Here is a 113,689-nt window from a genome sequence, read left to right as displayed (position 1 = left end):
GTTTTCAATTTCATTGATTTCTGTTCTAATTTTTACTATTTATTTTCTTCTGCTTACTTTGCATTTAATTTTCCCTTTTTTTCCCTAGTGTCCTGAAGTGGAAGCTTAGATTATGAATTTTAGATATTTCTTCTTTTTTTTTTTTTAAAGATTTTATTTATTTATTCGACAGAGATAGAGACAGCCAGTGAGAGAGGGAACACAAGCAGGGGGAGTGGGAGAGAAATAAGCAGGCTCATAGCAGAAGAGCCTGATGTGGGGCTCGATCCCGTAACACCAGGATCACGCCCTGAGCCGAAGGCAGATGCTTTAACCACTGTGCCATCCAGGCACCCCTTAGATATTTCTTCTTTTCTCATTTTCCAGGTATTTTTCTCTTATTGGTTTCTAGTCTGATTCCACTGTGGCCTGAGAGCATGTATTGTATGATTTCTATTCTTTTAAATTTGTTAAGGTATGCTTTATGACCCAAAATGTGGCCTATCTTGGTGGATGTTCTAGGTAAACTTGAGAAGAATGTATATTCTGCCATTGCTGAATGAAGTACTCTATAAATATCAATTATATCCATTTGGCCAATAGCGCTTTTGAATTCAACTATGTCCTTACTGATTTTCTGCCTGTGATATCTGTCCATTTCTGATAGAGGGATATTAATGTCTCCAACTATAATAGTGGATTCATCTATTTCTCCTTTCAGTTCTATCAGTTTTTGCCTCACGCATTTTGATGCACTGTTAGGCACATACACATTAAAGATTATTAGGGAGAATGGACTCCCTATCATTATGTAATGCTCCTCCTTTTCCTTGATAATTTTTCTTGCCCTGAAGTTTGCTCTGTCTGAATTTAATATAGCCATTCCAGCTGTCTTTTGATTAGTGTTAGCATAGTGTATCTTTCTCCATCCCTTTACTTTTTAAAAAATAGAGTTATTATGTAAACAGTTACTGGAACTATATGATCTATAATCACTGCTCCTATTGATTTTTTACTTTTGATTTTTCATTGTGGTCAAATACAAATAACATAAAATTTACCATCATAAACATTTTTAAGCATACAGTTCAGTGACATTAAGAACATTGACATTACTGTACAACCATCACCATCATCCATCGATATAATTCTTTCCATCTTGCAATTCTGAAACTAAACCCATTAAACAATAACTCCCCACTCCCCTCAGCTCCCGGCAACCGTTGTATTTTCTGTCTCTATGAATCTGACCCCTCTCAGTACCTCATATAAGTGGAATCATACAGTATTTGTCTTTTTGTGACTGACTGATTTCACTTAGCATAATGTCCTCAAGGTTCATCCATCTTGTAGCATATTGAGGAATTTCGTTCCTAATTTGAGGCTGAATAATACTCCAATGTGTGCATATAACACGTTTTGTTTATCCCTTCATCTGCTGATTGTCACTTGGGTTCCTTCCGTATTTTAATTATTGTCGATAATCCTGCTATGAACATGTGTGTACAAATATCTCTTTAAGACCCTGATTTCAATCCTTTTGGGTATATACCCAGAAGTGGAAGTGCTGAATCCTGGGGTAATTCCATTTTTAATTTCCTTAGGAACTGTTTTCCATAGAGGCCTCATCATTTTACCTTCTCACCACCAGTGTACAAGGGTTTCAATTTCTCCACATCCTTGCCAACACTGGTTATTTTCTGGTTTTTTTTTTTTTGTTTGTTTGTTTTGTATTGTTTCGTTTTATTTTAAAATAGCCATCCCAATGGGTATGAGATGGTATACACACTAACATTAAAAATTTTAACAGTTACATATTTATTTTAATTTGTATTACATATAAAAATAAGACCAAAACTATAATTTCATAGGTATTATCACTTAGGATAAGACCAAAGTAGATAGTATAATGATGAGCTACATCTTCAGAAAAGAGTTAACATAGCAGACCCTGAGACTACTATCCTTAGAAAGTTCTGCTTGTAAGGTTGTCCCTTTACTAGTGCTTGGGAACTCGGGATTTTAGAAGGGTTCTCACCACTGATAATAGTGGTTCACTGTGCATAAACTGTTATGAAAACAATGTGAACACCTGCTGAATACCTGATGCTGAACACCTGTTTTCCTTCTGGGAATCTGGAATTTAGGTATGTGCTAGCCAGAGGATGCCTATGTGACCAGCCTCCAATAAAACTCTCTGTTGAGCTTCCTTGGGAGACAATATTTCACACATGTTGTCACAACTTTGCTTTCTCTGGGCTTTTGCCCCATGTCCCTTTGCTGGTGTTGTTTTATATTCTTTCACTGTGAGAGCATAGCTGTGAGTATGACGATATGCTCAGTTCTCTGCGACCTCTTACAGATCACTGAACCCCGGGGTGGATCTGTGATACCCATGTTACACAGGCTGCCCATAAATATTCCAAAACTTCAGCACTTCCGTTATTTTCAATGACACATTAACCGTCACTTCAGAAGCCAACAATTTTTCATTACGCAAAGCAGGTATAAATTTCTAGGCCAAAACCTACAAAGGGACTAAATATGTTTTGCCCTTCCTTTCCAGTTGCAGATATGTGTTGGGAGTTGGTATTCTCGGTGCTATAATATTGAAGCCAAAAGGCAGAATCATTTTACTATTCTGGAAACTAATCTTTATCTTAAATGAAGACACGATGAGCTTAATATATGTTTGTTACTGATTAATCATGTGTTGTTCCATTATTCTCACTGAAAAACTTTTTAGATATGTATTTGTATAAACCAATTAATTATTACTTTAATATTTTATTCATCATTTTCTTAACTTTTAATAACTTTGATTTTCCTTGTATTTATTATAGTTACATTCTATTAATGGCAAGAGATCATGGTTTTCCATTTCGTGGAATTGATATAAAGTTTCTCTTTAAAATAAATATATATAAGTTTAAAAAGTGCACTCACAAAACCATAAAAAGGAAGAAGGAAAAGGAGGATAGATGGCAAAATTGTGGTGAGTGAATGTGGGTGATGGTATATGGGATTTCATTGTATTGTCCTTTACTTCCTGTGCACGCTTGGAATTTTGAATAATAGAAAAAAATAGTGAGAAATTCCTTTTGTCAGCTTTTTGCTCAGAAAACAACTAGCTTTTTCATGAAAAAAGCTATTCTTATGTGCAACTTTCATAAGAGATAAAGGAAAATCTCCAAACACCCACACATAAATGTAAACACATGTAAATACTATCATTGGGTGAAACCAAAATAGAGCACTGGGCAAAATGGTCTTGGGCAAATGCAAAAGTTAGAGCATCTCTAAGGGAAAATGCCAATATCAGCTCTGTGATTGTGCAAGGAAGTCCTGAACATGCTACAGAATACAGCAGCTGACTTGAGTTTCCTGCATTAAGACAGAAACTCCTGGAAGGATATGAAAGTGGTCCCATATCAGCAGTGACTTCTGGCTTCTGGAAGAAGCAATAGTCATGCCTCTCTGAAAAGGTATCCCCTGCACCCTAGTGTCAACAGTGACTGTGTACATTTGAAAAAAGAGCCAAATAGAACTTTGAGAAAAGACAAAATATTTAGACCTTGAGGATTCCCATAGATTAGGATGAAATTAATACGCGTTCACAAAGATTCCTGAAATGAGTGGCACAAAGAAACAACACACAAAGAAACAAACCACCATGAGTGAGTCAGCAGAAAAACAACAGTTAAATCCTCAAGAATTCCAGACATTGGAATTATCAAGTACAGACTATTTAAGTAACTGTAACTATGTATTAAAGGTTTAATTCATTCACAGGAGCCAGGGCAGCTTCTACCAGCAAGCTATTAAAGTATTTGCCTCACTGGATTAAAGGGAAAAAAAAGGCATTCATGGGTTATCCAAAATGATTTTTAAAGAACCAAACAGAACTTTTAGAAAATAAATACATAATTGTTGGATTGAAGACTCAGGAGGTGGTTTATGTAGCAGATTAGGACCCCCTGAAGAAAGAATTAATAAGCTAGAATGATACATAAAGAAATTACTTAGAATGCCATACACATCAAAGGATTTGAGAAACATGAAAAAAAATATTATTTGAAAGCATGAAAGAGAAGTTAAGCAACTCAGAGTAAGATTTTTTTAAAAAGACTTAATTTATTTGAGAGGGAGAGTGTGTGGGCTTGTGAGTGAGGGAAGGAAGGGGCAGAAGGGCAACGGGGAAGAGGAGGAGGGAGAGGGACAAGCAGACTCTGCACTGAGCATGGAGCCTGGTGTAGGGCTCCATCCCAAGCCCCTGAGATCATGACCTGAGTGGAAACCAAGAGTTGGAAGCTTAATCGAATGATCGATTGTCTTTCCTTGATCCCACAAGGAAGTTCTGGATCATGAATGGCACCACTGAGTTATATCCATTTGAGGCAAAGCGGGGTCAACCATTACTATATCCATATCACTCAGTTACTGGCTGCGTGTGTAACCTCCGAGGCATTTCCAGGCAAACAGCAGCCTGCTGCTGAGGGTAATTCTCCGGAGCAAAAGGGAGCTTGGAGCCACTATCAGTCAACACAGAAGTTGGGGAAGGGATGTACCAGGTAAAAATGGGGATCTAGGTGGGCCCCAACAGCACCCACTGCGCCAGAGTCCTCGGCAGCAACAATGGAAATCAGAAGGCAGGGGAATAATATCTTCAAAGTATTGAGGGGAAAAAATAGCTGGCAATCTAGAACTGTGTGCCCAGCCTGACTGTCTTTTAAGAATGGGGATGAAAGAAAGTATTCCTGAATAAATAAAAACTGAGTTTACAATCACAGACCTCATTAGAATGACGTCTAAAGTTTTCAGGAAGAAGGAAACTGCTCCCAGGAGGAATGTCTAAAATGCCAGCAGGAATGGTGGCAACGAAACTGGTAAACATACAGGTGAATCTAAATAAATATTGTCTGCATAAGAAAAACAAGAATAGAAATAAAGTCTTGGGCACCATCTGCTCAGAAGTGATTGATGTAGAGGAAAACACGATAGTTCCTAAGAGGACGGAGACGCTTGGAGACACCGCAGAAGCCAAAGTGGCTGATCAAACCGTCAGATTCATGTGAACACTGCAGTAACTTCCTGGGCGCAGAGGGTGAGCAGGTCTTGGCGAGGGTGTGGGACAGAGCGGACGACAGCTGAGATGAGAAGACGGTCCTGGGGATGGGGAGAGGGTGGACTACCATCTTTGTGTGTGTCCTTTGCCGTCCCTTACATTTCACTGGCAGACCATTTCACTCCCTCTTATCACACACACACACACACACACACACACACACGACACAAAAGTAGTAGCCAGCCCATCACTACTGCCCGAACCTGACGAGCATGGGGCGTGGTTAACTCACTTTCAGGCAGGCTGGCCGGCCCTAAGTGTTCCCACGTCTGCCATCTCTCTCCATACCTCCAGGGACCTGGTGGGGATCGCTAACGAGAACAGTGTTTTGACAATGAGCGGTGCCAGGACAGTGATAGAGTATAACACAGCAGCTCCCTCCTCTCCTAGGCAGTTCTCCACAACCTTCCCTCCCACTTCATCCCATAGCACACAGGTTTTTAGGCATTCCTCTCAGGTATTTGTCACCAGGACAGGGAACGAAACCTCTAGGGGACTAAGAGTTCATTCGGAAAAATAAGACACCATCTTAAGAGTACGCTACAATAAAGGAAAACATTCAACTGAACGACCTGTATCAAAGTACGCAGTGGGGGGAGGGTCATCAGTCATGGTGGCATGACTGACCCTGTCCCCATTCACGGACCCAGAGGAGAAACAAATAGAGGGGGAAATATTTTGATGAAATCCTAACTAAAACCACTGTAATTAGAGAAATATGTAAGACCTCAGATTGAGAGGGAGATTTAAAAAACACCTCATCATATTATAGTGAAATTTAAGAGCATCAGTCACAAAGAGAAATTTCTGTAAGTTTCCAGAGAGGAAAAGCAGATGTCACATAATATTGAAGGAGAAGAACAAAATCAGAGGGCCGATACTACCCAAACTCAAGACTTACTATAAAGCTATAATAGTCAAGACAGTGTGGTATTGACAAAAGAATAGACAAGTATCAATGGAACAGAATAGGGAGCCCAGAAACCGAGCCACATTAATATAGTCAAGTGATATTTGACACAGGAACAAAGGCAACACAAAGGAGAAAAGATAGTCTCTTCAACAATGGTGCTGGAAAAACTGGGTTTCACATGGGGAAAAAAACGAATCCAGGCACTGACCTTACACCTTTCACAGAAATTAACTCAGAGCAGTTTACAGACCTAATATAAAGCACGGAACTATAAACCTTCTAGAATGTAACATAGCAGAAAACATAGATGACTTTGGGTTTGGCGATGACTTTTTAGATACAACACCAAAGGCAAAATCCATGAAAGAGAGAATTAATACGTTGGACTTATTAAAATAAAGAAAAACGTCTGCTCTGTGAAAGACACTGTCAAGAGAATGAGAAGACAAACCACAGACTGGGAAAAATATTTGCAAAAGACACATCTGATAACAAACTTACCAAAATACACAAAGAACTCTTAAAACTGGACAATAAGCAAAACAAATGACCCAATTAAGACATGGGCAAAAACCTTCGCAGATACCTCATTGAAGAAGACATGTAGATGACAAGTCAGTATATACAAAGATGATCCACGGGGCACCTGGGTGGCTCAGTCGGTTAAGCGTCCACCTCTTGGCTTCAGTTCACGTTGGCCATGAGATCGAGCCCCATGTCGTGCTCCCTGCTCAGAGTGGTCTTTAGATTCTCTCTCCCTCTCCCTCTGCCCCTCCCACTCATGCTCTCTCTCTCTGAAATAAATAAATAAATAAATCTTTAAAACAACAACAACGAGATACACCTATTAGAATGGCCAACGTCCAGAACACTGACACCACCAAATACTGGGGAGGATGCAGAGCAACAGAAACTCTCCTTCTTTGCTGGCGAGGATGCAGAATGGTACAGCCACTTTTGAAGACAGTGTAACAGTTTCTTAAAAAACTAAACATATCCTTACCATACAATTCGGCAATCCCACTCCTTGAAATCTACCAGGAGTGGAAAACCTAACTTCACACAAAAACCTGCACACAGATGTTTATAGCAGTTTTATTCACAACTGCCAGAACTTTATTCAAACTGCCAAAACAACCAAGATGTCCTTCAGTAGAGGAATGGATAAACTGTGATACATCCAGACAATGGAATATTATTCAGTGCTAAAAAGAAATGAGCCAGGAAAAGACATGGAAGAAACTTAAATGTGTATTACTAAGTGAAAGAAGCCAATCTGAGAAGGCTACATAGTGTATGATTTGAACCATGTGTCACTCTGGAAAAGGCAAAATTATGGAGATAGTGAAAAATATCAGGGCTTTCCCGGGGTTCTGGGAGGGGGAGGGTGGGATGAATAGGAGGAGCCCAGAGGATCTGGGGGCACTGGCAGTACTCTGATGATATTATAATGGTGGACATGTGCCATTATGCATTTGCCCAAACCCAAAGACAAGACAACATTAAGAGTGAACCCTCATGCAAACCATGGACTTCAGATGATTATGTGTCAGTGTAGTTTCATCAGCTGTAACAAATGAACCGCTCTGATGGGGGATGTTGATAAAGGAGGAAACTGTGCACGTGTGGGGGCAGAGGTATAGGAGAAATCTCTGTACCTTCCTTTCAATTTTACTGAAAACCTAAAACTTCTCTAAAAAATATAATGCAATGCAATGTAATATAATACAACACAGTACGCATGTCCCACCCAGAAAAACAACAGATGTCTACAAAAGAATAAAAATAATGATAAGAACCATTAGAGGCAGGAAGAAAATGGAATAATACTTTTCAAGTGTTGAAGGAAAAGAACTTCCTTGAAGGGAAGTGACTGAATTTCATGTTTTCTTAAATTAATATTTAAACACGGGGGTAAAATAAATCTGAGATATTTTATTATGAGGCATGTATAGCAATCAGAAGGTCTACCACACAGACACCCATCTTGAAAATATTATTGTAGGAAGTTCTTCAGCAAGAAGAAAAATGAATCCAGGAAAATGCCATGAGCTAAGGAAAATAAGAATGAGTAAATATGTTTGCCTAAATAAGCAAGTATCAGAACAAACGATGTATATAATAACAATACAGATTTACAATCCTAGAGAACGTGCTAAGGTATTTTCTTATTCAATAGGATAGTATATGTATGATAAGAAACTTAATAAGCTGATAGGAAAAAAATAAAATGAGTTAGAAGCAACAACCAAAATAAAATAGATGTATAACTCTGAATTAGCGAGACAGAAAAATTAACCTAGCTAATGGAAAATAGGAAAGGAGATATAAAGAAATAATCAATGTGAAAAAAGATGACTGAAGTGTCTAAATATAGAAAATAATTGCATTTAATGTAAATGAGTTAGAAGCACTTCTGGAACGGAAGCAGAAGATCTCGGAAAATCCACTCCTTCACAAAGGCAATGAGAACACTGGCAAAAACTGTCAAAATCAACTTTTTTCAGAATTCTTTAAATTAACCAAAGAAAAGCTTACAATAATCGGCAAGGTGTCTATTCAAGAAAAACGGCTGAATCTTAGTAAGAACAGTGAGCTTTGCGATGTTTTAACTTGCTCTATTCCCATTCCCCTCTCCCAGCTCCACTTGAAAAACAGCTTCGCAACCATGGTTGCTGTGAAAAGTAGCAATCACGTTGATGCCGGAGGTGGCAGAACGGGTTTGGAGCTCTCAGAAAAGTCCCATCCCCAGAGAACTGCCCTTATTTGACTTGGCTAACGTCTTCCTTGGAAAGCTCCATTCTTCAGTCTTAGCTTTATTTGACCTGAGTCAGAGCTCACTCTATAAAAACAGCGCACTTGTCAAAACAATCGGTGGCAACTCTTTAACACTACTATTGCCTGAGGTGTTGACGCAAGTTTGGGGTAATAAGAGGCTGACCAAAAAATTTAAAAAGGAAGAACTGAGAAATGAGATGTCCTTGGTGTGTGAGTGTATGCGGGGGGCAGGGGGAGGGGAGAGGTTGTCTTTGCAAAGTTCCAACATATTCCTGGGAATCCAGAAGTCCATGTGCATGTGTGGGGCTGTAGGCATGCACAAGAAAGACCCAAGAAGGCCCTAATCTCTATCTCTGGCCGACCTTGAGGCTCTGAACAAGCAGCAGGTGAAGGCCCAGAGAGCGCTGTCCATTGCGTGGCTGAGGGCGGGGGCAGGAGCCAGCATTGACACAGAGCCCCTCAGCAAAGGCTGAGAGACTTACTCATTCCAGGCAGTTAAGGAAAGCTGTGTAATCATTAGCTAACTGCTCAAGCAACCCAGCAGACACTTCAGTAGCCACACACAGCAAATACAGACTTCACAGCGTTAGGTCAGAAAAGTACCCATGTGGGGCGCCTGGGTGGCGCAGTCGTTAAGCGTCTGCCTTCGGCTCAGGGCGTGATCCCGGCGTTCCGGGATCGAGCCCCACATCGGGCTCCTCCGCTGGGAGGCTGCTTCTTCCTCTCCCACTCCACCTGCTTATGTTCCCTCTCTCGCTGGCTGTCTCTCTCTCTGTCAAATAAATAAATAAAATCTTAAAAAAAAAAGAAAAGAAAAGAAAAGTACCCATGTGATCCAGCAATTCTACTCCTAGGTGTAAACCGAGGAGAAATGAAAACATGTTCACAAAACTTGTACGTGAATGTTTATAGCAGTGTTACCCACGATAGCCAAAAAGCAGAAACAACCTAAATTCCGTTAACTGGGGGAAGGATAAACAAATTATAGTATATCCACCCAGTGGAATATTATTTAACAATAAAAAGGAATGACATACCAATCCATGCCACACCACCACTGAGTCTCGAAAACACTATGCCAGGTGAGAGCAGCCAGTCCTGGGGCGCCTGGGTGGCTCAGTCTGTTCAGTGTCTTCCTTTGGCTCAGGTCATGATCCCAGGGTCCTGGGATCGAGTCCTGCATCCGGCTGCCTGCTAAGCAGGAGCCTGTTTCTCCCTCTGCCTGCCACTCCCCCTGCTTGTGCTTTCCCTCTCTGTCAAATAAATAAATAAAATCTGAAAGAAAGAAAGAAAGAAAGAAAGAAAGAAAGAAAGAAAGAAAGAAAGAAAGAAAGAAGCCAGTCTTTAAAAACAATATATTGGGACGCCTGGGTGGCTCAGGCAGTTAAGTGTCTGCCTTCCACTCAGGTCATGATCCCAGGGTCCTGGGATTGCGTCCTGAGTCATGGGCTCCCTGCTCAGTGGACTGCTTGCATCTCCCTCTCCCTCTGCCACTCTCCCTGCTTGTGTGCTCTCTCTCTCTCTGACAAATAAATAAATAAATAAATGATCTTAAAAAAAATAAAAACTATATATTGAAAACAATTTAAAAAATAAAAACTATATATTGTACTATTCCATTTATATGAGATGCCCAGAATAGACAACTGTATGAAGACAGAGAGTGGATCAGTGGTTTCCAGGGACTGTGGGGTGGTGGTGGGGATTGGGAAATGACTGCTACTGGGTACAAGGTTTCCTTCAGGGTGATGAAAATATCCCAAAATTAGATAATGGGGCTGGATACACAGCTCTGTGAATGTACTAATAACTACTGACTTACACATCATCATTAAATTAAAATTTGGTACCAAAATGATAGCTAAAAAAATCCCTTATACCTTGAAACTACAAAGCATGCTATTGGATAAGCCTTGGGTTGAAGAGTAAATCATTTGGGAAATTATAAAATATTTAGAATTGAATAACAATGAAAGCACAACGTGTGTCATCGCTAAAACAACACTAAGAATAAAACACAGATGTTTAAATACTTTTTCCCAAAACAAGAAAGAATGAAAATGAACTAATGATTCAAATGAATAGTGAGAAAAAGGGCAATAGAGTAAGTGCTCCCTCATGAGGAAATACTAAAGATAAGGAAAGAAAAGAACGAATTTGGGGGTGGGGCAATGGAGAGCTACAAGGGGGAAAAAAGGGGCTCAAAACTTGTTCTTTGAGGGGCGCCTGGGTGGCTCAGTCGGTTAAGCGTCTGCCTTAGGCCCAGGTCATGATCCCAGAGTCCTGGGATTGAGCCCCGCAGGGTAGTCTGCTTCTCCCTCTCCCTCGCCCTCTGCCCCTCCCCCCTGCTCATGCGCGCGCATGCGCGCCCATTCTCTCTCTCTCTCTCTCTCTCTCTCTCTCTCTCTCTCTCAAATAAAATCTTTAAAAAAACTTGTTCCTTGAAATGATCAGTAAGATATATAAATCTCTAACAAAATCTGATCAAGAAAAATTCTCAAGGGGCGCCTGGGTGGCACAGCGGTTAATCATCTGCCTTCAGCTCAGGGCGTGATCCCGGCGTTCTCGGATCGAGTCCCACATCGGGCTCTTCCGCTATGAGCCTGCTTCTTCCTCTCCCACTCCTCCTGCTTGTGTTCCCTCTCTCGCTGGCTGTCTCTCTCTGTCGAATAAATAAATAAAATCTTTAAAAAAAAAAATTCTCAAATAAACATTAGTAAGAACAGACACAACAGAAATTTCAAAAATAAGACGACATTTGAATAATGTGTCAGTAAACTTAGATGACATGTGCATTTCTGGAAAAGATCAAGATACCAAAATTGGTAAAACAAAACAAAAAAAAAGGAAAATTAAATTAAAAATTCAGTTAAAAATTGAAACCCTAATCCAGCATCTCTCCCACCAAAAAAGTCCTAGCCTCATATAACTACAGAAGAGTTTAACCAAACTTTCAAGGGATTGATAATACCTGCCTTGCCCAAGATCTCCAGAAGACAGAAAAAGAGAGAATGCCTCTCGATTCATTTTATGAAGCTATATAACCTTAATTTGTAAATAAAGCTTTATTGGAATACAGCCTGCCCATCCATTTACACTCCTGCCTCTGTCTGCCTTTGTGCTGCAACGGCGGAGTTGACTAGTTGCAACAGACTATGCAGTCCCCAAAGCTGAAAATACTTACTATTCTGGATTTTCTAGGAAAAGATTGCCAGCCCTGGTCTAGACAATTAACAATAAGTCAACCCCAGACATGTAGCATTTGCCGATTTCTGTGATGTAACTAGTTCCACCAGTGCTGATTTTCGGCTACCAAGGTGACAGCACTGTGCCAGTGGAGTTGGGAAGAGATTATCAGAAGTACAGTGTATATATAAAATAGATACAGCTTTAGGAGAAGAGATAACGGTAAAATGTAGAGAAATATTTAGAAAGTGATTTTTTTTTTTTTTAAGATTCTTTTTATTTATTTGACAGAGAGATAGCCAGCCGGAGAGGGAACACAGCAGGGGAGTGGGAGAGGAAGAAGCAGGCTCTCAGCAGAGGAGCCCAATGCGGGACTCGATCCTGGAACTCCGGGATCACGCCCTGAGCTGAAGGCAGACGCCCAACGACTGCGCTACCCAGGCACCCCTAGAAAGTGATGTTTTGAACACTAGTACCTCTGAGGTTAATTTATTGTTCATATAATTTCTTAATTGTAAGTTTATATAATTTAACCTTGAATAATGGCTGATGCACAGAATTCCTGAGAATTTAACAACAGGTCTCATGAACTGGTTGAGAATGCTTCAGCATACCACTGGCCTGAACTTCACCCAGCTGTACGAGCAAGGTCAAATCACTTCACCTCTCTATCGGACAGGGGAGGCAACAGAATGCAAGCCAAGCTGAGGCAGCAGGGCACCAGGCCATGCTTCTCAGCCTCGTCTCCCAGGTACTGCTAACGGCTGAGTATCCGGGACTAGCCCACTCAGTTTACAAAGTCTTTGAAGTCTCTTGTTTTATCTTTTAAAATGTATATAGTTTACAAATTTTTATAATCAAATTTGGTGGTGGGGGGGGTAAACTCAGAGGAATCTTGTGTCCTGTTTGTTGCAGGATGGCTCTGGTCTAGCCCGCGCAAGGGCAGGCAGCCTATCCCAGTTCTCTCTTGCCCACTCGGTGGCTTCAAACAATCTTAGACCTAAGACCAGGCACGTTAAAAAAGGACACGAGTACTGTTTGTTAGAGAATCCAAAAGAAAAAAAAATAAAAGTGGTACCAACTGCCCATCCCTCATGTACGACCCCCAGAGTCAAGGTGAGATGCTCCCACAGTGCCAGCAGCCTGCTCCTTGGGATGCGTGTCACTCACGGGGGTGTTAGAGATGCTTTCTGGAGCACTGCTCAGCTGTGCGGTCACTAGCAGAAACCTGGGGGTCACACGCAGTGTCTAACCAGAGTGGCCCATCCACCCCCCATCCCTGTCCGTCAGAGCAAGACTTGCTCCTCAGCTTCCACTCCCCTCTCATTCTTCCCTCATTCAATCTAAGGGGGTTGGGGGTGGGTTCCCTCTCTCCCTGGTTCAGCCCCCCCCTCCAGGAGAAATAGAGGTGGAATTAGCATCACCAGCTGAGCTCATGTCCTTGGGCTTATCTACTTGCGCAGACAAGTTCGGGACATCTGAGCATCTGAGCTCAGTTCTTCCACGTTGACACCATTGACATTTTGGATTCGATAGGCTATCCTGTGGCCTGTAGGGTGTTGAGAAGTACGGTGGCCAGGAGCATCCCAATAGCACCCCACTAGTTATAACAATCAGAAATGACTTCAGACATTGCCAAATACCCCCTCAGAACAAAACAGCCTGCAGCTGAGAATCAGTGTTTAAGTTAAGCCAGGAATCACTGAGTCTTCTCTCAGTTTGAGCCCAAACTTGCATATCACTATGACTAATATATCGGTACAACTTTTATTTCTGTTTCCAAGAGAAGAAATAGATAGTCTAGGTGTTATCACCCGCCCCCTACAACACACACACTTACCGCCAGCACTGGGGTTTCTGCCACTCGACCGCTGAGCAGTCCAGTTCCGAAATTCCAACCCGAGGGCTGACTCCTGGGGCCACTCTTGGTACCAGCGAGCCTTAGTGCAGGTTCCTCATATGAGGACCTTATGGGCAAGTGCGAGTCCAAGAACCAGGAGCGAGGGACAGGGGCTATAAAGCAGGGAAGGAAGGAGAGCCATGGCAGGGATGCATTATCAAACTGGTCGCTTCCTAAGGCATTTGTTGCTTGATCCTGCAAGACATTAGAAAGCTATATGAGCTATCTGAGGGGAAAAAGAGAGAAGCATCAGTCGTTCACTCCATTACTCAAGATGTGTCCCATGATGTATCAACCACTCCCCACCCCTGCACTTCTGGGTTGCTCCTGTCCCCATGTTGACCAGTTCCAGCAGACCCGTGGTCTCCAGGAAGCAAGCCATGGTGCAAGTGAGAAGCCCGAGGCGTGGGCTTGAGGAGAAGCTCACTTAGGTTATAACTGCTGGGGCCCGAGTAACATCCATGGTGGCGAAATAAGCAGCAGGTGAGGCCAAGAGGATCTGAAAGGGGGTACAAGAGGTGTTTGACGTACTGCATACGTCAGTTTGTGCATTGCAATTCACTCCTGGTACCTATTCGACCAAAGAACCCTGCACATACTCTAAGCCTCAACTTCCTCTTTATAAAATGTGGAGAGTCACCTCAAGCTTGCAGAGTGTTCTCAGAATGAGAGCCTTGCATGTGTAAAGCCTGATCATGATGTCGGTTCAGCAAATACACTGTATGTATGTATGTGTGTATGTATGTATGCATAAAAATACAGACACACATATTTATTTCAGACGTAAAGTCTTTCCAATTGACCACAAGGGTCGGGTGTGGTGAGGCCAAAGTCAGTTTCCACCTCCCTGTGAGCCGGGAGTTAGGCTTCTGCTGCTCAGCCAGCCACAGCTTGTCGCTCTGCAGTTAACCTTCAGTGAGCAACTACTGCGTCGGGGCTCTGGACACCCAGAGACCAAAGTCATTCCTGGTCCTTGCTCTCGGAGCGCTCCCAGGCCGGTGAAGATGGGCAGACAACAGCCGTCGCGGGGCTGGAGGCAAGCCCAGGAGACAGGGGAGCACAGAAGTCCTGGCGAGGTCCGAGGCCGAGGCAGCCTTTCTCTGCGAGGACAAAATGGTCCCCAAAGCTGGAGCGCTGTGGAGGCGTGACCGGGCCAAGACAGAAGGGAGGGCAGATCTTTTCTCACCAGCTCCGCCGGTGCAACCTCGGCCGTCGTTTACTGGGTCCCAGCCGTGCTCGGGGTGGCGGTCAGTGCCGAGGGGGACAGAGGGGTGCTTGAGGCCAAAGCGTACCGCTCCCCCCGCCCCCGCCTTCACCCGGGGAGAAGGTGGCGGCGCGGGAGTGCCACATGTACTGGGGGCGGCCACGTCAACAGACGTCACCCGCCCTCGATCACTCTCATTCACAACTCAGAAAAGATTTGACTCATCCACTCCATCACCGGTTAATTAAATTTTTCAGGCCAAAAAAAGAATGCGAGGGATTGATGACTTTTTGCCACTTGACAACTGTCCTTCGTTATGCTATTTTATATTTCAGTCAGAAAAGAGGTACGAACAAACAGAAGACACCACACGCTTGAGAATTCTCGGTGCCGCCTCCTCCCCTCTGCCCCCCAGGGTCCCCACGTCCCCTCCGGGCGGCGTCTGTCCCTTTAAGAACCCGAACCTCGGCCTCGATGGGGAGGGGGAAGGGCGGTCTTTGGAGGCCCAGGTCTCTCCATCTCCGAAGCAACTTGTCCTGGTGCTGCGGTCCCTTTAAGGAGGCGGGGCTCTGCCCGGAGGAGGCGGAGAAGTCTCGCCCCCCGGATCTCCGGCTTCCGGCAACTCGGCGGGACACGAACCTGCGGGAGCTACTGAGGCCGGAGCCTTTCCAGGACCGGCTGGACGCGGAGGCCCCGAGGTGAGGCAGCCGGGTTTGCTGGCCCGCCCGGGACAGAGGGGGCCTGTGACCTCCTGCGCGCCCGGGCCGCTGCGGCCCAGCTCCTCCCCCTAAAACTGCGTCTGCTTTTTGGGCAGCTCTTTCCCAGACCTTGGGTTCAGGGTGTCCCAGGCTGCAGGGTCGCCCTCATTCCAGCGCCTACTAATTGCTCGGCTGTGCACTAAGCGCCTAACACTCACTGTCTCATTTAATGGCCTCCGACACCTTGTGAGTAGGTACCATGATGCACCCATTTTACAGATGAGAAAACTGAGGCCCCGAGGAGCCCACAGTCACACAGCCACACAGCGAGGAGAAGCAGAATCGGGAATCAAACCCAGGTCTGTTTGACCCCAGAGCCTGTGCCCTTAACCACTGGCTAGGCTGAACTGCCTTTGCTTTTCACTGTCCTCATAGCCACCTCTCAAACTCCAGCCTCCCCTTCCTCACCCTTGCATCCCCAGGCTGTACCTGGTCCTTAAACACTCAGAGTGAGTGAGATTGGATGGAAACTTCGGACCCCCCGGGTTAGTTTCTTTATGACAGTTTCCTAATATCTGATGCTAAATGGTTATCTTTATACAGGAAGTATCCCACCCCACTAAAAAAGGAGGCGAGGGAAATCAATACCATTTCTAACAGTGAAACAAGATTTGTTTGCATATATTTTATTCTGGTGTCCTATGAAGTTTATTTTTCCTTTTTAGATCTCTGCAGATTTTCTTACTAATTGGGAGAAGACCCACTGGCTGAATGGCGGCTGTAGATGACCTGCAATTTGAAGGTACATCAGTTGGGTGCCCAGCTTTTACGATCAGTATTTCCGCAGTCACAGTGACGGGTGTTCATTGATAGACTGGCATTTATATTTAAGAAGATGACTTCAAACATCTTGGTAAAAGAATGTTGGCCACATCCAGGTTTTTCTGTTTGTCCACACCAGCTGTTCTTTTTTGCCAAATAGCCCTTCAGATTGGTAACATCATTAATTTAATACAGTGATTACAAAAAACGTTTATAGAGTTACTGCTTTAGTTCAACAGACATTTACTGAGCACCTCCTTTGTGCTTTGAACTCACTAGATACAGGAGATAAAAAGATAAAGGAGAAGTTTTTTTACTCTGCTGGAGTAGATAAAAGTGTAAAAAGGTAATTATGATGAAATGTGATCAGGTCATTCCTTCACTGAAACAGTAAGCATCTCATGGGTGTGACTATGAACCAGGCAGTTGTTCTAGTTATCAGGGATAGAAGAGTGAGCAAGACAGTTCACTCCCTTATGTAGCTTTCAATCTAGTGGGGGGAGACATTAATTTGGTAAATGATCACTTCAGTATGTACCCACAAACTATGAAAGTGCTGGAGGAACAGTCCATTACTCATAACCTGGAGCCTGACCTAGACGAGGGATTGACAAATGCTTATTTGTCTTGTAAACACTTGCACAGCACTTAGTATATATGTCAGGCACTGTTTTGCTTTACAAATATTAGCTCATCTAATCTTTATGTTAACTTTATGAAATAGTTATTTTATTCTACCTTTTTACCAATGAGGAAACTGAGGCACAGAAAAATTAAGTAATTTGCCTAAAGGGCACATAGTTAGCAAGTGGCAAAGCAGGGTTTGAACCCAGGCAGCCTGGCTTCACAGCCAATGTTATCTGAAGAAGAGGTGGGTTGTTTAAAGACAAATCCGCCTCCATCTTCAGCATATATTCAGCATCTGACAACTTCTCATCACCTCTACCTCTTACCATGCTCAAGGTCACCATCACCTCTTGTGTGGATTCTAGCCTTTACCTTCCTTCTGGTCTTCCTGCTTCCTCCCTAGTCCACTTGTAGTCTGTGTTTTGCAGTCAGTAGTCCTTTAAAACTAAGTCAGGTCATGTCATTCCTTCAGAACCTTCCAGTGACTCCCATCTCACGAGGTATGAAAGCCGGAGCCTTTCCTGTGTTAGGAGGCACTACGTGATCCAGCCCTCCACTCCCTCTGATCTCCTCTCCTGCTACTCCTGCCCTTTCTCTCTGCCCTTCCCACATGGGCCTGTCACTGTCCTTCCTACGCACCAAGGACACTCACAGCTTAGGGCTTTTGTGCCATCTTTCTGTTTGGGAATTCTTCTTCCAGATGGCCCCGTGGCTTGCTCCCTCACTCTGTTTAAATCTCAGTTCATTCGAGAAGCCCTCCTTGGTCACCCTTTCTGAGTACAGTGTGAGAAAGTTCAGCGTAGAGAATAGCATATGCAAAGCACCTGAGGAGGGAGGTTTGTTTGACTTTTTTCTCCCAAGTAACTGAAGGAGGGCCAGTGTGCCAGAACACAGATGGCGGAGGAGACTCGCACAAGGCGAGGTTAGAGACAAGGCCGGAGCCAAATCACAGAGGACGTGGTAAACGGTGTTAAGGACTTTGCTCTTTAGAAGAGAGTGCAGGATGCTGTGGGGATCGTGGCAGGCTTTCCTGGGGCAGATGGAAGTTCAGGTGAGAAATTAGAGATCAGGACCCTTCAGGTGGAAGACACGGTGTCAGAAAAGGAACAGAGGCCGCACAAAGCGTAGGGTGTGCCAGCGTGTAGAAGCAGAGAACGTTGGTGACGGAAATAAAGAACACACCAGGCTTGCTCTCAAGGAGCTGAGCTGGCCACGAATATTCATCTCATATGGAGCAGGACGTGTGGCCAGTCATCCTGTGAGAGGTACACACGTGCTACATTCCAGTCAAACCATGCTACCTGCTGTTTCTCAGACAGGGCGTGCACTTCCCGTCTTCTGGCTCTTGCTTGTCCCGTGCCTTTTGTGCGTGGTGCCATCCCCACCCCGCCTCTGGCCATGCTCGTACAGCATCTTCTCTAAGAAGCCTTTCCTAGCCCCGGCAAGGAGAGGAGTTATCATCCTCCTTTGAACATCTTTGTCCTTTCTCCCTCTAAAGTGATGCTCTCGTTCTGGCATGCCCTTCTGCCTGCTGAACTAGTGCTTTTTAAATGTGAGACTTAAGTGCATCTTCCTCCATCTGATCCCATCCGTTGTGACCGTCTTTTTAAATTTTAGTGTCCCGTCCGGCCAATAAATGATAGCTATGACAATATTTACTATTATCTCATATCATTCTCAAAATCTCTCTGTAAGATAGGTATTATCTACATTTTGGAAACAGAGACTCAGAGATACAGAGTCATTTGCCTGAGGTCATGGAATGTTAGTCTGAACTTTGACACAAAGGACCATCTCACTCCAGAGCACCGCGCTGCTCTAACGTTGCAGACTGAGGCTTGACTGATGAACACATATTAGCCACCTAATTAATTTTAGTCACCTGGTTCTCTCCGTAAAACTGTTTACATAGCTGAAAGACATAAGAGCGGGCTTAGTTATCCTAGAGCCCCATCCTACTGCCGGTTGTAGGATTCATGCTATGCTTGTAGTTTTTTTTTTTTTTTTAAGGTTTTATTTATTTTTTTGGGAGAGAGAGAGAGAGAGCGCTCGAGCGCACGAACAGGGCGGTGGGGCAGAGGGAGAGGGAGAAGCAGACTCCCAGCTGAGCAAGAAGCCCGACTGGGGCTCTGTCCCAGGACCCCAGTATCATGACCTGAGCCAAAGGCAGACATTCAACCGACTGAGCCACCCAGGCACCCCTGTGCTTGTAGTTTTATAATAGTTCCCTGCTGGTACTCTTCCTGAATCCTTCCGAGGTTCAGAGCTTTCTTGAGTTTTACTCAAAAGCAGCTAAATAAAGTTTGTTAGAATAGCCAGAGACAGGAAGTCTCGATCATTGCTGGTAGGTGTGACTAGTTGAGGTTCCTTTGGAAAGCAGTTTATCACCATGGCTTAAGAGCCTTATGAATGGTTTGCGCCCTTTGTCCTGGTGATTGCGGAGACAGGTGTTCATAGATAATAACTCAAGGGCTTTTTCTATGCAGACACTTCTTACGGTGATCTTTTTATAACGGAAAGTTGGAAACACCCCAAACATCCAACTTAACAACCTCTCCTAGTCTCTCCACCTCCCAGCTGATGGAATATTACGTGGTCATGAAAATGATTATTGTTAAGACTGATATAAAATGAAAAAACATTTTTCTATAATCTCCAGTCAACAGAGCAGGATACAAAATTGTTTGTATAGTATCACATCCTAGGTCAGTACTGTAGGCATGCAGTAAATATTTGTTGAATGAATGAATGTTCGTCACTGTCGTGAATCTTATGGATTCACTATATAGAGAAAAGGAAACATATCAAAAATTATTAGTGTTTACCTCCATGTGGTGGGACTGTGAGTGATATTTATTCTGTGCTTTCTACTTTTACATTTGACCCTATATTTTCCATAGTAATTACATAGGACTTCTTGGAAATAACAACTTCCATTAAAATTCTTTGAACTTGAATCAAAGAAGAGAGGTTTAGATTGGGTACTCACGATGGGCCAGCCACTCTGCTAAGGACTTTACTTGGGTAAGATTTCTAACTTTCCCCAAATTCTCTGAAGATATTATTCTCTGAAGATAAGTATTGTTCTTCCCATTGCGTAGACAAGAATACTGAGGCTTATAGAGGTTGAGTTACTTACTCAGGCTCATTTCATTAGTAAGTAGCTGAGCCAGAACTAAAATCTAGGTTTGACTCCAAATTGTGTTGTCTTTGTAATCTTTTTTCCAAGTCAGCTTGATTTCTAGATGAGTTTTTCTTCAGAGCCTTTTGCTGTTTGTATCAAATAGAGTGTATAGCAAAGCCGGGGTTATAACAGCTTGCCTTTAAAATTGAAAGTATAGCGTTTCCCATGTGGGTAAGGTCTCCAATTGCTTTCAGAATTTGGTGATGCAGCCACTTCAGCGGCAAACCCAGGTGCCACTACAATACACATCGAGGGTCCTAGTGAAAGCCCGACACACCAACCAGGACTCCCAAGAGGCTCAGGGGGAGAAGAGGACGATGAGTTGCTGGGAAACGATGACTCTGACAAAACTGAGGTTTGAACTTGCCTTTGAAATTGGTTTTTCCTTTTAAAATTTTAAAAGCTTCTTCATGCATTTATTCACTGTCTCCTGTGTGCCACACAGAGTGCCAGGCAGTGCCAGTCCAAAGGTAGATCAGACGTGTCCTCTGCCTCGGGGTGGGGGCGGGCGAGAGACAGACAGGCACCCAGGCCATTGTTACCCACGGGAAGCCTGCCGGTGGAGGGGACACCGGGGCTGCGGGTGCAGAGCCAGGACCTTGTGGAGGTAGTGACCCCTAACCTGAGTCTTGGCACCGGCGTAGGAGGTGGCCAAGGGAAGAAGGTGGGGGGGGGTGATCTGGGCAAAGGGAACTGTTCTCGAAAAGGCAAAGAGGCACAGAAGAGCAGTACACACAGCATGTTTCCCACCTTCACATACATACGGAGCCAAGTATAGGTGAAGACAGGAGATGAGGCTTCACGGCCTGGCAAGGGCCCAGCCGAATGAGTAGGAATTGTCTTCTGAAAGCTATCAGGAGCTACTGAACGATTTTAGATGGTATGGGCAGCGAAGTTTAAAGATAAAGATACTGTGGCCTTGTGGGGTATAAATTGGAAGGAGACAGACCGGAGGCCAGAAGGCCAGGTGGGAGGCTGTGGAGGTGGTCTCGGCTAGAAGTGATGAAGCCAGAACTAGAGTTGGACACAGGTGGTGAGGGGGCGGGCTCCATAGGACTTGGTGGGAAAGGGGTGAAGGAGAGAGAGCAAGGATTCTAGGAAGACTTCTAGGTTTCTGCATTGGTTGGACGGTGAGTATCAGGTGGCTGGTTTTGATCACAAAGATTTATTTGTGTGTACTGTTAGTGGGTTCCAGAAAAACAGCATTTCTATTAATATTTTATCAATACAGTCATGACCGTGATGCCCTAGGGGAGCCCCCAGTTTATAGCAGTGAGTCCACAGGCTTACTAAATAGCTTAGCTCCCGCGTGCCGGGTGCTCTTTGTGGAACTCCATGAAATATCCAAATAAGTATTGAGGTGTATGCTAAATTAAATACCCTTGTATACTAGATACTGTGGCAAGAGCTTAGGCCTAGGAGCCTAACTTTGAATCCTGGCCCAGCCAGTAGTAATAGCTACGTGGTCTTGGGTAAGGTACGTGAACTTCCCGACAACTGGGTTTTCTCATCTGAAATATAAGAAAATAGTATGTTGACTATTGTCATCATTATCATTACAACAGCTGATGTTCATTCTGTGTTTTATAGCTGGCAGACACCATTTAAAGTTCCTTGCTTGGATCATCTTATTTAATCCTCAGAACAACTCCGTATGCCAGGAACTATTCTTATCTTCAATTTTGCAAAGGGAAAACCTGAGGCACAAAGTTTAAATAACTTGCCTCCGTATACACGATTAATTAGAGTTCTCCAGAGAAATAGAACCAATACAATGTGTATTTATAGAGAAAGAGGTTTATTTATTTATTTTAATTTTTAAAAAAGATTTATTTCGTGTGTGTGCACGAGTGGGGGGAAGGGCAGAGGGAGAGAATCTTCAAGTAGACTCCCCAACCTAGGGCTCGATTTCACAACCCAGGAGATTACGATCTGAGCCGAAACTAAGAGTTGTATGGTCAACCGACTGAGCCACCCAGGTGCCCTGAGAAAGAGGTGTATTTTTAATTTTTTTTTAAAGGATGTATTTATTTATTTGAGAGAGAGAGAGAAAGAGAGGGAGGGAGGAGGGGTAGAGGGAGATGGAGAGAGAGAATCTTAAGCAGACTCTGTGCTGAGCACAGAGCCTGAAGTGGGGCTTGATCCCACAACCCTGAGATCATGACCTGAGCGGATATCGAGTCGGATGCTCAATGGACTGAGCCACTCTCGTGCCCTGAAAGAGGTTTGTTTTTAAAAATTGGTTCATGTGATTGTGGATGCTTGGTGCCCCCAAAATCTGGTGGAAGTGGCCGGTAGGCTGAGATTCAGGAAGGAGTTGGAGTTTGAGTCCAAAAGCATTCTGCGGTAGATCCAGGAAGAGCTGGTATTGCCGATGAAGTCCAAAGGCAGTCTTCTGGAGAGGTCCCTCTTGCTCAGAGAGGTTGGCCTTTTGTTCTGTTCAGGCATTCACCTGATTGGCTGTGGCCTACCCACATTGTGGAGGGCTATCTGCTTTACTCAAAGTCCACCAATTTAAATGTAAAGCTTATCCAAAAACACCATCACAGAAGCATCCAGAATAATGTCTGACGAAATATCTGGGTGCTGTGGCCTAGACAAGTTGACATATGAAATTAACCATCACACTGAGCAACAGTAGACATCAAAAGTTTGAAAAATGAGTAAGGGGAAAAAAATCTTAAAACTGGAACATTCTATCCATTATCTTAATTTGTCTAGGAATTGGGAAGATGTTACCAGTAGTCTAGGATAGATACTGAATTCCTTGTCCTAACTGATGGAACATGGGTCTCTGGAGTTCAATATCTTGTAATACTAGAGTTGGAAAGAACCTTCAGTTTCCTGTTTCAGCTTCCCTCCCAAGATATGAATGCTGTCTGTGGTGTGTCCGAAAGACAGCACTTGAATACCTCCAGAAGTGGGCTATTCATTACCATGGAAAGCAGCCACTGCCACTTTGGACAGCTTTAATTATGGAAAAATTTTCCTTTTAATGAACCAAAAATATCTTCCCTTGCTGTGCAGAGCTCCTCATAGGCCATTTGTGCCTTTTGCTGTGTGAATCCTCACGAAAGACCCGAAGTGGCAAGGGGCCTGCATTCCGCTGTCGAATAGCCGTGCTGTTGGGACAGATGTGGCCCAAGTGTGCCTCTTCTAAATTGGAATTTTGAGGGGGGGGTTTTGTCAGAGGAGTATATTTTAAGCTTTTAGTACGTGAGAGTAAATCAGATCAGATTTTTGAGAAATCAGGTGGTGATGGTAAGAATCTTGAGGCGGTGGGAGTAAAAGATACACTGACTGCCTTCCGTCGGTACGTGTTTGCGTGTCTGTGTTATCGTACCTGATGCATATTCTAGAGAACTGAGCCCATCCTTCCTATAATCCTACGAGGTGGGTCTTGCTCGCTGTACTTTTTAGAGAACGGAGTCTAGTGATCTGTCAAGTCTCTCCCTGGTGGACGGACCAGGAATTGAAACCTTGCGGTGTGACTTCAGAATGGATGCTTGTTTTCTGTCAGGCTGAGTTGGGCACGGCTGTTGCAAAGTTGATGAATGCAGAAGGGCTCCGTCTTCCGTGCATCTTGATTTTCCGTTAGATCAGCTCCCAGTGTCTGCGTAGCTGACAGGAGGAAATTACTTCTGTGTTCATTATATTTTATTTTACCTCTGACAGTTACTTGCTGGACAGAAGAAAAGCTCCCCCTTCTGGACGTTTGAATACTATCAGACATTCTTTGATGTAGACACTTACCAGGTTTGTAAACCAGTTTCACCTTTCCTTTCACCCGTAATGGAGGCTTGTGTCTTCTATGGTTAAACAATCGCATGATGTGAAAGCTTTTGTATACCGGATATGGTCTTACAAAAGTAAAGGTTGGCATTTGAAAATACTCTCATCGTAAAAGCTGTAATCACAGAGTTTTGATTTTGCAGTATTTCAATGGATTAAACTTTAAAGAAATCTTCAGTAGACTTACTACCGTGTTATTTTCCAGGTCTTTGACAGAATTAAAGGGTCTGTCTTGCCGATACCCGGAAAAAACTTTGTGAGGCTGTATATCCGCAGCAATCCGGATCTTTACGGTATGTATAGCACTGTTCTGATTCTTCACCGTGTGCTGGTTGAATTCAGGTGAGACTGCGGGTTGCCTGAAAAGTTGGATAAGTGCGCTGTTGGCGGGGCATTCAAGCCTTCTGAACATCAGTGACAACCTTTGCGAAACATTTTGGGGAAGATGCAGTTCTGTATTATAGTAATGCCGCGATGACAAGCAATTAGTCTGTCTTTTGAAAGTCTCCAGATGACACTACAAACTTGAGATGAATGAAGTCACTTTAAGAGGAGAGTGTTGATTTTAACTTTAGAGGAGGTGGTAGTGGGGGTAGGTGTGGGGAAGGGACTCTTGCACTTACTCTTTCGTGTGCTGAGTCCCAGCTGTGCCCTCTGACGAGCTGGCTCCCCTTGGGCCTCAGCCAGCGGCACTGGAAGTCTGTAAGAGCCATGAGTGCGGGGGGATGACTGTCTTCCCTGACCTCCCTGGTGTCTGAGATAAGGTGAGAGGCCCGCACCCAGCGCTCCTGAGGGAAAGGGCTCCCGCCACCGTGGCCTCCCGTGTTTGAAGGGAGAAGAGAAGAGAGCCAGCGGCTCTAGGTGCTTTCTGTGCGCAGGCGCTCTGCAAAAGACTGTGTATGTGGTCACCTTTCCTTCTTGCAGCAGTGTTTGGGTGGGTGTCATTATCCCCAGTTCTCAAATGAGGAAGCCGAAGCCCGATGAGGCTCAGGACAACGTATGCTCAGTCCTAAATTAGTATTAGAGTAATATGTTACATACTGTGTACATAGTTGATTATAAGAGGAGAAGGAATTCGTAAGGTTCTACTGTGTGCCAGTGACTGCATACGCTGTTGAGTCCTTTCAACAAGACTCTAGATTCAGTGTGATTATCCCTCTTCTCCCTGTGAGGACACCAAGGCTGAGAGGTGTCAAACGAAAAAAGTAGAACTCGCACCAGTTTAGGGTCCATAAAGCCCATCTTTGTTCTGTTCGCCTGGTGGTTTTAAGCTACAGAACCTTTTCATCAACTGGCATGGCATGGATGTCCAATACTGGGAGCCCGTGAAAGCGGAGCGGCTGTGGGGGAGGCTGAGGAGAGGCTCCCTCTGTATAGCCCCTCTCTCTGGCAGCACCGGCAGCTCCAGCCAGATGTCCGGCAGCGCCTGAGCGCCAGGGAGCACCGTGTGAAAGCACTGCCTTGGCCCACGCCTCTCGTCGAAGTGTTGCCAAGGCGGTTTCTCTCCAGCTCCCTCGTTCATTCTTCCAGCCTGAGATCTTGAGAGACGGGCCGTGTGTCTGAGTGATCCATGTCGTCAGCGCCTGTCACAGAGTAAGCCAGCCAACAATTTTTGAGCACCGTGTTTCGTGCTGCAGACTGAGGATTCAAAGACACAGTCATAGTCTCCACCCCCAGGGAGAGAGAAGCGAGAGAACTAACATCTGCTGAGCGCCTCACAAGTGCCAAGAGCTCAGCCCTGTGTTACTGTTTTACAGCTTTATTTCCCACACTCCGAGGCAGCCTTGTCTCACAAAAGAGAAAATGAAAGTTTGGGGAGGATAGCTTGCCCATAGTCATGGAGTTAGCAATGAAAATGACACTAGCAGACATTCTCAGTGCTTCCCCTGTGCCCCTGTTATTGGGGAAGAACCTGTATTAAGTCACTGCATCCTCATGACAACCCCAACGTTACAAGGTAGGTACTCTTATTATCCCATTGTGTGGATGAAGACACTGAGTCACACAGAGGTCAAGTATCACGCCCAAGATCATATAGCTAGTAAGTGGCTGAGCTCAGTTTTCAAATCAGCAGCATAGCTCATAACCCGTATTCTTCATGACTTTGTTATGCTGCCTCTCATGACAAAGCCAGGATCTGAACCCAAAGCTTGCGTCTTTCCACAACACTGTTAGCCTCATGAGCTCATAGACGTGTTTAAAAAAAAAAAAAAAAGGAAGTTCTAAATAGGTAAAGTGTTCGATAGCTGAGAGGACTGGGCCTTGGCGGGAAGGTGGGAGGCAGTGGTCAGGAAAAAGACGACAGAAGTGCTGGTCTGCAGAATTGGAGGGAGAGATTGATGAATTTGGCTACATGTAAACTAAAATACAAAATTTCTACATCACCAAATAAACCATAAGCAAAGTAAGAAGGAAAAAAAAAAGTAATTAAGCCACAGACCAGAGATAATATTTGCAATTCTCATAAGCAGCAAAGGATGAAAAGCAAGACTAAGTTTAGAACTCCTACCAATTATAAGAATAAAATCAATGATAAGTTCTGGGAGAAAATGAGCAATTCACAGAAAAGGAAACCCAAATGGCCAACAAATACATGAAAAGATGCTTAGGCCCACCTATAATCAGGGAAATAAAAACAAAACGAGATATTATGCTCATCATTTTAACTAACGTACAAATTGGCTTGTCTTCATTCAATTAATTCAGTAGATATTGAGCACTTAACTATTGTAGGCACTGGAGATAGAGCAGTGAGAAAAACAAACCAAAATGCTTATTTTGAGGCAGTTTAGAATCTATTGAGCTTAACAAGAAACACATAAAATAAGTCAAATATATATGCTAGTGATAAATGCCAAGGTGAAAATTTTAAAGGACAAGAAAGTTTGTGTGGGTGGGTGGACTTGAATTAAAAAAAAAAATTCAGAGGTGAACTTACTGTAAAGGCCTGGAGGAATCGGCAGCAATCCATGTAGATATCTAAGGGGAAGGCATCTAAAGCCGTGGGCACAGCCAGCACAAAGGCCCTGAGGCAGGAACTTGCTCGGTATGCTCAGAGAACAGCAGAGACCAGCGTGACTGGGCCAGAGGGAAGAAGGGGACCTAGCAGATGAGGTCAGAGAGACAACGTGGAGGGGTAAGTTGTGTAGGGTCTTGGCCACAGTGAGGACTTCAGTCTTTACTTGAGTGCGAAGCCATTGGAGGGTTTAAGCACAGGAGTGACATACTCTTAAGTCAGATCTTCGGAAACATTGATACGGAGAGTTGTCAAGAATGTGCTCAGCAGTGGAGACTTTTGTATGTCTGGTGGGGATGTAAGTGGTATGAATGAATGAGATCGACAAGCATCAATGTGGATAAGTCTCAGAACAGAGATAAATGAGAAAAAGTATGTTGTAGAAGGATGTGAGTAGTATGACCATTAGAAAGACTTAAAAAGTAGCGCTGTGGGTCCACCAGTGTTTGTGTTATTGTTCTTTGTACTTTCCTGTATGTCAGAAATATTTTGTAATATAAAAAGGCATAATGCAAACTAAATTAAGGCTCCCCCCCCCCCCGCCATAATAAGAGTAGGAATTTGGCAGGAAAGAGGGAGCGAGAAGACATCTAAAGCAACGTGGCAGGCCCTGGGATGCACGGGTGGTTGTGTCTCTCCGAGCTTCCTGTGTGCCCACAGGCACAGGACACAGTCACAGTATCTGTTGTGCATCATCATGTCCCCAGCACCCAGCCCAGGGTCTAGAGGACAGTGCGTTCTTACAAGTAATGAACAATAGGATATGATGTTCTCTGCTTTCTAGTTATGGGAACTACAGTATGCTTGGATGGTGTCAGCCCATTGACCGCACATGGTCAGTTTTGTTCATTTGTTCAACACAGCTTTGGGGGATTTTTTAAATTGTTGAATTGTAGGAGGTGTTTTGGTCTTGCTTGTTCGCTGCATCTTTTGTATGGTCGGTACGCAGAATAATACAGTGAACAAGATTTCGTCTGGTAGCAGAACGCTTGCTGGCTAGTAGGTCAGCAGCAACTTGTGGAAAGTCACTGTTGGTGACTCTGGAGCATCCCAGTGGATTACTTGTGCTCCCTTTCCCACCTTCAGAAACCAGCCTGGCTTGGAGAAGCGCTAACCCATTTCTTCCAGGCATCTCCCACAGCACAGTAACTTTCTGAATTGTGATATGTCAGGGTGCCTGTAGGTATTCCCAAAGGTGTTGCAAAATACTGGTGAAATTGAAAAATTAAATTCCTAAGATTTATTAGAAATCTCTCAATTAAAAAATTCTGTTTGCTCTTGGGGCGCCTGGGTAGCGCAGTCGTTAAGCGTCTGCCTTCGGCTCAGGGTGTGATTCCGGCGTTGCGGGATCGAGTCCCACATCGGGCTCCTCGGCTGGGAGCCTGCTTCTTCCTCTCCCTCTCCCCTGCTGTGTTCCCTCTCTCGCTGGCTGTCTCTCTGTCACATAAATAAATAAAATCTTTAAAAAAAAAAATTCTGTTTGTTCTACATAGCACTTTATCTGGATAGGGAGATACAAGGGTGGCGTTCATGAAATCAAGTGAAATGGTGATAGGGATTTGCAAAGCACGGTGTACTCATTCACTCAGTGGGATACTTGATAACCACTAAAAAAAGAATGAGCTGATTTTTATGAATAGCTATGGTAGAATCTCTAGGATATAATAAAGTGAAAATAGTACAGAGCAAGATATATCTATATCTATCTATTATCATTTATGTAAACACACGCCAAATATGCATTTGTTTATAGGTAGATAGAAATCTCTGGCAGGGGGCGCCTGGGTGGCACAGCGGTTAAGCGTCTGCCTTCGGCTCAGGGCGTGATCCCGGCGTTATGGGATCAAGCCCCTCATCAGGCTCCTCCGCTATGAGCCTGCTTCTTCCTCTCCCACTTCCCCTGCTTGTGTTCCTTCTCTCACTGGCTGTCTCTCTCTGTCAAATAAATAAATAAAATCTTTGAAAAAAAAAAAAAAGAAAAAGAAATCTCTGGCAGGATTCACCAGAAACGGGTTGTGGTGGCAAGCTCTGGGGAGGAGAAATGCCTAGAGCTAGGGAACAGAGAGAGAGGGGAGTTTATTTTTCTTTAGATCCCCTTTTATACCCTTTTTTTTTTTAAAGATTTTATTTATTTATTCGACAGAGACAGAGACAGCCAGCGAGAGAGGGAACACAAGCAGGGGGAGTGGGAGAGGAAGAAGCAGGCTCCCAGCGGAAGAGCCTGATGTGGGGCTCGATCCCATAACGCCGGGATCACGCCCTGAGCCGAAGGCAGACGCTTAACCGCTGTGCCACCCAGGCGCCCCTCCTTTTATACCTTTTGAACACTGAACTGTGTGCATGTATAAGTTTCTCATTAAAAAAACAAGCCTTAAACACGCAGTACGTGCACACACACAACCACGGTGAGCTGGTAGATTAAATGAACTCTTCCCTACCGTGTTCTGCTCCACTCGCTCTTCTGTTTAGACTGCAGAAGGACCTGCCCGGTTTACTTTTCTCTGCATTAATTAACATTTGGCGCTTAGATAAGGGAAGTAACCTTTGCTTCCTGTATCCCGATGGCAAAGATTTAGCAAAATGTCCATGATTTTTTGGACGACCCTCTAATAAAAGAAGCTGTAAACAAATTAGTGTCTTTATTTACCTAATTGTGGAAGGTGTTTTGGCCTTTTCATTCAGTCTCCCCTGTCTTCAATGCACCTAATTGCTGAGTTGCGTGTTTGACCTTTAAAAAAAGAAAATTCCCATTAAATGTGTATTGATTGCATCTAAAATTCAGTTTCCCTTGCTTACATGAATAGGGCGAGGGAGAGAAGAAATTACTCTGTAAGCGTCCAGAAGCTGGTGCTTCATTTTCGTGACTGAATTTTCTGGTTTTCTTTGCAGGCCCCTTTTGGATATGTGCCACACTGGTCTTTGCCATAGCGATTAGTGGGAACCTTTCCAACTTCTTAATCCATCTGGGAGAGAAGACATACCATTATGTGCCTGAATTCCGAAAAGGTTGGTGAATAGCTTGACTCATTTGGAATGCTTTCAGTTTGTAACCATGAGTCCCTTTTACTGAGCCCTTGGGCCCCTGTCTCTAGGTGCTGCAGCCCTGGCTTTTTGCATGTAAGGATTCAAACATACTTACCATCTCAGAATTACCACCCATCTATGTAAATCTACATAATCTTCTATTTTATTGTGGTAAAATACACATACCATCAGATTTACCATTTTAACTCTTCAAGTATACTATTCAGCGGCTTTGAGTACATGCACAGTATTATGAATCCACATATCTTTTGGAAAGCTGGAAGGGAAGGCCGAATAGCAATTGGAATTTATTCAAAGAAAAATGTGCAAAGTTAGTAAAAAACAGTGTGCATGAAAGTCTCCATTGTAGCATTATTTCTATCATCCAGATGTTGGAAACAATAGGGGCATTGTTATTTAAGTCATGGTGACTCAACTAGCTGGGTCGGTAGCCACTAATTATGAAGCACTTAGAACAATGTGGAAAACCAATAATCCAAAATTATGCCTGTGCTGTTAGCAACTTTGTTCCAGAGGAGTCTGCAAGTGGTCAGGGTCTTGAAGGGAGAATGTAGAAAGGAGTTTGTCCTAGTGATGGGCTTGTGGATGACATTGTTTTAAAACTTCTTTTCTTGTGGCAGTATTGGATAATTATACAAACAAAAAGCAACAGATGGCTTTTTAGGGACTAGGCAGATGACAGCCACCCCCCAAATGAGGAAGTTTAGCTTTGTAGGAGATTGACGTGTGCCACTTCCTCCGTTCTCTCCTTCCCTCCCCCCGCCCCCTTGCCTGCCTGCTGTCCTGTGGAGAGGCTGTAGATAGACCAGCTGAGAGCACAGTCCCCGGAACTAGGTCACTGGCCTCAAGTTCCAGTTCCCCCACTCGTTAGCTTCTACGTGTCTGGTAAATTAGTTCTTCTCTCTTGGCCTCAGATTCCTTATCAGTGAAATGGGCATAATAATACCAATATTATTGGGCTGTTGTGAGACTAAAGCATTGATGTGTGTAAAGAGGTTGGAATAATGCCTTATACAAGAAAGAGTTCCTACACATGTACACATACGTGTGTGTAGAGAGATACGTAGTTACCTCTCTGTGTGTGTGTCTCCATGTATCCTTCCTTCTACCCTCCAGGCCCATTTACATGGAATCAGGCCTGGATTCAGTTACAGCCCCATTTGTCAAATGACTGTGGTTTGAGTTTAACTCAATAAATTTTATTCATGAGATATAGACCCTGCCTTCAAGTTGTTCAATGGTTAAGTAAAGAAAGACAGGCAAATGAACAGTGTTGTAAATGGAGTATGTTAATTTCTGTATCAGAGGTATGTATAGGTGTGTTGACAGAGAAGGAGTGAATGACCCTGCCTGAGGGTCTGGAAGCTCAGGAGGGTTTTTATCTTTTCTTACCCTCCTTGGCTGGGCAGTATAAGAGAGTCATGATATGAATGTACCAGTAAGATAGTCGTTGACTCTATCAATAAACATTTTTCCATTTTTTAAAAGATTTATTTATTTATGGGGGGGAGGGGCAGAGGGAGAGAATCTTTAAGCAGACTCCCCATTGAGCACAGAGCCGACATGAGGCTCAATCCCATAACCCATGAGATCATGACCTGAGCCGAAACCAAGAGTCGGATGCCCAACGAACTGAGCCACCCAGGCTCCCCTAAACATTTTTCCATTTTATGTAGAGCATACATCCACAAAGTCGGATCCTGCTTACACCACTTGTTATTATTTGATCTTCACCAGACCACTTAGCTTCTCTGATCCTGTTTCCTCATCTCTAAAATGAAGATGTAGATTATGTGAAATAATGTATTTACGTATCAGTTAATAATATAAAAGGCTAATTCTTTTTTTTAAAAGATTTTTTATTTATTTATTTGATAGAGAGACAGCCAGCGAGAGAGGGAACACAGGCAGGGGGAGTGGGAGAGGAAGAAGCAGGCTCCCAGCGGAGGAGCCCAATGTGAGGCTCGATCCCAGGACCCTGAGATCACACCCTGAGCCGAAGGCAGATGCTTAACGACTGAGCCACCCAGGCTCCCATAAAAGGCTAATTCTTGATTGAGCATTTATTATTTATCAATCAATGTTCTAAGTATATTTGTTTTAACTCATTTATTCTCTTAGTAGTCTTATAAGGTAGTATACTGTGTTTATTCCCATTTTACAGATGAGGAAACTAAGGCAGGAAAGTTAAGTAATTCACTACTCAGGGTTACTTAGCTACAAGTGGCAGAGTTAGGATTAGAACCCATGGGGTCCGCATGTGGAGCCTGTGCCCTTGACTCGCACAGTGTTTCCTCTCAATAAAGCACTCAGTGTAATGCCTGGCGCCTAGTGGATGGCCATAGGCATAGAGGTCATTTTCTTCCTTTTCCTTTAGTTATCCAAAAAAAAAGAAAAAAGGCAGTATGTCAGCAGAATTACATTTGGCTTAATGAGGGAGTTCCCAATGTGACAACACTCCTCTGGGAGCTAAAACTGTTTTGCCAATCATATGTCTTAACCAGAGTCTGACTACGATCGCTTGGGGTGCTTTTGTCCTTGCCAAGAGTGCATCAGCTACCGATTTTCCTAGGAAGGCCTGGTGCCACGGGCTTAGCCACACTTACTGGTCCTCCACTCCAGAAGAGGGAAAGCGAAGGCTCTGGAGCATGGTGCTACTGGAGGAGGAGGAGGAAGGGACAGTAAAATACTGAACGTTGCTATTCTGAGGAGCCGCTACATAGCATTTCCAGCACAGATAAGAATTATTTCACGAAGAAAGTGAAAGTGAGGAACATTTTGAGCAATTCATCGATGAACTGAAACTCCCTATTTCAGGGACAGAAGGCACTCTAAATAGCATGCAGAGCCAGTTAATCTGTACCCAGGGCATTTTAATAAATTTGCTCAAGAAATCAGTATCAGGGGTGCCTGGGTGGCTCAGTCGTTAAGCGTCTGCCTTCGGCTCAGGGCGTGATCCTGGAGTCCTGGGATCGAGCCCCACATCAGGCTCCTCTGCTGGAAGCCTGCTTCTTCCTCTCCCACTCCCCCTGCTTGTGTTCCCTCTCTCGCTGGCTGTCTCTCTCTCTGTCGAATAAATAAATAAAATCTTTAAAAAAAAAAAAAACAGTATCAGGGGCGCCTGGGTGGTGCAGTCGTTAAGTGTCTGCCTTCGGCTCAGGGCGTGATCCCGGCGTTCTGGGATCGAGCCCCACATCAGGCTCCTCCGCTATGAGCCTGCCTCTTCCTCTCCCACTCCCCCTGGTTGTGTTCCCTCTCTCGCTGGCTGTCTCTGTCTCTGTCAAATAAATAAATAAAATCTTTAAAAAAAAAAAAAAGGAAAGAAATCAGCATCAGCTCTTGTTAGACGAGGAAAGAGGGTGTGTTCGACTAGGGGATAGTTGGCTTTCCTTTGATCGAAATGCTTGGTACGTTTAAACACTTGTAGTGAGGCCCTCTGAAGTCTTTCAGTTGCATAATGCAGTTATTTAATACTGTTGATTGTTCATTATTAAACAAGTTATAAAAGCCATGTGAGAGACCACTGGTCATCACCCCAAGGACAGTGCTGAAGATTTGTCAATTCAGGACCGTCGTCGGGTGCCTGCTCTGTCGCAGGTACTGTGTCACGCGTAGTAAGACACGATCCCATGACCCGGCGAAGCAGGTGGGCATGAGAAGTGCTCTGATAGTAATTAAGGGCATGGTTACGTGGGGATTACCACCTTTGTCCTGTCATCCTCAGTGTCCATAGCAGCCACCATCATCTATGCCTATGCCTGGCTGGTCCCTCTCGCACTCTGGGGTTTCCTCATGTGGAGAAACAGCAAAGTTATGAACATCGTTTCCTATTCGTTTTTGGAGATTGTGTGCGTCTATGGATATTCACTCTTCATTTATATCCCCACAGCGGTAAGTACCACACTTATTCTGAGCGACGTCCTGGGCTTGTCGAAAATTCAGCCGGCGACATCATTTCTAGCCCAACACTGATGGGCACCTGAAAAATACCCTTTGAATGTAGAAGTTCAGCAGGAAAGGGGATAGGGAGCCAAGTGCCTTTGCTGGGCCCCCAGCCCCTCGTTCTGAAAACATTCCCCTCCGTCTGCATGCGGGGGTGTTTCTCCAGGCTGGCCTGAGAAGCCAGAGTGGCAGGGGGTGCCCAGCTGCTGATGGGCTCCGGGGACTTTATAAATACGGGTGCATGGAATGAACAAACAGATGCCCCCAGTAAAGCCTTCCTCTCCCTCCTTTTCTCTCAGGTACTGTGGATTATCCCCCAGAAGGCTGTGCGCTGGATTCTGGTCATGATCGCCCTGGGGATCTCAGGCTCTGTCTTGGCAATGACGTTTTGGCCAGCTGTTCGTGAGGATAACCGGCGCATCGCTCTGGCCACAATTGTGACAATTGTGTTGCTTCACACGCTGCTTTCTGTGGGCTGCTTGGTAATGGTCTCATTCCTGTGATCTTCCTGTGTGCTTTGGGTACAAGTGCTGAAAGACCTCCAGCTGTTATTCACAATGATTTTTTAAAAACTGACTCCATAGAATCAATATTGTTTTATTTTATTTATTTTTTTAAAGATTTTATTTATTTATTCGACAGAGATAGAGACAGCCAGCGAGAGAGGGAGCACAGCAGGGGAGTGGGAGAGGAAGAAGCAGGCTCCCAGCAGAAGAGCCTGATGTGGGGCTCGATCCCATAACGCCGGGATCACGCCCTGAGCCGAAGGCAGACACTTAACCGCTGTGCCACCCAGGCGCCCCAGATAGACTCTCCTACATGAGAAGTGGTAATTTTATGAGAATTTGATGGTGATCTCTGGCTTTACCTGATTTCTGAAATTTGGTTAAGATTCAGAGTCTGGCCAGAGGAAGTGGAGCTGGATGAGTGTCTATAATAGGTTGGGGTGTGGGATGAAGGGGAGCTCTGCCTTTGGATGTCTTTGCTGGTTTTCTGAAGGAGTTTTGAAATTTAAAGTTTCATAGGTGGAAAGCATGAGGATGAAGTCAAATTAGGAAAGGGGAGATATTTTTAAGGTGAGTAACATTTAAGAGTCTTTGAGTTCATGTATTTGGGTATCTTTTTAAGGAGAGCATGTCCTTTTGAGTCGGACAGCCCAGATCGGAGACCAGCTCTGTCACTCACTGGCTGTGTGAGCTTGGCCATGGTACCTAACTTCTCTGAATCGGAACATCTTAATCTGTAACGTGGGCGTAGTATTTCCTGCATGTAGGGCTGTTCTGAGGATAAAATAAAATATTGCCTATCAATATTTAACGTAGAACTTGTCCCATAGATGCCCATAAATTAGGTCCCTTTCCCTTGATCCTAAGGAGACATGATTTTCTATCTTCTGTGTACGTTGTACACAAAAATTGCTGTTCCATGGCCTTAACACGCCTGATGCAGGTGTCCAAGAATGTTAAGGTCGCTGATGAAGGAAAGGATGTGAGCGCGGGAAGATATCTGCGTCATGAATATCCAGACCCTTGGTCAGGTCTTACAGTTGTGGGAGTAAATATTTCTTGGGGCACCACTTGATCTGTAATATTTTTGTGTGGACAGCCTGGGTCATTCTTAAGATCCCGATACTTGACCATTGAACAAGTCTCATAAAAAGTGCCAGGTTCTGAGACGCAGAGCTGGGTAACATGCTATGCACGTGTCTGAGCTTTCAATTCTTGAGACCTCCAGAGGACTGTTGGTTTGACTCACGGCAGAGTGACACCGATAATTTCTGGCACTTGGAGCCCCTGGGCCGATCCCTTGTAATGCTGCTGTGACCCTCCTGGACCCTTCTGTCTGCTGAGGAAGAATGTCCTTTCTCACTGTAGCCCTCTCACTGGTGTGTCCCCATGTCTCCCTTGAGTGTTCTTCCCTATGCACCTAGTTGAGGCATTGATGGAGAGAAGGAGGGAGGAATAAGTGCTGCCTTGTTCAGTTGTGTAAAGAATTGAGAGGAGCACGGCCATCAGACTTTGGAGCAAGGAGGAGGGTGGTGGTGGTAAGAGTGTTATTAAGAACCTATTTCAGTAGGTCCGCATGGCAGGCTCTTCGACCTCCTATGCCTGTTGTTCCCTTTTGGGAAAATGACACTGACATTGGGACTTACCTGCCCATCTTGCTGCTCAGGAACTTGCTGGAAGAGAGCCATTATAGGGAAGCAGAAAGAGCACTGCACTGGGCTGAGCACTGCGAGCTTAGGCGAGCACCCTCTTTCTCGGAAACTTGGCTTCCTCCTCTGTCACGGAGATTCATATCTTGTGGGCTTTTGGGAGCCTCACTGAGATGGCTGTGAGAGCCCTTCATACACTATGAAGGGTTCTTCAGATGTAGAGAAGTTACTAGAAGAGCCCCGTGTCATCTGAAGCTGCCAGGCCCCTCTGCTGCTCATTCCTCCTGAGTGCCCCAGGAAGATCAGTCTGAGGCCACACTACTCGAAAGACAGGGTCCTTTCCTGGGTGCCTCTTGCTGGCATCTTCCCGCCTCTCTCCAGAATGTCTTTCCCGTCATATACCTGGTTGGGAAGTTGGAGGAGGCAGGAGAGAAGGCCTTGCTTGGTTCAGTTGTAAGGGACTCTGGGAAGCTGGGCACATTGGATAATGGAGCAGGGAGGGAATTGCAGGCATAGGACCCCTTCTTGGAGGGGAGGCAAAGTTTTCTCCTCCTCAGAGAAGGGAACTATTCTATGATCAGGTGTTTAGCCAGGGGCCCTCTGTGCCTGGGGTTTTGTTTTCCACACCAGAGATGGCCTCCTCTGTCCTCTTCTGGAGATGTGCAGTGCAAGAGGCTGAAGCAGAGGTGAGCAGATGGGGGTCTGGTCCCAGCTCCCCCACCCCTGCTTTGGATATTTTCCTTCTCTGGACCCCACCTCCTCACTTAGAAAATGGACCTGCAGGAGCATCTTTACTTTTGTAAGGATTGAGTGTTTCATTCAACAGGAACAACGCAAACCGTACAAATGCAGGACATTAGTTTTATTGGAAGGGCAGGGAGAAGAATTGGGAGCGGAGAGGCACTGGCTGACCCAGACAGCTTGGCTTCCCGCTCTGCCCTGGGGAGCACGGATTTTTGCCTCCATGTTCTGAAGTGTATGCCAGTCCTCTACCTGCTGAGGGCCCCTCGCTGCTTGCGGCTGTACGCTAAGTTGGTTGTGGGACAGTCGTGGCGGGGGTGACTAAGGAAGCCCCAGAGAGCGTGTCCTTGGCCTGAGTGTTTGAGACGGACAGGCCTGCGTTTGCAGGGGTTACTGCTGATAGTAGATCTTCCTTGCCCTCGCTCTCTGCCAGGTGACACTCCTGGCCCGACTTCTAGAAAGCCTGATGGTTCATCCTGGTGCCTCCACAGTGCCTGGATCTAGACTGGGCGTAGGATAGGTGTTACATTGCAGGCCGCCCCGCAGAAGAGAAGAACATAGACTTTGGAGCCGGACATATCTGGATTGAAACCCTAGCTCAGACACAGGGTTGTGTAGCCTTGGGAAAATCTCTATCTCTTTGAGTCCCCACTTGCTCATCATTAAAATGGGAATAACATTGCCTGTTATTAATGATCAAGCATGCACCTGGTGCGCAGTAGGCACTCCCCAAATAGTAACTGTGCTTGTTAGTAAGTATTTGTGGCATTAATGAACTAATGAGTCATAGAATTATAGTTGCCCATGACACAATTTTTTCTAATTCCTTCATTGTACACATTAGAAAACTGAGACTCAGGGGTGGAGTGACTTGTCCAAAGTTATGGTGTGCGTTACTAGCAAAGCCAAGTTTAGACCCTGCCTCTTGGCTCATTCCATGTGATGAGGGCCTCCTCCAGAAGCCTGGAAGAAAGGCACAATTCCTGCACCGTGAGGGGCCTTTGTGGCTCTGTGCACAATCGAGATAGCTGGAGGGGCCCAAGACTGGCAGCACGACCCCTGTTCCCCCACCCCCTTAAGTTAGGAACCATTCTTTCCCTACCTCGGAAAGCAGGTGCTAGAACGGGCCCTGGGAAGAAGGCTTTTAGAGCTCATGGGATTGCTTTGGGAACGTTACAAGCTAGGGGGGCTCCACAGCTAGAAACTTGGGAAGAGTTCACATAGGAGTATTGGGGAAAGCTTCAGTGCGTTGTCTTGGTGCCCCCTTCTGGCTGATAGAGAGTAGAGCTGGTGAAATGGTTCTTGACTTGGCTTTTTGTCCTGTTACCCTCCTTCATGCCCTGACTCCAAGGGGGGAATTACAAGCGTCAGTGACCCCTGACTTACTAAGGGATTCCCCTTACTTTGAACAACTTAGGTATTTTACTGGGCTGAAGTCAGGATTCTCAGACCTTGAAACAGGTCAGAAGATCCTCCTTGGTTTTTTCCCCTCTTCACCCCCTCCTGATTTTTGACAGTGAAATTGTAGATGGGGAGTGGAAGAATTTATTAGATCTTTCGTTTCCAAGCTGGAGAATTATGAGGTCAGGCCTGCCTGGCCCTTTCTTGTGAAGGTCTTTACCAAGAGCCAGCTGGTTTAGCAGCAGTCTGTTATAGCTCAGTTCCTTACGTATGGCTTGTTTACGTAGTGGGCCAGGCCCTGAGTGACAGGCTGGTGGCACAGGGACAGGAAGGATACAGGCTTTGCCCTGGAGGAGAGACTGGGTAATGTCGTAATGAAGAGCCTGACCCTTGGAGTCAGAAAGACCCGACTCTACCCCTCACTAGCCACGCGCACCGAATGAATGACAGCCTCTCTGAGCCTCAGTTTCTCATTTCTCAAATGAGGATAATAATAGCAGCCTTACGGGGTTCTCGTGCAGATTAAGTCATGTGGAGGAAGTGGCCAGTAAACGGTGGCTACATTTAAAAACTCATAGTCGAGTTAAGTGAGATGGACAGAAACAGAGTCAGTTGTAGTTCCGTGGGATGACGAGCGTGGCAGAAGGAAACGTAGGGGCCACGAGAGCCCAGAAATACTCTTAGCGCGGAGTCTAGAATACTCAGCAGACCATTGTGTTTTAACTCCCGTCATGGGTTTCCTTTTCCTGCAGGCATACTTTTTCGATGCGCCAGAGATGGACCACCTCCCAGCAGCTACCGTTGCTCCAAACCAAACAGTTGCAGCAGCCAAGTAGCTAGAGAGGAAAGTAAGAGATTATATTTTTATTACGTTTTTTGCGGTTTGGTACAGTAAAAAGGGGCGAGTGCTTCACTTCCGGTGCTGTTAGCATCAAGAACCGAGAGAGCCAGACCGTGTCGTCTTTCCGTACGATTCACTATGGCGTTTGTGTGCGAGCATGTCTGTATCTGTGCGGCCCCCCACCCGAAGGCCTCAACTGTGAAATCCACGTGGTCCTGGCTTGATAGATGTGGGAGATGTGAGCTCTCAGCTTCTTCGTTAGAGGAGCTCCTGCCTTTTGGACCCCGCATCCCCTCGCCTCCGCTCTCTGTCCCCTTCCCGGAAGCACAGTATGGCTTTGTTCTCTTTGGTGACAGTCCTGGTGGTTTTTCTAGTTTCCCTGTGACTTCTCCACCAGGCCTCAGACCCTGAGTGTGACTTCTCTTGAATTACTCGTAGGGTTCTGTAGAGCCGACAAATTCTCATGCCTGGTTTGCTCTCTGGCCCCTCGGATGATTCTATCTCAGTGGTTGGCTCAGTAGATTAGCGTACGGAAGAGGAGCCACTTCCTCCGTGGCTCATTCCTTGCCTCCCTGTCCCAGCTCCTCAGTGTACCGGGGCTTGCCATTGCCAGAACACGGCTTTGCACTGGCTGTTCCAGATGTCTTAAGTGGTCCCTTTCTCCCAACAGCCATCACTTACCCCGTGATCCTGTTACACCTTTATTATACATCACTGTCAATGGTGCTGGAAATTCTTCACTGTTTGTGTGGCCATCTGCATATTCATTTGTTCATTCACTGATTCATTTGTCCTCCGTGGACTGGTTTGCCTCTTCAGTTCGATGCAGCGACACGAGGACAGGAAATGGGTATTACCCTGCGTCTTCATTGCTCACTGCAAGGCCTGTGTACAGGGGGTGCTCAGTAAAATGTCGGGGGAGTGAATGAACGAAGTCACACTCTGCACATGATCTCCCTGTAGTCTGTTTTGTAATCACAGGGTGACCTTCTCCTTTCTCAGAGCAACAGGGTGTGGTGCAAAGACCCCAGGGCCTTTAGAGTCAAGTAGAACTAAAATGAAATCCTGGCCCCAGCACGTACTAGCGGTGCACGTGGGGCAAGGAGCTTACTGTCTCTGAGCCTCAGCCAGCGTAATTGTGGAAGAAGGATGATACAACCCATACTGTAAGACTGTAGTGAAGATTAGAGATCATGTTTACAAAAGCTCCTGGCTCGTGGTTAAGGTGCGCAGTGACAGAATCAAGGCTATTGCCCCTCTGAGCGTGGGTCCATATTTGTGTTGAAATTTGGTGGTTCTCACTTCCTTTACCTTGACCCTTTATTTCTTTTTTGTAAAACCAAAGAGATTTTTCCCTCTTAGTTGAGGAATTTGGGTTGCAGGCCTTGCAAGTTGACAAGATGTGGTTGGTCAAACAAAGACACCTCTGGTGGTCTTGTTGGTAAGACAGTTGCCCTGGCCAGTGGAATGCCTAGGGGGCTATTATGAATGTCACGGCCCACCCTCCCCTCTTCCTCTCTTCACGTGGGGATGTGATGTTAGAATCAAAGGTCAGAGCCCTTGGAGACAGGATGGGCTTTCCTCCCCTTTTTACCATAAGGAAGCCAAGGCCAAGAAAGAACAGTGCCTTGTCCAAGGCCATCCCAGAGTTTTGTGACAAGCTAACATGTGTATATCACATTCTGTTCTACAAGATACTTTCTAGATCACTCTCTCTTTGTCCATGTTACCAGCCTTGTTGACCTCATTTTATAGATAAGGAAGCTGGACTTAAGAAGTCTGAGTTGACTAAGATCACCTACCTCTTAGAAGCAGAGCTGGACTCAAACCCAGGTATTCTGGAGCCAATTCTCAAGGTTTTTCCACTTTCCCACTTTTAAGGTTGATGTTCTTTTTACTGCTAAAATTTGCAGGCTCCCACTGCTGGCCGTTGGCCTCTTTTTTGGAGCCCTCCTTTGCTGTTTAGAGATGCTTCAGTTCAGAGTATCCATACTTAACCTCTCAGTTAAGAAGTCGAGGGCTGTATTCATGGTCTATTGCTGCCTAACAATATTAGCTAGCACCTGAACTCAAACCCAGCACCTTGAACTATACCCATTTCTTAGTTCAGTTTCTGTGGGTCAGGAGTCTGGGCAAAGCTAACTGGGTTCTCTCCTTCAGGTTCTCTTAGAAGGCTGCACTCCAAGTGTTGGCCTGGGCTGAGGTCTCCTCTGAAAGCTGGGCTGGGGAAGGATCTTCCTCCGAGCTCACCAGCTTGTTGGCAGGATTCACGTCCCTGTGGCCTGTTAGACTGAGGGCGATCCTTTCTAATTGTCAGCTGGAAGCTGTCCCCAGTTCCTTGCCACATGGGATGGCTGATTTCATCAAAGCCGTAGAAGATAATGGACAGACATCGCTTAGGAAGACAGAAGATACGTAACATAAAGTAACCATGGAAATGATATCTCTCCGTTTTCCTGCATTCTTTTGATTAGATGCAAGTTACAAGTCTTGCCCACAGTCAGGGGGAGGGCACAAGTATGTGGAGTCAGGGATCATTGGAGGGCATTTTTATTTTATTTTATTTTTCAGCTTTATTAAGGTATCATTAACAAAGAAAATTGTAAGATGCTTGAAGTTACGTTGTGGTGATTTGATATATGTCTACATTGTGGGGAGACCCTTTTGCAGTCTCTGCCAACGGCACACACCCTAGTAGTATGTGTGTATTGGAAGTGTTTACATATTCTGTTGTCAGTCCATATAGTAACTATTAAAGCTTAATTTCTTATTTTTTGATGAGAAATAAATATTAATAGAAGTTCTAAAATTTGTCTTCCATTACCTCGGTGGGTTGTTTTTACAGCCCAGTGCCTTAGAGTGAGCATGTGGTAGCTTGTTTGCCTTACGGCTTCGTTGTCGTCTCTACTTGCTCAGCTCCTCTTGCAGACGGATTTCACTGGCTGTTAGCAGAGAAGGCCCGGGGGCAAGCTGGGCCTCTTCCTGAGATTGAGGTCCACGGGAAAGGGATTGAGTCTGATTGGACTTGAACTCCCCAGTGCTTGGCCTAATGCCTGCCTGGCACAGACAGAGCGAGTGCTTAGTTAACGTTGGGTGGTTGCAGGTGACCCTTTGTAAGATGAAGGCAAGAGGGGGATGTGGGCTTTTGTCAGAGGTGTCTTGGCTCACAGAGCCCTCATTTACTTTCTCGCTCAGCGTTTACTTGAAGCTGTTCTGTGGCCTCCGTGGTCCAGGCAATGGGGACCTAGAAAGTCAAATATAATCTGCCTCAGGGAGCCTTGGTGCATGGGTAAAACAGCTAACTAGGTCATAAACAGACCGTGTTCTTAGAGAAGCGCCCTACCCGAATGGTGAATTGCTGAGCAGGAGCACAGAAGCAGTGACTCATTTGGCCTGAGGGAGGGCTTCATAGAAGGGGTCTTGTTTGAGCTGGGCCCTGAAGGTTGAGCAGAAGCCATCAGTTGCCTGTTTTTCTGAAGCGAGTAGTCAGCTTCCCGTGGCATTTGGGAAGGTGAAGTCATAGGTTGTTCATTGGAACACAGTGATGTGATGTGGGCTCACATCACAGAGAACAAGAAAATCTGAGCCCGCTGGAGGACAGAGGTAGAGACCACCATGGCAGCAGTTGCTTGGGTCAAGAATACCCGACATCGACCTGGTAAGGGGCCCTTTCATCCTACTCCCATGTTAGGACTCGAGTTCCTTCCTTACATTTTGTTATGAAGGCTCCGGGCCAATGTCCCAGGTGCTCTAAACCTTCAGAAAGTCAGAAGCTGGTGCTGGAGAAAAGCCTGGTCCTTAGGGCCTTTGCAGACCTCCCATCCAGATTTATAGAGATTTGACACCTTAGGGCTTTGCTTAGATCTATAAACTTGGGTATCAGTGTCTCCATTTGGATGTCAAGTCTCCAAATGAGATAGTGATGAACAGTTTCTTTGGCGCTTCTGTGGCAGAAGCATCAATCGCTTTGCAATGAGAGGGCTGTCCAGAGCCCCAGGCCCTGCAGATTTATGAGCTGCCTGTGCCCTCTACCGTAATCTCTAGACTCCCAGCTTTCACTGAAAACGAATGGCTTCTAATCTCGCGGATAACGTTCTTCATGTACATCTGCACATTGGAGGGCTTAGCCTGGCATGGATTACTGGGAGAACATTCACCGCCTCTCTCCCTGGAAACTCAGGATCATAGAGGAGCCTCCAATGACTTGTGATCAGGGAAACTACCCCTGTATGAATCATTGAAATATTATAGAGAATATCTGGCTTTCTTCTCCCCTCCTTTCTTTTCCTTTTTTAAAATTAACTTAACACCTGAGGGCCAGTGCCATTTCTTCTCTGAGCCAGGACCCTGGGGAAGCCTGGAAACTGTACCTTGGGAATCTTACTTTGGCTTGTGGGATGGAGTATCTGAAAGATGGCATTCATATGGGGGCTGCCTTCCCAGGAGCGGTGACAAGTGGGTCTGTCTGGAGGAGGGTGGCCAGCAGGTAATTATAGTGCAGTGTGATAGGGGTTTAATAAGAGATGAGCAAAGGGCTTTAGGAGATTCCTTTGTAATTAAAAAACCCTCCTGATTTGATACACAGGGTTTATGTGCAATTATCCTTTCACTCACTCATATTAAGAGTGTTCATTTTATAAGCCAAAGCTACAAACCCTTTTACTACATTTATACACATCAGTTCTTTTATTCTGAAATCAGTTTTAACTCAGTACTGTAAACCTCTTTAACACGACATCCAGACTATGTGACTTTCCACCTTGGCTAACACTGTTTTCCACCAGCCCCTTCTTCTTGTCCACACCATGTCTGAGATGTCCCTGCCCAGAGCATCTAGTTTCAGCTTCTGTGCTGTTTCTCTGTCAATTTTCTTCTTGGTTCTCTGTCTTTGAAGTTAATTGGGAGAACCTGGGTTGGAGAGTGGGTCAGCACAGTAACTCTTTTTTTTTTTTTTAAGAGTTTATTTACTTATTTATTTGAGAGAGAGAGCACAAGCAGGGGGAGCAGCAAAGGGAGAAGCAGGCTCCCCACTGAGCAGGGAGCCCGATGTGGGGCTTGATCCCAGGACCCTGGGCTTGTGACCTGAGCTGAAGGCAGATGCTTAACCGACTGAGCCACCCAGGCGCCCAACACAGTAACTTTTTATTCTTCTTTAAACTTATTTAGTGGAAAGCTTTTACACATAGGCAAAAGTAGAGTGAACGGTATAATGAGGCTCCACGTACCCTTTGCTTACTTTGCACAGTTGGCAACTCATGGCCAACTTTATTTCATCTGTATACCCATCTATTCCCCCATATTATTTTGAAGCACATCTAAGACATCCTATTCTTTGATCCATAAATACTTAAATTCTGGATCTGTAAGAGACACTTTTAAAAACCTAACCATAATACTATAGTCACATCTAAAAAAAAGTTATAACTCCTTAATACAGGCGTACCTCGTTCTATTGAGCCTTGCTCACTGCACTTCACAGATACTGTGTTTTTGACAAACTGGAAGTCTGTGGTAGCCCTGTGTCGAGCCAAGTCGGTCGGCACCGTTTTTCCAAAAGCGCTTGCCCACTTTGTGTCTCTCTGTCACATTTCGGTAATTCTTGCAGTATATTCAACTTCTTCATTATTTTTATGTTTGTTATGGTGATCTGTGATCACTGATCTTCGGTGTTACTCTTGTAATTATTCTAGGGCGCTACAATCTGCACCCATGTAAGATGGTAAACTTAATCAATAAAGGTTATGTGTGTTCTGATCACTCCACTGACCAGCCATTCCCCTATCTCACTCCCTGTCCTTGGGCTTCCCTATTTAAAACATCATAATACTGAAAGTAGGCCAGTTGATAACCCAACAATGACCTCTTGAGTATTCAAATAAGAAGAGTCACGCATCTCTCACTTTAATGAAAAGCTAGAAATGACTAAGTTTAGTGAGGAAGGCATGTCGAAAGCCAAGACAGATTGAAAGCTAGGCCTCTTGCACCAAACAGCCAAGTTGTGAAAGCAAAGGAAAGGTTCTAGAAGGAAATTAAGAGCGCTACTCCAGTGCACACACGAATGATCAGAAAGTAAAACAGCCTTACTGCTGACGTGGAGAAAGTGTGAGTGTCTGGATAGAAGATCAAACCGGCCACAACATCCTCTTAAGCCAAAGCCTGGCCCAGAGCAAGGCCCTGGCTCTCCTCCATTCTGTGAAGGCGGAGACAGGTGAGGAGGCCGCAGAAGGAAAGTTGGAAGCAGCAGAGGTGGGTTGGTGAGGTTTAGGGAAAGAAGCTGTCTCCATAACACAGAAGCAGAAGGCGAAGCAGCCAGTGCTGGTGTAGACGCTGCAGCAGGTGATCCGGAAGCTCCGACTCAGATCTTTCGTGAGGGTGGCTACGCTCAACAACGGATTTCCAGTGTAGACAGAACAGCCTTCTACCGGAAGAAGATGCCGTCTAGGACTTCCGTAGCTACAGAGGAGAAGTCAGTGCCGGGCTTCAAAGCCTCAAAGGTAGGCTGACTCTCTTGTGAGGGGTTAATGCAGATGGTGACTTCAAGTTGGAGCCAGTGCTCATTTACCATTCATGAAACCCCAGGACCCTCAAGAATTATGCTGCCTCTATACTTCCTGTGCGCTCTAAACGGAACATCAAAGCCTGGATGACAGCACATCTGTTTACAACATAATTTACTGAATATTTTAAGCCCCCCATTGAGACCTGCTCAGAAAAAAAGATTCCTTTCAAAATGTTACTCGTCATTGATAATACATCTGGTCACCCAGGAGCTCTGAGGGAGATGGACCACTGAGATGAATGTTCTCATGCTCGCTGACACAGCATCCATTCTGCGGCCCATGGATCAAGGAGTCATTTTGACTTTCAAGATGTATTATTTAAGAAATGCATTTCACAAGGCTCTTGCTGCTGTAGTGATTCCTCTGGTGAATCTGGGCAAAGTAAAATAAAAACCTTCTGGAAAGGATTCGCCATTTTAGAAGAATATTCGTGATTCATGACAAGAGGTCAAAATATCATCATTAACCGGAGTTTGGAAAAAGTTGGTTCCAGCCCTCATGGGCGACTTAGAAGGGGTTCAAGACTTCAGGGGAGGAAGTGACTGCAGATGGGGTGGAAGGAGCAGGAGAACTAGAAGTGGAGGCTGAAGGGGGGACCGAGTGGCCGTCATCTCAGGATAAAACTTGAGCGGGTGCGGAGTTGCTTCTTACGGATGTACAAAGAAGGTGGTTTCTTGAAATGGACTCTACTCCTGGTGAAGATGTTGTGAAGACTGTTGAAACGACAATAAACGGTTTGCAATATCACAGAAACTTAGTTGATAAAGCAGCAGCAAGGAGGATTGACTCTAATTTTGAAAGAAGTTCTACTGTGGGTAAAATGCTATCAAATGGCATCACATGCTACAGAGAATTTGTGAAAATAATCAATCCATGTGTCCAACCTCATTGCCATTTTATCAGAAATTGCCGCAGCCACTCCAGCCTGGGGCACCCACCAGTCTGATCAGTCGGCAGCCATCGGCATTGAGGCAGGACCCTCCCCCAGTAAAAAGATTATGACTCTCTGGAAGCTTGTATGATGCTTAACATTTTTTAGCAATAAAGTATTTTTTAATTAAAGTACGGACATTTTGGGACGCCTGGGTGGCTCAGTCGGTTAAGCGTCTGCCTTCAGCTCAGGTCATGATCCCAGGGTCGTGGGATTGAGTCCCGCATTGGGCTCCTTGCTCAGCAGGGAGCCTGCTTCTCCCTCCGCCCCTCCCCCTGTTCATGCCCTCTTGCCCTCTCTGACAAATAAATAAAATCTTTTTTTAAGTATGTACATTTTCTAGACATAATGCTGTTGCACACTTAGTAGACTACAGTATAGTGTGAACATAACTTTTATGTACCCTGGCAAACCAGAAAGTTCGTTTGATTCACTTTACTGTGGTATCCACGTGATCCCCGTGGTCTGGAATGTCTCCACCTTCTGACGCATCATATATACTTCAGTGTTGGAATTTCATCGTGCAGTTTGTTGACGTATCTCTTAAATGTGTTTTAAATGATAGATTCCCACTCCATTCCCCCTCTCTCTTTCTCTTTACCATGTGTTTGTTGAAGAGTTCTTTTTCCTATGGCTTCTCACTGTCTGGATTTTGCTGATTGTAGGTCTGTGGTGGTGTTTATCACGTTCTCTGCCTTTGTTTTCTGTAAACTGGTGGTTCTGTCTAAAGGTTGGATCAGATTCGGCCTTGGTGGGTTGGTTGGTTTTGGCAAGACTGCTTGGTAAGTGGTGTTAAATGCTTTCAGCCATAAACTCATGACGTGTAATTATCTCGCACTTTTTGATATTAAAAGTAATCAGCCATGCCTACAGCTGTTAAATCATTAGGGGTTTCAAAATGGTGATGTTTCAGTTCTATCTTTGCTTCTTTGTTTGTTAATGAGAATACTTCTTTCATAAAAACTTCCCTTCGTCTACTATTTGGCTATCCAGTGATATAGTTTCTGTAGAAAAGCAGGATAAGTGATTCTCTTCCCTTTTTTTCACCTATTTTCAAAATAGTAGTTGGCTCACTAGCACTGGGCAACAACGACCAGTTAGTTTCAGCCATCACAAGTATTATGCTTACCAATACTCAAATCGTCCCTTCTTTGGCTAATGGGAACCTCTTCAAATTGGCCTGAGTCCTGCTGCCACATCCCTAAGACTCTCTGATGACTGTCTGGTTATCTGTTACAACAAAATTTTCCGGGCTTTTCCAGGCTCATTTTGAACCTTTCCTGTCCCAGGCCCAGACTGAGTCATTTCTCGAAGGAGTCTTGGTTCTGTTCAGTGGGGAGAGTAATACCAGGTCACAGTAGGTGCTCATTGCCTTTGGCTTGGCTCTTGTTTACAGGCCTTTTCACTGTTCAGAGTCAGGAAATACAGGTGTTGTGTGGTCGATTCGTTTTTTAAAGGAGACACATTGTGAGGTCATACTCCTACTTTCAATTCTTAGCACTACAGAGTTTTTCTAAATTGCTTTTATCTTATATCTATATCTCCTTTCTCACCTATTGAGGATCTCACTTTTCAACAATACCAGCGGTGGTAGAATTGGAGTAGCACATAAGCACTTAATTGTTTTATCCAGGCACTCACAACAGTCCAATAATAGCAGCAGCACTCCCATTAATTACTGGAAATATTGCTTTAAAATCTTTTAAGGCTTTTTTTTTTTTTTAAGGTTTTCAAGTTTTGGAATTCCCTTCCCTGACTTGTCTACTTGGAAGCCCACTATTTATTCTTCAGGATCCACTGCAGATAGCCTGTCCTTGGGAAAGTTTAGATTACTTACTCGGCTGTGCTTTCCTACAGCCCTTTGTATGTTCCTCTGTTAGGGCAGTTCTCTTATTCACTGTGACATAGACTGAGAATTCCTGGAGAGTGGAGACTTATTGACCAATATACCTGCAGCATGCAGCAGGCTTTGGGGAAAGCTTGATTTTGCACAAGTGACAGTTGATACACACGTCACGTGCACACACGCTCAGTTCGTTTGCCAGGTTACTTAAGGACTTTTTACTTGTTCATTCATTGAGGGCCTACCCTTTGCTACTGTTTGCGGGGTGACTGGGGTGAACAGTGGAGATAGGTCCTTCCTCTCCCAGATTTTACACCCCGATTTTCTGTCTCAGGCATCAGACAGACTAGAAGGCCCTGCTGAATTAAAGAAAGAATCCTAACCTGGGGAACTTCAGATTGCAACACCCCCGATCAAGCTCGGATGCAGGGCTGCCGCCATGAAGAGGGCGCAGGGGAGGCCTGGGTTGCAGTGGGGCCACCCGAGGTGGGGAACCAGAAGTGGCCCGGAGTTGGGTCATAGGTGGGGAGGAGGCGAGGGAGCTCTGGCTGGTGGTGGCATTATGGACCAGGTCTGGCACAAAGGGCAATATCCTCTTTCTTGCCATCCTCTGGCCTAAGCCCCAGGAATCCCCAGCCTCTGTCTTACAGGCTACCTACTAAAAGTTGGCAGCAGGGCAAGGGAAATTTTCTGTCTTCAATCCCTCCTCTAGTCTTGACATTAATTTGGAACACACAGCTAGAGAGATGAGAGAAAAAGAACATGTTTATGAAAATAAAATCTTCAGTGCCTGCCCTGTGGGCTCATTTGTCCCTACCTTTATTTAGCATTTCAGAAGCCCGCGCTAATGTTTACCAGAAGGCCAGGCAGGACTTTAAGTTCTTCCAGTCCCACAAATCACAGCATTCACACTTCTCCAACCACTTTTCACAGATAAATTGTTGACGACATTTCCTTTTTCTAGAGCCGGGACATTGAGGGAGATACGCCTGCCTCAGCCCCACAGTCCTAGTTGTGATCCTGCCCCTGATGGTAGTTGGAGGCCTGGCACGTTCTCTTAGGTTGAAGGCCATTTATTAGGAAATGGCCTCTCTGCCACATTTCTTAATCCCCGCCCCGGATTTAACTATATCTCTAACACCTCTTTCCAAATTCCCATCTATTGCAAATCCCCAACTAAGTGTACCAACAGATAATTCCAGTTCATTATGTTCAAAACTAAACTCCTCTCCCCCACAACCAGATCCTCCTTATACTCTCCTGTTTCCGTGAATGGCACTACCATCCATGCTGCCCCTGACTTCAGACTAGGTTAGATTCTTTATTATACTGTCTCACGGTGCTCACGACTATAATTACATAAGTAATATGCTATGTATTTATTTACCCTGTAGTTTCCATTGCCAGACTGTAACTTTATTGAGAGTTGGGACCGTGGGTGCCTTATTCATCACTGCCCCCAGTGTCTAACACATCTGTTGGGTGAGTCCTTAATCACTGTTTGTTGGATTAATTAAGAAATCCATCCAGTCACCCCAGAAGCCTCATCATCAATGTAGAATCCTCCTTCTTACCTTCATTATCTTATCTATCAGTACGACTTGTCTATTCTACCCCTGAAATATTTCTCAGATCTGTCCTATCAGTACTGTGCCTGGTGTCAGGATCTAATCAGTTCACATTCAGACTGATAATAACTTGATGGGTTTCTCTATCTCTTTTATTTTCCTTCTTCCAATCCATCCTATGCGTAGCCACAGTGGTTTTTGAAAAATTATAAAACTGTGTCACTCCTCTGCTTAAGGACTTTCTTTTCTTTCTTTTTTTCTTTTCCTTCCTTCCTTCCTTCCTTCCTTCCTTCCTTCCTTCCTTCCTTCCTCCCTCCCTCCCTCCCTCCCTCCCTCCCTTTCTTTCTTTCTTTCTTTCTTTCTTTCTTTCTTTCTTTCTTTCTTTCTTTCTTTCTTTCTTTCTTTCTTTCTTTCTTTCTTCTCATTGTCTAAAAGACAAAATCTAAATTCCCTGGATTGCCAGGATCGATCCCTAATCTCTTTGTCCTGCTTCGCATCCTGCCATTGTCCCCTGCATAACCTGTTTCAACAACCACAAACAGCTCTCTCATTCTCAAATCTTACTATGTCCCTCCGTATTTACTCTCTTCCTCCTCTAGCACCTAACACAGCTCTTACAAAGAAGAGAGAGAAAGAAGGACGGGTGAAGGTAGCTTTGGGATCTGGCAGAGAAAAATCACGGGTTTCCAAAGAAAGAGCGGAAAACTTTTAAGAATGTCACCTCGCCTCCGATAATAATTCTTCTTGGAGCTGGTACATCAGGGCTCAGGGCCGTCTGGTGTTGAAGGGATACCTCTGAACATACAAACCCTGCCCTGCAGTTTAGATCCTTTCTGAGGGGGGGTTCTAAGTTACTCTTTTTGTTTTTCAGTTCTCTTTTCTGTTTTTTGGAGTGTGGTTCCTTTGGACACGGCGTCTACTGCAGGAAAGCGGAATGACCAGGCCAGCAGGACAACTGATGGAATGGTACCCCACTCTGGCAGCTATACGGTGCCACGCTGAGGTCTAGTCACCTAATTTAACAAACAGTAATTAAACGTCGTTCAGTCCGTGTGTCTTTCAGCTCTTCTTTCTCACCCGTCAGTTATCGTTGGAACTATACACCGCCTCGCAACAAAATACAAGGGAACGTGGTAGGTGTGCCTGCCATTTGCCTCTTGCTGTCCTGTGACGCCCTTAATACGGGAAATGGATCCATCCTAACGTCTGATGGCTTTCTTCTGGATTGTACACAGATGTTCCTCTAAGGTGATCCTCGTCTCTCCAACTGCTTGCCATCCTAAACTGGATTCACTGGGAGCCTGAACATTGTCTGTGGTGACTTGACACTGGGCAGCCCAACCTAAATGTTGCAGAATAAATACCTCATAGAATGTCCGTCTGCATGTTATGACTTTATCTCGAGTTCTTCCTTGATGTTTTATCTGTAGCGTGCTGGAAGCTGCTGAGAATCTTGATTTACTTAATGGGCTAGCTGTTGGGGTGTGGGGGTTAAAATGGACATTGGAATTTTTCTTCCTGTAAGTATGGAACAGAGGGGTGAAAAAACATGCTCGCTTACGGCCTATTTTGACGCAGAGATTTGAGAAAAAAATTTTAGGGCACTTCGAGTGCCTCCTCAAGGTGGCCTGACTCTGGGCTAACGTGCCTTAAAGGGAGAAACCAGTGACACCTCAAAGATGCTTTGTTATACTTTTTATTCAGAATGGGAGGCTGAGCCTCTGCCAGGTCAGGATTGCTGATCCCCTACTGTGTCTGTTGTCCTCTTCAGGCAGGGAATGTCCAGTGTATTTCTGAGACAGTTACAAAGACACATGGGGAGACTTAAAAGGCTGATCCCACCGGTAAAGGAAGAGGCGCACAAATTCAGGCTACCGTGAGCTTAAGGTCACGTTGGCAAACCTCCCATCAAATGCAGAGTATCCAACCGCCCCATTAATGTACTTAACAAATATAGGTTGTGCACCTGCTAAGTGCTGATCAGCATTCTAGGTGGTGTGGCCGGAGCAGTGAACGGAACAGACCAGGTCCCTGATCCCCTGGATCCTACAGTTGCACGGTCACTGCTGGGGGGTTGCCGGCCTCAGCCTCTGCAAGGCCGCCGTCTCCTGAACAGCTCCTTGTGTCACATCTCTGCAACGTTTGCTCCTTGGTCCGAGCTCTACCCCTCGGCCTCTCAGATCTAGTCTGAGCTCTCTTCCCTGTGTTGACTTCCGATGTTTGAAAACAGCTGTTCTGCATGCCCTGAGTCTTCTCCAGCTAAGTGTTTCTTTTGTCCTCAAGGACTCTTCAGAGAACTTGGTGTCTGTACCTTCCAGTCAGCCTCTGAGCTGGTACCCGGGTGCGCATTCATTAATACTTAGCTCCTGCTGCCCAGGGCAGTGATTGTGACACACGTGGGTCCTGTGAGTGCCGTGTGCAGACCCTCTGCAACCTGCCCTTCCTATCTCTCACTGAAAGTGGCAGGATTTTTCTCCAATAAAGAATAGAAGGATACCATGAGATGATAAATATATATATTAGCCTCTGCTACAGTTTCTGACAGAGCTGCTAAGAGCCTTACTATTTCCTGGGTGATAAGAGTGCCTGACAGAGCTCCCAAATCTCTTGGAATTTCCTGGGTAGTGGAGCATTTCTTGTTTTTTTCTAATGAGGTGACTCTAGGGCGGCTCTGGGTGGGGCTGGTCACCAGGTAGACCACGCCATGATTAGAAGCTTGGAACTTTCAGCCCCACTCCCCATTCTCTGTAGAGAGGTGAGGGGCTGGAAGTGGAGGTAATAATCAATCAGGCCTATATGATGAAGCCTCCATAAAAATTCCAAAAGAACAGGGTGTGGAGAGCTTCCAGGTTGGTGAATACTTCCACCTGCCAGGAGGGTGGGGCACCCCCAACTCCAAGAGAGACAGAAGCTCTTGCACCTGGGACCCTTCCAGACCTTGCCCCATGTATCTCTCCACCTGGCCGTTCATTTAAACATCCTTTGTAATAAATCAGCAATAGTGAGTACACTGTCTTTCTGGGTTCTGGGAGCAAATTATCAAACTCAGGGAGGGGGCTGTGGGGAACCTTTAATTTGTAGCCAAATGGGACAGAAATCATGGGTCACCTGGGAACCCACTACTTGCAGTTGACATCTGAAGCAGGGGGGGCTGTCTTGGGGGGGTTGTGCCCTTACCCTTTGGGTTCTGTACTATGTTCAGGCAGTTAGTGTCAGACTTGCTTTGTGCAGAAGAGCCACATAACCGGTCACAGAAGTAAGTGTTAAGGCGAGGGAAGGCAGTGAGGTTTTCCCCAGGCACATATAAATATCTGTGTTTGAGGGGGAATTTAGTTACTACTGAGTACCTATGGTGTGACTGGTAAAGTTTTTCCCCAAAAAATGTTCAGAGACTCTTTAATACAGTGGTCAGGATTTAATTTTTAAGTAAGGATTTTAGATACAACCAGCATCATAAATTAGTATCATCATCTTACAAAAAGAGAGGACATTATAATATCAAATAATCTGGAAGGACATAATGTCAGTCCTGAAAACTGGAATAAGTTTAGCTTTCTGGAAAAAGCTAAATTTTTTTCTCACCCACCAAGGACCAGTGACAATTTCATGAACCAACCAGCACCGCCTTTTGGGAGCCCCCATTCTTGGGACCCCCGTGAAGCACTTATGAATTGTGTTCACCTATAAAAGAACCCTAAAAAGCAATCGCTGAAACAAATTAGCAGTTTTACTTTCCTCATGGAAATAGAAGTTTAGAGATGGCCCTGCCCAGGATAATACAGTTGCTCCATGATGCCATTAGGGATTCTGATTTTTTAAAAATTTTTCTTCTGCTCAGCAGTCCTTAGCATGAATTTGCCATCATGTGATCCCAAGATGTCTGCTGTTTTCCAGGAAAGTGTAGGCAATGAAGAGTCTGGCTCCAAGCCAGAACCCTATGTGTGATCTTTCGGGCCTGATTGTGGGCAGTTAGGGGCCACGTACCTCAAGGCCTTTACCTCCTGACAGGCCTCCCGGGAAAGCTGCCCACACACACCAGACTAGGTGCACAGCCTGAGCACTGTGTCCTTTAAGGGGAGTTGTGGTCAGGGGCTTTGGCCCCACCTTACCATCACCCCAGCCTTGTTCTTAGGCAAATCTACATTTCTAGCCCCGTCGCCCTCTTTTGAAGACTTCCTAATGGAGTTAAGGGGTGAGGGCCCTAGCCATGGCCTCTCGCAGGTGCCTTTGCTGAGACCAACATACTGCGGGTCCTTGAAGATGTCTTTTCTACTCTGACCCAGTATTCAGTACTCTTCCAACCATAGCCCCACCCCTTCCTCCTCATAGCCTCCTGAGCTATAAAATGGCAGGAGATTTTTGTTAAGGGATCCTTTGGCAGTAAGACTGTGCCCACATCTGCACCAACCCACCTGACCCTTGCCTGGCACTGTGCCGTGGAGAAAAATGGAACATTAGGGGAGCCAGTGCTTTCTCCTATTTGGTATCTTGCTTATAACATCACAGTAAATGATTAAAGACTTGACTAACTTTTCAGGTTCACTACTCAGACACCTGACAGCTCAGCTCTCTCCAGCTCAGTTCCGCTTTTGACAGGCAGGAAGAAGGGAAAGAGCAAAAGGGGTCTACCAGTTGAATTGACCTGGCTTTAAATGAGCTTTCTCCCAAACCCCAGCTGATGTCTTATGCTTCTGTCTTATTGGTCAGAACTGTATCACATGGTCACCCCTAGCTGCAAGGGAGGCTGGGAATTGCTCTTTAGCTGGGCACACTGCCACCCTAATGAAACCAGAATGGGTTTTAGATAGATAACTACATCTTGGAACCCCTGCTTTTAGAAAAGTTGACGGTGGTTTTTTTTTCCGTTGTCAGTTTTATTTCACTGGTTGGCATATAAAGATTTAAGTGGCGCCTGGGTGGCTCAGTCATTTAAGCATCTGATTCTTGATCTCAGCTCAGGTCTTGATCTTTCGGTCTTGAGTTCAAGCCCCTCATGGGCTCCACACTGGGCAGGGAGCCTACTTTAAAAAAAAAAGAAAAAAAATAATCTAAGAGAAAAGAATTCTGGGAAGATGGCAGTGGCATTTTTGAATCTCCCCAAATTCCTCTATAAAAATAGAGCATCTGGGATAGCAAAACCAAAAACCCGTGGACAATATCTACAACAAACTTGGGTGACAAGATATCACCACGAACCCCAAAATTCAAGCAGGTGGAAACCACTAGCCACTCAAAGACTTGCATGGTATCAGCATTTTTATGGAAAGAAGCCAAGGAAGCAGCTGGGTGTCTGAGAAGTCTAAAAATAAGAGAACCCCAAAATAGCCAAGAGGTACTTCCTAGAAAGTACAGTGGACCAATAGGAGAAAAGCAGCTGGATTTGGGGGCAGTTTTGTACAGCCCAGTTTGCAGCTGATGAATGCAAGGGGTCTGAAGTAAGGTCTGAAGAAGTTGGACTCTCAAAACCAGCCAGAGCATCTTTCCAGGACACCAGAGTAGAAACTGCAGGGGATAGAATAAAGGTAGAGTAGGTCAGGGATATTTGGGGCAAAGAAAAGGGAAGTCAGATGAAAGTGGGGGAAGGGCACAGAGCCAGGAGATCTCAGAAAGTTTGAAGCCATATTTTTGAACACTTCATAAAAACAGAAGAAGAAGCTGTGGAGTCTTGAATTTAGCAAAGCTGTCCGAACTCCCCCCTCCTTCCTAAATGTGCAGGAAAACTAATTTCATATAAAAACGAGCAGCAGAAAGGATTGCAATCAAACCTCATAATGAAGTTATTATAAGAAAAATGAAAACATGGAGCAGAATAATATCCCTAATGTTATGAAAACATTCTGGAAAGGCATGCCCACAAAACCAGATGAAAACTATAACTTAATTTATCAAAATAAGCTGAAGTAAATGAAAGAAATAATACAGGTTCCTGGCCGACAGTGATGGTGGAGTTCTAACGGCAGTGCTGGCGCTCCCCTCCAGCAGCTCCACGTCATGTGTGTGCTTGTGGGCTCTAATGTAGCGGGAGTTGCACCTTCATGATATTTGGATAACTCACTTCTCCCTTTTCGACTACTTCTTCCTATGCTCTTTCAGCCCTTTGAATACTTTTGTTATCAATTCCCTGCATTCAATCCCTCTTTGATTTAGATAACAAAGTTTGTTGCCCCGAATAGACACTTTTTGATGCATTACTTCCACTCATTCTTCTGTTCATTTATTGAACGTCTATTGACTACCTCCTAATGTTATATAGCATTTTGGAAACAATGATAAACAAGATAGTCAAAGTCTCGGCCCATGCGAAGCTTATGTGCTAGTTAGAATTTAGACAATAAATAAGCAGTTACACACGATGATTTCAGATTGTGAAAAATAAATGTGGCGTAAACAATAAATAATTCTCTCGCGTGTGTCAATGAAGTCAGGAGGTAAGGGCAGGTAGGTTTTTGGTATGGTTGCTCTAAGTAATCACGTTTACTCTGAGCTCAGTACTTGATTTTGCCTGGAGTGTGACACATCCAAATTCTATGCAGCTGGATGCCGGAAGGGATTAAGAAGAGGCAAAGTACATGGCTAGCTCTCTTTTAAGGGGAGTTTCGAGGAAGCTACCATGCAATAGTTTGATTATAGTTTATTGGCCTGAACTCATCAGTCACCTGGCTCCACCTAGCGGCAAGGAGACTAGGAAATGTAGCCACATGCCCAGTTAAAAATTGGGGATTCTATTTCTAAGTAGGGGAGAATAGATATGCTGGGGTAGACAGTTTGTAGTCTAAACAAGGTACTAAAGTGACTAAACAAAGTAAACTGACTGCAGGTAACCTGGGGTGTGTTTAAGGACACTCATTTAGAACGATTCTTGATCATCTTTCTCCACCACCAGGTAGAACGTTTCTTCTTGGTAGTGACTTGATCAACCTTTGTGTTCCCAGTTTGTTCTGCAGGGCTTCAGACATGATTGATATTAACATGTTTTTGGAAATGAATATGATCTTTAAGCAGCTCAGGAAACCATTATAGCAAACATTACAGAGCGCTACGTGTGATGTCAATTTCTCTCACTAGACTGAGTTTCTCCAGAATCACCGAACCTCTGTCTTTCTAGAGTACTGACTGTTGACTGTGGTATGTAATTGGCTATTAAAAGGTGTTAGCAGTATGCCTCCAGGGATCTAATTGAGGGCTAATGCAATCAGAGAAGACTTCATTAAGTGGGACTTGGGTCGGTAAAAATCTTTTTCCTTACTGGCAGGAAATTAATGATAATCAGTATTTGTATAGCATTTATCATATCTTCGCAACATCACTGGATGCCATCTTTGTTTTTATCCTTATTTTCTAGAGGAAGAAATGGAGGCTCAGAGAGGGTCAAGACATTCCATTCAGCAAGTGGCAGAGCTCGAACTAGGAACCAGTTCTTAGGAAACCAAATTCACCTTTATAGAGATTTTTTTCCATTTCGTTAAAATCAGTGAGTACCTTTGTGGAGAGAGCCACAACATTCTTTGATTTCACTTTCAGGCAGTCGATAAAGAAAACTGGGAGAAATAAGGGCCAATCATTTTGCCAGATCTAACTGTAAAGTTCTGATCAATGGACACTGTTAACGCTTATCGGCTCTAAAAAACTACGATTCCCAGCATACCACAAGGTACCCCTGGGAAGACTTCCACTCCCAGCATGCTGTACTTCGGAACTCTGAATCCCAGAATGCAACGCTCTCTCGCTCCCAGAGCTCCGTCGAGACTACAGTTCCCAGCATGCAGCGCCGCCCCCAGTCTCTGGCGCCCCGCTGGACCCTGCTTCGGAGAGACCTTTTGGACTCCAGGGGGCGGGCCCTGAAATCCCAGCGCGCTTTGGGGCTTGTGTCCGCGGGGCAGTTCCGGCGTGTTGGGCCTGTCCGGACGAAGCCTCGAAGGGATTGGTTGGGGCCTGGCCTGGGCTTCCCTCAGGCAGCGTTTGAGGCAGCCCTCACAGGGTCCTCCGGGGGCCTTTCTCCCTTTGAACTGCGGTGGCGGGCGGGCGCGCTGTCTACTGCACCCTTCAGAGCCGGGGCCGCCATCACCATGGCCACGGCTGCGAGTCGGCCCTGCGCCGGCGGGTCGCGGGACATCTTGTGGCGCGTGAGTGCTGCGCGCACTGTGGCGCGCGCTCGGCCCGCTGCTGGAGTTGGGCCTGGCGGGCGGGCGCGCGCCTGCGCGCCGGGCGGGGGAGGGGCTGGCTCCTGTGTAGCGTGGGAGCGCGTGGGGGGGGGTGACCAGAGGCACTGATTACAGAGATGGGGGGGGTGTACCAAGTGGAATCGGGTTGCGGGGTAGGCGGGGCGGGCTAGGGAAAGCTGGTTACTAGTGTGTGCGAGCGGCACGTCCTGAGTGCGAACTTGTCATGGGGTGGGAGAGGAGTCCTGAGTGGAAGCTGGTTAGAATGACAGGGATGACCTGCATGGGAACTGGGGCAGGGATGGGAGAGAGTTTTATGCAAGGGTGGTGTACCTGGTACGTGCAAAATAGCATGTTGATTACTTGGGGTAAAAAGTGGGAAAGAATGTCTAGAATTGGAAAGAATGTGATGTAGCCTTAGCAGAGGCTGTGTCCCAAGCCAAAAACTTGGAGTCCTTAAGTCTTTCCTGTTCTTTACCACCTATATTATCAATTACTGATGTCCTATAGGTGTACTTCAGAAAATATGACTGCAGGTTTTTTTTCCTCCTTTTTTCCTTTCCCATTGCCACTGCCTTCCTTCAGACACTGACTGTAAACTTTGGCTTTGGACGGTTGTGGTAGACTGCCCCCTAATTGTCTCTTGTGTGGGTCTTGTCCCCTCTGATCCATCTCCATCATAGGCACCTTACAAACCCAAAAGTACTTTACCTTCCAAAATGTAAATCCGATTAAAGTAAAGCACCTTCATGCTTCAGACCCCTCAGTATCTCTTCTTTACTCACGTAATCAGCAGTGTATCTTGTGTTTCTTAAGTGGTAGACACTGGTGATTCACACATGAATGCAATGCAGTAATTGCCCAATAACTGCCATAGCTAATTGTAAACACAATTACGGTATACAGATGATCCCTATAAAATGTATACAGCTTTTAGATATTGACATATCAATCAATTAACCCTGAAGAGACAAGTATAAGTTGCTGTAAAATACAGTTGTAAAACTAAATCAGACAATTCCTCTCCTCCCTCAAAGTGTGATATTTAATGTAGCATCTGACTCTGGACTAAATGCAAGCATCGGTTCACTGATATTACAAGATTCGGGAGTTGTATGCAATGTTTATTAATAGGGGTAACCATTGGGGTTTATATGTAGCCGCATGGGCTATGATCTGGGTGTAAATACTAGTGATTAACATCCCATATGAAAAGATAGGATTTGCATAACTGAAATAACTGAAGTAGTTTGACTTCGTGATTGAGGGATTTTGTTTGTTTAATTATAGGTTTTGGGCTGGCGGATAGTTGCAAGTATTGTCTGGTCAGTGCTGCTTCTACCCATCTGTACCACAGTATTTATAATCTTCAGCAGCATTGATTTATTTCATCCTATTCAGTGGCTGTCTGGTGAGTATTACTCAGTTTGGGGAAATCAAATTTACAGGACCGCTTCTCAACATAAAAGTTGTATTATTTCAAATAATTTGTTTTTAATCACTGCCTGTATTGATCGACATGGTAAAACATTCCCCTCGAGGTAATCTTAAGGCATTCCCTTTATAAATCACCTTTTCACTACATAATTATACAATTAATAAACCTGTCAGAGACCTGTATTATCACATGAGCAAGAAGATTATTAGAAGACCACATAAATGAAAACTTACCCTAATTTTTGTTTGTCTTTTTGACTGCTTTTTTGACATTTTTTTTTAAGGACCAGAACTGTTTCCTTTATATATTTAAAAATTTGGAATAGAAAATACGACATTTATCTTTTTAAAAAACCTGTCTAAAATTAAGACTACTTCATTTCTGTATTGTGGCTAATAAGAAAAAGATGAGAAGAGAGAAAAGGAGTAAGTAGTTAAAGACTAAGAAACATAGACGTAAACACAAGGACTGATAAGGAGGAAAAGCTTGGAGCAGACTAAATGTTTCTCAAAACCCATGGACATAAAAATGAAATTACAAAATTTATTAAACTATGATCATGTTAATGAATAATAACCTCTAATTATTGCCATGCACCATGTGCCACGTCCCATACTAAGCATCTTAGTATATTGTTATCCTTCCTACAACCCTATATAATAAAGAGGTATTATCCCTGCTTTATAAATAAGGAGGCTGAGAGTCAGGTTATAGAAGTCTGTGCAGAGACACATAGTCAGCGAGTAACTGAACCAGGATTTGAACACTGGTCTCTGACTTCAAAGCCTGTGTTTTTCCACTATGCCACACTGGAATTAGAGAGAAGTGTGGCCAGACTAGGTTTTGAACTCTTTAAAGTCTTGCCTAAGGCTAAGAAGCACGAGTATCCTTGAAATTCTTTTTATTTTCCTCTCCACAACAACATATTTCTTTTGCTTTGGGGAGTGGAAAGTGTGTTGTTGATTTAATTTTCAGGAAAAAAGTGCTAATTTTCAAGGAGTTAGCAGCTTTACCTTGTGGCCTTTGAAGATATTGCTGCTAAAAAATTATAGTCGTGTTAAGTTTCTTGTTGAGACGTCTCAGTCACTTCTTGCATGGGCCCTACGGGGCAGATAACATTAAGCCGTAAGCCAGCACTCGGATGGCAGGGATTTCTGTAACCACCTTCACTGAGTCTGGATCACTCATTGACCTTGGCTGTCTGATCACAAGCTTGGAATATTCAGTACTGAAATCTAGAACCATTACCAATTGTTCAGATTTTGTACTTAAGAAAAAACTTTTTGCCATTTCATGGGCCAGGGTTTTTTAATCCTAATAATACTTTCTCTCCAGGTGGGATTTGATTTATGCCATTTTTCTCATCAAATGTTACTCATCTCCTTCAACTTTTTTTCACGAAGTCTTTTTAGAGAAATCGTACCTTCCCTTACTTACTTCCACTCACATGAATCAGTTCTTTCATTCTCTTAGATCAGTGTAATGTTGGGGTTTAATTGTGAATCCGTAATAAATGTTCTTTATTAATTTTGGTCAATAATTTATACTCTTAAAAATTATTGATTTCTTTGTTAGCTTTAGTCTGTTCAGCAAATGTATTTCCATGCTGTTTTTATTTCTTCTATTTATGTTTTTAGGCATAGCATATATATCTATTTTAAACTTGGCCAGATTTTTTTTTTTTTTAATTTTATTTATTTATTTGACAGAGAGAGACAGCAAGAGAGGGAACACAAGCTAGGGGAGTGGGAGAGGGAGAAGCAGGCTTCCCGCCGAGCAGGGAGCCCAATGTGGGGCTTGATCCCAGGACCCTGGGATCAGGACCTGAGCCGAAGGCAGACGCTTAACAGCTGAGCCACCCAGGCGCCCCTTGGCCAGATTTTTGAAATGGAATATTGCTCATTGAACTACTCTAAAATGTGAATATATTAGTGTTTTATGAGGATACCATGTTTTTTTGTTTTTTTTAATTAAGCATTTAAGTGATTTATGGATTAGGCTGTTTCCAGAAATGTTACTTATTTAGCTATAGGAGCTAATTGCATTTAAGAAGAGATCTGAAAAATATTATTTATGTTGTAAAAAGAAGACTTGTTGGTATATTACTAAATGTGGTACTTCTCTGTTTCACATGAGGAAAGACATTTGCATATGGTAGTATTTTGTCTGATGTTAACATCTGGGTCATCTAAAAGAAATTCTAGTATAATTTTAAAGGACCCAGAGTTTGGTCCAAATAACTCACATGGTAGTTCTTGAGTTGATGTCCTGTAGGACCTGTCAGCAGTGTATGAGTAAATTCTTGAAGAAAAGATAGCTTTTCAAATGAAAGTTACCGTTGTGGTTTAAGCCCTTTTCCTATTGCAATGTACTGATCATGACTACATGACTGAATGAACTTACTAATTCATCTCTCTTGTGTTTTAGATTCTTTCAATGATCTGTATAGTTCCTATGTAATCTTTTACCTCCTGCTGCTGTCAGTGGTAGTAGTAATAATAAGTATTTTTAATGTGGAGTTCTATGCAGGTGAGTTTTCAAATGTTAATCATCTTAAAAATATGTGAATTTATATTCTTAATGGCAGGCTCAGTGCATTCTGTATGTGGGTGTGTATAACAGGCTTGTTTTGTGTCAGTTTGAAATGTGTATACAGAATCATCTGCTTTGAAAGTTTTAACTAAAAATTTATTTGAAGGTTAGTTTCCCTCTGTTTGAAAAATATTTAGAGCTCTTAGGACAAATATTGCATGATTTCACTTATATAGGAGGTTTCTAGAGTCGTCAAATTCATAAAGACAGAAATTAGAATGGTGGTTGCCACGGGCTGGGGGAGGACGGAATGGGGAGCTGTTGTTTGGTGGGTGCAGAGTTGCAGTTGAGGTAGTGGGAAAGTGTGAGGTGCATGGTGGTGATGGTTGCACAGCGTGTGCAAGTGTGCGTGTACTTATGCCACAGAACTATATGCTTAAAAATGGTTAAAATGGAAAAAAAAATGGTTAACATGGCAAACTTTACTTATGTGTGTTTTACCACAATAAAAAGATTGAGACCTTTTAATAGTTCACAGCTGCCGTCAAGGCTGTGACTCAGCAGATGTATTATAAAAATAACTCCTTTATAGGGTAGGAGATCAGGACCAGATGATTTCTAAGGTCCTTTTCAAATATAAAAGTCTATAATTCTATAGTTTAAAAAAAACCAACTGTATGTTTTGCCTTGGGAGAATCACCTGCTAGATTCCGGAGCTTTTTCTTTTTCTCAGTTTCTCTTTTTGCTTTTTGTTTTTTTCGATTCTTGTGTCTGTCCTTACAGCACAGTAAGAAGCTGCTTCTGACACTTTGTTTTTGACTGTAACATCATGCCTCTTTTTAGCTCTTCAGGAGTCGCTTCTTTGAGCTGGTATAAAATTTCCAGTCCTCTGGATGTTATAACACGTACCCTTTTCCTTTGCTTTCCTAATTCCTCACGCCTAGCTGCTGGATCTCTTTCTGTTCAAGCCATATACAGATCTCCTCGGCTTATAGCACGTGTTCTTTTGCATGGTCCCACGTACCTCGGTCATCTTGTTGTAGATGCCACACTAGGGCTCTCCATCCTGTCATTCTTTAAGTCTGATTAGTCACTTTGGCTCATTCCTTGGCAACCCTTCTATGTGCTGTGCATTGTGTGGGGATAAGAGACGAGTGTTATGGTCCCAGTTATCCCGAGAGTTTATGGGTAGAGAGACAGACTGTAAACATCAAACATATTCAATTACAATACACTGGATAGTATAGGAATATATAGGAGCACCATTTACCCAGCATGGGAAGCTTTCTGGAGGAGGTGATGCTTAAAGGATAAATTGTATTAAATCGAAGAAGATGATCCAGGGAAAAGGTGTAGCATATAAAAAGACTTAGAGGCATGAGAAGCTTTGGTATGTTCGGAGCATTATAAGTTAGTTGCACGCTCAGTAGTTCTCATGGGCATTTCTTGGGGGCAGGGAGAGGTGATAGCAGCCTCTTTCTCAAAGTGTAAAGTACCTAAGCCCTCTCCCTTCGCATGAATTTTCCATCTCTCTACAATCTCTTTACTTGGAATATATTCAAAGAAGAATGTGTTTATGGATAGATCAAGAAACCCTCTACTAGCTGTTTTCAAAGGTCAATATCCCTCCCGCCCACACTCACGTACCCCAGCACCCTTCCAGAAAACTTATTTTGATTATCAGAGAGGTATTAGAAATTCCTGTATAAACATTTATTTTGGTACTCAGAGTGTTGTCATTATTTACGTAGTTTGTGGTTTATTTTTCACAATTGGACCATATATTGACCAGTTCAAATGCTGAAGTAAAAATAACTTGTCAGAGGACAAACACTATCTTATAAAAATTATGATTTCTTCTTTTCTGGCACCTAAGAGAATGGCAGGGTAGACACTATGTGAACTATTGGGAAATTTTAATTAAAAAGAACTGAAAAATGTCAATCATGCTGTCCTTAAGTTTCATCTCTCGGAATCTTTGGTTTTTGTTTTTTGTGTGCATCTTTTTGCATTCAATCTTTTGAAAATCTCTTAACTTCAAATTTTTAACTTAGAATTTTTCTGTACTTTACATTGATTCTGTTTCTTCCTTCCCTTTGGAATATTCATGCAAGTATGAGAGGGAGTAATAGTTCAGGTCCTCTGACTACATTTGCTGCAGAGTCTAAAGCCTAAAGCTGTGGTAATGTGCTTTGTTCACAGTTGTGCCTTCCATTCCCTGCTCCAGACTGGCACTGATAGGGAAGATCATTCACCCGCAGCAGCTCATGCACTCGTTTGTCCATGCTGCAATGGGAATGCTGGTGGCTTGGTGTGCTGCGGTGATAACCAAGGGTCAATACAGTTTTCTTGTGGTTCCCTGCACTGGTACTGAGAGGTAATATTAAGTATATTTTTTCTGTGGAACCTTGTTTAGTTACTAAGCCAAAGGTGGCCTGCATAGGTAAATAGTTTATGGGCGTTCTTTGCTTTCTAGACTTTTATGGAAGGTGCTTATATACATAACATCAAATGTTTTTGATATTTATGTTGAATTCAACAGTTTTTTTTCAACTGTTGTCTGGGCAAGGTGCTATGCTAACTGCTGTTGGATTTATGAGAGTGATTCATGCATAGACTAGAAGGGCCTTGAGAGTTAAGAACAGGAGGGGAATTAAGCCATGGACACAAATGGATGTGATAGGAGAGAAATAGGAATTTATGTGACATGGGATGTAATAAGAAATTGAGATGTGCGGGTAAAACCTGTGGCAGTTCAGGAAGCAGGAAAGATCCCTGGCTGCTAGGAGGAGGTGGCATTTAGGTTGGAGTTTAAGGAAGGATTGTATGGGAAGAATGAAGAAAAAAACTTTAAAATAATTACAACCACTTTCTTTAGTAGAGTACTTTTATAATTTTGAAACTGATACAGTTCTTTTTTGCAGGGGGAGGGAGAGAGGGCATGCGGGGGCAGGGGGGTAGAGGGAGAAGGAGAGAGAGAATCTTAGAGAATCTTAAGCAGAATCTTAGAGATAATTAAGCAGGCTTCACGCCTGGCATGGAGCCCAATGGGACCTGAGCCAGAATCAAGAGTTGGTCGCTTAACTGACTGAGCCACCCAGGTGCCCCATAAACTGATACAGTTCTTGAACACATGACATTGATAAAAATTTCAGGTTGATATTCTGACTTTAAAAATCAAAAAAGATTACAGTAGTAATCTTTACCGTAATCTTAAATTCCCTATTTTCTTTTCTTTTTTTTTTTTAGATTTTATTTATTTGAGAGAGAGAATGCACACACCTGAGCATGAGTGGGGGAATGGGGGCAGAAGGAGAGGGAGAAGTAGACTCCCCGCTGAGCAGGGAGCCCGTCGTTGTGGGGCTCCATCCCAGGAACCTGGGATTATGACCTGAGCCAAAGGCAGATGTTTAACTGACTGAGCCACCCAGGCGCCCCCCTACTACTGAATATTTAACTTCCTTTTGTTCCCCCCCGCCCACTTACTATTACATAAGCAGTTTTTTTTCTGAATGTGATCAGTTTTCTTTAATGGAAAGGGTTCCCATGAGGGATTGCCCAATTACAAGAGACAACACAGAATCTCAAAATGATGGCATCTCTAGCAGGTCCGTAACGTTCAATTCTAGTTCGTCTCAGTCCAGATGCAGCGTACCCCCCTGTAACTATCACAGGGGACGTTCTTATCCTTATCAGATTTCCAGAGGAAGGGCTAAAGAGTTAACCTTTAGAGAGATCAAATTCTCATGCATCAGGGAAAGGGTTTTGTTAATCTTTTGCCCATGCTGAACCTGAAACGAACCATTTTGTTAGAATTTGGAGCATTTCTTAAGTGATTAAGTCAAAGTTTGAGCCTAAAACAGTGAAATGTGTCCCTGACTGTTGATTTACTAACCTAACTTTTTCTCTCCAGTTTAAATAGCCCTGCTGCACAGACCTGCTTAAATGAGTATCACCTTTTTTTTCTCCTGGCTGGAGCATTTATGGGCTACAGCTATAGTCTCCTGTATTTTATTAACAACATGAACTATCTGCCATTTCCCATCATACAGGTAAGATAGCGTTTGGGCGTTTTACCTTATGTCAGAATTCGGCAGAGTTAAAATTGCCTTGATGTCTGTTCATATAACTGGCCTGATCTGATTAAATCAAGATTTGATCAGTAAAACTTAGGACTAAGATCATCAAAATGCCATTTGGGGAGGAGAGATTTGTTTTCATGAGACTTTAGCACACGTGTGAGAGCTATCCCTGCCCTTCCCGCTGCCACTCTGAGAATGCTGCTTTGCCCCACTCTTTCCCGCCCTGCTAGGCAGGGGCAGTTGCTGTGACCTAGCAGGGCGGGGGGAAGATGATGACGACATTCATGCAGCGTACCTCTGTGCAGCTGCCAGCTTCTTTTTGAAACTAAGAACTCATGTGCAAGTAAGTATAGAATGTCAGTTATTGTCCCAAATCTCTTCTAGAACAAGGCATGACGTGTATAAATAAAACAATTTTGACTGGTTTGAGTGGGACAGTTCAAACTGTCTTTCAGTTGGGTTTTAAAAAATCTAATCTGGTAGAAGGCTTCTGTGCAGCGAGAACCACCTCCTACGGCAGGAGAGAGGATCAGTTGAGATTTCTCCTGTGGCGTCAAGGTTCTCCCCAGGCTGTTCCGACTCTCATTGACTGTGTTCTTATTCACTTCATTCCTGTGCTGTGGCGGGCTGGGGACTGGGCCTTGGAGCAAAACTGTTAGAACCAGCCCTTTCCCGCGACGTGTAAACAAACATGTCACGAGAGTATGAGAGTGTGTACATGAGGCTTCTCCTGGTTTCACTGAAGTTCCTACGTGCCTGTTGCCTCCATGAGAACAGTCTGTTGAAAATCCACCTACCGCAAGGAGGTAGTGCTCACAGAAAAGGAGGCGGCCCTTACCTCCCTGCAGACCGTGAGCGTATGAAGAAAGCGTCCCAGTTAGATACTCTTCACATTTTGAGAAGGTGAATTAAAAGCAGAGTATCAGCTTTGCCGCTTTAAAATTTTACGAGGAGGAAAACCCCCAAAATTCTATGGAGAAATATCCACGCTAAATCATATTTGATCCGAATATAATTAAGAACATAGAGAAGAGGGGCGCCTGGGTGGCACAGCGGTTAAGCGCCTGCCTTCGGCTCAGGGCGTGATCCCGGCGTTGTGGGATCGAGCCCCACATCAGGCTCCTCCGCTAGGAGCCTGCTTCTTCCTCTCCCACTCCCCCTGCTTGTGTTCCCTCTCTCGCTGGCTGTCTCTATCTCTGTCGAATAAATAAATAAAATCTTTAAAAAAAAAAAAAAAAAGAACATAGAGAAGAAAAGTGTTAGAGAAAAATGAGATACCCCAAAATACCTTTCTCCTCCTTGGACCTCAGTTGAACGTGACCATTTGTTTAACATCACAGATATGCAGGAGAGTAAATGTAGGAGCAGTCTAGTAATTGACAGTACTAATAAATTGTTCCTACCTTGTAATGTCACATTTGTAAAATTTGACTACTAAATTTTTTGGCAATTTCTTGTGATAAAATTTTAGATTTGTTCTTGTATCCCAGAAGTTTCTCTTCTGATGGTAATATTTAGCTTTGACTTCAGGTTCAACTTTGGCAAAAAGTTAACTTCTAACATTTGGCCATTCGGTATTTGGCCAAAATATATTTTGGGGGCATCTCTTGTAACCATGAGTGTATAGTGGTATTTGGTCTGCCCATCTGGGTGCTCTCTCCAGGGGGTTGGTTGGATGGGGATGGTTGGAATAGGGGTGTTGTTGGGTGGGTGCAGTGGAGTAAGGGAGGTCAGGATTTTGGCAGGAGCAGTTGAAATGATGAATCTTTGTGCCCAGGTCATAGTTCCTCATCTGTCACATTTGTAACTGCTTTGTTTGCCCATCTGGGTAGATTTGCCTCCTCAGAAGATTGAGGGGGAAGGAGGACACCATACCTTAGCTTTCTTTGATTAGCCCTGAGAGCCTGGTGTACATTGTATGACCTTCCCTTATGTACTTTAAGTTGCTAAGGAAAAGCAGGATTGCTTGTCAGGAAGTTGCAAGCTTGATGTGAGATCAGGCTTTTTTCTTTTGAACCTCCATAAGGTGATACGATGGCAATAGCCATTTACTTTTTTTCTTTAACTGGCTAAGCTGACCAGAGAACGTTAGACTTTAAAAAAAAATTTTTTTTTTGCAAACAACAACAACCATTATTATTAGCATCATCATCATTATTTTTGGTGCTGCCTGTCAGCTTACTTCCTGAGTATAGTAACATTTTGATTAAAAAATATTCAAATACTATAGATAAAATGACAGTTCCCTTTGGCCATTCTGTGGCTAGTCTCAGCCTTTGCCTCAGAGATAATTTTATGTGACCAGTTTTGCGTCTATTCTGCTAGACCCTTTTCTGTACATTTACATGTATAGTACCTATAACATCATATATCTTGTGGGGTGGAGCTTCCATAAATAGTTTTACATTGTCCCTATTATTGAGTAACTACTGTTTTCACGTAACTGTGAAAAATTATATCTTTTTAAAAATCTAATTCTAACCAGTTTACCGTCGGCCATTAGTTTTTCTTTAAACTAGCCTGTAGTTCTGAAACTAATTCCATTGTCTTTATCAAATTCTTAATGGTAGACTGGTAGGGAAAAGCAGAACATTAGCATGGAGTAGAGGACAAAGAAGTGGATGAACACCAAGACAGGGCTTGGCAAGTTCTAGGCCTACGAGACTGAAAGTATTAAATGAGATAAGATTTATAGAGCCTGGCACGTAGTAAATCCTCAGTAAAGGGTAGTTTCTGGCCAAGTCGCAGAAGAAACCCAATAAGGAATTGAAAAACACTTCGGCTGGGGAGTAGTAAGAGGGTATATTAGCTGTTCTCTGCATATCTACTGAAACGCCTACCTGCTTCGCTAGCCTTTTTGGACCCTTGTGAGTAATGGTTGAGGTGAGAGCTTCAGTAGGAATAGTATAGGAACTATACCCTTTTCATTGGGAGGTCGAGTAAGAAGGTGGTGGCATCCAGTGGCTGCGGGGAATCGTGCGATTCCATATCTCGGACTTTGAATATATCCAGATAAAACCGGGATACTTGAAGCTGTGTGGTTAGTGACCAAGTATTCATACGGGCTGCTTTTTGTAAGATATCGTAGGAGTTCACAGACGTGGTATGAAGATACAACTTTTACCTAGGTACTGTAATTATTTGCTCTTCTTTAGTTCTGAATTTCCTTCAAGAAGGATCAGTTGTAACAGAAGCACAAAAGAAGACCAGAATTTGGGAAATCCATCTTTGCTTCATTACATTTCCTTAGGTTCTTTCCAATAATTTAAAAATATTTTTTCCATTGACATTTTTGGGGAGGGGAGGGGGCGAGTAATCTTTATTTCACAAGAAGTGTAGTTTTATCAGGGAAAAAGCATTTCACATTTTTTCTTAATTGCTATTTCTCTCTTACATTGTTAGAATTGACGATACTACTCGTTAATGCGCTGCTTGTTTAGCTGGGTCAGCCTTCTTATTGCACAGAGAACTGGAGACGTGACTTGCTCAGTGCTGCAGAGGGAAGCACTAGAACTCAGGTCTCCTGACTCAGTCTAGTGTCGTCTTCTGCCTCCTATTTCTGGCAGATAGCATTGAAAAACAGTGTAGAGGCAGTGTGTACATTATATTTAAGATTGAAGTCTCTGAAACTGGCCTGCCTGGATTAAAATGTCAGATTTTCCTTTTGCTAGCTGGGAAGTTGGTTCAGTTGTGCCTCAGTTTTCTCATTAGTAAGATGAGGATAATAATGGAACCTTCTTTATAGGGTTGTGCTTAGAATAATACGTGGTACCTGCTAAGCGGCCAAAGAATGTTAGCTGCTATTGTTCTGATCATCGTGTTTTTTGTACTTACTCCATCTCCATAGTCCTTAGTGTAAGTGTAGATCAGTATTGTTAATTTTGTCATTTCTGTTCTCATTTCAGTGAGATGTTGCATAATGTAAATATTAAATATTTTATCATCAGAAATTACTGATTTTTTACCTCTGGAATAAACTCTGTCTTTTTATACAATGATTATGTTCTTTATATGTGGACTGTTTTAGTTACGTGCTTGCTTTAGAATGAAATAGAACCTCTACTTGGATGTGTCATTTTGTTCTGTTTTTCTTTTTTTTCATAGCAATACAAGTTCTTACGCTTCAGGAGATCTCTGCTCTTGTTAGTTAAGCATAGTTGTGTGGAATCATTGTTCCTGATTAGAAATTTCTGCATCGTCTATTATTTTCTTGGTAAGACTTTCTGCTTTTTGATACAGTGCATATGTTAGCTCATAGCTCAGAAAATGTCAGTTACAAAGTTATTCTTGATTGTATTTGTATGTTTCTTAATTGTAGGTATGCGATTAGTCCAACTTATTCACTGTTTAGATTGTCATAGAGTATTTAGTTAAGGGACAATGTTGTTAAAGAAAATTTGGTATGTACATTCAACCTTAAAAAAAGAAGGAAATCCCGTCATAAGCTACAACATGGATAAACTTTGAGAACATCATACTAAGTGAAATAAGCCGCTCACAAAAAGACAAATACTGCATGATTCTACTTATATGAGTTATTTGAGTAGCCAAACTCTTAGAAACAAAGTAGAATTGTGCTTGCCAGGGGCTGTGTGGGGAGGGGAAAGAGGGAGTTGTTGCTTGGTGGGTAGAGAGTTTTGGTTTGTAAGATGAAAAAGTTCAGGAGATCTGTTGCCCAAGGTGCATGTAGTGTATGTACATGAAATGGTTATGATGGTGTATTTGGTTATGTGGTTTTTACCACAATAAAAAAAAATTTTTTTAAAAAGGAGAAAATATTGTATATTACTTTATAAATAACATTCTCCTTTTTATAACTTTTTGTAACTTGATGCTAATATACTAGAAATATCCTGCTGCTGAGGGAACCTTATAGAATTTTTTAACATGAATTTTAAGTACAAAAATATTTGTACTTATTTAATATGAGCAGTTCAAGTTGAACAGAAAACATTTATTTAGGGGCGCCTGGGTGGCACAGCGGTTAAGCGTCTGCCTTCGGCTCAGGGCGTGATCCCGGCGTTACGGGATCGAGCCCCACATCAGGCTCTTCCGCTATGGGCCTGCTTCTTCCTCTCCCACTCCCCCTGCTTGTGTTCCCTCTCTCGCTGGCTGTCTCTCTCTGTTGAATAAATAAATAAAATCTTTAAAAAAAAAAAAAAAAAAGAAAACATTTATTTAGTATGATGAGCAGTTCAAGTTGAATGGAAAACATTAATCTCAATAGCAACACATAATAACATAAACAAAATTCAACATCCTAAAATACTGTTTTCAGACTGTAGGTCAGACTATCTGCAAGTAGAGAGTTCCTATGAAAACTTTTGTAAGCCAAAATGGCACGAAGTGAAGAAGCAATTAGTTTTAATTTATATGGAAGGATTTTTGAGCATCCCCAAACCCCCAAAATAACCTCTCTCAGGCCTTTCTGATACCTTGGGGTACATCTTACTAACAGATGTACAAGACAAACGGAGATAAAGCACAGATGCTCACAGACACAGTTGAAAGTTGTGGAGGCTTAATGCTGAGATGCTGAGTGTACTTTCAGGGTTAGGAGCTTGGCTGCCCCCCTTTCACTGTTCAGGATGCCCTGCTTCTGTGCAGTAACAGCTCTGGCTTGGTGCAAAACAAGTGCTGAATGCTGTTTTTGCTTTTGCGCCTTATGCATAAATTTGGATTTCTTTCAGTTAGTGAAAACAGGTGCTAGCGTAGGCCTTTCATAAAAGTGAAGTAACATAACACAAACTTTGGAAAAGCAGGGATACCTATATAACTTTTTTTATTTTTATTTTATATTTATTTTTTAAAAGATTTTATTTATTTATTGGACGAGAGAGACACAGCGAGAGAGGAAGCACCAGCAGGGGGAGTGAGAGAGGGAGAAGCAGGCTTCCCGCTGAGCAGGGAGCCCGATGCAGGACTCGATCCCAGGACCCTGGGATCATGACCTGAGCCGAAGGCAGACGCTTAACGACTGAGCCGCCCCGGCGCCCCGCTATATAACTTTCTGATCCTACTTTTTTCTATGGAATAATTTTACAGAATTGTTCTCGCTGGATGTAGGCCATTCTGTTGTCTACTTCATTCACTTGTAGTTTATATAACCTGTTTTTCTACATAGCTATTATAATTGTCATTCTAATATTAACACTTTATTGTTTTTTTTATTAACCTACTTCTGTGAGCCTGGATGTTCCCCTACAGTTGTACATTTGGGCTGACATAGCAGCCATGTTAGCATTTCCATGGTCAGCTGTATCTTCTATAACCCCATGTATGTTCCATTCAGATTTTATTTCAAGTGTGACCACTTTTCATTTCTTTGTTGCAGTTTGATCTTTTTGGCCAGTTTCCTCTTTCAATTATTCATTTTTGTAAAGTGTTGTGTGGGCTTTTCAGGGAGACAAGGAGGCAGCACAATTACATGTTTTGTTGTCTGTGCCTGGACTGAGTAACAGAGGTCAGTGACCAATCACCAATAGACTTAGAAGGAAGGAATGTGATTAGTCACAAGTTGGGGAGCGTATCCATTATCTACGTACTGGTTTGTGTACTGAAAAGCTAGAAGTACTATATTCAGTTGCTCACAGTAAATATACCGTGGTAACTGAAATTTTAATTGTGTTGTTGGGGGACTGTTGTGATTTAACTAAACCACCACTGAAATATGACTGAAATATGTACTTAATTTGACCTGTGCAAAGCAAGGACTTCCTGTATTTAGAAATTATTCTCTTTTCCTGCTCATTCCTTTTTTTTTTTTTTTTAAAGATTTGTTTATTTATTTTAAAGTGGAGGTGGTTGGGGGAAGAGGGGGAGAGAGAAACTCAAGCAGACCCCCGCTGAGCAGGGAGCCCCATGCAGGGCTTGATCTCACAACCCTGGGCTGAGATCATAACCTGGGCTGAAATCAAGAGTCAGATGCTTAACTGATGGAGCCACCTAGGCACCCCTCCTGCCCATTCCTAATCAAATAATCTAGCATTTGACTGAGGTCTTGGTGTCTACTTGGTCATCTCATCAACCTCATATTACAAAGCATGGTTAAGATTTGCTTTACTAACTTTTTATGTTCATAGCGTGGTATTTTTTTCTCTCTCAGGCCATATTCCTAAAGCTTGGATTAGCACTGCGATGGACCTTCAGATAGATGAGTAAGTAATGAAAAGTCTGATTTTTAATGCTGCTAGTTTTCATCCATTTGAGGTGTTTGCCACTTTCCAGATGTGTTGTTCAGATTTAGCCTTTAAATTTTTTAAAATTGTATTCATTTTGGAATATACCTAGTTCAGATAATTTAAAATTCCGATGCCATGTAATAGGGTATACAGTTAAAAAAAATCCTTTTGCTCCAGCCTCTAGTCACCCGGTTCCTCTCCCTGGAAGTCAGCAATGATAATTTTTTTTTGTTAGATATAGCTTTTATATTATAGAAAAGTGGGCTTCTTGGGGCGCCTGGGTAGCTCAGTTGTTAAGCGTCTGCCTTCGGCACAGGGCGTGATCCCAGAGTCCTGGGATCGCGCCCTGCATCGGGCTCCCTGCTCCTCTGGGAGCCTGCTTCTTCCTCTCCTGCTCCCCCTGCTTGTATTCCCTCTCTCTCTGGCTGTCTCTCTCTCTGTCAAATAAATAAATAAAATCTTAAAACAAAAAGAGAGAGAGAGAGAGAGAGAGAGAGAGAAAGAAAGAAAGAAAGAAAGAAAGAAAGAAAGAAAGAAAGAAAGAAAGAAAGAAAGAAAGAAAAAGAAGAAAAGAAAAGAAAAGAAAAAAGAAAAAGAGGACTTCTTGTGTTGCTTGGACATACCTCTCTTTTGCTTTTCTCCCCAGTCAACATTCTGTGCTATGTTGCAGTAGGCAAGCACAGTGCTATGGTATTATTGTAATTTTGCCTCTAAGGACAACACAATTGAGCAGGGTCATGGGACCAGTTGAAGGTCATTAAGTGGCAATCAAGCATCAGCACTAGGGTGTATCGCTCTAGTTATTCCCAATGTACTTGCACTTAGTTAAAGCTTTAATCTTGGTAAATAAATGTAGATTTCTCTATTAGTATTTGTTCTTTTAATTATTGGCTATTCTACTGTGAGATATTTTTGTGTGTCATAAATGGATTTAACTAATAATTACCATTTTTCGGGAGTGAGGATGTTGATATTTGTGGGTGCTTAAGATATTATGGTTTCTACATTGTGGATTTCAGTTTCTAACTTTTAAAAGTTCCTAGGTAAAATTTAGTTTTGTCTTCTGCTTAATTGCTAGATATGAAATTCAATACATGGGTCATTTATTATGTTGGCCCGGATTTTACGTTGGGTCAAATGGAAAAAGAAAAATAATAATGATATTTGATTGTAATTTAACATAGTACTTTTTTCTTTCACTTAAAATATATTTTGTTTGTATGACAGTGCCTAATATACTGTCCTTAATATATGGTGGGCCCTCAATAAATATTTTCTTAAAATCTGAAAATAACTTCATTCTCCTTAGGAAATGTTAAGCACTGTGCTGGACACTCCTAACAAGGTTCCAAATCTTAAATCTCATAATAGCCATAAGAGGTAGAGATTATGCCACCATTATATGGATGAGGAAATTGAGGTGGGTTAGGTCAAGTACTTAACATAATCACAACACTGATAAACAACAGAGCCAGAGGTTCTAATCCTGTTTTTAAAATTGCTAGTTGTGTGATTGTAGGACTATGATGACTTTGCCAGTTGATCTATTCAAGGTTTTGGTAAAATAGTGTTCACTTTATTTAGCTTTTTTTTTTTTTTAAGATTTTATTTATTTGAGAGAGACAGACAAAAAGAGAGTCTGTGCGTGGTATGGGGAGGGGCAGAGTAGGAGGGACAAGTGGACTCCCTGCTGAGCACAGAGCCCCATGGTGCTGATCCCAGGACCTCGAGATCATGACCTGAGCTGAAGTCAGACGTTCAACAGACTGAGCTACCCAGGCACCCTTCTTTTAGCTTTCTAAAACTTTCTTAAGTTATTTTAAAAGTAAATATTGTGATTTTTCAGTAGTGCCATGTGCTCTTAACTGTTGTGGAACTGCTTTTAGGGTGTACAGATAGAGCCGAAATCTGTCCCAGGAGAGGTCTAGTCTTGTTGAATGGTTATGTATCAAACTACAAAGCAACAATAGTAAAATTTTACCCAGCCTCTAAGGGTTGGTTTATAGGCTTGACTCATTCTTCCTCCATAGTAAATGACAGCGAAGATTTGGAACACAAACTGAGCACAGTTAGGTCTGTTCTTCCTTTAAGGCTCCTTTATGTAGTTCATAAGAAGGTATTAGGGAGAGAATTTTATGGAGTGCAAAAGGAGAAGAGTCTATATCACCATTATTATTTAGAAATAAGATTTATTTGTTTTCCATTATGAGGCCCCAAGTCTGTTAAGTGCTTAAATTGTATTTTCCCCATAGGATTAAACAGTAATTTCTGCTTTCATAGGCAGTTTCACAGGCCTCTTGACACTGTGCGTGGCCTCTTGAATCTCTCGTTACTCTACCACGTCTGGCTATGTGGTGTCTTTCTCCTGATGACTTGGTATATCTCATGGATACTCTTCAAAATCTTTGCCACAGAGGTTAGTATTGAGTTTTTTGTTAACGCTTTTGTGTTTTGGAGTATGCAGATTTATTTATGGCTGAGCACGGAGTAGTATGTTCTTGTGCCCAGAGCCATTTTGAGTAAGTTGGGTTTCAGTCTCTTTTCTGAGAACGTCATTAGGGATGTATCATTTGTAACCATAATTTACTATGTGTGTGTCTGTGTCTATAAGGAACAGTGTTAGTGTTCTTAATTTTTGGAAACTAAACTGAATGAACTGCTAGTAGAACTTACTCTGCTTTATCTGTAGTGTAATTCTCTTCTGAAGATTTCTGTTTCTCTATTGAGCACATATTAAATGCCTGAATTTTAAATTAGCTTTATGTGCTATTGATAGAACTATTAAAATATTTAATATAAGACAATAAAGTATTTGTTCTTTGAGAGAAAGTTTTAAATTTTGTATTGAAGTGATTTTAAACGAATGGGAATTACATTGTATTTTACATCCAAGTGTTTGTCTCAGAAAATGAGTGTGTTTCATTTTGCCGTCTCTGTAGGTTTGTATCCTTCAGCGGCTTCGGAGAATATTTGCTTCTGTTATTGGAAGCCAGGGATCTAATAAAATTGGGAGAGTAGCATTTTAGAAAGTAGTGTTTGGATATATTAAATTTTAATGCAACCTATTATTAAAACACTGAAGATATTAATTTAGTTGTATTGTCTCCTATTGTAATAAATTACAATTAATGTTAACTTTCTGAATGGAATAAAGTCAAGAAAATAATCATTTCAGGGTCTTTATATTTGATTATATTTGATAGGCTCATCTGTTCCCTGTTCAGCCACCATTTTCAGAAGAGTCAGATGAATGCCTCCCGAAGGTTTTGAACAGCAATCCTCCCCTCATCATAAAGGTACCTGAACTGTGCATTTTGTGTCTTTACACAGTTATCTCTAACTTGTCTTATGGAATGGACTTAATATTTAGTGTATTTAGATATATTTTTTGAGGGCCTGGAATATTCTAGTGCCAGTATTGTGAAAAACCAACTACATGCTACATTGAATGCTGTTTACTTTTTCAATTTTCATTCCAAGTGACTAAAATACAAGGATATATTTGATATATTTCAGTGTATGTGTATAAGCTAAACTGTTTTGTACAAGCTAAACTATATTTAGGATAGATATAAAAATATTTCCAAGCATGAAATACCATGATATGCAACCGTGTGCATTGGCTTGTCACAAACTCCTCATAGTAGCAAAACAAAATACTGGTTTTTGTTTGTTTGTTTGTTTGTTTTTTTAATCCTTGAGTCAAGGTGTATTTTTACTCATGTAGTATTGTTGGCTGTTATGATCAATGGTAGTGCTTTGTAGCTCTACACGTACAGTGAACTCTCTCAAAGCAGAAACAATGATAATGATCCTAAAATCAATTTTAATCAAAAAGTTTAAAGAAGCTGTAGTAAGTGTACAAATTAAACTAAGTGAGAATAACTTGTTTTGATTTAAATGGCATTTTGAAGATTTAAAGTACATCTGCAGTCTGTGTGATTCTGTTAAGGAATCATAGTGTTTAAAAAAGAATTTGAAGAAAATGGAACCGAGAGTTTGGAATGTACTCTAGGAAAGTTGTAAACCAATAAGATGAACCACTGAGGTTCTGATTACCTTTAAACATCAGTTATGACTAATTTATTAGGCAAACAAAAATGTCAGGTACTCGTTGGGTTATTTAACAAATCTGTATTCACTCGGTAGGTGTCAGTCACCGCTAGTTGCTTAAGGCATAATAATGAGTTAGATGTAGCACAGCCTCGTGGAAAAGGCAGATCCACAAAATAGTGAAAATTTACTGTGGTAAGTGCAGTGGGAACCACTTATTCTGCTTGGAACCCAAACAAGAAAGCTTCACAGAAGTGATGGTGTCTTGAATGATGAGGGAAGGGGTTTGCCAGGAAACAAAACGAAGATTTTCAGTAAAAAAGTACCACATATGTTGTGTGTCTGCTGTGTGCCAGGCACTGCCTTTGGATGTGGTAGCAACTAAGATGCTGTCCCTGCCTCACAGTTTAGTGGGTGGAAGCAGATGAAACAAGTAAACAGGCAATTATAATAAATTATGTTAAGTGCTACAGTTGAGAGCTGTGTGAGTATATGTTTGTGTGGGGGACGCCTGGGAAGTTCCAGGGGGAAGGGATGTTTTCAGTTTCCCACCATAGAAGTGGGGAAAGACACAGAGAGATCTACAGCGGGAGCCTCTAGTAGGTGGGGCAGCCTAGAGAGGGTAGAGGCAAGGAGGTTCTGGGAGTCTAGAAAGTATTTCCTTCATGAAAAATTTCCACTAATTTCCCCTTACATATATAATGCTGGGCCCAATTCATAAATAAGATTTTATATAGAAGTTAAGAAAATTAAATAATGTGTACTTTTTTTTCCCCTTTTAGTATTTGGCCTTGCAGGACCTGATGTTGCTTTCTCAGTATTCTCCTTCACGAAGACAAGAAGTTTTTAGCCTTAGCCAACCAGGTATTGTTAAAAGTAACAGATACAGGCATGTGTGTGCAGAAAATGTTCCAATTAAAATTTTTGGGGAGAGAGATGTGTTTAATACAATATCACACAGCTGTGAGTCCACTAAATGAAGTATTGATTTAAATCTTATGCAAGTTAAGTGTTTCCATTGCTGTGGTTAGAAGTTATATTTCCACAAAAGTATTTTTAAACCCTTATATATTATCTTCTTCAGCGTCCTCATTCCCTTAACCTGAAGAAATTATGAGGTAGGTTGACAGTTTTAGAGCAGAAGAGTACAGTTTAAGAAGCCTCAAAGTTTTAATGCTACAGAGGGTCTTGAAAATCAGGTGGTCTAATCCCTAGATGGGGGATCTAAGTCTCAGAGAGATTAAGTGGCTTACATAAAGTTAATGTCAGAGATGAAAGAAATTCTGTCCTTTGACTCCCAAGTGCAGAGTTCCCTCCTGCCATGCTACTTTGCCTCCCTTTAAAAAAAAGTAAAAGAGTACTAGATTTGATGGTGACCCAAGGATGGTCTTGGCAACTCCGAAACACTTCTCCATTGTTACTTGTTACAAACTCGTTGTTACAACTATGCCAGTGCTCTGCCTTGTTCCTGGACGGAAAGCATCTCAGCCCAGGCACCAGTGGAGAACAGGGAACCTAGGTAGCTTGTCATCTCTGTAATCGGCTTTTCATTATTTTGCTATACTTGCCAATTTCCCACATTATAAAAGAAACCTTCTATAGTTAAATGTTACATGGAAATGAAATTCAGTTACATAAAAGTATAAATGATTGGAACCACACTCTCCTTTTAGTAGCATGAAAATCCAGAGCTGATGCTGTGGAAAATTAACTAGCAAGTCTTTTCTATCAGACTTAGGTTCACCAAGGAATTCTCTATGCGTTAAGTATTTTCACCAGATACTCCAGTAAACTGTATCAGGGTGACATGTTCTCTGCCAGAGAACTTACATTCTAGGGCACATTATTAAAATTTAACTCAACCATCACATAGTTCCTTAGCGGTCCTGAGTTAATAGCAGTACAAAACATTCTCGGACCTACTGATGGAATGTTTTGTTTGCTTGCAGGTTAAGTTGTATTCCTCTTGAGCTGTAAATGGGGGCAGTGTTTAGGGAGGAATCTAGGTGAAGAGAGAAGGATTATTTGGCACCCAGGCTGGGGAAACCAGTTTTCAGTGGACTCCGCTAATCTCAACGTAGAAAGATTGATTGGTTGGTTGATTTTTACATGGCAGCTGTAGGCGATAAAGGTCTTAGAAAATGAAAAGATAATGATAAGTAAGGGTATTTTTACAAGATTGTGGATCACAGTAGTTTAAGTTAATAAAGAATGTAAATTCTCTACCTATGAAGTATGATCGTTATCAAATACTGTGTTATTCCTACAGATAAAATAACAAATAGGAACTATTATAAATGAAAACGTAAGGAAGCGTAGTGGGCCAGACCCAGCAGTTTATAGGTCACTGGGGGTCATGGGTTGCATCTCATTAGACATGCTTGTATTCGTTGTCTTAGTCTTTCGTCTGTTCAGCAGTTCTAAGGAAGTGGCCCTGCTCTTTTTCACTCAACTCCTGCTCTGGTGTTTGGCTTTATTTTAGCAGCCAATGTAAGAGGTTTTTTATTTTGTTTTGTTCTGTTTTATGCTAAAATAGCAAGCTTTTGCTTGTAGACTTTTGGAAAATTATTTTGTCCAAGTATTTATTGAACTCCTGCAGTGTATTAGATGACAGGAATATAAATGGTGGCTTAGCCAAGGAAAGTGGGCCTTGATGCAAAGTGTCATGTAGCATTTCTTTTTTTTTTTTTAAGATTTTATTTATTTATGACAGAGAGAGTACACGTGCATGAGTGGTGGGATTTGGGGGGGAGGCAGAGCTCAGAGAAGCAGACTCCCCACTGAGCAGAGAGCCCGACACAGGGCTCCATCCCAGGACCCCAAGATCATGACCCAAGCCGAAGGTAGATGCCTAACCGGCTGAGGCACCCAGGTGCCCCTGTCATGTAGCATTTCTTAGTGAGTTTTCTCCTCACTTTGAGAAGGTGACTGTAAGATTATGTACATTGTAAAAGCTGGTATTTGGACCTCCTAGGTGGACATCCCCACAACTGGACAGCCATTTCAAGGGAGTGTTTGAATCTTTTAAATGATATGACTCAGAAACTGGTTCTCTACCAAGAAGCTGCTGCTACGAATGGGAGAATGGTGTCCTCATACTCCATGGAACCCAAGAAATTGAATTCTCCAGGTAATTCCTATATTACTGCGAGAGGGCAAAGTATGTATGTTTTGTTTCCTAAGAAAGACAACAGTAGTTAATCTAAGGATATTTATACGTGAGTGTGAGGGATGTATTTTTAGGGAAAATTGATCTAGTACATGGGATATTGTACTGAACCAAGAAAAAGGCCTGGGTATCATTATAGATTGAAGAAATTAAGTCCGCTGTGCCGGTGGTGTTAGAGAGGCTAACAGATTGGCTCATCCAGTAGAAGGCTTCAGCTTCCTCAAGTGCAGAGCCAGGGGAAGCTTTACAGATCATACTGGGTGCTGTTCTCATTGCAGTATCCCAGAGACAGTTGCTGGACTGTCCCAGAGGAGAGCACCTGCAGTGGCCGAGTGATTTCGCCGTGGGGGCATCATGTTCATGGTTTTAAGATAGCTTAAAAGAATATTTGAGAGATGGAACCTGAGAGGAAGAAGTACAGTGGAGGGACTGAGGCCATTTGTCCAAATTCATTAAGTAAAAGAGGCCCAGGAATGTAATACTGATGAAAGGTCTTAACATGCACGTGCCTTTTGAAGGTAGGCCTTGAATGAAACAAGCAACACTGGCCGGGCGGTGACTGTGGTAGACCGGAGAGCGCTCGCTTCCCTCGGCGGGGAAGCTGTGAGTTAGCTTCAGTCCATCGTTCTCCTGTGGGAATTTGGACCTGCTGTTCTGTGCCGCACCACCCTCCCCAACCCCTGGTTAAATGAAGCCTGAAAGCTGCAGATATTGTGGGTGAAATTTTCCACTTTTTAAATGTTGGCAATTAACCTTGATATTTTAAAAAAATCCCTACATGGGTCACAGCAGGCATCATTACTCCGGAGGGGCCATGGACCAAAAACAAAGAGATTACAAATGAAAAATGAGTTAGGTAAGGCCATGAATGTCAGATTGTAAAAGATTCTAGAGTGTTTCAGTTGTTCTCAACATTCGGATTAGCATTTATTTTATTCAACAAATATTTATTGAATGCTCACTATATACCAAGCAGTGTGCTAGGAGCCAGAGAATCAAAGATGAAAACACACCCGTGGAACTGACTTCTGGTGGGAGGCACACAAATAATGACAAAACAATGTAACTGCTAAAAGGAAGTCTGTCACAAACGAGTCCGAATGGGTAGGATGGTGGTTGATAATGGAAGGAGGCCTTGTATGTAGAGATAGGAGTTTGCATCTTGTAGGCAGAGGGTACCATTAGAGGATTTTAAATAGGCTGGTTATATCACATTAGCGTGTTAGATCATTGTAACCCTGGGTTGGCAGTGGAGGGGAGCCATGGGTCTGACCAAACAGGAATTATTCATTACTTTAAGTTGCTTTCACATCCCATTGCTCAAAATTTGTTTCTAATTTAGCAAAACTTAAAAAACCTCAGTCCTAATTTTTAAATTGATTCTTCAAATATTTCCAAAGTTAGGCACTTTAAATGTTTGATGTTTTATGGCAGTTTTATTACGAAGATAGAATCCTCATGCAATTTATTTGTCTTTGTGCCTTGTACAATGTGGCTGGAAGAATATTCCTTTGTTTTTATACAACAGAATCTGTAAATTGATGATTATAAGATAGTTGTCAAAGAAGGTGTTTACAGATCACATTTGTAGATGATCCTGGTGTGACTTCTGTTAACTTGAAAAAATTTTGTGGAAAATGGATAAATGTACACTCTTTATCGGTACATTTTCTCGGTACAGGTTTGTTTTAGTCAAGTAACAGCTGCAGTAGGAACTTGCCATAACCCTGGACATACTCCAGTGCAGTAATTGAAGTTGTTGCCATTTGAAAGTAAAATATAAATTGATAGGTTCGTACAATACAGCTTAGATTGAGAGAAACTGACCTTGAAGGTGAAGATACTCTCTGGGGGCGGGGAGAAAACAAGAGAGGCTGCACCAGTCTGACGGGAGAGGATGTGGAATGCTCCACGAGCGGTCACTGAGCTGCAGTAGTAAAAGCCGGGTGTTGAGAATGTAAACCCAAAGGAAACGAGCTCCCAAGCGTTGGGTAAATGCATGAAACCAAAAGCTGAAATGTGCACAGTTTGTTCAGGTTGCCCCATCAGCACTGGATCTGTTCTCTTACAGAAGAAACTACTTCTCAGACCCCGAAATCTAGCCACATGGCTCGGCCCTCAGTGCCACCGCTAGTTAAGACGTCACTGTTTTCCTCCAAATTATCTACACCTGATGTTGCAAGTCCCCTCGGAAGCCCATTTGGCTCTAGTGTCGTGAATCGGATGGCTGGAATTTTTGATGTAAATACCTGCTATGGGTCCCCTCAAAGTTCTCAGCTAATAAGAAGAGGGCCAAGATTGTGGACTTCTGCTCCAGGTAAGGGGACTGCTTTCTAAAATTTGAAATGTCATAGTTACAGAGACTCAGATATCCTAAGTTTTCACCTTCTTGGTTTTTTGTTTTGTTTTGTTTTTGTTTTTTCATTTAGATCAGCAAATGACTGAATTTTCTAATCCTTCTCCATCTACCTCTGTTAGTGCTGAGAGTAAGATAGCGAGACAGCCCAGTATGATTTACTCATGGATTCAGAATAAACGTGAACAGGTAGGATGATAACGGTTATAGGATTTATATTTGCATGTATCATTGAGAGTATCAGGGATGTCACATGCGGAAGCCATCAGGGATAAATAAGACTTTTTTTATTGATGCTTCATGTATTAAGTTGACTCATATGAAATGGCCACTATTTGACTAGTTTTAAGCTATGTAAATTGCAATTTCATATGACTTCACCTAATGCGACACCTTTGATCTGTGAATTCCTTCATTTAAGAAATATTTACGGAGTTCTTTATATATGCAGAATGTGGTTTTAGGCACTGGGAAAACAGCAAACAAAAGCCCCTGACCGTTTGTCTACATTCCAGTGAAGGGAAATAGATGAATAAGCAATTGTATTAAACTTTATGTCTTTCAATATAAAAAAATTCTATTAAGACTGTTTTGTGTACCATTAAGAAAAAAAGTTGCCAGTTAAACCATGACATGCTGTTGATTATAAAATGCATCGCAATGTTATATTCAGAATATGAACAACATGTGTTTTAAAAAGGAAGAAATTTGATATCTGAAGTTCTCTGTAGAAAAACAGAGCAGTTAAGAGAGGTCTCATTGGTAAGGCGACACTTGATGAGAGTCCTGAAGGGAAGACAGGGAACAGCAAAATGCAAAGGTCTTCGGGTAGGAGCATGCTTGTTTTGGGCGAGGGTAGCATGGACACCAGCAGGTGGCGGGGAAGTCAGAGAGGTAGCAGGCACCAGAGCTCATCAGGTGCATTAGCTATTGTGAAGACTGACATTGCCTCTGAGTGAGACGGAAAGCCACAGGATGGTTTTGTCCATGAGAATGACGTGATGTAACTTTACATTTTGAAAGTGCTGCTTTAGCTGTCGTGTTGAGATAAGATTCTCAGAGGGCAGGAGTAGAAGCAGAGAGACAGTTGTGAAGCTGTTGAGGTAATCTAGTGGGAGACAATGGTATCTGTGACCAGAGTGGTTGTGGTGGAGACTGTAAGATGTGCTCAAGGTCTGGATATATTTTGAAAGCAGGTGTAATAGGATTTGCTTATGGTCTGGTTGTGGTGTAAAAGAGTCAAAGTTGACTTTCAAGTTTTTGGCCTGAGGATCTTCTGAAATAATATAGTTGCAATTAGCTGATGATTCTGGAAGACAAGATTTGATAGAGGTGAGGTAGGGAAATCATGAATTTGGTTTATGTCCATTTTGAAGATACTTATTAGACAATCAATTGAAAATACCGAGTAAGAACTGAGGCATAGATCCAGAGCGTAGGAAAAGGTTCTGGGCAAGAAATGGAAATTTGTAAGTCATCAGAATACAGACCGTATTTAAAGCCGTGAGACTCCATGAAAACTCTTTGGGGTTGGATACAGAAGAAGAGAGATGCAAGAATGGGACCCTCCAGTGACTACAGGTCTGGGAGATGAGGAATGGCAGAGGGGACCAAGTAACTGGGTGAGAAGAGAACCGAGAAGAGAAGTGAGTGATGCCACATGCTGCTGATAGGTAGTCTGAGAGCCACACTAGGATGAACTGTTGTGCTAGGGATGTGGAGGCCATTGAGTCCTTGACGAGCTTCTGGGTGGAGCAGATGGGATGAATGCCGATTGGATGGGGCCAGGAGAGATTGGGGGAGGAATCAGAGGCCACAAGGAAATCTGGATCTTTCAAGGAGTTTTGCTATAAGGGGTGCAGAGAAATGGGGTAATTAACAGCTGGAGGGAGTTGAGGGGTCAAGGACGGGTTTTATTTTTTAAGATGGGAGGAATGACAACATCTTTGCTGATGGAATGATTGATGAATAGAGAGGGACTGTAGGCATTTCACAAACTTTGAGATCCCATTTGCCCTACATGCCGTAAGTACCGCCATATCATGAATTCACTTTCAAGTCAGTTGGGGTATGTAGCTTTCAGCTTAATACCAAGAAAATTGTTTCCCATGTAAATGTCAACTAGTAGAGAACCATTTCATGTCTTAAGATTTTTTTGTTTGTTTGTTCTGCTTTTTGTTTGTTTTGTTGTAGAGAATTGAGTAAGAAAATATCACCAGAACCACTTTGAATTCCTTTTATTATAGGGCTCTAATTTGGGGGTTAGACATGTATACATGGGAATGCAGTTTAGGGTTAGATGGCCCATCTTGGTTATCCAATTTATAGTACAAAGGTATTTACTTTTTGGTTTACTGCAAATATTGTTCTTTCCCTGTAAGATGTGAAGTATTTCATTTAATTTAGTGTCAGAAAGAAGCTCGGAATGTGTTAACATTATATTTGAATAGAATTGAAAACTCTAAATGTGTTCATTCTTCCATTTCTCCAACTCAGGTTAAGAATTTCTTATCAAAACGGGTGCTGATAATGTATTTTTTCAGTAAGGTAAGAATATATAGTTAGAGCATTGGGAATGGGGAAAGAGGAAATGAAATAAGAAACGAAGTACCAGATTGGATTTGCCTTCTAAATATTTAGCTTGGTCCTAAGAAGCCAGACAGTTTTGTAGAGTGCTTCACTAAACCACCGTGAGAGTAAGAGCTGCCCTAGACACCCAGCTCATCTGATTGACTTCCTAGGGCTTGACTCTACTTGGCCTCCTGGGTCTCCTGGCTGCAGGCAGCTTTGTGCTGATAGGAAACTCCTTCCTGCAAAATGGTCAAATCCATGGCGGTCCTTCATGGCTCATTGTCTTGCTGCAATCTTTGTGGCCAGTCTGGTGTTGAGAAGAAAGATGGCTGGATTAGGTTGCAGATGTTAAGCTTGTGTGGGATAAAAAATTATAATTCAGGCCACAAACTAAATGACTTTCCAACTTGTGTGTCAGCTGCTCCAGCTGCCATAGGAGAGTAACTCCGAATTGCAGAAGCGAAAGAATCCTTCCTTTTTCACCCACTACAGCTGTTGTATGTTAATCCTTTGATGAGCAAGTCTTTGCCCATATGTAGGGGAAAGAATTTTTGTTTTGTTTTAGTTATTTTAATCTAACTTCTTTCGTTCTGAAGATATTACAGTACATTGTACTCCAAGCGAAAAGCTTGCACTGGCATGCATCATTCATTTTTATTCTGTGGGGAGAGAGATCTGAGTAAGAGTAACTCTGATAGAACATAGGTACCAGAACAAAGAATCATTTCAAGGGCTTGAAACTATTTTTTCACTTTGGTGGCAGGGAAGATCCACCCACTTAGTAATGACCTTTACCAAAAAGAATCTACCCCAGGCTCTTCACTAGAGCTTTGGGACAACTGTCAGCCCCCTGAGGAAAGGTGTCTTGTCTTCCACGAAGAGGAGGAGGGGTTGTCCGAAGTTTTACTTCAGAGGATGAGAAGAGAGCTCACCCTTGTGTCTTCTGTACGCTGTGTTCTTTCCTCTTAAGTTCCCTCATTTGATTCTAACAGCATTCCTGTGAGATGTCTCTCTGTCCTCATTTTACAGATAAGGAAACCTGAGGCTCAGAGGGGTCAAGTAACTAGCCTGAGGGCACATAGCCAGTAAGTGGCAGAGCAGATGCTGAACAAGATCTGCTTTTTCCGTGGAAGTGAACGGCTGCCTTTGATGCTAGTTTTGCAAGTGGATCTATTTTATGATAAAGTTGTAGACTTTATGATAGAGTTGTAGACACTGCTGTTTGGTGTTGAGAAATGTAACGTGCGGGTGTACTTAATAGGCTTCGTTGGGTGCATCAGCAAGTCAGCATTTGTTTGAATGGGCCTGCTCCCTACTCTTCGACCTTGCTGTATCAAAGAAGGTTGGGTGGTGTTTCTTTGGAGTGGGGCTAAAGGTAGACAATTGAAGAGAGGTAATATGTATTTAGGCAGTACTGAGGTTTAAAAAAAAAAGCACTGTAACCATTCTCTTAGAGGATGTCTACTAATATGAGGTGGGTTGAGAGTGTGTAACTCTTACATTAAATGAGACACTGAGACACATAGAGATTTAGAGATTGGGCAAGGATCACACAATAAGTTGGTGGCAGAATGCTTTATTGCAGTTAAAACATATTGTACAAGAATTTCAGATTTTAATTCTTGACAGGCAGCTGTGAATTTTTTATTGTTATAGGCTACCTAGTTGATTAGATGAAATAACAGAGTTAATGCCCAGAGGAACTCACTTAAATATTTCTGTTGTATTTGTAGCACCCAGAGGCCTCTATTCAGGCTGTTTTTTCAGATGCCCAAATGCATATTTGGGCATTAGAAGGTAAGCAATCGCAGTGAACTACAACTCTAATTTTAATTATCAGTTCAATACTGAAGTATCTCCAAAAAAAAAAACAAAAAAACAAAAAAACGGAAGTGTATCCATGAAAGGTCAGTTCTGGACTTTGACCTCAATCTTTGAATTTGTAGATACATTTTTATATCTTTGTTTGTATAGATCATTTTTCTTAGATATTTAAGTGTACTTTAATTTGGGCAGAAATTAATCCTTGTATATAAGTGGAGAAACTGAGCCTGGGATTCTTGCCTGTCTTTTTCTACTTCAAAAAACTGCAACTAATAGATTGTTTTCCTCTGTCAACTTATAGTGACATAACATTTTTAACATTTTAATGTGTTTAACTTAGCTCGAATATGAAAACTTAGTTGTTAAAGAACTGGGTTTTTTTTTTATCTCCTAGATCCTGCCTTCTCAGTGTTTAAAATGATACTTCCTCAGAGAGCCCTTTCCTGACCCCCTATGAAAAGTGTCCTCACAGCTGTCACTCTGTTCCCTTATTCTGCTGTTTTTCTTCCTACGACTCATCACTACCAAACACAATATTATTTAAAAACTTTCTTTCCTGCTAGCATGCAGACTGTCATCTTATTCATGACCCCACGTAGTTGAGTTTCAGTGCCTATTCCAGTCTTTCGCCCATTTTTCTATTGTACTACCCCCTTCCTCTATTTTAAGTTCTTTATATATTCAGGCTATTAATCATTTCTCAGTAGGTGTATTGCAAGTAGATTTGCCTAATTTGGATTTCCTTTTAATTTTTTTTTCTTTTCCTTTTGAGGTCTGTCTCATTTAGTGGCAGCATCATTTACCGAAGATAGATTTGGAGTTGTCCAGACTACACTACCCGCTATTCTTAATACCTTGTTGACGCTGCAAGAGGTAGGCAGTATTTGAGTTTGGGAGAGGTGGTGTCTTTCCCTCCCTCCCAGGTTTTTCGTTTGTTTCTTATAGATCACATTTATTGAGTGACAGAGCATATGTTAGAAGTTAAATATGGTGCTGTTCTCACCCTTGGGAAATTACAGTCTAAGAGAGATCAGGAAGAGAAACTTCTAATTACTTTGGAAATAATAATTTTATAGAAACAGAAAATGGAAGTTACTAAACCTCTGGTATTAATCAGATTATTTGGGTTAGTAGGATTCTGTTCAGTGATGTAAATTTGGATCCTTACACAATTTGTAGCTACTAAAAGTGACCTGTAGTTAAATTATCCATGCAGATAAATGGTACCTATTGGCCAGAGGCTCAAGAACATAGAGCTGAGGCTGGTGGACCCCTGCTCCCAGACTGGGTGCACAGTTTTTAAAGTAGCAGGTCTTTTTAGTCCTAGATGTAAAGACAGAAAAATAAAACCTGTTTCTTGCCTTTGAATAGGCTGCCTTTCCTGACCTCATGTTGGGTGCCTCATCACTGTAGCTTCAAGTCAGATGACAGATAGGAACGCTGGGTGCCAGAAGCATCTCGAGGTGGGAGTGGGGCTGCGCAGTAGGTTTTCCGGAGGAATGGTGTTGAAGTCGGTTTAAAGCAGGACAGTTGGTGCATCTCTGGGTCTTGGGAAGCAGTGTAAGATTGAAAAGAAAACATGCTTTGCCATTCCTTTCTTCAACTCTCAATTTATTTTACCTCTTAGAAAGTCACGCATCAAAACCAGTGATTTTTGTTTTTTCCCCTTTGAATTCTTTCTGTGCTCACTTTCTCATGTATGTTTTTTAAGATGTGTGTGCATGTGAATGGTTTTATTATTTGTACTCTTATCCCAGCTGCCTTTCTCTAAAGAGGAAACCCATCGCCTAATAGTCTCCGTGCCTAACCACACAGTGGGTATCCCAGGATGTGGGCATATACAGCATAGTTTGTTTTTCATCATGCTGGCAGTGTAGTTTACAATAAATAATAACAGGACAGTACTTTGTAGTCTACGGAGCGATTTCTTCTCGTGTTTTATTTTTTTCAATTAGGAAGACTTACTTTTAAATTCTCTAAATACCAAATTCTGGGGTTTTTAATTTTTTTAATTTTATGAAACTTTTTAAATTCAAGTATAATTAACATACTCTTATTAGTGTAAGGTTTATGATATAATGATCCAAAAGTTCTATACATTGCTCAGTGCTTATGCAGTTCGTGTACTCTTAATTCCCTTCGTCTGTTTCACCTATTTCCCCACCAACCTCCCCTCTGGCAACCACCAGTTTGTTCTCCATAGGTAAGAGTCTGGTTTTTTTGTTTGTCTCTTTTTTTGTTTATTTTGTTTTTTGTTTCTTTTTTTAAGATTTTACTTATTTGTTAGAAAATGAGAGAGAGCATGAGCAGGGGGAGGGGCAAAGGCACAGAGAGAAACAGACTCCCCACGGAGCAGGGAGCTCGATGCAGGACTTGATCCCAGCACCTGAGCTGACGCTTAACCAACTGAGCCCCCCAGGCACCCCTTTTTTGTTTTGTTTCTTAGATCTAACCTTACTCCTGTCAGAATGGCTAAAATAAAAAACACAAGAAGTAATAAGTGTTAGCGAGGATGTGGAGAAAAAGGAACCCTCGTGCACCGTTGGTGTAATGAAAACTGGTACAGCTGCTCTGGAAAACTGTATGGAGGTTCCTCAAAACATTAAAAATAGAATTACCATATGACCCAGTAATTCCACTACTTGGTTTCGCTCAAAGAAAATGAAAACACTAATTTGAAAAGATATAGACACCCCTATGTTTATTGTAGCATTATTTACGACAGCCAGAATATGGAAGCAACGCAAGTGTCCGTCCACAGATGAACGGATAAAGAAGATGGGGGAACATGCGTACACACACACACACACACACACACACACACACACACACACACACTGGAATATCACTCAGCCATAAAAAGAATGAGATCTTGTCATTTGCAACAACATGGATAGACCTAGAGAGTATAATCCTAAGTGAAATGTTAGAGAAAGACAAACGCCATACAATTTCATTCATATCGTTATTTTTTTTGATCCTCATAAATATTTGTGAAGGAAGTAGGATGCAGGTAGTTTAGGCCTATTTTACAGACGAGGGAGGCTTGGGAGTGTGGTGACTTACCTCAGGTCTCACACGCAAGTCTCATAGGTGGCAGAGCTGGGACTTGAACCCAAGCTGTTTGCAGGGCATTAGCAGTGTAGAACTGTGGGTTTGAAGGCTCAGAGACCCTTGACCAATATTCTTTTATATAAGTCACAGTTTGTTCTTTGTTCTTCTAGACATCTGTGCTGCTTTACCCAATGTTTGTGTAGCACTCCAAAATAAATGATTTTTCTTTAATTTTTTAACAGCTCTGTAAGGTTAGAATAAGGCCTATTGTACAGGATTGTGTCTGTATCTATTGGTATGACTTATTCAGGATCATGCTCAGTAAAGGGTCGAGGCAGATTTGAAAACTAGACTTTCAGACCCCAAGTCCTTTGCCTCTGTGAGGGTTTAGAAGGGTATGTATTTCTTAACCTCCTTTCATAAGATAGAATGGCAGTATGTCAGAAGGACCAAAATGTGACAGCTGAGTCAGTTTTACCTGTGTCTAAATCCTGGCTCCTACCATCTAGCCGTGCAACCTTGGAAATACGTTTATCATATTCATCGCATCTAGGATATCATTAATTAGAAGATACATCTCCAATTCAGAAATTATAAAATGGGGGGGGAGTGTGTTATATAACCAATTAATATAGTAATCTCAAAATATCAGCATCTGTATCTGGAAAATGGAGGGAATGATAACAGTACTTACCTCGTAGGGATGTGAATTCTGAATGAGATCCTCTCTGTAAAGCACTCAAGGTGCCTGTCCCATAGTAAGTGCCCAGAAGGTGTAAGCTTTTATTACTTTGTTATTATTACCATGTTGTATGACAGTATTCTTCTAGTGTACAGGAGAAAAGGTCTTTAAAGATTAAAAAAAAGTTTTGTTGTCAATACTGTAAGCAAGTTTGAGCACTGGGTATTGTATGTAAGTGATGAACCACTGAATTCTCCTCCTAGAAATCAATATTGCACTGAATGTTAACTAACAAATTTAAATTTAAATTAAAAAAATACTGTAAGCAAGCATTCCAAGAGACACAGTGTCAGGCAGATGGCCAGTTCAAGTCCAGCCTCCAGTACTTTCTTAGTGACCAAGGGTAACGTATTAAATGTCTTTCAGATTAGTATCTTCATCTTTAAAATATAGTACCTTGCAGGGTTATGAAGGTTAGAGATAAAATCTGTAAAAAGCCGGAGTGGTGTCTGGCCAAGTTATCAACTGCCTGGCAATTATCAAACAGTTACCATGTGCTAAGATAGAGAATAGAAAAAGACAGACCTGGTTCCTGCCCCTTAGGAGCTTACAGCATATAAAACAGATAATTTATGAATACGAATAGTTAACTCCAATTGTAGTAAGTACCACAATGTACAGAAATGTAGGATGATCAGAGACCATAAAACAGGTATGCAATTAATAGCAGGTACTATTATTATAAAAACATCTCGTTAAATGAAATGGTTGTGATGTTAGCATGGTGGCTTTGTTAGCAAATTCTTTTATTTAAATGAGATAACACACATAAAGCAGTTAACTCAGTTTCTGGCACACATTAATCGCAATCAGTAAATTTAGCTATCCGCATAATCTGATATTTTTATTATTTTGTAGCTGTGGTTCTCGCCAGGGGCAGTTTTGCTCCCCAGGAGACTTTGGGCAATGTCTGGAGACATTGTGATGGGCACAGAGAGAGGGGAGGGCTCCTGGCACTGGCTGCGTGGAGATGCTGCTAAACGGCCCGTAGAGTGCAGGGCAGCCGCCACAACAGAGAATCACCCGGTCCAAAATGTCAGTAGTACTGAGATTGAGAAACTGCTCTGTACTCATGATTTCCATCAACAAATTCCATAACAAAGCTGTTATCCTTACCATTTGTTTGGGATTCTGGCTTTAGTGGAATAAACCTTTGTTTTAACTTTAACTAGGTTATAAGTAGGATCCTTCAGACCAGCGACTTTGAAGGCTCTGCACAGTGGACATTTGTTAATGACACTGAGAGATAAATACTCACAGGAGAGCGACTGGAGTTTTCTCTTCATTTGGCTTTTGTGTATATACTACTGCATATAAATCCAAGTGGGCCCAAAGTGCCTATTTTCATAGGATAGCTTTTCTTTAGGCTTCTATAAGGGCTTAGGTAAGCCTTCTTGGAATTTTTAACTTTTCCTGAAGAATATATTGTTCAGTGATATACTGTACTCACCACTTACCCATTTCATTGTTTGGGACAATTCTTAACGAGATATTTGAGATCCCAGTTGTGTGATCTGAGTCTTCAGGCCAGGAACCATGTGTAGTGCATAAAACGAGTGCTCAAAGATACTCAGTTAATCTCACAGCTGATTAAGTACTTCAGTTCTGACCATGGGGCACACGATTAAATATTATAAACTGGTGTTTCTTAGATTTAAGTTATTCATGTACGACTTCCATGGTTTTTGGCGTAACTGTTTATTACCATATGTTGTTATCATAATTTTAGTCATATGCCACCTGAACTATTATTTTCTTAGTATTTTAAGTCATTCATTTTTAACTTAAATTTACTTAAAAGGAAATTTTATATCACTTTTGTAAAAGGAAAACTAGCTTGAGTTGCTACAAATAGAATATAGGTATACAGTTCCTTATCTCAAACCCTAGGATATGTTTCCAAATTCAGACCTTTTGCGATTTTAAGGATATAACATTGTATATATATCATATATTACATAATACTCCTATTGGAATCTGAGGTAGAATCCACTTAATCAGATTCATTAATACTTTCTCCAGTGAAATATCTGAGTATTCCTATTAAGTGAAATCAAGATTGTGAATAGCCTGTGTCAGCTCGGGTCAGGCTTTACTGCCAGGTGAGGTCTGGTCAGCTTTTGCCACCAACGGAGTTCCAAAACTTTTTGTTTTCAGGGCTTTTTTGGATTTCAGCATTAAGGATAAGACAATTAAAGTGAGAAAAGACAATAATTAAATGCTCTAGCTAGTAGATACTGTTGTTTGCTGAAGTCCCTGAACCTGAAACCTGTTTATCCTTTGTCATAAAAGGAGATTAATGAGGATGAAAGATGTGTTGTGCACATATTAGCTCCAAACTCAGACTTTTCCTCCCTCATTTAACTCTGCATCCTTGGGTCTGTTGTTCCTTACTTATTTTTTGCATTTCTTGTTTGAGCTGTTCTAACTATTGGTAGGAGCTGATATTTTATGATTTTTATTCTAAGAGGTCTTTTGAAGAACAAAGAGAAGAAACAATTCAGTAAAATGCATTATTTTGCATTTACCCTTCGGACCCTTTTAAAATCTAAGATGTATTTTGGAATCTTAGTGATTTTCCATTTCCAATATCTTGGAGCAGTTTGCTCTCTGATCATCCTAGGAATTATTTCATCATTACTCATCAGTTATTCCCAACTGTGGTAAAAAGACCAATGAGAAAACCGGAGAATGATAGAATTATGTAGTATCAAGTCATCTTTCAAGAAAAGGCCTATAAGCAATCTGGATCCACATTTTTATAGTCTTTTTTTTTTTTTTTCTTAAGCTTTCATTGAATATGGTTGCTGATTCAGAATTTTAAAATTTTTTGTTCACTCTGGTAATGAGAAGAAAATTGCCAGTATGTTCAATAATTATTTAAATAAATCAGAACATGAATGCAAATAGACAGCACTCTAGACAGCTCTGTCAAGTCAAAGTATAATGCAATACTAACCTTACGTTTTCTAGGAGTTATATTAAAAAAATACAGGTGAGGTAATTTTAATGATTTATTTAACTCAGTAAATCTACAATATTATAATTTTGTCATGTAATCAATACACAGTTACAAATGAGATAGTCTACGTATTTTTTAACACTAAGTCTTCAAGTTCTGAGAAGGATTTTTCACTCATAGCATATCTCAGTTGAGAGCTGCCACATTTCAAGTGCTTAGTAGCTACGTGTATGGCAGTGGCTGCCTTACTGGATAGCACTGCTCTAGACTTAATGGTGATCACATAAGAGGAACTTCAGACTGAATCTTCAGATGATAATATTCTAGGTATATTTTCTCAAACTCAAGAATTAATGACTGAACAATGTATTTTTAAGGAGAAAAAGGAAACATATGTGATATTCTCACCCAGTAACTCATTCAAGAGGAAAGACTTGTCTCACAATATTTTATAATAAGAACCTGTGAATCATCCCATTTTGTTGAAAGTATATGTGACAGTATTCTTTCATTTTCTATGATACTTGTATATCCACATTTACTTTATATGGTTCATAAGTGGATAAGTGCCGAAGGTAGACAAAGGCATATACAAAGGTAATCAGAAGGAAATAGATGATGTTGAAATGAAAAAACTCACTGGATTGGTCATTTGAGTTTTTCTTTATAAACCTAAGAATGAAAATGTTTTCCAGTTACGGTGCAAGGAAAATGGCTAATCTCTCTTCAACAAGATTATGAGCTGCCAAAAGTTTTTAAAATACTGCATTTTGATGGTATCATTCTTCTGAAGATTTTTTTATGACTTTAAATTATGTAAAGGGTCTGTTGGACCCACGTGGTAAATGATGACGGTTTTTCCTTGTCTGATGAGGGTTAGTCAGAAAGTTTGCAAGAAAATTGAAAAGGAAATAACTTTATCCCTTACGATTCAGTGTTATCTAATGTTGCTTAAGTTTGTCACTGATTGCCACCTCCCATACTGCCTAAAATTATCTCAAATATGTCCCAGTCTTAGAAAACACTCTTATAAGTTACTGTTGAAAGAATAAACGATTGGACTTGAACTTGTCATGGCAAACTGAACACACGCATTAAATCTTGTTCCTTCCCCCAAACTCTGCTCAACTACAGTAAAAGGACTTTTAAAAAGACATAAATCCATAAACAGGAGCGGAGACAACAGCAACAGAGTCTTCAAAGCTGGAGAGCAGATGGTCGAGATAACTAACTTAGCAGATCCCAGAGGCAAATCTGAAGTCAGTAGTGGGACAGGCACCAAGTATCTCTGGACCCAAGGGTGAAGGGACCGGTACAAAAATAAGGATGGGTGAGAGCTGTTTGAAAATCAGTTAGATCCCTAGAGTCTCTGCTGCTGTGCTCCTCCCTCCAGCAGTTGAGGTTTATCCTTCAGAGAGGGTAGGACACTGGGGTCTCTGGGCTGGCAGAGTTGTGAGTAGATACAACAGACGCAGGTGTGGGTTCTGTTTGAAAAGCATAGGGGTGGACTCGCCTGAGCACACGCCTTCCAGACAGGGTACTGGAAAACTCTTCTCTGGGAACTCTAACAAATCCAAGAAGAAAAAGGTACTGAGTTGGGCACCCACCCTAAAAAAACCCATGCAGATCACCTATTGTGAAGCCTGTTGTCAGTAGTCTGTGTGTACTCAGCTTTCGGTCAACTGTTTTAGGAGGTCTCACCCTCAGTCACGAGCCGGGGATCACTAGACTTCTGAGCAAAGTCTCTAATGCAGAAGATAGAGACCAAAGAAGCAAAGGAAAGGGAAAGAAGAAACTATAAAGACAAAAAACCAAAACAACAAAAATCATGAAAATCCTCAGAAAAAGGAGAAGATATTGCATCCTTGAAACAAAAATAGGGTGCTAAAATAAAAAGGATCACTCAGATGATATAAAAGAGTTCTTGAGGGGCGCCTGGGTGGCACAGCGGTTAAGCGTCTGCCTTCGGCTCAGGGCGTGATCCCGGCGTTATGGGATCGAGCCCCACATCGGGCTCCTCCGCTATGAGCCTGCTTCTTCCTCTCCCACTCCCCCTGCTTGTGTTCCCTCCCTTGCTGGTTGTCTCTATCTCTGTCAAATAAATAAATAAAATCTTTAAAAAAAAAAAATTTCTTGAATTAAAAACTTGATGGCAGAAATCATTTTAACTGTTTTTAGTTCTTTTGGTGGTTACATCCATAACTAAAGAATAGGCTTTTATACTATTATTTCTTGTCACTATAGACATGATCTTGCTATAGTAGATTAATCCACTTATACTTGTGTATCTTCAGTTTTCCCTTTTTTTTAAATAATTTTTATTTTGTTATATCAGTCACCATACAGTACATCCCCAGTTTTTGATGCAATGTTCCATGATTTATTATTTGCATATAACACCCAGTGCACCATGTAATACGTGCCCTCCTTAATACCCATCACCAGCCTATCCCAATCCCCCACTCCCCTCCCCTCTGAAGCCCTCAGTTTGTTTCCCAGAGTCCACCGCCTCTCTTGGTTCATTCCCCCTTCTGTTTCCCGCCCCCTTCATTCTTCCCTTCCTTCTACCGATCTTCCTATTTCTTATGTTCCATAAATGAGATTATGCTAAGTGAAATAAGTCAGTTTTTCCTTTTCTTAATGTAGTTCTACAATTGAAAAATTATATTGTTTACCTTGGACCTTTAAAAGAGATACTTAAATCTCTTTATCAGGTATAAATAGAGTCAGTTCTCTCCACCTATTCTTGCTCACAGATGCTTTATCATCTAGAAATGAAAAGGAAATAAGCTAGTTTAGTAAATAACTTTATTTACGTATAGAGTTTTGGTCTTGTCTCTCTTTTTGCTGAAATTTATAATAAAAGTACTCTCAGCTGTCACACACCATAAGCAGAGTCGGATATCTGTGTTTCACTTCCCAGCTTTGCGTTTTCAAGGCCATTGGAGTATAGCTCCTTCTTAGAGGACAGGTCTGGACTTTTCCCTGCTAACTGCTGTAGGGGCTGAGCCTCTACTGCGTTGTTTCTCAGACTGTTCTTTCCCCCCTCCGCAAGCTGTTCTGATTGTGATCCAAAATAAGTGTTGTCTAGTGTGTCTGTATGATGTATCTCTTATCAATCTGTTTGAAATAAAATCTCCTTAATCCTTTGGACTAATAGTGGCTTTCTTGATATTCTGAACTATTTGCTTTCTTTCTTGATCTAGGCAGTCGACAAGTACTTCAAACTTCCTCATGCTTCCAGTAAACCACCCCGGATTTCAGGAAGCCTTGTGGACACTTCTTATAAAACATTAAGATTTGCATTTAGGGCATCACTAAAAACTGCCATCTACAGAATAACTACTACATTCGGCGAACACCTGAAGTAAGTTTGCCTGTTTTAATCCATGATAAGAATCCACTTTCAGGAGTTCCCTTGGGAAGTAGGTATGAGAATTACAAAGGCTCACATGTTGAACGTGTTCTTGTGGGACTTTCACGATTCCTGCTGGGAATTAACAGCTTGGATTTAGACTTAATTTTTATATTTTAAAATTGGGCCTATCCTATAAGCTTTAGGGCCTTCTTTCATACAGCCAAAAAAAGAGGATAGAAGATTATAAAAGCAGTAAATGTAACTTCATATATATATATATATACATATATATATATATACACATACATATATATATAAATAATTTTTTAAAATTATTAAAACATCCTTATGAGAGAAAAAGGTAAAAAATGGAGTACCTTTTCAGAAAAGCATATTAAAAATAATTCTGATATTACATCTTGGTCAGCTAACTAAGACTTGGGGTGAACAGAGTGTTCCGTAAACGAGTCCTTGGTGCTTTGTGAATCATACTGGAAAAACAGGGACAGATCATAACACCTTCAGAAATGGAACCAGAGAGAAAACCACAACTGCCAAACCTGTTTATATTTAGTTTCATTGACGTTTACTGCTTTCTTCTCATGAAACAATCTGGTTAGGCAGGATAAGGGATACAAGTTTATTAACTGTGTTTATCACAATTATAAATGAACTTTAGAAGACACAAGAGATTGCTTTTTCTGTATGCAGAACTATCAATAAATAGTTCAGAACTTCCTCATACTGCCTGCTTTTAGAAACAGCAGTATATTTTCTTTTTCTTCCATACTACACAGCAGTAATAGGTTTTTATGGAACACTCGGTTCTGTGTGGGAATGTAAAGAGCTGTAAGAGCTTTATTCACTTGTTTAAAAACAAACAAACCTGTTTATCGAGTGCCTTCTAGATCTGTGCTCTCCAATATGATAGCTGCATATGGCTGTTTAAATTTAAGTTAACTAAAAATTCAGTTTGACAGTCACACTGGCCACATTTTAAGTCCTCAATATCTACATGTGGCTAGTGGCTGCCGTATTAGGCAGCTTAGGTCTAAAACATTTTTGTCATTGCAGAAAGTTTATTGGGACAGCACGGTTCTAGACAATACACTTAGCCCTGTATACATGTTTTTTTCATTTCCTTTTCTCAAAGAGTCTGTGAAGTGTAGAGGTTATCATAACTGCACAGATATGGGAACCGAGGCTCAAGGAGGTTAAGAACTTGCCTAACAGCACAATCTAGTTGGAACACGAACCTGAAATCAGGTCTTCCTACTCTTCAAAATGCCACCTTTTCTCCCTGGGCACTGGACTGCCTCTAAGATGTAAGATGCCGTGGAGGATGCTCGATGGATGTGGAGTATTGATGATAGAGCGAAAACAGGGAGAAAGGGGGACACAGAGTTTTAGATAAGAAAGGGGGATAGATGACTGATAAAAAAAATTAGAATGAAATTCTGCCTTAGTTTCTTTTCTCTGGGAAGAGCCGTGTTTTAAATATGAGGTCAGCAGAGACTATTTTGTGTGTCTAGGACAGAATGGTGTGGGAAGGAAGATTTGGAGTTAAAACATTTGGATTTATGTCTAGTTACATCATTAACTGTCTGTGGTTGTGGTCAAGTTACCAAATGATTTAACTTGCCCGTGATTATGCAGAACCAGAATTCAGACTCCAATCTTTCTGACCCCAGAGTCTGTCCACTGGTGTCTGTACTCTTAACCAGTAGGCTGTGTTGTCTCCCCTAACCTCTGACCTTTTCACAAAGGTCTGTTGACCTTTGTTTACCCTCCTGTGGAAAAGGTGTGTCATCCGGCCTCACTAGCACCCAGAGGGAGTCCACACAGTAAAGTACTTGAAATGGTTCAATTGGAGGCAGCTGCGAGGTTTAAGCTAGCAGAGATGTGTATTTATGAGGCAATTTGGGATGATTTGTAGTGAAATTAGTATAATAAGACTTTTTTGGTACTTTTAAAAGTGGTAACTTTCTGTAACCTGGAATTTTATCATTTGATAATAACATCTTCACAACAGCTAGAAAACCAAAATCTTTAATCGTATTTGGTTTTTGCCCAAAAGTTTAAAAGGAAGTTTTATATTAGTTTCAGTGTATGTTTGCCCTAATTTTATCAAGGTAATGTATTTTAGTGGGGGCGGGGGTGGGGAGAGAACTCCATTTCCCCATCCAAGACATGACTTATGTTCAAAGGGAAAACTAAATCTAAACCACCAAGCTGTTACCTTTGAAAACGATTAGTGGAGTCCATTGTGTTTTAACCAAACATTTTAGTTTAAAGGATTTTATATTAAAGGCAATTCAAATACTCCACAACTCAAAGATAATGTTGGAATCTGGTTTAAATAAAATAATAAAATCCAGAAAATCTACTGCAAGGCCTGGAACTGTGCACAGCAGGTTCCACGGCAGAGCAGGTTAAAATCGGTGCTCTCACTTGTCAGTCTTCATTTGCTCTGGTCTTTGAGAAGGTGGAGGCGCGCCGTTACTGAATGCAAGGCCTCCTCCTCAATAGATTAAGGAGGGTTTTCATCCAGCTTTCTCAGAAGTACCAAATAAGTGAGCATTTCTATTTGTTTTTAATTGTTTTGAAAAATATTGACTCTGTGCTCTGTGGTTCACTTAATATGCTTAATGTAAAATAAAGCTTATGCTTTGAATTTATGTTTCATTTAGTGCTGTGCAAGCATCTGCAGAACATCAGAAAAGACTTCAGCAGTTCTTGGAGTTCAAAGAGTAGCTCAGTAATATAAACTGTGTTCATTACACTGCTGATACAGCTACAGATGGGACAGTAAATGTTCGGCATTCTTGGATCAGAAGAAAATGGACTAATTAGATGCTTCCTTTGTCGTGGTGGTTGCTTTGAAAACTATACTTTAATGGGAGAAATCATGGAAAGAAATTCTCAACAGAATAACCGAAAACTGCCTTTTCTGTACCGATTGCTTTTTGTGTGTGTGGTATAATAAAATCTTTATTCAATTTTACAGAAGCCTCTATGGCAGTAAAAATGTCTCTAGCTTCTATAGCTTAATAATAATAACTGGAAAATTTTTAGAATTTACTTTCGAGCTGAGTAGAGCCAGTTCAGAAGGTAAAATAGGTTGACTTGATTCGATCTTCCTAATTGTGCCGGGAGTTTAACTCTCTGTACACTGGAAATCCATAAGCCTTTTAAGAGTAGTTTCTGTTTACTGAAGGATAAAAGTGGTAACAGTGCAGAAAAATTCACAGAAAAATTATTGTTTAAAGGACATATTTTGTTAATCTGGTAGGTTGTGTTTTTCTTTCCAGGGACAAATTAAATTTGCATGATTGTCCAAAAAAGATCTCAATTTACAGACGCTAACTCTATATAAAGGAATGTGGAAAAACTCAGTTCTTCCGTTACAAGATTAAACATTCACATTTGGTTTTCAAAAGACGATTGACTGACAACTGTGAATTTGTTTTGTATCATGCTAGTAAACAGTAAGTATATGGGTATTTTCCCAACTAGTTTTGCTTTCTTTTTTGGAACAAAACATTAAGTGATTGCAGAGGTTTTCAAGTGAGAGAAGTTTGGCAACAAAAACCAGGAAACTTTCCCTTTTTCCTCTCCATCCCCCCCACCCGCCCCCCCTTCATCTTCATTAGATCAAATTATTTGGTGAAGCTTGTTTGGCCTCACAGAGGGAGCAGCCTTTGCTGTGTTAACTGGCTAATAAAAATATATTAGGAAAATCTTTATAACCAGAAACAACTTAGTCATCAAATAGCAAGCAAAGCCAAAATGTCGGAGGGCTTATTGTACTTGGGAGTATTTTGTATGTCCCCTCAGTGAGCGAGGTAATTTTACAATTTATTAGATCAACTTCTTTGGAGATAAAAGATTGGAAGTCCCACTGGTAGGTATTCACTGGCCTGGCATTGGGCTGAAATGCTCCTTTGTAATTCTTTTCCTATTATCTGGTCCCTCTCCTCTCTCCCAGTTTCTTCTTTAAAGTCAGCACAGTATTGTACATGAATCTTTAATGTGGTATGTATGTCTACCATTTGTCTGATTACTCGATGCATTATATCTTTCTTCCTTTTGTTTGTTGCCCCTTCAGCCAGCACATGCCAAATTATAAACGAATCCTGCTGGCCTTGAGAGTGTCTGTAGGAGACAGTTCCCCAGTTGTCGAGTGTTTGGAGTATTTAGGCTCACTGCTACTGCTTTGCTTGCTTGCTTTCTCTCTTGCTTTCTCTCTTTCTTTCTCTCTTTCTTTTTTTCTTTCTTTCTTTCTTTCTTTTCTTTTCTTTTCTTTTCTTTCTTTCTTTCTTTCTTTCTTTCTTTCTTTCTTTCTTTCTTTCTTTCTCTTTCCTTTCCTTTCCTTTCCTTTCCTTTCCTCTTTCTTGTCTTTTCTTTTCTCTTTCTTTTCTTTTCTTTTCTTTTTTTCTCTTCCTTCCCTTTCCTCTTTCTTTCTTTCTCCTTCCTTTTCCTTTTCTTTCTTTCTTTCTTTCTTTCTTTCTTTCTTTCTTTCTTTCTTTCTTTCTTTCTTTCTTTCTCTTTCTTTCTTCCTTCCTTCCTTCCTTCCTTCCTTCCTTCCTTCCTTCCTTCCTTCCTTCCTTCCTTTCTTTCTTTCTTTCTTTCTTTCTTTCTTTCTTTCTTTCTTTCTTTCTTCTCATCTAAAGTGGAGCGCTCTCTTTTGTGAATATGAACGTTGAATTTTGAATGTGGTAGTTTCTTGGAGTTGACCAGAAGACTGTGGCTAGGTTGACTGAAAACTGTTGAGTTCCATGTTTTAGCCATTGAGCTTTTTTCTGTTCCACTCTCTGTGCTGCCCCTGGCTAAGACATTTTGGGAGAAAAGGACTCTTAACCTTCTCCTTCCATTAAAGAAGAATTGTGGTGTGTGAGCCATTGGATTCCTGAGAGTGACAATGGGATGATTTCCTTTGAACTTTGACTTATTTGGATAAAATATCTCACTAGGTTTAGGGTTTTGCCATTTCCTGTATGCTTTGGGGAAAGGTATATTTGAGGAGCAGTGTGAACATTTCTGAGGCGGTCGTCCCTATTTTCTTTCAAGGGAATGTGCTGTACAAAATACAGGTCACATAGTGTCTGCGTGGTGGAGATTTGGAAACTGCGTCCCCGATCTGGATTGTATTTAGTAGATAAGAGAGTCGGTTCCTTTTCCCCATTGCATGTCGATGATCTACACACCATCCGGTGGGGTAGGGTGTCGCGCAATCACCTGTTATTAAAGAGAGCTCCTTCTGTGTACAAGGAAGGGGATCTTAGGAAGGCCAAGAGGAGGGAAGCATTTCCTTTGACGAAGTCACATCCTGCCTGTGCGCCCACCGATGCTGTAACATTGGCCTGAAAATTAGCATGTTCTTTAAAAGCTTTTCTCTGTCAGTACAAAACTGTCAGCTCTTGTAATGTTTGCTGGACCTTATGGAGGGTGTAAATTCACACAGCTTCTTTCCCAGGGAACTAGGAAACTGGCCTACAATAAACCACGTACAGTCGAGCGGCTGTGGAATAAGCAACATTTTGTCACTTTGCTGGATTTGTTCCTTGGGGACTGTTTTGTATATGTTCCTGTAAATATGGTCATCGTTTATATCCTTTTGTATATCACTGACACTGAATTGGGTAGAAAAATAAATTGACAGTTTTTCTGAATGGGACTATTAATTAAAATATGTGTATCCTTGAGGTCAGTTATTTAATTTCTGGTGTGTTTCTTGAGCCATTTCAGTTCAATCCCCATTGCCTATAAAACTTGAAAAGGTTTAACTTCTTGAGAAATGAGGAGCTCTTGCCCCCGACTGGACTGATTTGGTGGGTGATCTGTGTTCGACTAGAACTAAGGAGCCTGGATTCTGAAGGTCTCTTTCTTCCAAATCTAAACAAAGGATGTGGGTGCTGAAAGCCATCTCTCTTCTGGCGGAATAGTGTTTTTGAGTGGGTCGTATTCCCCCAGGCTAACAGGTACGTCTGTCAGCTTTACTTAAGTTAGTCTGCACTTCACGTCAGGGTAGTTGAGGTGCTGCACGAAGGCCCTCAACTTGCTCATTTGCTCTCCCAACCCATGGTCCTTTTTCTTGAAAACCAAATAGCTTAAAACAAATAGCGTTAGTTCCACAGTTGACAATCCAGCTATTCTTAGCAAGCTGCTGACCACCATTTTAAAATAAGCAAAACTATTTTTGTCGTAAGGGGAATAAGACAAGGTCAGACAAGCACATACCCCCTGTAGTTCTCCGTCATGGCCCTCAGCAACCTTGACAGTTGCTGTAATGTGCATGTTGATCCAGAGCTGGCTAACCATTCAAAAGCAGTCACTGAGCGTCCGTTACGGCCCAACTAGTAGAGACCAGTTGACAGCTCCTGCCCTTGAGGAGTTTATAATCTAACTTTGAGCCAGAAACAGGAGGTTCACAGGGAGTGCCTGTTAGACGTGTAGAGTCCAGGCTCCCCTGCAGCGTAGACTTGGCTTCAGGGGGTCTGGACTGGTTCCCAAGAGACGGAGTTTGTAACACATTCTTTTTTTATAATAAAATTTTTATTGTATTATGTTAGTCACCATACAGTACATCCCTGGTTTTTGATGTACAGTTCGATGATTCATTAGTTGCATATAGCACCCAGTGCACCATGCAATACGTGCCCTCCTTACTACCCATCACCGGTCTATCCCATTCCCCCACCGCCTCCCCTCTGAAGCCCTCAGTTTGTTTCTGAGTCCATAGTCTCTCATGCGTAAGCAGTGATCTGAGAATCACACTGGAAGAAGGGTTTCCTTTAGATCAGGAGTTAAACTTCGCATGCATCAGAACCTTTGGAAAGCTTATTAAAACAGATTGCTGGGCCCCACCTCCAGAGTTTCTGATTCAGTAGGTTGGGGTGGGGCTCAAGAGTTTGTATTTCCAGTAAGTGTCAGGTGATGCTGGTGCAAGTTGGAAGACCGCACTTTGAGAGGCACGGCTCAAGTGGATTTTCTCTTATGTGGGGCTCTCAGATGAGTGTCTCAAGCACATGAACCGTCATGTGCTGTAAGGTTGACTTCTTCCGTGTGATTCACATATTGGAAAGCTTGAAGAATGTGGTTAGACCCCAGAGGTAAGGCTGGAATGCTGAGAAATAGTCAGGTTTCGTATACTTACCTTGAAATTGGAGCAGGGGACAGATCAGGAGCTGCCCTGCCATGCCATTATGTGCTTGTGCTCGTGCTCCCGTGCCTGAATTTCTGTCTTGGCACACTTCCCATCCTTCACAATGAGCTTAGCCTTCCCACATACTCCCAGATAGATTTCCATGTGTTTTTTCAATGCTTTGTCATTCCCTCTTTGGACCTTAACTGATTACAAATCCGTGTCCCCTTGTAGACTATGAACTTCCTCTCCTTCCAGGATTCCAGTGACACCTTCTTAATCTATCATCTGTGTCTTATTTTCTCTATTTTAATATTTTTTACTTTCTGTGCTTTATTCTGGATAGTTCCTTCTGACCCATCTTTTTTTTTTTTTTCTTTCCCTAAGATTATTGTATTTTGAGAGAGAGAGAGCAAAAGCAGGGGGAGGGCAGAGGGAGAGAGAGAGGCAGACTCTCCGTGGATCCCAGGACCCATGACCTGAGCTGAAGGCAGCGGCTTAACTGACTGAACCACCCAGGCACCCCCGGACCTACCATTTTCTTCAGTTAAGTCTAATTAGCAGTTAAACTTACCTGTGAACTCATGTAAGACTATGAGCTCCATTAACAGTGATTTCCTAATAAGTAAGTGAAAATTGGCGGTCCTTTCTAGGGTTCCTTGAGTTTTCAGCTTTAGCAGATCTTCATAGTTCTGAAATCTAGAGGGTTTTTTTATTGCTTAAGTTTGGTGACAAAATTTATTTGGCAGCAAAATCTGATGTGAACTGATGTGGGGCTATTTGTAGACTTAATTTATTCCACGTAGTAGGACTATGCTTGTAGTCGTTGTAGTGTGTTTGACTGTGAGGTGCTATCCCAGAGCCCAGGAGGGTGTTACGTAATATGCATCCATACCTTTCTAACATCTGAAAAGTTCTTTATTCTGAAACATCTGGCCTCAGGAATTTAAGACAAGGTGTTGCAGACCCATTTTTGTAAAATGCTATTAATTCTAACATTCGCTCATGCAGCATTCACTCACTGCCTACCGTATACTAGACCCTGTCATAGTCACTGACTGTGCAGGGTCCTAGACCTTGTCCTCAAAGGGTTCACCACCCTGTGTGGGAGGAGTAAGTGGAGACAACCCTCGTTTGCGAAGAACCTTATTTACACAACGGACGTGTCTTGCTGTTGCTGTTTGTTGACTGAGCATCTGTTCTGTTCGTAGCCTGTTCCAAGCAATAGTTGCTTGCATTCGTGCCCACCTCCCGCATGGACCCTTCCAGCACTAAATGCAGCGTCTCCTAGGTGTCCTGGTGCTAGCCCGCTTCATCGCTTGCATTATTTTGCAGGAGCTCTGTGGCTCTGCCTTGCCTCCAACTGCTCATAGTCTCCCTGCACACACATGTCTTCTCAGATACGGTGGAGCGTGCCTTGCAAGTGATCGCGGTGGTCAAGCAGTTCTGGAAGACCTGTGGGATGTCCCTGGCAGAGAAACGTTAGAAGGTGGCCTCTCAATCACAGACCTTTACCTTGAAAGTCTTTTAAAGATATGTTGACTCTTCATTGACTCATCCTATTTGTTTCTCAACTTATTAGTAACAGTATTCTATGGTCTTGAAAAAAACATGAAACATTAGGGGTGCTGGGTGGCGCAGTTGGTTAAGCGTCTCTTGGTTTGGGCTCTGGTTATGATCTCGGGGTCGTGGGATCATCCCGCATCAGGGGCTTGAGATTCTCTCTCCCTCTCCCTCTGCCCCTCCTACCCATGCTCTCTCTTTCTCTCAACTATATAAATCTTGAAAAACATATATATGAAACACTAGTCCCTCCCTAACATTATGACCCTTAGTTGCAAGGACACAATCCCCACCTCAGTCTAGCATCAGCATAAAAAGGGGAGTCAATCCTAAGGGCACAAGGAGAGTCTTGGTAACCACAAGTATAGATTTGCTTCTAGTCCCACGAAGACCCTGGAAAGTTTTCAGGATCTCTAAATGGTTCTTCTCTGCTTCTTTCTGCCTCAGTGCTTTATTCTGTCTCCCTGTCTGCTGGCTGCCTACCACTCGCTCCAGCTGCTGTCTAGCTCCTGAGTTTATGTAATGGAGACTGGCCATTTCTGAACACCAGCCACATTCCTCATTGAAAGAAATTAGCCCAAATGGATCAAGTATTCAGGGGTTTAATTAGACTTGAGGGAAAAGTCATGCAGTGCCAACATGGCTTCTGCAAGTGTACCTTTGTTGATTAGGAGAGAAAGGAGGGTAGGGGCAGTTACCAGAGCCTCCCAAGATAGGGGCAAAAATTTAGGCCTACAAAGGCCTGCAAAGAGGGGCTGTTAAGTCCCCTTGCTTTGGGTTGGAACCCCAAAAGGCTGCACCCTAGAGGGAAGGGTAAAGAGGAAATAGATTGAATGAACTGTAGTTGAGTTAGAATTCTCATGAAATTGATTTGTGGTAATCCCTGTTTGCCAGTGTTTCTAGGTTCTGGGAGAAACTGTCGTAAATCCTCTGTGCAGAAAAACAACATCCTAGGCCTCAATTATTTTTACAAACAAGTTTTCAAATATAGTGTCTGCACACAATTAAAAATAACCAGGCACAGGAAGAGACAAGACAACGTGAATGAGAACAACAAAAGCAAGAGACAAGAGAGTAGACCCACAGGGGCTTCAGATTAATTAGAGTTAGGAGACTAATTAAATTCATTTATGTATATTAAGTTTTTATTTTAATTCCACTATAGTTAACATTGTAATGTTAGTTTCGGGTGTACAATATGGTGATTCAGCTCCTCCATACAACACCCGGTGCTCATCACAGCAAGTGCCCGCCTTGATCCCCATCACCTACGTCCCCCATCCTTCTACCCACCTCTCCTCTGGTAACCAGTTTGTTCTCTCTAGTTAAGAGTCTGATTCTTGGTTTCTCTTGCTCTTCTCCCTCTCTTTTTCCTTTACTCATTTGTTTCTTAAATTCCACATATGAGTGGAATCATATGGTAATTTTACTTTCTCTGACTTGTTTCACTTAGCATTATACTCTCCAGCTCCGTCATAGTGAATGGCAAGATTTCATTCTTTTTTATGGCTGAATACTATTCCATCATGTATATATACCATATCTCCTTTATCCATCCAGCTATGGATGGGCATCGCAGCTGCTTCCATAATGTGGCTATTGTAAATAATGCTGCTGTAAGTGTAAGAGTGCATGCATCCCTTTGGCTTAGTGTTCTTCTTTGGGTAAACACCCAGTAGTGGGATTACTGAATTGGAGGGTAGTTCTATTTTTAAGTTTTTTTTAAAAAAGATTTTATTTCTTGATTTAAGAGAGAGAGAGCACAAGCAGGGGGAGCGGCAGGCAGAGGGAGAAGCAGACTCCCCGCTGAGCAGGGAGCTGGATACAGGCCTCCATCCCCTGACCCTGGGATCATGACCTGAGCCGAAGGCAGATGCTTAACTGACTGAGCCACCCAGTTGCCCCCAGGCGCCCTACTTTTAACTTTTTGAGGAACCTCCATACTGTTTTCCACAGCAGCTACACCAGTTTGCATTCCCACCAACAGTGCACAAGGGTTCCTTTTTCTCCACATCCTCGCCAACACTTGTTGCCTCTTGTGTTTTTGACTTTAGCCTTTTTGACAGGTGTGAGGGGATGTCACATGGTGGTTTTGATTTGTATTTCCCTGATGAGTGATGTCGAGCATCTTCTCGTGTCTGTTGGCCATCTGTATGTCTTCTTGGGAGAAATGTCTGTTTATGTCAGAAATTTTTAAATGATTATGATTATTTAAAGTATGTTCAGTAAGATTAAAAAATGAAATTTTAATTTGTTAGAAAACTAGAAACTGTTTATATATATAGTAGAAGCCACACATACATGTAAAACTATGTCTGTCTGTCTGTCTATCTGTCTGTCTATCTGTCTGTCTATCTGTCTATCTGAAATTTGGAAAAGCACCACAGAAATTCTAGAGCAGAAAAATAGAACAGCTAAAATTAAGAAGTCAGTGGACAGGTTTACCTGCGGACTAGATATAGCTGGAAAAAAAATGACTTGAAAGATAGGTCAGAAGAAATTATTCAGAATAAAGCAGAAAAGTAAAAAATATTAAAATACAGAAGACAGGTTAAGACAGAGGATACAACGAGGAACTGCAAGTGTGACTGGAGTCCTGGAAGGAGAGGGAGATCTAATGGGGCAGAGCAGTTTTAAAGATTTAACAGCAGAGAACTTTCTGAAATTGTTGCAACATCAAGCCACAGGTTTATGAACCCTAAGCAGATAAATAAAGAGAATACACACTGAGGTACGTCATAGTAAAAGTGCTGAAACCCAAAGACAATGTCTTAAAAGTAGCCAGAGGAGAAAAACAAAAACAAACAACTGCCTTCAAATGAGCAATAACTGGACAGCTAACTTCTCAACAAAAACAACTGAAGACCATGGAGTGCATATTGTAAAGTACTGAAAGAAATCTACTAACCTAGAATTCCATACCCAGCATTATCTGTAAAAATGGTGAAATAAAAACGAACGAACAAAAGCAGAGAGATTTCAACAGGTCATGCTGAAAGGAATGTAATAGGGGCACCTGGGTGGCTTAGTCAGTTAAGTGTCTGACTCTTGATCTCAGCTCAGGTCTTGATCTCAGGGTCGTGGGTTCAAGCCCTGTGTTGGGTTCCACACCGGGCGTGGAGCCTACTTAGAATAAAAATATAAATAAGTCAAAGGAACTTACTTTATAAAGGTGTTTTTTTCAGGGAGACAAAGGAAGGGGAGTGAGAAGAAATTAAGAACAACAAAAAAGGTAAATATGGCATATAAGTCAGCATATTTGGGAGTTAAAATATCCTGGGGTGCCTGAATGGCTCAGTCGGTTAAGCATCCAACTCTGGGTTTTGGCTCAGGTTGTGATCCCAGGGCCATGAGATCAAGCCCTTCATTGGGCTCCACATTCAGGCGGAGTGTGCTTGAGAGTATCTCTCTCCCTCTCCCTCCTCCTCTGCCCCTTCCCCAGCTCAGGCGTGCTGTCACTCTTGTTCTCTCTCTTTCTCTCTCTCTCTTAGATAGGTAGATAGATGATAGATAGATAGATAGATAGATAGATAGATAGATAGATAGATAGATAGATAAATGAAATCTTTAAAAAAATACATCCCAAGGTCTTTATATTGGAAAGAGAGTGAACTTGCCAGCAGTAGACTTTGACATATTAAAGATGTGCACTGTGACGTAAGGATAGCCACTGAAAAAGAACAGTAAAAGTTTCAAGTTCAGGCAGGAAAAGCATGGAATACCGAAAAACAATATAAAAGTAAGTAAGTAGGAGGGGGAAAAAATCTAGAATAGGCAGGAAGAAGAATGCACATACTAAGATGTGGATTTAAACCCAAATATGTCAGTAATGGATTAAATATAAATGGACTAAATCAAAACACGATTATCAAACTAAATAACAAACAAAATTCAACTGTTTGCTGCTAACAAGAGCCACATCTAAAACATAAGGATAGATATGGTGAAAATAAAAGGATAGGAAAAGATAAACATGCAAACCCAAAAAAGAATCTGACCTAGTTGTATTAATTTTTGACAAAGTCCACTTCAGGGCAAAAAACCTCACGAGAGGTAAAGAGGGGCACTTCAAAATAAAAGATTCAGGTCGTGGGAAAGATACAGTTCTAAAACACCACATAACAGCCTCAAAGTACATTCCACCAAAATTATGGGCAAAAGATGAGGAAGCCTTTTTTTTTTTTCTATCCATGAAGTTGTTATTTATATTCCAGTTAACATACAATGTTAGCATTAGTTTCAGGTGTGCAATATAGTGATTAAACATTTCCATACGACAGGTGCTTATAGAAAAAGGGTATTCAAATGGCTTATAAGAGGAGGTAGATACTCGGAGCCGTTTGTTATGAGGGATATAAAAATTTACACCGACATCCCACTACACACCCATCAGAAGGGCTTCGGAAGACTGACAGTGACTGGTGTTGAGGGTATGGAACAACTAAAGTTTCCATAGAATGGCTGGAAGGAGAGAACAAATGGGCAATAATCACTAAAGCCAAACCTATGGCTACCCTAGACTCAATCAGTTCCACGAATTGGTATATGCCCGAGAGGAATTTAGTGCACGTCCCCACCAAAAGTCATTTACTAAGGCTGCTTGTCGCAGGGTTTTTCACAATAGCCCCAGACTGGAGACAGTTCAAATGTCCACCACCATAGGAGAATGGATAAATGTGCCGAACGTTCACAATAACGATTTTACACAATAATCCAAAGAATGAACTCTTGCTGTGTGAAACAGTGTGAAGTTCATAGACATAATAGTAAGCAAAAGAAGCCAGGCACCAAGGGATCTATACTGTGATTGCATTTATATGCGTTTCAAGAACAGGTGAAATAATGTTTTCATCCTAAGTCAGAATAGTGGTAATGGGGAGAGGGGTAGCATATCGACTTGGAAAGTCATGGGGAAACCCGAGGTGCTGGAAACGTTCTGTATCTTGATTTGGATTATGTGGGTGTATACATACGAACATTCATTGAACCATATATGTAAGGTTTCTGTATTTTATACCTCAATTTAAAAAAATACATAAAAATTGACAGAACCACTTACAAGGAGGAATAGCCAAGTCCGCCATATGACAAGGTATTGTACACACCTCTCTTAGTAACTGATAGAATAAGTGGGTTTTAGAAATCAGGAAGGCCGTAGAACATTGAATGACACGATCAGCAAACTTGATCCAGCGGGCCGCTGTGGAACATTGCATCTAACAACTGGAGAACATCCATTCTTTTCAAGCGTACATCGAACATTTACACATCTGGCCAGATGTGGGTCCGTAAGGGAAGTCTCCACTCATTTCAAAGGACAGATCGTTTAGAGGATGTGCGACCATAAGACAGTTAAAGTGAAGATCAGTTAACAGTGTTAATTAGAACACTCCATATGTTTGGAAATTGAGAAATACACCTTGAAATAGCCCACAGGTCAACGAAGAAACCACATGGGTGGGAAAAATGATTTTCATCAGGTGATCATGAAAATACATGTTGACCCTTAGAAGATATAGCTAATGCCGTGCTTAGGGGGAAATTTATACCCTTAAGTGCAGAAATTAGAAGAGAAGAAAGACTGAGATCAGTGAGCTAAGTACCATCTCAGAAAGCTGGAAAGTGAATTTAATCACTAGTCTTTACCACGTCTATACCTTTTCAGCGCACCTGCGGTATTATATTATAATTTCAAGTTTACTAGCGCTCACTGGAAACTGCGATCTAGGAGTTCCTGGGATTCAGGGATCATGTCTTGTTCCTTATAAACCCAGTGTCTATAGTAAGTGCCCTGCATGTGGTTGATGCTTCTTTGAACTGAACTGAGTTCATCCCCAGTGCCTTTAGGCTTTTGAAACGCAGGGTGTCAGACTTAAGGGCTTGCAAAAGCCAGACAGTTGATGTGATGAGCGAAGCGGGTTGGATGGGGAACCAGCAAACTGGAGGGTGTGCGCCCCTTTGGGAGGGAGGACCGCCACTACTTGGCCCTGGTTGTCGCTATGAGAGCCTGTCGGCCAGAGAGGACGATATCTCCCCATTTGTTTATAAGAAGGCACAAATTCAGATGTTGATGTGAAATCTCCATTTTTAAAGTGTTGGAAACTAATTAATTAAAAAAAAATAGAGCACGTGCCAAAGCAAACTCCATGGTCCTACGGCTGCCAGTTTGCAACCTCTGTTTTATTTCACACCTTATGTGGTGGGAACGTGTTTCATGTCTCAGTAGCACAGCCAGCCGACTCTTAAGTGGCCTCTTCCATCAAGTATACTTCTGCCTGAAGACAAGGGTCGTGGCAGCTTCCCAGTTGGATTTCTGGGTCCTATCTGTAAGAAGTTTGCAGCGTCCTTTAAAGCCTTCTTTGTAGTTGGCTGTTTATCCCAGCTGAATCAGACATGAATTCCCAAAGATTTTTTTCCCTCCTTTTGTTGTAATATTCTTAATGATGCATTCTGACTTTTTCACTCTGTTTTCTACACATTTGTCACCACTTCTGCTTTTGGATCTTCATGCTGGAAAATCTGAGGCTTACATGGAAGATTGATTTTTAATGCCCCTTGCGTTGTTTTTCAGCTGTAACATTTGCATGCAATTATGACATTTTAAAAATAGGAGACCATGGGGTTTGAAATAAAAGAATCTTCTGGGTGGATGAGCAAATGGAAAGGCTGGCCTTTAATTTTGTTAACATCCCAATTACATCGTGGTAACCCTTGTGACGATTTCTGTCCCTTGTAATGCAACACCTGGTTTTTGTTCCAGGGACAGGGACCAAGCCTGGCTGACTCAACCCTTGCTCAATTGTGAAAGAGTTTGCTGGAAAGCTCGCGTTTCCCACTGGCCAGCAGAGGTCACTATTTCAAAATTGTTAGAGGAAAAGTGTCTGTGGTCCACACCACTTCTCATTTGTTTGGGGGGAGGTTTTCTTCATAGTACTGGTGGGAGATTTATTTTTTCACATTTTTCTGTATTTTCTAAATGTTCTTAAAATTGTTCATATATATGTTACATTTAAAAGTGCTGTTGGCTTGAGTGGGCTTCTCTAGATAGATGCTTATAGAGTGATCAGTGCCACCATTTTTTGAGCACCTGCTAGGTTCTGGATGCTGGACTCTATGCAAATTCTCTTTCATAGCCATTGATCTGCCAGGGTTGTTGTGACATTCACCTCAGTTTTCCGGAAGAGGAACCTGAGGCAAGAAGTGAGATGATTTGCTCAAGGACCCACAGCTAATAGAGGAGGGATTCCAAT

General features: G+C 42.3%; 2 protein-coding genes across 6 annotated transcripts; both read left to right on the top strand.

The window, feature by feature from the left end:
• The first annotated feature begins 15,666 nt into the window (after window positions 1-15,666).
• YIPF1 (Yip1 domain family member 1) lies at window positions 15,667-51,628 on the top strand. Of its 5 annotated transcripts, XR_015726243.1 has the most exons (12): window positions 15,669-15,783; window positions 16,063-16,142; window positions 16,509-16,585; window positions 20,611-20,771; window positions 24,092-24,172; window positions 24,414-24,501; window positions 30,114-30,230; window positions 33,994-34,160; window positions 34,511-34,693; window positions 39,261-39,356; window positions 41,105-41,182; window positions 51,123-51,304. XR_015726243.1 is itself a non-coding variant. In XM_045799500.2 (11 exons), exons 3-10 carry the CDS (start codon window positions 16,555-16,557, stop codon window positions 39,342-39,344), a joined length of 912 nt encoding a protein of 303 aa, XP_045655456.1. In that variant the 5' UTR covers window positions 15,669-15,783; window positions 16,063-16,142; window positions 16,509-16,554; the 3' UTR covers window positions 39,345-39,356; window positions 51,123-51,304. The 5 variants fall into 5 exon arrangements, 3 of the variants coding, with proteins under 3 accessions (XP_087722019.1, XP_045655456.1, XP_087722018.1); XR_015726242.1 differs by lacking the exons at window positions 39,261-39,356; window positions 41,105-41,182 and adding an exon at window positions 51,487-51,628 and having other exon boundaries at window positions 51,123-51,384; XM_045799500.2 differs by lacking the exon at window positions 41,105-41,182.
• A 6,565-nt stretch (window positions 51,629-58,193) lies between these two features.
• On the top strand, window positions 58,194-103,451 carry NDC1 (NDC1 transmembrane nucleoporin). Its single transcript, XM_045799501.2, has 18 exons — window positions 58,194-58,374; window positions 59,701-59,821; window positions 62,276-62,377; window positions 64,583-64,757; window positions 66,294-66,432; window positions 70,567-70,675; window positions 73,568-73,619; window positions 75,924-76,059; window positions 76,847-76,939; window positions 78,479-78,560; window positions 80,671-80,826; window positions 82,937-83,182; window positions 83,295-83,410; window positions 85,718-85,768; window positions 87,526-87,589; window positions 88,389-88,489; window positions 97,581-97,741; window positions 100,423-103,451. The coding sequence occupies exons 1-18, from the start codon at window positions 58,318-58,320 to the stop codon at window positions 100,484-100,486; spliced, it is 2,025 nt and encodes a 674-aa protein (XP_045655457.2). The 5' UTR covers window positions 58,194-58,317; the 3' UTR covers window positions 100,487-103,451.
• Window positions 103,452-113,689: the final 10,238 nt, after the last annotated feature.

This window comes from Ursus americanus, chromosome 12 (assembly GCF_024610735.1).
Source record: "Ursus americanus isolate L20-20 chromosome 12, mUrsAme1.1.p, whole genome shotgun sequence".
NCBI classification, from domain to species: Eukaryota; Metazoa; Chordata; class Mammalia; order Carnivora; family Ursidae; genus Ursus; species Ursus americanus.
This window is presented reverse-complemented; position numbering and strand designations above follow the sequence as displayed.

What these genes read in the sequence shown, in the direction of transcription:
- YIPF1 (XM_087865893.1), top strand. Translation starts at nt 16,555, where the DNA reads ATGGCGGCTGTAGATGACCTGCAATTTGAAG. An exon ending in TGTGCCTGAATTCCGAAAAG is followed by an intron (nt 30,231 to 33,993) that starts GTTGGTGAATAG and finishes TGTCATCCTCAG; the next exon opens with TGTCCATAGCAGCCACCATC. An exon ending in TGCTTTCTGTGGGCTGCTTG is followed by an intron (nt 34,694 to 51,122) that starts GTAATGGTCTCA and finishes TTTGTTTTTCAG; the next exon opens with TTCTCTTTTCTGTTTTTTGG.
- NDC1 (XM_045799501.2), top strand. Translation starts at nt 58,318, where the DNA reads ATGGCCACGGCTGCGAGTCGGCCCTGCGCCGGCGGGTCGCGGGACATC. An exon ending in TAATGTGGAGTTCTATGCAG is followed by an intron (nt 62,378 to 64,582) that starts GTGAGTTTTCAA and finishes CTTTGTTCACAG; the next exon opens with TTGTGCCTTCCATTCCCTGC. An exon ending in TGCCATTTCCCATCATACAG is followed by an intron (nt 66,433 to 70,566) that starts GTAAGATAGCGT and finishes TTTTTTTCATAG; the next exon opens with CAATACAAGTTCTTACGCTT.